This window comes from Pongo abelii, chromosome 5, assembly GCF_028885655.2.
Source record: "Pongo abelii isolate AG06213 chromosome 5, NHGRI_mPonAbe1-v2.0_pri, whole genome shotgun sequence".
NCBI classification, from domain to species: domain Eukaryota; kingdom Metazoa; phylum Chordata; class Mammalia; order Primates; family Hominidae; genus Pongo; species Pongo abelii.
In genome coordinates, this window is record NC_071990.2 from 41492537 (window position 1) to 41636715 (window position 144179).

Consider the following 144179-nt stretch of genomic DNA (forward strand, 5'->3'; position numbering starts at 1 on the left):
GCCTCCAATGTTAATCCTACCCAGAACATGCCTCAGATTCCCACAGTTCTTCCTACCACCACTAAGGCCCTGAGCCCACTGTATACCAGCCCAAGAACCGTGACCCAGCCTCCACCCAAGTCAATTGCTGATGTCTCCACTCCTGGCCCACAGTCAACAATAAAAATGTGACAAATGTCATCAACTATGATTTCCCAGCCTCTGAGCCCCAGGTTTGGACACCAAGCTCTTTGTTCCCCAGTCCATGTGCTGAGAGGATGTGGGAGTGAGGGAAAGGGGAGGGCGGGGCAGGAGCAGACTTGAGTCACATTAGTCTGGGTAGAAATGTCCAGGGGAAGAAGGAGGTGGTGATGGAGAATAGGGGAGGCTCTCAGCCAGGCTGTCATTCTCCTTAGTTCACCTTCCTTGTTTTCTTGCAACCTGAGTATTAAGGAGAGGGAAATGGCATCTCCCCCAAATTCCAATGGAGCTCATCCAACCCCAGGGGCCTGATAAGTAGTGGGAAAGCACTCTGAGTGAAGGGCCCTGGATCTAGTGTCTACCTGACTAACTGACTGTGACTTTGGGTGAGTCAGGAACCCTCTCTGGCTTTAGCTTCCTTGTCAATTCAGTAGGCATGCTAGAAACCCAGAGCTGGAAGACATTGTTCACCTAACAGCTCTCAGCAGGAGCCACATGTTAGGGCTAAATGCAGTATTGGTTTTTGCCTTGTTTGGTTAGTTTAAAAAAAAAAATACTGATGTGTGTGTTCTCATACACACACCAATAGGATCAGAATTTCTGGAAATGAAGCCCATCTCAGTATTTTTTTATAAACACTTCAGAAAGAAACTCAGAGAGGAAAGGACAAACAGGCTGAGGAATGAGAAAGAATAAAAACTCTTTCTTTTGAAATAAAAAAAATTTAATGCGATTTTTTTCCCTTTAAGAGGAAAATCTGCTTTAATTAAATGGAAACTATGATCCAAGCTACTTAAGTGTAAAAGCACATTGTACTATAAAATGTTTAATCTGTATTAATAAGAAGCTAAATTTATAACAAGCAGCTGAATGCTTTTTAGTTGACTATTTATATTGAGGCAAAAGTCTATAAAGCAGCATTTCCTACGATGGTGGAGTGTTCTCTCTCCCTGTCCAACATGGGTAGCCACTAACCATGCGTGGTAATTGAGCATCTGACCTGAGACAAATGAGAGTGAAGGACTGAGTTTCTATTTATCATTTGATTTTTGTTAATTTAAATGTAAATAGCCACCTTGACAAAATTTTGGGAGTGTTTTAAGGCAAGATTAGGACTTATTGAGAAGTTTGATTTAAGGTAGGTCTTTCAAAGCAGGGGCTGGGCTATGATTAAGTAAGGATCATGATCAAACAGTCCTGGATTGGTAGAAAAAATAAGATGAGGATTTTGAAGTGGGGGATTCAAAGAATCTTATGTTGCCAACTACCTCTTAACGCTTTCCATGAAAGAGTTGATGAATCTTTCAGGAATTTCCTATAATGAACAAGCAAACCATTTTCCCAGACAAGAAAACTCCCGGTAAAGTAGTATTCACAAAGACAGAGGAATAGCAAAGTCATGTTGATGTAGACAGCAAGGTGTGATTTCAGTTCTCAGTGTCAAGACTGAATGTGGGTATGGACAGTTTCTATTCCCAGTAAAACAAGTATTTTTCTAACAAAATATTTTGTGGACAAAAGCAACATAGGGGAACAGCTCCATGATACTGCCTTGACAACCTTGCATATGCCGCATAGGTCACACTGGCAGACACATGAACTACGGCTAATTTGAAGCATGGCAGAATGCCTGCGTCCCTTCTAGAACATAAAAGGATGGAGGCTTGTGGGAACCATGGCCCAGTAACTTCTCTGTCTCCCCTGAAAGACAGTTCCTCATGCTCTCCTGAGTTCTGATGAGGCCAGAGGCTCTGTCCCATACCTCAGAATAGGACTGCAGGTTATGAAACCACTTATCTGCCTCTAGAGTGGATTCCTCAGCAGTGGAATGTCCCACAACTCATATTGCAGTTGTCTGGCCCCTTTTGTTTTGGGGTGTGGGACAAGAGCCATGAGGAGCTGGCACCTTTGCCTAATCTTTACCTTGTTGTCTGTGTATATAATAAATTGACTGAAAGTAAAATGGCTCATTGCTGACATTGCACCACTGCACTCCAGCCTGGTGACAGAGCAAGACTCCTTGAAAAAAAAAAAAGTGGCTAATTGCATTATTAGCAGTCAAATCAGTCAGGACTTGGCTTTGGCGCAGCCGTGTCTCATATGAGCTTGACAAGTGACAAATGACAGACTGAGACAAGATATTTGCAATTTCTAACATAAAATAATATCTAGGTTTTTTTCCAGGATGGCTGCCTGGAAGCATTTTAACCACACCTCATCCACTTAGAAGAACCAAATAGTGTGTAGACAATCACACTTTGAATACATTATCCAAGAGGGAACTTGAGAGTTCAACAGAAAAGCAAAAGAAAAGTCAAAAATCAAGGAAATAGAAAGAAAACAGGAAGCTTGTGTAGTTGGGACCAGCTGGGAACCAGAAGAGACCCTCCCATATGAGAGAGAGTGAGTGAGAGTCTTCCTGTGATCCACTTTCCCACTGGGGAATCACACAATCCAGGACCTGGGAGTGCAACTTGACTCTCCAATCCCTGAATCTAACTTACGGAGCAGCTGGGAGACTGTGAGAAGAAACTTCCCCATGGAGGTAGCATGCCCTGGGTTTCACACTCTTCCTGAGACCTAAGAAACTGCCATTCCTGATCCTTGCTCTTAAATAATTGTGTGTGGTCCTAGGAACCAGTGATGGCAGTCTTAGGCATTAGGGAAACTCAGGCTGCAACTTTCAGAACTAGGGCTTGAGTGAGGAATAGGTTCCCACAACCAGGACTAAGAAGTAAGCATAGTGTGTACTTCAGCTTCAATGCTGGAACAGGGTACACCTCCTCCCCAAAACCTGAGCAGAATGAGATGTGCCTCAGTGACTTGATTGAGCTGGGCAGGGGCTCCTATAGCCCAGGGCTAAGTTACAGGCCAGGTGCAAACTGCCTGGCCTGACTGAACACTGGGTTTACTATGACAGCCAGGATATGGGAGGGAGCCCCACCAGGACTGGGGCATAAGAGGAATGCAAATCCTCAACCAGTTGCCAAATCTGTGGCTACTGGGAGCACCCCCACACTCCCTGTAGCAGGACCTCAGTGCAACAATGGTTGCCCCTCACTCAAGCATTTTGCCAGGGGCCTGAGTACTGCTCCATCCCCCTGTAGTAGCTGGTGCATGCACTCACCATTGGAGGGTCTGAGTATAGGCTTTCCTGGCCCAGTTGTGCCCAGCTTCATCCTACCTCCCACCCCAAGACAGAGTGCAATCTAGGCTCTGAGGGGTTTCACAACCCAATCCACCACCTGGGACACCCACACACTTCTCCCTATGCAGGACAGAAGTCAGGCAAAAACATCCTACCACTCCCACCTCAGCTGGCTTCTACCTTCAAGCTCCACCTACTGACCTGAAGGCCGATCCACACAGCCCATTGCAACCACTGCCAACACAAAAACACGGCACTCAGGACCCAGAAGAAGAACTCACCACTACTGCTATTGCCATCACCCATGCCACTTTGGCTGTCCAGGAGTTGAGAGCCCACTCACCTGCCAAGTACACCACTACTGCAACTGACCTTAGAGAAAGCCACCCCAGATGCCCAAGAATCAGCCTGCCTGGGCCCATCAATACAAGTGCCAGCGTACGCAGCCCTAGATCACAAGAATAGACATGCTTAGCCCACCACTGCTACTACTGAAACCTAAAGGCCCGTCTGGCATTTCAGTCCCCAGCACAACTTCACCACAGTCTCCACCAATAACTACATCCAAACACACCAAGGAAACCACAGATACTACTAACACTATTTATAGCCAAATAACTCGTACAGAGTCTTCACCACTGCACACATCCAGAAGCAAAGCTTAAGGGTACTACCAAAACAAGATTATAGTCACATCTTCAAGAAAAAAGCCTCCCCCTACCCTCATGAGAATAAATTCAAACACAGAAGAAATGACTATTACACCAGATGTGCAGAAATTAATGTGAAGAAATGTGACAGGCCAATTCTCCCTGACAATCACACAGACAGACCTGCATAGCACTCCAGTTACACAGACAGATTTCCACAGCACTGCCTTAACATTAAGCAAATAGTTAAACCTAAGGAAATCAGTGCCCAGATATCAAAGCTAGGAATGAAACATATGGTCAGTAGGACCTTATCTGGGCTTCTCCTTAACCTGGAGCAAGCCAAATAGTAGAGGCAGTCTTACATTCCTAGTGCCAGGGCCCAATTTGGGTTGACAAAATCTGAGATGACCCAAGGTAACAGGGGCAGCCGTTTGAATAGATTCATTGGAGAGTCTAAGGAAAATCTCTGGACCAAGCTATAAAGGAGATAAGATAGAAATAATCACTCCAATACTGCAGTAGACAGGCCTTGAAGGTCCTGGGGCTCTCAAAGCTTAATCGGACTTAACAAGCCTTTTTTTTTTTTTTTTTTTTTTTTTTTTGCCTCTGACCTTCTAGTTGAAACAAAATTAGTTACCAATAGACAGGTGAATGCTATACTACACATAGGCACATAACCCAACCTATGTAAGCACTAAGAAAATTGTAAAATGTTGAGTTGGTCTAGTGGAATTATCTCTGGCCTTCTCCCTGTATCCAGTTACAGCAATAAATTCCTTTCTTTCCTAGTTTGCCTGCTTCTCATTATTGCGCCTTGAGAAAAAGCAGCCGGACCTGGCCTGGTTCCAGGAACAGAAACAGGAAACATTAAAAAGCAAGGTAATATGACACCCTGAAAGGAACACAATAATTCTCCAGCAATAAATCCTAACCAAAAAGAAATCCTTCAAATCTCAGATAAAGAATTCAAAATATTGATTTTGATTCAGAGACAAGATGATGGATAGGAGACAGGGCTAATGTGCAGCTCCCACTTGGATGAACAAAATAGTGTGTGGAGACTCACACCATGATCTTTTGCTCCAAGAACCACTGTAGAAACATATCAGGAAAACCAAAAGAATCCACAGATTCTTTGAAAGAAGTGGCATGCCACTGCAAATTCCATGAGACAGGCAAATAAACTGTGAGTTCCCAAAGTGTGAGGGGGGAAAAACCTGCCTCCAAACACACATTTCACCAGGGAATCTGAAAATCCATATCATGGGAGAAGGATTTAACCTTACCTGGAGCTAAAATGGATTTAGGAAGTTGCATGACATATAAAACTAGAAGAAGCAGCAGAAAGTGCCTTCCTTGCAGACACTCCCAGTCTCCAGCTCAAGCCCAGGGAAGCCACCCCTGACTATATCTCACACACGCCCTCAGGGAAGGCATACAGCAGAATTAGGGAGGGGTCACAGGGTGAAAGAAGCTCCCAATTGAAATTAGTAGTAATTTCAACTGGGCACAAATTTTCTTGAGCAGAATCCAGGGGATGAATGGGAACTGCTGCAGATATGAGCACAGGAGCTGCTGCCAACAGTGTGGGCAGATGGGGAGGGTTGAAGCCTGAAAGCCATGCTTGCTTTCTCAGTGGGGAAGCTCATGGCTTGGGGCAAGGTCTGAATGGGGCACTGAGGGGGCAAGACTGGCCTCGCCAACTGCATGGGAGCTGGATGAGGCCTCTCGCTACCAGCTATCCCCTACTTGCCTGATGAACTATAAGACACGGCAGAAATAGCCAAAATCCCCTCTGGAACATAACCCCATTGGCCTGAGAATCACCCCACCATCCTTCACAGTGGCTATGGCAAGCTCTGTCCAAGGAGAGTCTGAACCCAGACCCACTTAACTCTGCCACCACCTGATGGTATTTCTCTATGTGCTCTGGTAGCTGACAAAAAAAAACTCTTGGGAGCTTTATGGCCCCACCCAACACCTGAGAAACCAAAATACTTATCTCATAACTCAGGACATACTTGGATCCCCCTACCTCTTGTTTGGAGGCCAACCAACACAAGCCATCACAGCAACTCATGACAGAACAACCCTGACCCCAAGAAAGAGAAGACAACAGCAATTCCACTGCTTGCAATATCCTGGCTAGCCAAAGGTCCTGAGTGTGTCCACGTGATATGGTTTTGCGGTGTCCCCACACAAATCTCATCTTGAATTGTAGCTCTCATAACTCCCATGTGTCATGGGAGGGACTCAGTGGCAGGTAATTGAATTATGGTGGCAGGTCTTTCCCATGCTGTTCTCATGATAGTGAATAACTCTCATGAGATCTGATGGTTTTATAAGGGGGAGTTTCCCTGCCCAAGTTCTCTCTCTTTGCCTGCCACAATCCATGTAAGACATAACTTGCTCCTCCCTTCCTTCTGCCATGATTGTGACCCCTCCTCAGCCACATGGAACTGTGAATCCATTAAACCTCTTTTTCTTCCCAGTCTCAGGTATATCTTTATCAGCAGTATGAAAATGGGCTAATACACCACATGATAACTTCCCTGCTAGCATAACCAGCATTTGGCAAAGCCAGCACACTAAACATATCTACAACCAAAGACTCTCACAGAGTATACTTCACTCCCCTTTCACCTCCACCAGAGCAGGTGTTGGGAGACCTGAAGATGGGTCACATCACAGGACTCTTTGCAGACATTCTCCAGCACCAACCCAGAGTCTGGTAGTCCCACTGGATGGCTACAACCAGAAGAGCAATAACAATCACTGCAGTCTGGTTCTAAGGAAGCCTCATCCTTAGGGGAAGGGAGAGAGCACCACACCAAGGGATCACCCTGTGAAACAAGAGAATCTGAACAGCTGAACAGCAGGCCTTGAGTTCCAGATCTTTCCTTTGAAATAGTCTACCCAAATGAGAAGGAACCAGAAAAACAATTCTAGTAATATGACAAAACAGGGTTCTATAACATCTCAAAAGACCACACCAGCTACCCAGCAATGGATCCAAATCAAGAAGAAATCTCTGAATTGCCAGATGAAGAATTCAGAAGGTTGATTATTAAGCTCCTAAGGGAGATACCACAGAAAGGTGAAAAACAACTTAAATAATCTTTTTTTAAAATATAGGATATGGATGAAAAATTCTCCAGAGAAATAGTTATCATAAAGTAAAAACAATCACAACTTCTGGAAATGACATACACACTTAGAGAAATACAAAATGCAATGGAAAATTTCAACAATAGACTAGAACAAGTAGAAGAAAGAACTTCAGAGCTTGAAGACAAGGCTTTTGAATTAATCCAGATAAAGACATAGAAAAATGAATTTTTAAAAAAATGAACAAATCCTCCAATAAATTTGGGATTAAGTTAAATAGTCAAACCTAAGAATAATTTGTGTTCCTGAGGAAGAAGAGAAATCTAAAAGTTGGGAAAACTTACTTAAGGCAATAATTGAAGAAAATTTCCCTGGCCTTGCTAGAGTTCTAGACATCCAAATACAAGAAGCTCAAAAGACACCTGGGAAATTCATCTCCAAAAGATCATCAACTAGCCACATAGTCATTGGATTATCTAAAGTCAAGATGAAGGAAGAATCTTAAGAGCTGTAAGACAAAAGCATCAGGTAACCTATAAAGAAAAACCCATCAGATTAATAGCAGATTTCTCAGCAGAAACCTTGCAAGCCAGAAGAGGTTGGGGTTCAATCTTTAGCCTCCTGAAACAAAATAATTATCAGTGAAAAATTTTGTATTCAGCAAAACTAGCTTCATAAATGAAGGAGAGATAAAGCCTTTTTCAGACAAACAAATGCTGAGAGAATTTGCCACTACTAAGTAGCACTACAAGAACTGCCAAAAGGAGTTCTAAGTCTTGAAACAAAACCTCAAAATATACCAATGTTACATACACTGCAGGTTTATAGCAGCACAATTTGCAATTGCAAAAATATGGAACCAGCCTAATTGCCTGTCAACCAACAAATGGATAAAGAAAATGTGGTATATATACACAATGGAATACTATTCAGCCATAAAAAGGAATGAAATAATGTCATTTGCAGACTCACCTGGAGGAATTTGGAGACCGTTATTCTAAGTGAAGTAACTCAGGAATGGAAAACCAAATATTGTATATTCTCACTTATAAGTGGGAGCTAAGCTATTAGGACACAAAGGCATAAGGATGATATAATGGACTTTGGGGGCTCAGGGGGAAGGATGAAAGGGTGTGAAGGGTAAGACTATACACTGGATACAGTATACACTGCTCTGATGACAGGTGCACCAAAATCTCAGAAATTACCACTAAAGAACTATCCATGTAACCAAAAATCACCTGTTCCCCCAAAACTACTGAAATTTTATTTAATTTTAAAACACAAAACAAAATATTGATTTAAAGAAAACTCAAGATGCAAGAGATGCAAAAGAAATCAAAATAAATGCAAAGCACTCAGAAAATTAATTCAGGATATGAATGAGAAATTTACCAAAGCATAAATATCTACCTTAAAAAAAACCAGAAAGTCTAAAACTAAAAAATTCATTGAAGGGAATACAAAATACACTCAAAATCTTCAATAATAGACTATGCCAGGCAGAAGAAAGAATTTCTGAACTTGAAGGCAGGTATTTTGAAATAATCCAGTCAGACACAAATAAAGAAACAAAATGAATAAAGCCTTTGAGACATTTGGGACTACATAAGGTGACCAAACTTACAAATTATCAGTATTCCCAGGGATGAAGAGAGATCCAAAAGCTTAATAAAACTATCTAATGAAATAATAGATGAAAACTTTTCAAGTCTAGCAAAAGATTTAGACATCTATTTAGAGGAGGCTTAACAATCCCCAGGCAAATACAATGTAAAAAGTTTGCCACAGCATATTAAAATCAAACTGTCTGAAGTCAAAGTGAAAGAAAAAAATCTAAAATCAGTAAGAGAAAAGATGTCTAATCACTTATAGAAGAACCCCCATCAGTCTAACAGTGGACTTCTCAGCAGAAACCTTCCTGGCCAAAAGAAAATGGGATGACATATTCAAAGTGTTGATAGAAATTTTAAAAAAACTGGTAGCCAAGAATTCTACATCCAGCTAGATTAAGCTTTGTAAATGAAGGGGAAATAAAGTCTTTCCCACCAAGCAAATGCTGAGGGACTTCATCACCACTAGACCAGTCCTACATGAAATACTGAAAGGAGTCCTAAACTTGGAAGTGAAAAGCTGATATTAACCATCACAAAAACACATGAAAGTATAAAACTCACTAGTAAAGCAATTACACAAAGAAGGTAGAGAAAGAATCAAATGACACTACTACAGAATTTCACCAAACCACAAAGACAAACAATGAGAGAAAAAGAAAAAAAGACTTGATAGAACAACTAGAAAATAATTAGCAATATGACAGAAACAAAACCCCACATATCAATATTAACTTTAAATGTAAATGCATTACATGCTCCACTTAAATGATATAGATTGGCTGAATTAATTTTTTTAAACATGATTCGACTATATGCTGCTTACAAGAAACTCACATTACCTATAAAGACACATACAGACTGAAAGCAAAGTGTGGAAAAAGATATTCCATGCAAATGGAAACCAAAAGTGATCAGGAGTAGCTATATTTACGTAATATAAAACAGACTTTAAATGAAAAACAACATAAAAAGACAAATAAGGTTATTATATACTGATAAAAGGATTGATTCAGCAAAAGGATAAAACAATTCTGAATATATATGTGCCCAACACTGGAGCACCTAAATTCATAAAACAAATAATATTAGACCTAAAGAGATAGACAGCAATACAATAATAATGAAGGCCTTCAACACCCCACTCACAGTATTAGACAGATTATCTACAAAATGATCTAAAATCAACAAAGAAACATTGGACATAATTGGACGTTAGAACAAATCAACAGACATCTAGAGAACATTCTACCCAACAACTGCAGAATATACATTCTTTCAGCAGCCCTTGGAAACTTCTCCAAGATAGACCGTATAGTAGGCTACAAAATAAATCTCAACAAATTTTTAAAAATAGAAATCATATCAAGTATCTTCTATGATCATCAAAATTTATTCCATATCACAGTGGAATAAGTTTTTTAAAATAGAAATTATATAAAGTATCTTCTAGGATCACAGTGGAATAAAACTAGAAATCAATACCAAGATAAACTTTGGAAACTATACAAATACATGGAAATTAAACAACATACTCCTGAAAAAAATCATTGGACCAATGAAGAAATTAAGTTAGAAATTTAAAAAATTTTAGAAACAAGTGAAACCTGTTAGGTTTCTACCTAACAGAGATCTTGCCATTGCACTCCAGCCTGGGCAAAAAGAGAGAAACTCCATCTCAGAAAAAAAAAAAAGAATAAAAGAAAAAAAGAGAAAAGCTCAGAATCAGATAGATTCATAGCTAAATTCTACTAATCCTCCTCAAAAAGACATCTTCCAAAAAAATCAATGAGGAGAGAATTCTTCATAACTCATTCTATGAGGCCAATAGAACCCCAATACCAAAATCAGACAAGGACACAACAAAGAAAAGAAGTCTACATACTAACATTCCTGATAAACATAGACACAAAATTTCTCAACAAAACACTAGCAAACAAAAACCAACAGTACATCAAAAAATAGTACACGACGATTAAATGTGTTTTATACTAGGAATGCAAGGATGGTTCCACAATGCAAAGCAATAAATGTGATATAGCACATAAACAGAATTAAGGACAAAAAATGTATTATCATCTCAATAGACACAGAAAAAGCATTCAAAAATTCAGCATCCCTTCATAATTAAAAATCCTCAACAAACTAGGCATCAAAGGAACATACCTCAAAATAACAAGAGCCATATATGACAAACTCACAGCCAACAGACTGAATGGGGAAAAGTTGAAAGAATTTCCTCTAAGACCTGGAACAAGACAAGGATGCCTACTTTCACCAATCCTATTCAACGTAGTACTGGAAGTCCTGACCAGAGCAATTGGGTAAGATAAAGAAATAAAAGACATCCAAACTGGAAAGGAGGGAGTCAAATTACTACTCTTAGCTGATCACATGATCTTATATCTGGAAAAACCTAAAGACTTCACCACAAAACTCTCAGATTTGATAAATGAGTTCAGTAAAGTTGCAGGATGCAAAATAAATGTACAAAAATCAGTAGTGTTTCTATACACCAATAATGATATAGCTGAGAATAAAATAAAGAAGGCAATCCCATATACAATAGTTTCAAACAAATTTAAATACGTAGGAATATATTTAACCAAGGAGGTGAAAGATCTACAAAACACTGATGAAAGAAATTATAGATGAAAAAAACAAATGGAAAAACATTTCATGCTCATGGATCAAAAAAATTAATATCATTATATGACCATACTTCAGTTAATAGGATTACTATTAAAAATAAAAATAAATAGGCTGGGTGTGGTGGCTCATGCCTTTAATCCCAGTATTTTTGGAGGCCGAGGTGGGTGGATCACCTGAGGTCATGAGTTTGAGACCAGCCTGACCGATATGGTGAAACCCTGTCTCTACTAAAAATACAAAAATTAGCCAGGCATGGTGGCGTGTGCCTGTAATCCCAGCTACTTGGGAGGCTGAGACAGGGGAATTGCTTGAACCTGGGAGGCAGAGGTTGCAGTGAGCCGAGATCGCACCACTGCACTCCAATTTGGGTGACAGAGTGAGACTCCATCTCTAAATAAATAAATCAATAAATAAATAAATAAATAAAATGATCATACTGCCCAAAGCAATCTACAGATTCAGTGCAATCCTTATCAAAATATCAATATTATTTTTCACAGAATTAGAAAAACATAATCCTAAAATTCACATGGAAACCAAAAAGAACTCAAATAGCCAAAACAATTCTATGCAAAAAGAACAAAGCTGGAGGCATGGTGTTACCTGACTTCCAATTATATTACAACACTAATACAACGATAGTAACCAAAACAGTTTGGCACTGGTATAAAAACAGACATGTAGATCAGTGGAACAGAATAGAGAACTTGGAAATAAAGCCACATATCTGTGGCCAATTCATTTTTGACAAAGTTGACATGAACATACATTGGGGAAAGGACACCCTTCTAAATAAATGGTGCTGGGAAAATTGAATGTCCTTATGCAAAAGAATGAAACTGGCCCCCCATCTTTCACCACATACAAAAATAACTCAAGATGGATTAAAAACTTAAAAGTAAGACCTAACATTATAAAAATAACAGAAGAAAACCTAGGGAAAACTCTTCTGGACATTAGTTTAGGCAAAGAATTTATGACTAAGACCTCAAAAACAGAGACAACAAAAACAAAAATAGACAAATGAGACTTAAAAGCTTCTGCACAGCAAAAAAAAAAAAAAAAGGTGAACAACACTTTAGAATGAGAGAAAATATTTGCAAACTGTACCCCCAACAAGGGACTAATTCCAGAATATACAAGGAACTCAAGCAATTCAACAACAACAAAAAAAAACCCATGAAACCCAAATAATCTCATTAAAACGTGGGCAAAGGACATCAACAGACATTTTATACCAATCAGAATGGCCATTGTTAAAAAGTCAAAAAAGAACAGATGTTGGCAAGTATGCAGAGAAAATGGAACTCTTATACACTGTAGGTGGGAATGTAAGTTAGAACAGCTACTAAGAAAAAATAAACTTCTCAAAGATTTAAAAATAGAACTATCATTCGATCCAGCAATCCCAACTGTATACCTAACAAAAGAAAAATAAATCAATATATCAGAAGGATACCTGCACTTGTGTGTTTATCTGCACACTTCACAATAGCAAAGATATGGAATCAACCAAAGTGTCCAACAACAGATGGCTGGATAAATAAAATATGATATATATACACAACGGAATACCATTCAGCCATAAAAATAATGAAATCATGTCTTTTGCAGCAACAAGGATGGAACTGGAAGCCATTAGCTTAAGTGGAATAAGTCAGACACAGAAAGACAAATAGTGCATACTTTCACTCATAAGCTGAAGCTAAAATATGTGTACACATGAACATAGAGAGTAGAATAATAGACAATAGAGACTCAGAAGAGTGAGGGTATGGGGGTGGGATGGATGATGATAAATTGCTTAATGGTATAATGTACATCATTCAGGTGATGAATACCCTAAAAACCCTTACTTGGACACTTTGTAATTCATGCATGTAATAAAATTGCATTTCTATCCTGTGAATTTATACAAATAATTTCAACATCTAAACTAACCAAGGGCTGATTAAAAATCAACAAGTGGTAGGAAGGAAGTCTAATAGAAAATGGTTAGAAATAGGTTATGCATTGCAGTAAAAAACCATATGCCCAAGAAACTCATAGATAGATGTTTGAGCCTGTTAGTTAGAGAAATACAAATTTAAAACATGGAACTGTCACTTTGAACTCATCCGAATGGTGAGCACATGGAAGGTGGATGACACTAGGAGTTGGTGAGAGTGGAGGAAAGGGGGATCCTTGAGCCCTGCTGGGGGGAATGCGACATGACCCAACATTCTGGAGAACAATCTGGAGCCTCTATGTGGCATAAATATGTGGATATCCCATGCTCAATGTTCCATCCCTGACTTATGCTCTGTTATGCATACTATTTTTTATGTCCCGTTTAGAAAATATTTGACTTCTCCAAGGCTATTTTTTCTACATTTTCTTCCAGAAACTATATTGTTTTCACCTTTTATATTTAGGTCTATAATGCATTTTCAATTAACTTCATATGCAGTGTGAAAGAGTTAAAAATCTATTTTTTTTTCTGGGTTGGTATCCAACTGATCGTTACCCTTTGATAGAAACAACATCTTTTCCACACTAAATTGCAGAGGCCCTTTAGTGGTTGTCAAGTGACTGTCCATGTGTGGGTATGTTCCTAAACCCTCTATTTTGTTCCTATTTTCTATTTGGCTTAATGCCACCTTAACATGTACTCTAAAAAATTCTTATAAGGCTCCTTCAAGAGCATGAATGGAAGTGTTTATTTTGAGGTGTTTTGTTTGCTTGTTTTTCTGTTTGTATGCTTGTGTTGTTTTGTGGTAGTAGAGTTGAAGCAACTTAGGTTCCCATCACTAGGGGGAACAGAAAAATGAAATCCAATACTGCCCCACATTATATGAAATCCTACCTAGCAGCCAAAAAAATGAAGATTTAGGTTTACGTATAGCAACAAGGGATAGTCTCAGAAGCACAATGCTATCTGAAAACATATAACTAGAGTTATAACTTTCAAAAAAATAAAGCTTAAACCATGAGAGACAAAAATAAACACATGTTAAAAATTTTGTTTAACTCATACTCAATACATAGTTTATTTGAGAAGATGTTATACCAGTTTAAAAATGGAAGTCAAAAGGCACAAATGTATATGAAGTAAAGGAATGTTGAAATGAATTATATGTGGAAGCATATCAGTTTAGGGTTTGCTTTCCCTCTCAGCAGGGGAAGGAAGACAGGGCAGAGTTTGCTTGTCCATCAATAACCTGCATTTGTGAAAGTTAGACTCCTGTCACAAAATGATTACCAGATAACATAAAGAAGAGAGTGCAATAGATAATGCAGAAGTTTCAGTTTAATTGCAGATTTTTTTCCACAACAGAGTGAAATGTGTAAAAAACAAAAGCACATAAAATCAATTCTATATATTTTCAAGAATCTACATGCATGCAAATAAACATGGAAGACACGAAATATAATTATTAAGAAGATGCCTATGAGGGAAGGGTAGGGAGTGCAGCTCAGGATGAAGGTAGTAAAGATTAAAAAAAACACACACATTAAGCTAGGAGTGGTAGTTCATGGCTATAATCTTAGCACTTTGGGAGGCCAAGGAGGGAGGATCACTTGAGCCCAGTTCAAGACCAGCCTGGGTAACATAGCAAGACTCCATCTCTATACATAAAAATACACATTAAAAAAACACATGAAACCAAATGAGTAGTAAAGTGTTTCCTTTGATGACTGTGGGCCATGAAATAAGGAGTCTGTCAACTCAGTTTTGTTACGTGAAGATCTTTTGTGAAAAAAATTAGACAAAAGCTAAAGCTAAAACAGAAACACAGCATGTTTGCATTTTTGTTTGTTTACAGTTGACCTTGCCATCTTTCAGGGCATAGATTTTCCTTTGTAACATGAATGCAAGGATTGAGTTCCAGCCTGGGAGAGGAACTGACTTATCCGAAAGCGCCCAGTGTGCAGTGGTGGGGGAGGATGGGATTCCACATCCAGCCTTCTGATGCCAAATGTCATGCTCTTTTCCCTGCAAATTCAAGCAGGGGAAATGATTGGGTCAGGGAGCACATACAGGAGACAGGTAAGGACGTTTCACTTGGCATCCTTTATGGTCCCCCTGCAAAATCAGAAATTCCCTTAGACAAGAACAATCTGTATGGGATGCTGCTTCTCTGGCTAGATTAGCCTCAAGTTTTCTCCAGTTCCTGGAGAGAAGGAATACGAAGCTGCTATCAAAACGGCACTGCTTGTTATTTGTGGTTCAATGAAGATAATTATGTTTAAGTGTATCCTTATTAAACTTGATACAGTTCTCATTTAATAGTATGAGCTCAGTCTTTCTCAACCATTTCTCTTGTCTTTTTTAAGGCTTAAGTTAAAGAACTGGCCAGAACTCCAATGAAGATTCAGACCAGAAGGACCAAGCCATCCACTGGCGCCTGAACTGGACCAACTTTGCTACATGTGAAATATAGGCCTTTATTTCCCTGAACTCAATAAAGATCCACAAACCCAAAAGGTTGGAGCCACTGAATGTCACAGAGGGGAAGCCCCACTGCCAGGGGTTTACTGAGGCCTAGAAAAGGGTGAGGCACTTCCCCAAGGTCACTAAGTATGATCAAGGCAGAGAGGGACCAAGAATCCAGAATCTTCTATTGCCCTGTGATGGCTGCCCTTACCTTTGCAAAGGACGGAAGTTTTAGTATTTATGTAACAAAGAGACAACAAGACCAAATTAATAAAATGCTCCTGAGTCAGGAGCAGTGGGTGATGGACCTGCTTGACCAATTGCATCATTGATTTGTAATCAGCCTGTCAGTGACCGGGTATCCTTGGATGTTTCTCAAGAACTGGGAAATTATTTTATTCTATTACATGGGTTCAATAGATTCCAACCATCCTGCCCATGGCTCTGTCCCTTTGTTTGATCAACTGTTCATTTGCAGATGCTATGAAGTCTGACTTCAGCCCCAGCCTGTCCTGATATTCACATATTCAGATTAGCATATATTCAAATAGCAGAAGAGCAATGTCCTGTGCTAATGGAAGCCTCTCAAATTCACTAGCTTGAAAAGAGTTTTATAGAAAAACTTGAGGCAAAAGCACTGAGCTCCACCATCCCAGTTCCACTTCCCCATGTAGGCAGGAAGGCTTGCTAACAAAGGAGGAGGGAGAATTGGCAGTGTTTCCACCAATGAGAAGCAACCAAAGGTCACCAAAATGTCCTTCATTTTCCTCGCTAATAACTGTGCCTCATCTACTGCTATTGAAATCCCTGAGAAGAGGAACATCTTTTCATTGGCCAAACGGGGCCCATTTCATTGATTCACCAGGTATGATGAAATCAGATGGGTCCCTGTAAGTCCCAGCTGCACCACTTATCTGCAGAATGACATAGTGAATAACTTAACCTCTTTGAGTCTTCTCTTCTGCAGTGAAGACAGCAGCACTTATTTCAGAGTAAAGAGATTAACAAGGTACATGCTTGGCTCATAGCACATGTTCAATTAACCAGTTTCTCTAGCGGCCCTCTGCCACAGCGTAAGATAATTTTTTATATCACCTAGTCCAACATCCTTGTCTTACAGGTGAGAAAATGGAGGTCCAGAGAGAAGCTATTGACTTTCTCAAAAAAGTCACAAAGCAAGAGAATGGAAGACCCAGGTCCCCTGGTTTCAGGCCTGGAACTTTTCTCATTGCTCTGTGCTGTCCTCCAAACAGCCCCTCATGAATGGGCAGATGGGGTCCAGCTCATTGGCTGTGCCTAAGGAGACCCTTCCGTGACCTGGGTCCTCCAGCTGCTCACCTTTGCACCAATACCAGCCAAATCCGATGGTGCAGGACAAAGGGGACCTGAGGAGACAGATGGGTCCTGTACTAATACACCTCAAGTCCTGCCTCCAGAGCCCTATCACCATGACCCTGATTATAGCTTCTGTGGGATAATCCTCCAGCAGGTACTTCCCAGCCTGGGCCCAGTTTAGGTCTTTGTTTCTAGTCTCCATGAGCACCAGAGTATCCGGGGGACCCTGGCTCCAACCCCACTGCCAGACCTTCAGGCTGGAGGCATATTTCATGATGTTGTAAGAACAGGCCATGGTCAGATTCTGTCCTTCTAGCGGGCACATTTGCTCCTCCATGTCACCTACAGCTTGAAACCTGGGAATGACGAGTCAAGCACTTCGCTGAGCAAACATGATTTCTTCTCTCACCTCTGCATCCCCAGCCTCAGACCACAACACAGACACAGCACCACAGACGAAGAGTATTCCTAGCTCTTCTGTCAAGCATGTAGGAGTGATTAAGTATTTCTGTGATTATTTTTAAATGGTTCTGCAATCATATATGTGTCTGTTTGCACATATATATATCATATTACATATGATATATATGATATATATATCATATATATATATCTTAGCAAGATTCCTACCCATATAGAGCAAATAAGGCAAATATCCATCATGGTTGAAGTTTGAATCTAGGTGATGAGTTGACGGTGACTACTCTTTCTACATTTCGTAGACTGGAAAATGTCCATCATAAAAAGGTACAAAAGAACTTCACCAGATTTACCACCGATTTTCTATTCCACATATGGTGGCCCAGGCATGCCTTTTGCTTTCTGGTACACAGTTCTTTTGTTTTTGTCTTTGTTTTTTGAGACAGAGTCTTGCTGTCGCACAGGCTGGAGTGCAGTGGTGCAATCACTGCAGTCTTGACCTTCTGGGTTCAAGTGATCCTCCCATCTCAGCCCCCACCAAGTAGCTGAGACTACAGGTGTGTGCCACCATGCCCAGCTAACTTTTTGTTCTTTATAGAGACAGGGATCTCACTATGTTTCCAAGACTGGTCTCGAACTCCTGGGCTCAAGCCATCCTCTCACCTCAGCCTCCCAAAGTGTGGGGATTATAGGTGCGAGCCATAGCACTTGGCCTCACCCAGTTCTTTGTATTAGCTCCTGGTGTCCCCAAGACAGATGCTCTTCCCATTCTTCTCTCTCTTCTCCCACATGGGATGGATATTCCCATTTGGTCCCAGAGGGGAGTCAACCTGAACAGTTGCAGCTGGCACTAGTCTCTATCTCCTCTTCACCCTCAATATCACGGATCACCCTACACCTGGTTCCATCATCATCATCTCCCATCATAACATTTATTAAGCACTTATTAGGCCCTAAATACTGAGCCAAGGGCTTTCCATACATCCACTGTTTAATTCTTAAGACAACCCTCTGATACCTGTGAGTCAGTTCCATTTACAATGAGGGAACTGAGCCTAATAGAGGTTAGAAACCTTACTCAAGGTCACATTCATAGAATGTGGCTGAGATGGGATTTGCCCCAGCCCTGTCTGATTCCAGAACTCTTGTCCTCTTCTCCACATTCCCTTCTGTGCCCTGCTAGACTGACTTCCACAGAAGTTTTGTTTTCATGTTACTGCCTGTCTTTTTGCTGTTATTTGCCTTTTGCTCTACTAATGCCTCCTCTGCACAGTGAGTGAATGCTTTTTTTAAGGGGAGACTTTGTCTCGCTTTTCTTTACGTCTCCCAGGATATCAGCACAGTTCTGGGGGATTGCTTTGCTGAATCCACCTAATTCTCTCAACTTCAAGATGCAGTAGAGGAACCTCCAGCTTCTGTTTCATCGCCCAGTCCCTCCTGGGTCAGGTTGGACAAGCACAGTCTGCATGCATTGCCTTCCTTTCCCTTTCCCATTTGTACCACATTACCGGATCCCATTCCAGTCCATCCCAAAGATATGAGAGGAAACTCCCATTAGTGGGCACTTCTGCTGGGCTGTCTACATCCCTCTCCCTGGTCCCCTCTTCCCCAGCCTGCTTACCCACTCTCCTTACCTGCAGCAGCAGGAGCAGCAGCAGCAGCAGCCAGTGCCACCCCCAGAGCCCTGCCCCCTCCACTCTATCTGCCACCCAGATGTGCTGTCTGCCGGCTGGCCCAGGGCCTCTTGTAGTTGCTGCAGGATGTTGCCACACATACACGGTCACCATCTCCCCACGAGGCTGGGCGGTTACTTTACAATTGAGAAATCTTGGGGGAAATGTGACTGGGGGAACAGCTCAGGAAGATGCAGAAGAAGAGAGGCAGGCTGGCCACCCTTGTGACAGCTCCCTTCCTGCCATCATGATGTCACAGTCCTGATGGGAACACTCAGTTGCTTCCCTTTCTGCACAATGGTGAGTCTAGACCCACCCACCTGAGGTCCCCACTGCATCACTCACCCCTTAAGGCCACCAACCTCCTCATCACTGACCACTGACCCCTACAACCCACAAGCCTGCACCCCAGTCTCCCTGTGAAATGGTGCTGCGCAAACAAATATTGTTCATCCCCCAAGGCTGGGTTCAAGCCTTTCTGCTGAGGTTCTTTAATATCACCCTGCACCATGGTTCCCAAGGACAGGCACGTGGCTTCACTCAGGAAGTGTGGCACACAAACACACCCAGGCTCCACCCCCAGACATTCTGACTTGGCAGATCTGGGAAGGGACCCAGGAATCTGTATTTTAGCAACAGCTTAGGTGGTTCTGAAGCAAGGAGTCTGAGTTGACCATGTCTGCAAGAGCTGCATATAGGTAAGATGGGCCCTGCAGCATGTCTCGGTGGCTCAGGGGCTTTGCCTGAGTACCAGATATGGGCTTCCCTGAGCTACCCTGTCCAGGCACAGGCATGGAGACCACAGTTATAACAGTAATAGCAGTAACCACCACCATGGATTGAAGTCCTACTGTGTGCCAGGTGCTTTACTCAGGCATCTCCTTGGATCCTGTCAACATTGGGAGATGGTATAATGGAGGTGTTTCATCTTTTGACTCTCCAGCACCAAACACCTTTTTCTTTTGGGGGGACAGGCCCCAATGTGTGAGTTTCACCCAGATGCAGAGCTCTGCTTCCCCTTCTATTGAGGATGGAGGCAGCTATTCCTCCCACCCTTTTCCCGGCAGCTATGCCGCAGGCACGTGACTTGACCTAAGCCTGGCCACATGCAGGATTCTGCCCAGGACCCCAGATCTGCAGATGAGGCACAAATGCAGGGCCAGTTGCAGATGACTTACTCAGAGGCAATTTAAGGATTCAGAGTCTAGGAATAACATGGTGGCCTCCAGTATCCAGGGCAGTGGCATTGATGGCAACATGTCCAGACTCTCTCATGTGGCCTCTGCTGTCCGTTCTCTCTTGGCTTCTGCCCATTTTCTAAACCCGATCCCCCAGCCTCTCATCAACTCTGAGTTACTGATATCCCCCTAGAATTCCCTTGCTGTTTTAGATAGCCAGAGTTGGATTCTGTTGTTAGCATCCAAAATCATCACTGGCATGGTTAGGCACTATCATGCCCATTAAGGCAAGGAGGAATATTGAGGCCCAGAAGGTTAACTGAGTCACCCAGGATCAGACACCCTGCAAGGATGCAGAGCTGGGATTCGAACCCATACATGGTTTTCCTCCAAGACCTGTGTCATTAACCACACAACACAATTGTATCAGTCAAGATAACAGCAAGACACCGGTGGCTCATTGAAACTGGGTAATTGAGGAGCATTTAATAAACACGTGCATAGAATTTAGGGAATCCAGTAAGGGGTGCTTCAGTATGCTGAGGCTGGCAATAGTGGTGGGTCATTCCCACTGCTGGGCCTACAGAGGAGAGGATGGAACAGGTGGCTGGACTTGGAGATGGGAGCTGTTTGGTGAGGGGCTTGAAGGAGCCTTCAGAGGGGAATGCAGCCACTCCTGCCACCACCTCCCAGGGAAGGAGCCCTGAGGACAGAAACCCTGATCTGACTGTCTCCCTACCCTCGGCTCTCCTCTCATGCTTCCCATTGGCTCAACCAGCCAGAAACTGGCAGCCAGGGAGCCTGCTGCTTTAGCCACATTGGTCAGGTTCCCAGGCAGGATGGGGAGGATGGAGCGTGGCGTGGCCTGTAAGTGCAAATGGGAGAGTATCCAGCATGGCCATTTGTCTTCCGATTTAGTGCATACAATATTTCAGGCACGTTTAATATGTTGGACTTAAATAACACTTGATCTATAATAAGTTAAGCACACAAGCATGCACTGGACCATGCAGTGGGTTATGTCTGGATGAATCTCTATGAATGTGTCATGGGCTTTGGTAAGGAGTGTAATGACTTCTTGGAAACAAGCTTGAGATCCACTAAGAGGGAGCTGTATACTAGTATACAGTAGGTCCGCAGGGGCCTCGGACTCATAAAGCATTTGCTTTATGCTCCAGGAGAATCTGATGCAGGTGGCCTAAAGACCTCTGAGAAACAAGGCTCTCGTGTGTTCTGCCTATCCTAGAGTGTATTTAATGATAATACCCCCTTGCCCTGGTCACTTTATCAACTTCATAAACAGGAGCAACGCTGGGATTGCTAAAGTGCGGGTTCCAGACCAGCAAGCTCAGCATATAAACACTGCATCCTGTACAGTCAATGCCTCTGAACTGCTTGGTTCTTTTAGGTAGGAAAATAAATGCACTGAGATTAACAGCTTCTGGATCTAGTGCATCTGCGAAGATTCTCACCAGAGCATCAGGATGAAACAAATGCCCACCACACATCTTCTAATGGGCTCAAAATTGGGGTACAGAAATCATCTCTCTAGGGTCATTACCATTACCTGGGCAGGTTTTGACAGAGCAGCGTTTGGGGGAATGGGGAAGTCCTTATGTGATGGAGCAGGCTGGAAGCTGGACCTCCGTGTGCAGGGAATTTTTTCCACAGGAGTGGTGCTCATTGTAAAAATACACTTACCTAACATGAGACACACTGTATGTGTGGAAAAGTATGATTGCTCGTGGGAATTGAGGATAATATCTGCCCTGGACATCACTAAATTAGGCTGGAAGGACCCACCATCCTTTCCCCACCCATGAGGCCTGTTTCCCTTTAAAGCTGAAAGTGGGAAATAACAAAATCCTGGTTGAAATCTGTGAGAGATTGCAAGACAGTCTCCCACAGAGATTGTCTCTGTAGCAGCCTGAACACCTACCTACTTCTCCGGGGGGAGGGCGCTGGAGAGAGCATGGAAACTGAGGCAGGTGTTCCAGGAGCAGACTGAGAGAAGAGGAGGAAGGCAGAGTGGGGAACTAGGCGAGCACATGGGGACAGCCTCCAGAAGCCTCCCGGGGGGAGAGCTTTTACCCCACCATCCCTGACCCTTGTGTGATACAGGAAAAGAGGCATTTAGACACAGGCGGAACTCCTGGTTATTCTGTTCTATATGGTTTTGGGGCCCTTCAGGTAAGGAGCTCTTCAGTTTTCACTCCTGCCAGTGGGCAGTGACTTATTCATGTGGCCTCGTTCTAGTCACATACATTTCTGCCTTCACGGGGCTATTTTCAGGATCCAGCGATAAATGCACACAGGATGTCTGACCATTGCCTATTGTTGCTCTCCTATGGATCCCATCTCGGCCTGCCAGTATTTCCCCGGGACAAGATACTCAGTTTAATTCTTTTCTCTGAGAAGGATGAACTTTCTCACCATGATGTCTTATTTCTCCAGGTTCCACAATCTTCAACACCCTTTTCTGGGAGTGTTGGAAAGAACCACATATAAGCATGAAACCCAAGTGTCTGATGCTAGAAAGAGGAAGTCCCAGCACGGGGCGAGCAGGATGCTTCTGTAGTGGGAGCTCTGTCCAAGTCAGGCCAAAATTGTATGGTCCAGGGCAAAACTGAGCAGGAGAAGTATCAGGTGTGCCTTCTGCATGTCACAGTCCCCACAAGAGAATTACAGTGAAAAGCATTGAACTGTCTGTATTTCATGCAAACCCCAAGCAGCTGGTGGAATGAAGGACCAGGCATGTTTGGGGCTGTAACTTCTTTTCTGAGGCATAAATGCCCACCCAAGGTTATTAGAGAAATGAGGGCAATGGGCAGGAAGGTGAGACGCTGACTTTAGAAATAGCCTGTGATTACAGATTTAATTCATGTTATTAACTCCCTGCCTTTTACCTCCTCCCTCCTCCCTTGGCACAACTGCCAGATGGATGTGGCCAGAAGTCAGAGGACATTCTCATGGGTTCGTGGGCCTAGGGTACAAATGACCTCAGCGTGACAGCAAACAGGACAGAGAAGACCAGGCTCTTACTCAGGAATCCACCAGCCACGAGAATGGCAATGTTGAACACAGGAACCCTGCGGGAGAGAAGAGGCTGAATGCTACTGCTGGCAAAGGCTCCCCTACATGCACATGTTCCCTCTAGAAAATGCCTTCATGTCCCACTCTCCTCTGCTTAGGTCCTTGCTCCACCTTTCCTGCACTGCCTGACCCTGTGCTTTTTGGTCTGTCTCATTGCCAAAAACTACTGATTAGAAACAATTCAGTGGAGAGTATAGGTCCCCATCCAGGAGAGGCACTGGAGGGAGACAGTCAGGCTGATCAGCCCATCCTCCTCCCTGTAATGTGGTAGGGAGAGAGGACTCCAGCCAGGAAACCCGCTGTCTATGCTCAGTACTGTACCCTGCCTACTGGGATGGTCATCTCACCTCTTTAGCTCAGTTTCCTCACCTATAAACCGAGAAGAATCCACCCGTAGTGAAAATCTCATCACAAATTTTATAGATTTTGGCAAAATGATTCTAAGGGTTCTGGGTAAACATCAATAGGTATCATAATAAAAAGATGCAAAGGAGTGAGGGCACTTGGCCAGTTCCATCAGCAGACATGCAAGCAGATGACAGCACAAGGATGTGGCATGGTAAGACACAGGGACAGACAGATGGCAATGGAACAAAAAGGCCAGATACAGAGCCAGTGCTATGCAGGAACGTAATGTCTAAGGAAATCAGAGGTCCAGTGGATAACCCGGACGTGGTAGCATGCACCCATGGTCCCAGCTACTTGGAGAGGCAGGAGGATCATTTAGTAAATAGTCTTGCAGTATCTGGACAGCAACATGATAACGGAGTAGCCTTTTCTACAGTTTACAGCATGTAGCAGAATAGATCTTCCCCCTGGACTAAACATTTAAATAAAATAAAATAAAAAATCCAAGAAAAGTCACAGGAAATAGAATCAAACACATTATGAATAAAGCAAAGCAATCGATTTAAAACCAACACACCCACCTATACAAAACTTAAAATCACATGCACAAACCAGCAAAGAGGGAAATGCCGTAAAGGAGCTAGAAAGCAGAAAACTGCCTATTTGCCTGAAATCCACCCCTAGTCAAGGGCCCTGACTTATAGCACAGGGGACTACATTCCCAAGGCTGCCTGGTCGAGTTCAGCAACTGGTGGGGGACGGGGGGCAGAGACGGGTGCAGGGATGGGGCAGAGAGACAGGTGGCAAGGGGCAGGGAGCCAGCATCTCTCTCACCCCTCACGTGGTTGTGGCGCACTCAGCATCCTCAGCATCTGCCCCGATTCCAGTGTTGCAACCTGAATGTCCTGGCTTCTGTGCTCTGCTCACTGCACCTCCTCCCCAAGTCTCTCCTGCCAGTGCTCTGCATTATCCACTCTGAGTGCTTTACCATTTTCCTGTGCTGAACTCCGGGGGCATGTCCACTCCCAGCAGGCCACCACCTGCATTTTTTTCGAGGCTGCACACAAGCTACCAACCCCCTGAAGGGCCAGGAATTCATGTGCTTGGCCTTGGTCAGAGCTGCCCTTGCTCAGTTACTGCCCCTTATAGGGACAACTCCAAATGTGACCCGGGAGTCCCCAGAGCTCCTTAACAAGACTGAGCCAGAGTTATCCTGTGAGATACCCCTTGGTTATGACACGCTTGCTTGGCTTCCTTCCCTTCCTGGTCCCACTTCCTCAATGGCTTTGCGAGAAATCACTTCCTAAAACATTTTTCTTTTTGTCTTTTTTTTTTTTTTTTTAGAGACAGAGAGCAGGATCTTGCTCTGTTGCCCAGGCTGGAGTACAGTGGCTTGATCACAGCTCCCTGAAGCCTTGATCTCCCGGGCTCAAGTGATCCTCCTGCCTCAGCCTCCCGAGTAGCTGGAGCCATGGGTGCATGCCACCATGCCCTGCTAATTTTTCTATTCTTTTGTAAAGACGGGGTCTTGCTATGTTGCCCAGGCTAATCTCAAATTCCTGGGCTCAAGTGATTCTCCCATCTCAGCCTGCCAAAGTGCTGGGATTATATGTGTGAGCCACCACACCTAGTCCTAAAACATTTTAACAAGACTTTACAGCTCGCTTCTGGGGAAACCACCTAGAGATAGGGTGATAGTGGCTACCTCTGCAGTGCCTCTCCATCCCCAGGTTAGCGTCTCAGCTCTTCCACCACCTGGGCAAACAATTCCCTGCATTAAATTCCTTCTTTTCATGGCTGGATGTGGTGGCTCACACTTGTAATCCCAGCACTTTGGGAGGCCGAGGTGGGAGGATCACTTGATCCCAAGAATTCGAGATCAGCCTGGGCAACACAGGGACACCCTCATCTCTACAAAAATAATAAACAGTATTAGCTGTCCTGGTGGTATGCACCTATGGTCCCAGCTACTTGGGAGGCAAAGGTGGGAGGAGGTTGAGGCTACAGTGAGCCATGATCACGCCACTCCACTCCAGCCTGGTTGACAGAGTGAGACCCTGTCTCAAAAAAAAAAAAAAGAAAAAAAGCTTCTTCTTTTCAAACAGCTAGTGTGAATTCCACTTTCCAGACTGGACTTTGGCTGAAAGGATAGTTCATATTAGATGACAGATAAAGTTAACAGATAAAAGAGAGATGCAGTCTCTAGCAGCAAGGCAGGAGAATAGGGTCTGGAGGCAGGAACATAAGGCCAATTCATGCTGAATCATGGAGCAACACCAAGGTCTGGGGGCAAGGAATCTAAGACGGATTCGTGCTGACTTCCCAAAGCTGGATCAAAAGGAAAACTCCTGGGGCTGGGGTCAGGGAATCTAAGGCCAATTAACATAAACTTTCTAAAGCTAAAACAAAAGGAAAAACCCCATCTCCCCATGCCCCAGCAGCAAAGGATCAAAGGCTACTCTCCCTACAGCCCTCCCCCTTCCACCACATCTCAGATGGAAAGGGAGAATGCCTTAGATTGGCCCTGAGCCAAGCAGAGACCATCCCTTTACCCACAGAGGACGCCAGTTCACCTCAGCCTTTAGTTAGCCACAAACCAAATGCTTCATCCAGATAAGGGGTAACTGAGAGGAACTTCACGTGGAGTACTTAAAACCCAGAAAACTTTGTAACTGGGCCGTTGAGCCACTTGCCTGGGGCCACTTCTACCCTGGGGAGCGCTTTCTCACTTAAATAAATTCCTGCTTTCACTGCTTCATTCCTTTGTTACTTTGTGCATCTTGTCCAATACTTTGTTTAAAAGGCCCAGAACCCGGACAGCTTATACTTAAGGCCCTCCTTCCGGTAAAAGTAGGAATATGGGCAAAGGTTATGTACTCTTAACTTATGTATTGCAAAATGAAAGTACAGGAAAAAAAAAATTGACTCTTAGTAGATCATTCGTTTGATTTATTCCACAAAAGTTTAATGAGCACTTTGTTCCCCAAACAACGTAATGGGGAAAAAGGCACTGCCACTACCCATATGGAGGTGGAGTCTACACTCATAGAGAAATTAGAGCAGGCACCAGTTCACATTCGTTTTAGCAGGAATGTGATTTAACTCACACTATTAAATGATTTAAAAGACTAAATCCATGTCTGTAAGCCTGCAGTGACACTGTTTTATTTATGCATAATGGATCACACTACAAATTGTTTCAAATCTTTTGGAAGACCATTGGTAGATGCTATTTGTATACAAAATGATATCAGTGTTTAAATTATCTCATGGAAATTTCGTTTGAGTTAATTATTTAAAAGAAGAAAAATATATCTGCAAGAATATGTTTATGTCAGAGTTATCAACACTATATCAATGTCTAAGAACAGGCCAATGATTATGTAAGTCATGGCTTTCCCAATTGATAGAAAAATATGCACTCATTGAAATTATATTTATGAAATTTAGGTAGTAGCATCAAAGAATAATTTCAGCAGGGAAAAGAATAAAAACATGCATAATTAGACTTACTGCCATATTAAAATATGTATAAACATGAATAAAGACTAGAAAAGAATATGAGAAAAAAGACATGTTAGACTAGTGGTGATGTGGAAAAGTATTTCCTTCCCTGATAATTCAATATTTAATGATAAACACATTCTAAATAAATCAACATAATAACTGTAAAGAGGTGTGAAATTGCTAAGTTAGTGGTTCTTAAGTTTGCCTACACATTAGAAATCTCCTAAACATCTTATTAAAAATACTGAGAGGGACCTCATCTGCAAAAATTCTGATTCTATTTATCTATAATTGGGCACATGCAACAATATTATTTAAAAAACAATAAGGCAAAAACCAATACTGCATTTAGCCCCAGCTCCAGCTCCTGCTGAGAGCTGTTAGGTGGACAATGACTTCCACCTTTGGGTTTCTACCATGCCTACTGAATTGTCAAGGAAGCTAAAGCCAGAGAGGGTTCCTGACTCACCCAAAGTCACATTCAGTTAGTCAGGCCAACACTAGATCCAGGGCCCCTCACTCAGAGTGCTTTCCCACTGCCCATCAGGCCCCTGGGGTTGGATGAGCTCCATTGGAATTTGGGGAAGATGCCATTTCCCTCTCTTTAATACTCAGGTTGCAAGGAAACAAAGAAGGTGAAATGGGGAGAAGGACAGCCTGGCTGAGAGCCTCCCCTATTCTCCATCACCACTTCCTTCTTCCCCTGGACATTTCTACCCAGACTAATGTGACTCAAGTCTGCTCCTGCCCCACCCTCCCCTTTCGCTCACTTTCACATCCTCCCAGCACACAGACTGGGAAACAAAGGGCTCAGTGTCCAAACCAGGGGCCCAGGGACCTGGAAACCATACCTGATGATATCTGTCACATTTGTAAGGTTGATTTCAGAGTCAGGAGTGGAGACATCGGCAGTTGACTTGGGTGGAGCTTGGGTCACAGTTGTGGGGCTGGTATAGAGTGGGCGCAAGGCCTTAGTGGTGGTCGGAGGAGTCTTATACACATTCGGGGTAGAATTCTCACTGGAGCCAGGGGTACCTGAAGAACCTGCAAGAAGTCACATTGGATGGATGGGTGGACAGATGGATGATGAAGGGGTGGATGGGTGGGTGAATGGATGTATGGATGTATGGATGAAAAGGTGCATGAGTTGATGGACGGGTAGGTGGTATGGTAAATGAAGCTGAGGAGGGAAATGAGCATGGCCCAAATGCAAAGTTTTCTTTTGCTAAAGCCAAAGAAATACTGTGGAGTCAACCTGAGTCAGAAATTGAAAAAAGGAAAGAAGAAAAAAAGGGCAGGAAGTGAGGGAGAGCAGAAAGAGAAGAAGAAAGGAATATTTTTGCCATTCGTACTGTTGGAAATGCACTTGCCTTCTGTTCTTCACCAATTCATGTGCCCCCACCTCCAAGAATAATTCCAGGCTTACTTGATTCACTCTGCCTTTCATTCACCTGGCTTATGGCATATTGCTTTAAAAGTTATCTTTTATTAATATATTGTGTGTGCACCTTGTCTTCCTCAGGCTTAGAATTCCCCAGGTGCTGGGAACTTGAACCTGCCTCCCTTTCCTCTGTCTTCCATAATTCATTCCTTAATGCAACATCTCCTGAGGGCCTACTTTGTGTCAGAAACTACATTATTTGCTAAGGGTGCAGAGCCCAGGAAGGCACAGGTGCTTCCCTCAAGCAGTTCTGAAATGAATAGGGGATAGATAAGTAAACCCCCCTCTCCTATCCAGTGAGATAGAGTTGTGTACAAGGGGACACAAAATGAGCTCTGGAGACTTGCTCCCCCAAAATGGGAGCCATGGACCATCAGCACTGGCATCACAGGGGAGATTAATGGAGATGCAGACTCTTGGGTCCCACCCTGTACCCATTCAGTTGGAGTCTGCATTTGAAATAAGATCCCCAGGTGGTCTGTGCCCACAGAAAGATCTGAGGGGCTGCTTCAGAAGCACACAGGCATGCCACCAAACGCAACCTTGGGAGAGGGAGTCAGGACATGACTTCTAAGTGGAGAACAAAGAATGGGACTAAATTATCCCAAATCTACCACTCACCTTAATTGCACCCCAATTCCTACCACAGCACCCCAAATTAGGCTGTGCTATCCAAGGAGAATCTCATGCATGGAAGGTTCTACTTACTACTGGACCTTAGATGAGAGATAAGGAGGTCCTGGGAGGAAGACAGACTGCTGGGAATCCTGAACCCCAGCTCTGCTGATGCTACCACCACTGCCCCTTTCCTCACCTGGCCTTTCTCCCCCCCCAATCCCAGGCCACTCACCCTTGGTCACCACCAAGCGGATGCGATCGAACAGCACGTGAGGTTCCTTGGGAGGCTGGTAGATCACACACTGATACAGTCCAGAGTCTTCCACTTGAAGGTTGGTCATTCGGACGTGCAGTAAACCATGATCATGGTAGTCTTCTAGTATGATCCTCCCCACTTGGACTGGATGGGAAGGCCTCTCTGTGCATGCCAGGGTCTGGGGCATCTCTCCGTCCCTTATTATCTGCCAAGCTTTCCGGCTGCTGGCAAACTGCTCTAGCATGTAGTCACATTTCACATCCAGGGTCTGCCCCTCTTTCAGTTCATACTTTTCCTCAGTTAATTTAGTTGCAGCTAGGAGTTCTATAAGCAGGGAAAGAGAATTGGGTTCTGTGAGGAATTATTTTTCTCTCTCTGGGTGGGGAAAAAGGAGAGGAGCCCCCTGTTTTTCTTGTTCAACCATCCATATTTCAGACGAGGTTCTTGAGGCCTCCAGAGAAAATACAACTCGCCCTGCAAGCCAGCACTAGACCTCAGATCTTTCCGCTGTGAGTAGGTTTTTTACTATAAGAGTGAGACTGCATATGGTGCATGAGAATCAAATTTCATAAATGATCAGGAGAGGAAGACTGACTCTGAGAGGAAGAAACTGCCTGATTGGAGACAGAACATGGGATATTGTGCTAAGACCACGAGTGGCTGCAGCATGGTGGGAGGGAATGATTACAAGGGCGTACGACATAAAAAGCGAATGCAAAGACACGGTGCTAGCAGAGAGTGGCTCCAAGGACAGCTTGAGGAACTTCACCTAAGTCAGGGCAAGGAGATCAGTTCAAAAGACCTTTGGACAAACAGTGAGGAAGCCGTATGGAGGGCATGATGGGCATGGATATCTGACTGCCCGGCACTCCTTTTTCCCTTCCTTGGGTAGCAGAGCACCCCTTTCCAAGGCAACGATCCTGTGTGGCTCTACTGTTGGGGCAGCCCACATTCTCAAGGATGGGCACAGGACACAGGCTTTGCCAATCCAAGTACCCCATCTCGGGGCCAGGCACAGTGGCTCACGCATGTAATCCCACACTTTGGGAGGATGAGAAGGTCGGATCACCTGAGGTCGGGAGTTCGAGACCAGCCTGGCCAACATGGTGAAACCTTGCCTCTACTAAAAATACAAAAAAATTAGCCAGGCATGGTGATGCACACCTGTAGTCCCAGATACATGGGAAGCTGAGGTGGGAGAATCACTTGAACCTGGGAGGAGGAGGTTACAGTGAGCCAAGATCACAACACTGCACTCCAGCCTGGGCCACAGGGCAAGACTCTGTAAACACACACACACACACACACACACACACACACACACACACACACACACAAAGTACCCCATCTCCCTGCTAGGGGGATTGGTTTAGGAAGAAGCACATGGCTGGACCAATCAGAGTCCTCCCTGAGACTGCTGTAGCCATTAAGAGAAATGCTTCTTGCTGGGATTCACAGGTCAATGCGATGTGAAACTTTATTATGTGAAACTTTCTACCATGTAGGAACAGGCTGCCTGAGAATGGCTAAAGAGGCAGAAAGTGAGTGGGAGGAAGGGAGGGGGGGACAGTGGAGGGGAGAGAGAGAGAGAGAAAAAACCCCATGTTATCTGAGTCATGGACTCAGCTGTGCTCCAAAGGAGCACCCCTTGTACTTCCCAGTTACCTGAGCCAAGAAATGCCCCCTCCTATTTTTGATGTCACGGAGTCACAGCAGTGGTTCTCCACTGGGGAGCAATTTTTGCTCCCCGCCACAACTCTCCCTGAAACACTGGACAATATCTAGACATTTTTGGTTGTTATAACCAGGGAATGGGGTGGATGCTACTAACATCTAATGGATACCAGGCTAAGCAATCTACAGTGCACAGGACAGCCCCCACAACAAGGAATCATCCCACCCCAAATGTCAATAGTGCCAGGTTTGAGAACCCCTGGGTTACAGTGACAATAGTTTCCATCACATTCCTGGAGGCCGAACTGGGTTAACCATCTAGAATTGGGAATGCTCATCTGGCCTTGTCCAAGGGAGCCTTGCTGATGAGAGGCCAAGCAGAGCGGAAGTAAGAAGACCAAGGTCCATGTTTTCAGCTGGACACACGGGGCTCTCTAAGTTTGCTGAGAGACTGTAGCTTACCCACTCAGGCCTGGGGTACCTTCCCCCATGGAGCATCAAATAACAGGCTAGACTGTGCTGCTGGGTCTACTGTGTGGGTCAAGTTAACACTAGTACTGCTGTTATTAATACCACACACTTAGGTCCTTGCAGGCCTGGTGAAGAATGACAAGCGCTGACCCTTTCATGGAGCCCCCTGGCATGCCCACCCCAGGATAGGCCAGCAGATCTGCCTGACCTTAGGAAGACTCAACTCAGGGACTCACAAGGATTTTAAAGGCTTGAAAGCCAGTTCTTCTGGGAGCAGACTCCAGTTTCTAGGGAAACCTTGCAAACAGACCTCCTGGGCAACTCCCACACACTCCAGTCAGGAATGCACCTCAAAGAGATTGCTGACCAGAAGCTGAGTGTAGTCTGAAACCAAGCCTGGTTCCTTCATTTGTTCACTCACTCATCCAACTGTGGCTGGGAGACTTCTCTATCATAGGCACTGTGCTGGGCTCTTTGGAAGACACACAGACTCCATCCTCAAGTTGCCACCACTGAAGTCCTAACCTCTGAAGTTAATGTTACAGATAAATCTCTTTTATTTGCCAGCTCCCCAGGGAAGGTGGGAGTTACAGGTGACTGAGTTTGCAAACTTGCCTATCTCTCACAGAAGGAAGGAGACAATAAGAAATGAAGGCTGCTGAGCTGTCCGTGCACAATTGCAAGAAGGGAATTCCTTTGAATATGTTAATTAAAAGGGTAGCAAATACTACCTATTAAGTATTATGTGCTAAGGGTTTTTAAAGACTATCTTATTTAATCTTTATAAAGTAAAAAGTTGACACCATTATTCTCCCCATTTTATAGATAAGGAAACTGAGGCACAGACAGATTAAGTGATTTGCCCAAAGTCTCACCATAGTTAAGTACTAGAGCCAGGATTCAAACCCAAGGACTAAGTGCTTTAGTTCCATCTAAAGCACTGAGTTACATGGTCCAACACAGTCTGATAGGGATTAGTGCAGTCCTGGCCCAAGTGTGAATAAACATCCAGTTGCAAGGAGCATTCAGGTTAACTCCTAACCTATCCCCACAGGGCACAATGAAATATATACCACTGGTTTTCTCTCACACAAGTACATAACCTTCAGCCCTCTGCCATCTCCCGGTTCTCCTTCAGAAAAACATGAATCAAACACAAGGAAATGCACTTGTCCATGAGGAGCTAACTCTCTTCTGCCCATCTAGATTATCACCCCAGCTCCAAGAAGACCCAGAGCAATGTCTGAGCACAGGCTCTTCAAGGCAGTTGTCCATGACTTTGCTCAAAGTAGAGAGCCCAGGAGAATACCTCTCCCCGATTTTTCATGCCTTCCCAAGGCAAGCCTCGCTTTTAACTCATATTGACACTTTCCTCCTGTTATTCATAAGGATTAGGAGGAGGAGTGAATAAAGCCCCGCATGCTTCTGGTTTGGGTGCAGATGTGAGCTGTGCAGATCGTAAGAGGAGACACAAGGAAGAGCTGGGGCATGCGCTGGCTCTGCTGAGCCTCAGCAACTGTGCCCTCCAACCCCAGTGTGCCATGGAGAGCTGGGATGATCACCTCCACCAAAATGAGCACCAGCCTCTACTGGTCACATCTGCATCCTCAGCAGTAGTATATTTGCTGGCCCATAGTAGACCCCTGGGAAATATTTGTTAAATCAATTCTGTCTTTTGGGTTTAACAGACTGTCAATATCAAACACATCATGATGGAATATAAGAAAAAAATTTCAACATCAAATAAGCTTATGATGCCATGATGAGATAAACCGATGATGCCATGATGAGATCTACTCTATCATTATCCACATACTAGGCTTTGCATGTCTCTGACAACATCGACATGCACAGACATCTTTTTTCCCTGACTCTGTCCTTCTTTTACTTTTGCGTGCAGACACTGCATGTTCTCCCAGTTCTGTGTAGAGCAGCATGGTCTGCCATAACTACTGGTTGGCTCTATCTTGGATGGCCCTGTGCTCTGAAGCTTCAACAGAAAAGGGCTCCCCGAGATCCTGGACCAAACGCCTCCCCTGCTCACTCCTCTTCCTTGTCCTACCTGAGACAAAGAACATCCACAGCAGCCCCCAGAGCCTGGTCTTCCTCATCCTTCCTGTGCACCAGCTCCAACTGCTGCTGAGGGCTCCTGGGACAGCTACAAGGCACCGCAATGACCTAGAGGCTACGGAAAGTTGCACAACAGGATATGAGGCCATTCCTGGGAGTCACTGAGTTTGGGTTCTGTTTCATCACCAGTTGCTCTGACTCCTGACATCAACACAAGAATCCAGAGACCAAGACTCACTTCTCAGTTAAGTTTCTTTGAACTCCAGTTTTCCTTTCTGTGGTAATGATGACAATTACCTTTCAACCTTACAAAATCTAAGGGAGAATGATACTTGAATGTAAATCAAAGTAAGGCATTAATATTAGGAAGGGGAACAGAGGGCCCTTTGCTCTCCAGAGGCCCCCTCTCCATTCATATCCAGTATAGTGTAGTGAAGAGAGTCAGGCCCACATAGGGACAGGCTGCAACAATTGTATCTCATCTTCAGGGTTTTTGTGAGAACATGTTTCTACATCCTGCCCTTCTCAGCCCCGCCAGTTCTCTTGGCTTCTGGTGACCTGGGGTGCACCTCCTCTTCAACACCAGGAGGGCCACACCCTGCATTTGTCCTTCAGCATTGCCACAGACATGGCCTGGGAGCTCATGGGGGTATAGGGACCCCAGAAACAATTTGAGAGGACACTGCCACCACCCAACAAGAACAGACTTAGATTTAAAAAGGAAACTTGGTTCAAGACACTGAAGCAAGAAGAAAAAATCTAGCAGGTTTTGTACTAGAAGCAAGAAATGACAGATTTGACAGTGTGAAAATCAAATCAATAATGGAGATGATTCACTTCAGAAATATTCCCAAATGTGAAATGAAAAAAGACATTTAGAAGAGCTCAGAAATTTAAGGGAGGACAAATCATAGAACTCCAATCTACAAATTAGAGATGTCCTTAAAGCATAAAATGGAATGGTGGATCACAAGTAAGATTAAAAATTTTATCTTAAAAAATATGTTTTCCAGGTCTGAGAAGAAACCTAAAATTGGAGGTTGAGAGTTCAACATGGGCAAGGAAAAAATTCATAAAGTGAGACCTAGACTAGGAAGTTTCCAGGTGAAAATTTTTAAATTTAAATAGAAAGACTCCTACTGCTAAATAAACAAAAAAGTAACTTGGTTTCTTCAAACGAATTGAAATAATCAGGACTCAGATTTCTTCTCTGAGTAACAAATACCGTGAGAGAGTGGGATGAGGTATAAAGAACATTATGACCCTAATATTTTACACCCAAATTGATGCTACTCAAGTATAGGAACAGCTAAAATGTACTATCGTGTCTGCAAATTAAAACAAACAACAACCAAAAAAATTTTCAAGGCTAACTTTAATTTTTTTTATTAAAGCTGTTCAATGCAGCAATTTATAAAATATAGAAAAGAATACACAAACTTAAATCATGTTATTACACTTCATAGAGATCATTTGTAGTGGAGATTTTACTATGTTTATTTTTTGTTTTACAAATAATGTCGGAAAACAGGCTTCGAACATGCTTGAACTGAAATCTGCTGGCCCCTCCTTTTGCTGTACTCAAGCAGTCCCTAAAGAGGAAAAATAGACAGAAAGGTCTTGACATTTTCTGACTCAGAGAGGAGCCTACGTGACTTCTGTGGCGATGAGTCAGACCAATAAAGTTTATTTCAGTGAATAAATCCCCTTCTTACAACAAAATTAATATTCCACACTTAAATAATAGCTATTTCACATACTTTCTACATTTTTGTGTCTTCATATACTTTGTGTGGAGGATTAAGTTCCTGGAAGATTAAGAAGGAGCTTTGAACTAAACATTCCAAGAAGAATTTTTAATTAGACTTGAATATCACTGGAGGCTGATTGCGCCTTCACATTTTCCTAACTACAGACAGCACCTGCATTTAAATTAGAATGAAGTAGAATGAGGTCTTTCTCCACTTGTCTGATCTATTTGTGTACTTGAGGTCAAAAGTGTAAATAGTCATGTGTCACTTAATGACAGATACATTCTGAGAAATGTGTTGTTAGGTGATTTTGTGTTGCAGGAACATCACAGAGTGCACTTACACAAACTTAAGATGGCACAGCCTACTGTACACCTAGGCTGTATGGTATAGCTATTAATATTAGGAAGGTGAACGCGGGCCCTTTGCTCTACGGAGGCCTCCTCTCCATTCACATCCGGTTTAGACAATTACCTTTCAACCTCACAAAATCTAAGGGAGAATGATACTTGAACATAAATCAAAGTAAAGCATATTCCTAGGCTGCAAGCCTGCACAGTATGTTACAATCCTCAATACTGTAGGCATTTGTAACACAATGGTAAGTATTTGTGTATCTAAACATAGAAAAGTCATAGTAACAATACGGTACTATGACATTATAATCTTATGGGACCTCCACCATATATGCAGTCTGTCATGGACCAAAATGTCCTTGTGCAGCACATGGCAGCATTCTCTAATCCTTACCACTTTATTTTTCTGAGGAGTTTAATGACCTGATCAGTAACTTCTTCAGGCTGAATAAGCATGACGATATTCCTGCCTAACTATTAGTTCTTTAAATTCTCAAGCTACTGCTCCCAACAAGATATTATTTCTTAAGGCTTCTCATAGAAGAGCACTGTCATTTGTGATCTATGGTTCCTGTTAATTTTACTAAGGCTGGGTCACATGTCCCATTTCCATGCTTGCTCATAGGGTGGCCTCTAGCACCAGGAAGATTTAGTCTTTGGGTACCATGAACCTTTTCGTATTTGTCAAACTTTGTCTTCAGAGCTATTATGAAATTAATACAGTTTCAACATTGATACAATTAATGAAATAATACCAGTATTATTCTGTTTTGTTTTGTCTTCAATAAGTCACTGCCCCAAGTCAGTAGGTCTCAATCTTCACTATGGGGTAAATTAGCAGTTTCTTCCTTAATAAAGAAATTAATCCAACCTAGCTAGAATATATGTGTAACATTTTTTAACAATGAGATTGCATATAAAATATCTTCTTTTGTGGCTCAGAGGAGGGGCCCACATGGAACTGGAACACAGATCTCTGAGGATAGTGTGACCCTGGTGCTGATATCTCTGAGGAGGCCCAATGAGACTACTTCTGAGAGTGGGGAAAACTGCAAACTGGAACCAGTCACTGTTGCCAGTGAAAAGCATCTCTGAGGCTACTCACAGTGAAAGGGGATGAAATAGGAATCAGTGAGTGTGTCCTGTCTTCCTCCTCCAGCCTCCCAATCTCCCTCTAATGCCCCTATTGAGAGTCCAACAGGGAACCAGCCAGCAAAGACAAAGTGAGTTTCAGAATCTCCACTCAAACCAAGGTAAAGAAGTGTTAATCAGAGAGACGACGACTGAATAACCAGCTCACTCACACAGTCAAACAAGAGCACTCCACGTGTCTCAGGCCTTACCTAGCAGTAAAGCAGACAAGTTGAATAGTTAAGTGTCACAGTGGCATTTTATGAAGAACCTTCTTAGCGTAGCTAGGGGGCAGGGCTAATTTCACATGTCCCAGGCCTTATCTAGAATCAACGCTCCGAAATAAATTGAACAACTTTTAAAAGTCAAAGAAGCGGTTTATGACCTTAAAGCATTTAGGAAACTTAACATCTGACCCACATAATTTAGACCAAATGTTTACATTTTTGAAAATATTTTTATTTTACCAATAATCTTTAAAACTGTTTTTATTTCCCAAAGATTACTTAAGTCATATGAACCAAAAGGCATTACACTTTTTAACTTTTTTGACAAAATATTTGATTTAAGCACTTATTTTTAAATGAATTAATCTTGCCATTTTATATTACACACACATAATTCATATATATACATAGACAGAAGATAGAGGACTTATACCCCAAGCCAGGAATCAAACCCTGAACCCAGCCTGCCGTTGTGAAAAGAGAACACGGCCACATGGTTACAAAGTCAAGCTCCCAAAGACATACAAGACAGGAAGGAAACCTCATCCAGTTTTTTCAGGGACCTGCAGCAAAGTTTGTAACTGACCAGTTTACTGGGCTGTCTTGAAAAGCGGGCTTACAGATAGGTGTCTTAGGCCTGTGTTCTATCCTAAAGTACTCCTCTGCATTGTAGAACACAGAAAGACACATAAAACATACCAAATTCACTACAGCTTAAGACTAGCCTCATGAATTAATTCTTCCATTAATCAAAACTTTACAGAGGAGATAAAGAGTGATTTTTACTATTCATTCAACCAGTTTGCACAGAGAGAGAGAGGAGAAAGGATTGCCTAAGGCAGGGTGAGGAAGGCACTCAGGGAGGCCAGAGAAGGACCCACCCATTGCAGCGACACTGAAAAGTTCAGGCAGCCGCTTGTTGATCATGAAGGAATTTTTTCCAGCAGTGCCATCAGCTCCCAAGTTTCCCCTTTTTAGGAAGGAAAATGCTCCCCATGCCTCATGATCCTGTACATGTTTAACCCTGTCACCCACAGCCATCAGCAAAGAGTGCAACGCAGATTATTTTGAAGAGAATAGCAGTTAATATCCCATAGTGCTAAATTCATTCTTAGCCAAAAGGGACTTTACCAAGAGGGACTTTACCGACAGGGGACTCTAACCCCCTAAATCTTAGAAGGGACTCTAACCCTCCTAAGTTGGGCCTCTAACCCAGTCGGTCAGGTGTTCTTGCCTTTTATGATGAGGGGGCTCTAACCCACTATGTCTTAGGAGAGACTCTAACTCCTTTAAATTGGGCCTCTAACCCAATCCCATTATTTACCCGGTATATGCACCCCACTTACCCAAAGTCCGCCAGTCAGTGCTGCAGTCTATTTCCTTTGCATTGGAGGGTCTCCTCAGTATCGTCCCTTTCATGGTTCACAAGAAAAAATGTTACAGAAATATCCTCAGATGTTTTTTAATTTTTTTTTCCTAAATGAAGTTCTTTTAATTTTCAGACCAACCAAACATTTTTAATATAAAAACTTTTTAATAATATACAAACAGCAATCACAACAGCATCCACTTGGAAGCAAAAGGACTGGGGCATAGATGGGGGAGTGGACTAAGGAGGGACGGTTTTCAGGGTCCCAGTTGCTTCCCTTGCCTGAAATCACTCTGGTCTTAGCAGAGGGAAGATTAAGGCAGCCAGAGGCAGAGGGGCCCTGACCCTGACCCAGAGACAGACTAAGCACAGCAGGCCCCTCTAACATCATCTTTCCACCATGGCAGCCTCCAGGGAAAGCCAGATCCAGTTAGAAGTGAACAGGAAAGTGGCTGTGATTAACAGGAAAGGCAACCATGGTTCCTCAGCACCCTGTTGATCACACCTCTGGGAATAGAGTTTTCCAGTGACTGCTGGATTGAAGAGGATCTAAGGATCTTCCTGGGAGAAGGATGGAAATGGGATCTGAGTCTACATACTAACCAAGATGCCTTGCCTGTAACACCAGAAACCTGGAGTGGATCTGCTCAGATGTTTGGGAAGAGAAAAGAATGACAGAGCCTTTTGCCCAGCAGAGCTGGAGTGTTAACAAGCATTGACTGAGAAATCCTCTGGTAGGCCAGGGAGGTCTGTGGCCCACCACTTACCCAAAGGTAGCCATTGGGTTGAGGGTTTCTGCACTATAATCACTTCCATGATCAGCAGAAAAATGTTACAGGACCCCACCACTTACCCAAAGTTAGCCTTTGTGTCGGGGGTTTCTGTGCTATAGTCCCTTCTGTGGTTGCCAGAAAGATGTTACAGGAAATGGGTCTGGATCCAGACCCCAAGAGAGGGTTCTTGGGTCTTGTGCAAGAAGGAATTCAAGACAAGTCCATGTAGTAAAGTGAAAGCAAGTTTATTAAGAAAGTAAAGGAATAAAAGAATGGCTACTCCATAGACAGAGCAGCCCCAAGGGCTGCTGGTTGGCCATTTTTATGGTTATTTCTTGATTATATGCTAAACAAGGCGTGGATTATTCATGCCTCTCCTTTTTAGACCATATAGGGTAACTTCCTGACGTTGCCATGGCTGTAAACTGTCATGGTGCTGGTGGGAGAGTGGCAGTGAGGACGACTAGAGGTCGCTGTCATTGCCATCTTGGTTTTGGTGGGTTTTAGCTGGCTTCTTTACTGCAACCTGTTTCATCAGCAAGATCTTTATGACCTGTGTCTTGTGCTGATCTCCTATCTCATCCTGTGACTTAGAATGCCTTAATCATCTGATAATGCAGCCCAGTAGGTCTCAGCCTCATTTTACCCAGCTCCTATTCAAGATGGAGTTGCTCTGGTTCACACGCCTCTGACAACTGCACCAGCCTTTGACCTACTTTGAAGGCATACATAACAATTAAATGTGAACAACATTATTATCCTGATAACAAAACCAAAGACATCACAAGAAAAAAACCTACAGACCAAATGAAAATAGACACAAAAATCTTCAGCAAAAACACTAATAAACTGAATACAGCAATATATAAAAAGGATTATACACCACGACCAAGTAGGATTTGTCCTACCTGGCATTCATTCAACATGAAAATATTTCAGTGTAATACTCCATATTACATCGTAAAGGAGGAAAATGTCAAAGTCATTTCAACAGATGCAGAAAAAGCATTTGACAAAATTCAACTCTCTTTTATGATAAAATACTCAATAAACTAGGATAAGAAGGGAATTTCCTCTATGCAATAAAGGGCATCTATTAAAAAAGACCCTACAACTAACATATTTAATGATGAGAAACTGCAAGCTTTCGCTCTAAGATCAGGAATAAGACAAGAATGTCTTCTCAGCCAACTCTGTTCAACATTGTACTGGAGGTTCTAGCCAGGGCAATTAGGCAAGAAAATAAAAGGCATCCAGGTTAGAAACAAAGAAGTAAAACTATCTCTATTCATGGGTGACATAATCTTGTACATAGGAAATTCTAAGGAATTTTTAAGAAAACTATTAGAGCTAATTAACAAGTTCAGCAAAGTTCCAGGATATAAGATCAATAAATAAAAATCAGTTGTATTTCTACTTACTAGCAATAAACAACCTGAAAATGAAATGAAATTAAGAAAGCAATTTCCTTTATAATGGCATCCAAAGGAATGAATATTTAAGAACAAATTGAACAAAAGAATGCAAGATTTGCACACTAAAAACTACAAAACATTGTTATCTGGCAGAGTCTTTGTCTTTTTGTACCCACTCACCCAGCTTGGGTCCTGTCTCCACCGCTTTATGTTTTCTGCTCCAGGAGGCCCTAGATGACTCTGCTGCAGCCTCTATCATCTTGTGACCTGCAGGAGCGCAGTAAGACGGCTAACTAGATGCAGCCAGGAGGAACATCTGCCACCTAAGGATGGTGACATAGAGAAGACTGGTGCACTGAGGGAAGGTACTGAGAGTGGATGGAGGGAGGACAGAGATGCTGGGCTGAAGAGGGGAGAAAGCTAGGAACATTGCATGGGCCATCATACCTTGGGACTCATTCCTGGCCCCCAACAACTCTGGGGAACAGGTGAGTTGAGCAGGCAAGGCATGACCCACTGTTGCCACAGACCTCTAGAATCCTGGCAGCAGGAGACCCCACAACCCCAAAGACACTTGAGCTGGCAGAGGGAGCTGCTTAGAGAGGTAGTAAGGGCAGGACTCCAGCCTGTGTAGAGCCCAAAGGGTTTGGTGTGAGAATGTCTGTGGTGGAGCACAGCTGGGGATGCCAATACCACAAGGCTCACCATGATCTCCTAGGAGATTTTAGCCTTAGGAGAATTGTCCGATTTCAACAGAGCAGGGTGGTCTTGCCAGTGAGACAGGCCAGTCTGCTCTGAGTGCCCTCCTGTCTGCTGGCCTCTCCTGGGGCCCCAGCCTGCCCATGCCTGCTTTCAGTGTAGCCTTGGATACCCAACTGGCATGCCTCCTGGGGACCTGCATCATAGTTCCTTTGCCAGCAGACTGCACCTGACCATCAGAGCACTCAAGCAGAGTGGCCCCTGCTGATGAACATCAGCCCACCACACCCTCCCTCTGTGGCAGCCTTCCCCATGCCACTTTACCAGCACACATTTGCTCACAGCCAACCCCCCACCACTTTCCCAGCACGTGTGTGTGGGCGGATCTCACCTCCCCTCCCCCGCTGGTGCATGTATGCATGTGAACCTCACTGTGCCACTACTGCAGGCATTAGCCTACCCCTGCCCCAGCCATGCTGCCATTGCCAGTGTGAACACAGGCACAGAGGCCCCACCTCCCACCCTACACTGCCACCACCACTAGCACAAACACACACATGGTGGCCCACAGCCTCACAGCCGCCAGGACCCTACAGCCAACAAGCATGCACCCTGCTATGCTGCTGCTGCTGCTGCTGACACACGCAAACACACACGGATCTAGCTGCCATCACCCTGGCAAAGTGCTTTGGCTGGTATCACCCATCAAAGTGTCGTGACCAGCGGCCCAAGAATACCTCTGTCCCTCTAGCATGGCTGGTTCCTAACCTCAAGGGGCCAGAGAACAAAGCTGGGGGCCTCATTCCAGCTCCCCAGAGTTAGAGCCTGCAGCTTAGGAGTGCTGAGTTGAGCCTTGGCCCCCTAACATCTTCCAGAAACAAAGCCAGTCAACTGGACCCATCTTATACCACAGTCAAACCCCCAAGGGCATCAATGAAGATAAAAGCAAATAAACCTGTCCAAAGGACAGCAGCTTCAATGATTGAAGAAACATCAGCCCACACATATGAGAAGGAATCAGCACAAGAACTCTGGCCACTCAAAAAGTCAGAGGTCTTTTTACCTCCAAATGACCACACTAGTTCCCCAGCAATGGTTCTTAACCAAGTGAAATGGTTCAATGACAAAAACAGAGTTTAGAATATGTATAAGAACAAAGATCATTGAGATTCAGGAGAAAGCCAAAACCCAATCCAAGGATTCTAAGGAATACAATAAAACAATATAGGAGCTGAAAGACAAAATGGCCATTTTCAGAAAGAACCATACTGATTTGATAAAGCCAAAAAACTCACTTCAAGAATTTTATAATACAATCAGAAGTATTAACAGCAGATTTGATGAAGTTGAAGAAAGAATCTCAGAGCTCAAAGACTGGTTATCCAAAATAACTCAGACAAAAATAAAGAAAAAAACTAAAGAAGAAGGAATAAAACCTCTAAGAAATATGAGATTATGTAAAGAGACAAAAGCTATGACTCACTAGAATTCCTGAAAGAGAAGGAGAGAAAGCAAGCAACTTGGAAACATATTTCAAGCTATCATCCATGAAAATTTCCCCAACCTTACTAGAGAGGACCACATTCAGGAAATTCAGAGACCCCTGCAAGATACTAGATAAGATGGCCATCACCAAGAAACATAGTCATCAGATTCTCTAAGGTTGAAATGAAAGAAAAAAGTGTTAAAGGCAGCTAGAGAGAAGGGGCAGGTCACCTACAAAGAGAACCAGCTAGCAGCAGACTTTCAGCAGAAATCCTACAAACCAGAAGAGACTAGGGGCCTATATTTAGCATTCTTTTTTGTTTTGTTTTGTTTTGTTTTGTTTGTTTTTAATATCAATAGCTTAAGGGGTACAAGTGGTTTTTGGCTACATGATGAATGAATGAATTGTACAGTGGATGAATTGTATAGTGGTGAAGCCTGGGATTTTAGTGTATTCATCACCTAAATAGTGTGTATTGTACCACTGTGTGTAGGTAATTGTTCACCTTGAATCCCTTTCCCACCCTTCTCCATTGTGAGTCCATAACGTTCATTATACCATTCTGTATGCCTTTGTGTACCCATAGCTTAGCTCCCACTTACAAATGAGAACATTCTGTATTTGGTTTTCTGTTTGAGTTTTTACTTCACTTAGGATAATGGACTCTAGTTCCTTCAAAGTTACTGCAAAAGACAGTATTTCATTCTTTTTCATGAATGCATAGTATTCCATGGTGTGTGGATGGATGGATAGATAGATAGACAGATAGATGGATAGATAGATAGATAGATAGATAGATGATAGATAGATAGATAGATAGATAGATAGATAGATAGATAGATAGATACCATATATTTTTATCCACTTATCAGTTAGTTGGCAGTTAGGATGATTCCATATATTTGCAACTGTGAATTATGCTGCGTACATTTAGCATTCTTAAAGAAAAGAGATGCCAACAAAGAGCCTCATATCCAGCCAAACTAAGCTTCATAAGTGAAGGAGAAATAAGATCCATGTCAGACAAACAATTGCTAAGGCAATTCATTACTACCAGACTTGTCTTACAAGAGGTCCTGAAGGGAGTATTAAATATGTTAGAGAAAGACCATTACCAGCTGATATAATCTGGATATTTGTCCCCATCCAAAGGTCATGTTGAAATGTAATCTCCAAGTTCTTTGAATCAATGAGAACAATGATACAACATACCAGAATCTCTGAGACATAGCTAAAGCAATGTTAAGAGGGAAGCTAATAGTACTAAACACCCACATCAAAAAGTTAGAAAGATCTCAAATTAGCAACCTGACATCACACTTAGAGGAAATAGAGAAACACGAGTAAACCAACCCCAAAGCTAGCAGAAGACAGGAAGTAACCAAAATCAGAGCTGAACTGAAGGAAAATGAATCACAAAAAAGATATAAAAGACCAATGAATCCAGAAGTTGGTTATTTGAAAGAATATGGTTATATACATATATATATATACGTATATATATATATATAAAAATACATTGTTAGCTAGATTAATAAAGAAAAAAGAGAAGATCCAAAAAACACAATCAGATATGAAAAAGGGGACATTACCAGCAACCCCACAGAAATACAAAAAACCCTCAGGGACTACTATAAATACCTCTATGCACACAAGCTAGAAGACGTAGAAGAAATTAATACATTCCTGGAAACATACAACCTCCCAACATTGAACTTGGAAGAAATCAAATCCTTGAACGGAACAATATGTTCCTAAATTGAATCAGTAGCAAAAGGCCTACCAACCAGAAAAAGCCCAGGACCAGATGGATTCACAGACAAATTCTAAGAGACGTATTAATATAAAGAAGAGTTGGTACCATTCCTACTGAAACTATTCCAAAAAGTTGAGTAGGGACTCCTCCCTAACTCATACTGTGAGGCCAGCATCATCCTGATACCAAAAGCTGGCAAAGGCACAACAATAAAGGGAAACTTCAGGCCAACATCCTTGACAAACATAGATGCAAAAATCATCAACAACATACTGGTAAACCAAATCCGGCAGCACATCAAAACGCTAATCCACCATGATCAAGTAGGCTTCATCCCTGGGATGTAATGTTGGTTCAATATATGCAAATCAATAAATGTGATTTATCACATAAATAGAACTAAAAACAAAAACTGCATGATCCTCTCGGTAGATGCAGAATTTTGATAAAATTCATTATCGCTTTATGTTAAAAACCCTCAACAAACTCAACATTGAAGGAATACCTCAAAATAATAGGGACCATCTATGACAAACTTACAGCTAATATCATACTGAATGGGCAAATGCTTGAAGCATTCCCCTGGAGAACCAGAACAAGATAAGGATGCCCTCTCTCACCACTTCTATTCAACATAGTACTGGAAGTCCTAGCCAAAACAATCAGGCAAGAGAAAGAAATAAAAGTCATCCAAACAGGAATAAAGGAAGTCAAACTATTTCTCTTCACAGATTACATGATTCTATGCCTAGAAAAACCCATAGTCTCTGCCCAAAGCACTTTGATCTGATAAACAACTTTAGCAAAGTTTCAGGACAAAAAATCAAGGTGCAAAAATCAGTATCATTTCTATACACCAACAATTTCCAAGCTGAGAGCCAAATCAAGGACACAATCCCATTGACAATAGCCACAAAAAGAATGAAATACCTAGGAATACAGCTATCCTGGGAGGTGAAAGATCTCTACAAAAGAATTACAAAACAGTGCTCAAAGAAATCAGAGATGACTCAAACAAATGGAAAAACATTCCATGCTTGTTAATAGGAAGAATCAATATTGTTAAAATGGCCACACTACCCAAAGCAACTTACAGATTCAATGTTATTCCTGACAAACTACCAATAACATTTTTCACAGAATTAGAAAAAACTATTTTAAAATCCACATAGAACCAAAAAGTTTGAATAGCCAACACAATCCTAAGCAAAAAGATTAAAGCTGGAGGCATCACATTACCCCCCAACTTTGAACTATACTACAAGGCTACAGTAACCGAAACAGCATGGTGCTGGTATAAAAACAGACACATAGACAAATGGAAAATACAGAGCCCAGAAATAAAGCCACATACCTACAACCAACTGATCTTTGACAGAGTCGACAAAAACAAGCCATAGGAAAAATCCATTTGGCTAGCCAATTACCCTAGCATCGTTTATTGCACCATTTATTTATTCAATAAATTATGCCGGGGTAATTGGCTAGCCATATGCAGAAGACTGAAACTGAGCTGCCTCCCTTACACCATATACAAAAATTCAACTCAAGATGGATTAAAGACTTAAATGCAAAACCTAAAACTACAAAAACCCTGAAGATAACCTTGGAAATATCATTCTCAATATAGGACCCAGCAAAGACCCAGCATTTTCATGACAAAAATGCCAGAAGCAATTGCAACAAAAACAAAAATTGACAAATGGGATCTCATTAAACTAAAGAGCTTCTGCCTAGCAAAAGAAACTATCAGCAGAATAAAGAGACAACCTACAGAATGTGAGAAAATATGTGCAAACCATGTACCTGACAAAGATTCAATATCCAGAATCTATAAGGAATGTAAACAAATTTACAAGCAAAAAACAAAGAGCCCCATAAAAAAGTTGGCAAAGGATATGAACAATCACTTTTCAAAAGAAGACATACACATGACCAACAAGCATATGAAAAAATACTCAACATTACTAATCATTAGAGCAATGCAAATCAAAACCACAGTAAGACACCATCTCACACTAGTCAGAATGGCTATTATTAAAAACTCAAAAAATAAAAGACACTGGAGAGGTTGCAGAGAAAAGAGAATGCTTATGCACTGCTGGTGGGAATGTAAATTAGTTCAGCCATCATGGAAAACGGTTTGGTGATTTCTCAAAGAACTTAAAATAGAATTACCATTCAACTCAGCAATCCCATTATTCAGTATATGCCCCTAAAAATATAAATCACTCTACCATAAAGATGCATGCACACATATGTTCACTGGAGCACTATTCACAATAGCAAAGACATGGAATCAATGCAAATGTCCATCACTGATAGACTAGATAAAGAAAATGTCATGTATATACATCATGGAATGCTATGCAGACATAAAAAGAACAAGACGATGTCCTTTGTAGCAACATGGATGGAGCTGGAGCCCATCACCCTAAACGAACTAATGGAAAAACAGAAAACCAAATACCTCATGTTCTCACTTTTAAGTGGGAACTAAACATTGAGTACATATGGACACAAAGAAGAGAATAACAGATACCTGAGTACTGTGCTTATTACCTGGGTGATGAAATAATCTGTACCCTGTGGCATGCAATTTACCTGTATAACAAAACTGAACATGTATTTCTGAACCTAAATAAAAGTTACTTTTTAAAAAAGAAATAAGGAAATAAAATTAAATCCTTACAGTTTAAAAATACATATATAAAATGCTTCATGAATTTGCATGTCATCCTTGCAAAGGGGCAATGCTAATCCTGTCTGTATCATTTCAATTTTAGTATATGTGCTGCCAAAGTGTGTCCAAGACTATTAAGTTGAGGTTATTAGGTCATGGGTATCTTCCCTTATGAATGGATTAATGCTGGTATTGGGGAACTGGATTAGTTATTGCAGGAATGGGTTCCTGACAAAAGGATGGTGATATGGTTTGGCTCTGTGTCCCCACTCATATCTCATGTTGAATTGTAATTCCCAATGTTGTGGGAGAGACCTGGTGCGAGGTGGTTGGATCATGGCAGAGGATTTACCCTTTGCTGTTCTCATGTTTGTGAGTGAGTTCTCATGAAATATGATGGTTTAAAAGTGTGTGGCACTTCCCCTTTCACTCACTCTCTCTCCTGCTGCCATGCGAAGATGTGCTTGTTTCTTCTTCACCTTCTGCCACAATTTTAAGTTTCTGGAGGGCTCCCCAGTCATGCCTTCTGTTCAGCCTGCAGAACCAGAGCCAATTAAACCTCTTTTCTCCATAAATTACCCAGTATCCAGTATGTCTTTATAGCAATGTGACAATGAACTAATACAGACGGATTTGGTTATCTCTTCCCCTGGATAGGTTGGTTCCTCTCAATCCTTCCTCCTTCGGCCATGGGATGATTCAGAAAGAAGGCCATGATCAGATGTGCCCCCTTAGTCTTGGACTTTTCACCCCCAGAACTATCAGCCAAATAAACTTCTTAGCTTTATAAATTTTAAAAAGATTGTTGAAAGAAATTTTTTGAATAACTGAATAAATGGAAAAACACTCCTTGTTCATGAATTATAAGACTTAATATTGCTTAAATGACAATATTCCCTAACTTGATCTACAGATTAAATGCAATTCCTATCAAAATTCACTTTCTGTAGAGACTGACAACATGCACTGGCATAAATATAAAAATATAAATCAATGGAATAGAATTTATTCTCTAGAAATAAACCTATATATTTATGGTCAAGTAATTTTTGATAGGGGTACCAAGATAATTCAATGGGGAAAGGATAGTCTTTCAACAGTTGGTTTAGGACAACTACATGTGAACATGCAAAAGAATAAACTTAGACACCTACTTCACACCACATATAAAATTAACTCAAAATAGATCAAAGATCTAAATGTAAAAGCTAAAACTATAAAACTCTAGGACAAAAAATACAGGAGTAAATCTTTGTGACCTTGCATTAAGCAACAGTTTCTTAGATATGACACCTAAAGCAACCAAAGAAAGAAAAAGATAAATTGGACTTAATCAAAATTAAAAACTTTTGTGCTGCAGAATTTTACCATCATGAGAGTAAAAGGACAACGCACAGAATAAAAGAAAATATTTACAAGTCATATATCTGATAAAGGTCTGGTATCCAAAATATGAAAAGAACTCTAACAAACCAACAATAAAAAGACAAATAACCTCATTTGAAAATGGGTTTCCCAAAGACGTATACAAGTGACCAGTAACCATCGTTCTTGAGTCATTCCTATTCAATGAATGTTTAAGGTAAATGTTTAATAACCAGCTCTTTAAAAGATTCCCTGATTTGTAGTGACTGCCAATTTCTGTGGTATAAATACTCTCACATGGTAGATTTCAAGCTAGCAACATGGCATCACTGGATGTGGAGTTGGAAAGGGAGCCTTGCAAACAATTTTTGTGAGCCAGTGCAAGCTGGCTCCAGCACTTCACTTCTTATAATAATTTTAAATTTCATTTTGGTTCTATAAACTCTTCCTGATGCCCAAGTTTTTCGATTTTTAATTCAGGAGCATTCATGCTCTATTAGCTAACTAATCTTACTTGTTTTTGGGACTAGTCCTTACTTCATAGTAGCATTTTGCCACTGAAAGATAGTGAAGCTGGCTCTGCAAGTCCAGACTATGAACTGAGTGGGGAAGAGTGAGCAGTGTACTCTGTAAGCCTTTCATGTCACTTCAGGTCTTTCATGTCACTTCAGGTCCACCTGAAGTGATGACTCAATGCATGTTAATAAGCAGGAATCACCACTGAACAAATTCATTTTGCATTCACTATTCACAGCAATAGAAATTCTAGTAATGTAAGTGGAATATAACATAAATTTATAAGTGGACTTTCAAAATCGTTGGTTATTAACTTTGACACAACTGCAAATTGGTATTCAAGTTAATGGCAAAGACCAAACCAAACAAAACAAAAAATAGCATATACAATCTTCAAGTGCACTTTCAGTTGTATCCAATTCAACTTTAACTTTACTCTGTCATTTTCTATTGTATCTTGATATGAAAGCATATTAATTAGATTTCCCCCTTTCATGAGCTTTTTTCTGTTTTTTTAATTTTATTATTATTACACTTTAAGTTTTAAGGTACATGTGCACAACGTGCAGGTTTGTTACATATGTATACATGTGCCATGCTGGTGTGCTGCACCCATTAACTCGTCATTTAACATTAGGTATATCTCCTAATGCTATCCCTCCCCCCTCCCCCCACCCCACAACAGTCCCCAGAGTGTGATGTTCCCCTTCCTGTGTCCATGTGTTCACATTGTTCAATTCCCACCTATGAGTGAAAATATGCAGTGTTTGGTTTTTTGTTCTTGCAATAGTTTACTGAGAATGATGATTTCCAATTTCATCCATGTCCCTACAAAGGACATGAACTCATCATTTTTATGGCTGCATAGTATTCCATGGTGTATATGTGCCACATTTTCTTAACCCAGTCTATCATTGTTGGACATTTGGGTTGGTTCCAAGTCTTTTCTATTGTGAATAATGCCACAATAAACATATGTGTGCATGTGTCTTTATAGCAGCATGATTTATAATCCTTTGGGTATACACCCAGTAATGGGATGGCTGGGTCAAATGGTATTTCTAGTTCTAGATCCCTGAGGAATCACCACACTGACTTCCACAAGGGTTGAACTAGTTTACAGTCCCACCAACAGTGTAAAAGCATTCCTATTTCTCCACATCCTCTCCAGCACCTGTTGTTTCCTGACTTTTTAATGATCGCCATTCTAACTGGTGTGAGATGGTATCTCATTGTGGTTTTGATTTGCATTTCTCTGATGGCCAGGGATGATGAGCATTTTTTCATGTGTCCGTTGGCTGCATAAATGTCTTCTTTTGAGAAGTGTCTGTTCATATCCTTTGCCCACTTTTTGATGGGGTTGTTTGTTTTTTTCTTGTAAATTTGAGTTCATTGTAGATTCTGGATATTAGCCCTTTTTCAGATGAGTAGGTTGTGAAAATTTTCTCCCATTTTGTAGCTTGCCTGTTCACTCTGATGGTAGTTTGTTTTGCTGTGCAGAAGCTCTTTAGTTTAATTAGGTCCCATTTGTCAATTTTGGCTTTTGTTGCCATTGCTTTTGGTGTTTTAGACATGAAGTCTTTGCCCATGCCTATGTCCTGAATGGTATTGCCTAGGTTTTCTTCTAGGGTTTTTATGGTTTTAGGCCTAACATGTAAGTCTTTCATCCATCTTGAATTAATTTTTGTATAAGGTGTAAGGAAGGGATCAAGTTTCAGCTTTCTACATATGGCTAGCCAGTTTTCCCAGCACCATTTATTAAATAGGGAATCCTTTCCCCATCGCTTGTTTTTGTCAGGTTTGTCAAAGATCAGATGGTTGTAGATATGCGGCATTATTTCTGAGGGCTTTGTTCTGTTCCATTGATCTATATCTCTGTTTTGGTACAAGTACCGTGCTGTTTTGGTTACTGTAGCCTTGTTGTATATAGTTTGAAGTCAGGTAGCGTGATGCCTCTGGCTTTGTTCTTTTGGCTTAGGATTGACTTGGCGATGTGGGCTCTTTTTTGGTTCCATATGAACTTTAAAGTAGTTTTTTCCAATTCTGTGAAGAAAGTCATTGGTAGCTTGATGGGGATGGCATTGAATCTATAAATTACCTTGGGCAGGATGGCCATTTTCACGACATTGATTCTTCCTACCCATGAGCATGGAATGTTCTTCCATTTGTTTGTATCCTCTTTTATTTCATTGAGCAGTAGTTTGTAGTTCTCCTTGAAGAGGTCCTTCACATCCCTTGTAAGTTGGATTCCTAGGTATTTTATTCTCTTTGAAGCAATTGTGAATGGGAGTTCACTCATGATTTGGCTCTCTGTCCGTTATTGATGTATAAGAATGCTTGTGATTTTTGTACGTTGATTTTGTATCCTGAGACTTTGCTGAAGTTGCTTATCAGCTTAAGGAGATTTTGGGCGAGACAATGGGGTTTTCTAGATATACAATTGTGTCATCTGCAAACAGGAACAATTTGACTTCCTCTTTTCCTAATTGAATACCCTTTATTTCCTTCTCCTGCCTGATTGCCCTGGCCAGAACTTCCAACACTATGTTGAATAGGAGTGGTGAGAGAGGGCATCCCTGCCTTGTGCCAGTTTTCAAAGGGAATGCTTCCAGTTTTTGCCCATTCAGTGTGATATTGGCTGTGGGTTTGTCATAGATAGCTCTTATTATTTTGAGATACGTCCCATCAATACCTAATTTATTGACAGTTTTTAGCATGAAGCATTGTTGAATTTTGTCAAAGGCCTTTTCTGCATCTATTGATATAATCATGTGGTTTTTGTCTTTGGTTCTGTTTATATGCTGGATTACATTTATTGATTTGTGAATGTTGAACCAGCCTTGCATCCCAGGGATGAAGCCCACTTGATCATGGTGCATAAGCTTTTTGATGTGCTGCTGGATTCAGTTTGCCAGTATTTTATTGAGGATTTTTGCATCAATGTTCATCAAGGATATTGGTCTAAAATTCTCTTTTTTGGTTGTGTCTCTGCCAGGCTTTGGTATCAGGATGATGCTGGCCTCATAAAATGAGTTATGGGGGATTCCCTCTTTTTCTATTGATTGGAATAGTTTCAGAAGGAATGGTACCAGCTCCTCCTTATACCTCTGATAGAATTTGGCTGTGAATCCATCTGGTCCTGGACTTTTTTTGGTTGGTAAGCTACTGATTATTGCCACAATTTCAGAGCCTGTTATTGGTCTATTCAGAGATTCAACTTCTTCCTGGTTTAGTCTTGGGAGGGTGTATGTGTCAAGGAATTTATCCATTCTTCTAGATTTTCTGGTTTATTTGCGTAGAGGTGTTTATAGTATTCTCTGATGGTAGTTTGTATTTCTGCGGGATCGGTGGTGATATCCCCTTTATCATTTTTTATTCCATCTATATGATTCTTCTCCTTTTCTTCTTTATAGTCTTGCTAGCGGTCTATCAATTTTGTTGATCTTTTCAAAAAACCAGCTCCTGGATTTATTAATTTTTTGAAGGATTTTTTGTGTCTCTATTTCCTTCAGTTCTGCTCTGATTTTAGTTATTTCTTGCCTTCTGCTAGCTTTTGCATGTGTTTGCTCTTGCTTTTCTAGTTCTTTTAATTGTGATGTTAGGGTGTCAATTTTGGATCTTTTCCTTTTCCTCTTGTGGGCATTTAGTGCTATAAATTTCCCTCTACACACTGCTTTGAATGTGTCCCAGAGATTCTGGTATGTTGTGTCTTTGTTCTCATTGGTTTCAAAGAAGATCTTTATTTCTGCCTTCATTTCGTTATGTTCCCAGTAGTCATTCAGGAGCAGGTTGTTCAGTTTCCATGTAGTTGAGCAGTTTTGAGTGAGTTTCTTAATCCTGAGTTCTAGTTTGATTGCACTGTGGTCTGAGAGACAGTTTGTTATAATTTCTGTTCTTTTACATTTGCTGAGGAGTGCTTTACTTCCAAGTATGTGGTCAATTTTGAAATAGGTGTGGTGTGGTGCTGAAAAAAATGTATGTTATGTTGATTTGGGATGGAGAGTTCTGTAGATGTCTATTAGGTGCACTTGGTGCAGAGCTGAGTTCAATTCCTGGGTATCCTTGTTAACTTTCTGTCTCGTTGATCTGTCTAATGTTGACAGTGGGGTGTTAAAGTCTCCCATTACTATTGTGTGGGAGTCTAAGTCTCTTTGTAGGTCTGTAAGGACTTGCTTTATGAATCTGGTTGCTCCTGTATTGGGTGCATATATATTTAGGATACTTAGTTCTTCTTGTTGAATTGATCCCTTGACCATTATGTAATGGCCTTCTTTGTCTCTTTTGATCTTTGTTGGTTTAAAGTCTGTTTTATCAGAGACTAGGATTGCAACCCCTGCCTTTTTTTGTTTTCCATTTGCTTGGTAGATCTTCCTCCATCCCTTTATTTTGAGCCTATGTGTGTCTCTGCACGTGAGATGGGTTTCCTGAATACGGCACACTGATGGGTCTTGACTCTTCATCCAATTTGCCAGTCTGTGTCTTTTAATTGGAGCATTTAGTCCATTTACATTTAAAGTTAATATTGTTATGTGTGAATTTGGTCCTGTCATTATGATGTTAGCTGGTTATTTTGCTCGTTAGTTGATGCAGTTTCTTCCTAGCCTTAATGGTCTTTGCATTTTGGCATGTTTTTGTAGTAGCTGGTACTGGTTGTTCCTTTCCATGTTTAGTGCTTCCTTCAGGAGCTCTTTTAGGGCAGGCCTGGTGGTGACAAAATCTCTCAACATTTGCTTGTCTGTAAAGTCTTTTATTTCTCCTTCACTTATGAAGCTTAGTTTGGCTGGATATGAAATTCTGGGTTGAAAATTCTTTTCTTTAAGAATGTTGAATGTTGGCCCCCACTCTCTTCTAGCTTGTAGAGTTTCTCCCAAGAGATCTGCTGTTAGTCTGATGGGCTTCCCTTTGTGGGTAACCCGACCTTTCTCTCTGGCTGCCCTTAACATTTTTTCCTTCATTTCAACTTTGGTGAATCTGACAATTATGTGCCTTGGAGTTGCTCTTCTCGAGGAGTATCTTTGTGGTATTCTCTGTATTTCCTGAATCTGAATGTTGGCCTGCCTTGCTAGATTGGGGAAGTTCTCCTAGATAATATTCTGCAGAGTGTTTTCCAACTTGGTTCCATTCTCCCCGTCACTTTCAGGTACACCAATCAGACATAGATTTGGTCTTTTCACATAGTCCCATATTTCTTGGAGGCTTTGTTCGTTTCTTTTTATTCTTTTTTCTCTAAACTTCCCTTCTCGCTTCATTTCATTCATTTCGTCTTCCATCACTGATACCCTTTCTTCCAGTTGATCGCAGCGGCTCCTGAGGCTTCTGCATTCTTCACGTAGTTCTCGAGCCTTGGCTTTCAGCTCCATCAGCTCCTTTAAGGACTTCTCTGCATTGGTTATTCTAGTTATCCATTAGTCCAATTTTTTTTCAAAGTTTTTAACTTCTTTGCCATTGGTTTGAATTTCCTCCTGTAGCTCGGTGTAGTTTGATCGTCTGAAGCCTTCTTCTCTCAGCTCGTCAAAGTCATTCTCCGTCCAGCTTTGTTCCATTGCTGGTGAGGAGCTGCATTCCTTTGGAGGAGGAGAGGTGCTCTGCTTTTAGAGTTTCCAGTTTTTCTGCTCTGTTTTTTCCCCATCTTTGTGGTTTTATCTACTTTTGGTCTTTGATGATGGTGACGTACAGATGGATTTTTGGTGTGGATGTCCTTTCTGTTTGTTAGTTTTCCTTCTAACAGACAGGACCCTCAGCTGCAGGTCTGTTGGAGTTTGCTAGAGGTCCACTCCAGACTCTTTTTGCCTGGGTGTCAGCAGCGGTGGCTGCAGAACAGTGGTGGCTGTAGAACAGTGGATTTTGGTGACCCACAAATGCTGCTGCCTGATTGTTCCTCTGGAAGTTTTGTCTCAGAGGAGTACCCGGCCATGTGAGGTGTCAGTCTGCCCCTACTGGGGGGTGCCTCCCAGTTAGGCTACTCGGGGGTCAGGGGCCCACTTGAGGAGGCAATCTGCCCGTTCTCAGATCTCCAGCTGTGTGCTGGGAGAACCACTACTCTCTTCAAAGCTGTCAGACAGGGACATTTAAGTCTGCAGAGGTTACTGTTGTCTTTTGGTTTGTCTGTGCCCTGCCCCCAGAGGTGGAGCCTACAGAGACAGGCAGCCCTCCTTGAGCTGTGGTGGGCTCCACCCAGTTGGAGCTTCCTGGCTGCTTTGTTTACCTAATCAAGCCTGGGCAATGGCAGGCGCCCCTCCCCCAGCCTCGCTGCCAGCCTTGCAGTTTGATCTCAGACTGATGTGCTAGCAATCAGTGAGACTCCGTCAGCATAGGACCCTCCGAGCCAGGTGCAGAATATAATCTCCTGGTGTGCCATTTTTTAAGCCCGTTGGAAAAGGGCAGTATTAGGATGGGAGTGACCCGATTTCCCAGGTGCCGTCTGTCACCCCTTTCTTTGACTAGGAAAGGGAACTCCCTGACCCCTTGCGCTTCCTGAGTGAGGCAGTGCCTTGCCCTACTTTGGCTCGCGCACGGTGTGCTGCACCCACTGTCCTGCACCCACTGTCTGGCACTCCCTAGTGAGATGAACCCGGTATCTCAGATGGAAATGCAGAAATCACCCATCTTCTGCGTCACTCACGCTGGGAGCTATAGACCTGAGCTGTTCCTATTCGGCCATCTTGGTTCCACCCCCCGCCCCATGAGCTTTTTTCTTGCTTGTTAAAAGCATTTTTAAAAATTTTCAAACAGTATATCATATATTACCTTGCCATCCTATATTTTGATTATACTTTTGTTGAAAATATGGTAACTTTAGGGCTGTTCACAAATCTTCAGCCACTTCTCATTCCTGCCCATTTCTTTGCACTGCCTTGCACCCTTTGCAGGTAGGTATGGCCTTGGGATTTGCTTTGGCCAGTGAATTCTGAGCAGAAATACATATCGCTTAGCGTGAGGCTTTAAGAAACATCACAGAATGTCCTGTGTTTCCTTTTTCTCTATAGTGGTTTTAGAAGTTTCTATCAGTGGGATCCCAAAGTGTCTTTGATGAGCAGAGCTTTAGTGGCCCATTTGCATCAGAATTGAGGTATAAGTGAGAAGTAAATGTTTGTTGGCCTAAGCCATTGAGATAGGGTGAGGAGTGAGGAGGAAGGTTATTCTTGCAGCACAATCTAGCCCTGTCTAACAAGCACAATAATTAAATCTTGTTCAAACGTTTGATAAGATAATGCCCACAATAGATTTGTTTCACACCTATGAATAAATTCATAGGTATGAAACTCACAGGAATGGTATGAGAACTATGCATATTCTTTTTCATTCTTAGCCCAAATATCTTGGCATTTATTTTACATTGTATTTATCCAGAGTATTCTCCCTGTTAGTATTACCTTAACAACATACCAGTAAACTGAAAAAAAAAATTCTGTTCTAGCCTCAGGGAGAGGGTATCTAATAACTTTAGAGAGAATCCCATGTGATAAATGAAAGGGAGAATATAGACAAGATTACAGCCAGTATAGCTGAGATTACAGCCATGTACCACCACGCCAAGCTAATTTTTGTATTTTTAGTAGAGACGGGGGCTTTCGCCATGTTGGCCAGGATGTTCTCAAACTCCTGACCTCATGTGATCAGCCCACCTTGGCCTCCCAAAGTGCTGGGATTACAGGCCTGAGCCACCGAGTCCGGCCAACAAGACCTAATTATACAGACATCAGCTACTTACACAATAATCAGTTTAATCATGGTACTTTTAAATTATGAAAGAATTCTATCATAAACCCTTAGCCATTTAAGTTTTGTAGGGGGAAAATGCCATTCATTCCACAGTAAGTGCACTATTACTAAAAAAAAAAAAAAAAAAACCAAAGTTGCTTTTTTTGAGACAGAGTCTCACTCCGTCGCCCAGGCTGGAGTGTGGTGGCAAGGTCTTGACTCGCTGCAACCTCCGCCTTTTTGGCTCAAGCGATTCTCGTGCCTCAGCCTCCTGTGAGTAGCTGGGATTACAGGCACTCGCCACCACACCCGGCTAATTTTTTGTGTGATTTTAGTAGAGACGGGGTTTCACCATGTTGGCCAGGCTGGTCTCGAACTCCTGACCTCAAGCATTCCGCCCACCTCGGCATTCCAAGTGCTGGGATTACAGATGTGAGTCACCACGCCCGACCTACACAAGTTTACTTTTTAAAGACAAAGGTAAACAAAAAATTAGTTTTAAAATTTCTAAACTCAGATTTTTTTTTTTTTTTTCGTCCTGAAACAAAACCAACCAGCAAAACGCTCAGGTCGCGACCTTTTATAAATCCAAAGTCACCACCAGAGGGAGCAATTCACCTGTTTTATCTCTGATTTCGCTCCTATAATTTCCTAAGGCCTGATTACCTGGGAGGAGATCTGCGGGGACAGTAGTTTTCAGACACCTTATGCTCAGATCTCAATATTCAAAAATTTTATCCTTGGAATACCTTCCACACTAAAATAATTTGAGCCTAAAATAATTTCCTTTTTTTTCTTTTTTAAATAGCAGCTGGAGTTTGCAAGGAGCTCTTCCCACAGAAACCCAAGGTTGCTTTCCTGCCTACCTGAATCTTGGTGGACATACAGGGTTTATGATCTAGGGAAGCCCCAAGGATGTGAGATTCCTCTGTAAATGGGTCGTAGGACTTGTTCTGATTCCGTTAGAATTAGCAGGCTGGTATAACAGAAAACTGCAGTAAAAGTGGTTTAAGCAAAAGAGTAGTTTGTTACCTCTCACTTAAAAGTTCAGTGATAGGCTCCTCAGGGCTGGCATTGCACCATCAGGGACTTTGGTTCCTTCTGTCTGTCCCACCATCTCAGTTCATGACTTCCAAAATGACTGCTGGAGCTCCAGTCATCACATTTGCGTTCCAGCAACAAGAAAGTTTTCTCCTCACCACATCCTTAGCTTCAATGGGTCTTCACCTCCTCTCTGGGGGTGACAGGGCTTGTTACCCCTACATTAGTGGTTTGATGCTTTTGTTTAATACAGGATAAGAGTCTATTTTTCCACTCTCTTTCTCCATGTTTTCACCACTGAGGGACCATCTGTCATTGCTCAATCCACCTTCAGTCTTTCTCATGAGCACCTGGTGGAGGTCCCCAGGAAAGAGATTAAAAGTGACTGTGATCACTCCTTTTGTGTCCTGGGATCCCAGAAGTACTATACAGTCATGCTAGCCTGCACTTGACCTTTAACAATTTGTTAAAGTCTTAGCTGAATTGTTCTTACCACTTGTTTGGTATTCCACATCTCTTCCTCCTTTCTGTGAGACAGGTGAGCTGGTGCTAACATCCCAACTCTCTTTGGAGTGGCCTTGGATTCTAGATGATTTGGGTGCCTTGCAACTGCAGCTCTCTAATAGGGTCAGGAAAAGCTATGGCTTTGCAGTTTACCTGGCTTTGTCTTCTTGTGCGAATGGGAGCTGCACTCATTTGAGCTTCCTACATCTGGGACGTAAACTGAACTTCAGAGGCAGTATGTGATGATGTAGTAGCTGAGAATTTTCCAGAGGTTTGAAAAGTCGTTAAGCCACAAATACAGATCATCATAAACCAAGCAATATAAGCAAAAAACAAAAATCCTCATCGTGGCATATTGTAGAGAAATTGTAGAATACAAACCAAAGAGGAAGCAGCCAATCATTTATGAATAAATTTAAATAGCAGACTTGTCAACTGAAACAACACAAGCCAGAAGGTGGTGAAATCATATCACCAAAATGCTTAGGAAAAATCACTGTTAAACTAAAATTGTGTACCTGACAAAACTCTGAATAGTGAGAGTTGTATTAGGGTTAGGTTCATCTGTAAAGAACAGAAAAACTCCAAATAACAAGGCTTAAAACTCCTTCAAGTAAAAATCCAGAGGTGTGTTGTCTAGGAATGAATGGGGTCCATGCTCCATGAAGTTCTCAGGGCCTCAGGTTTCCTCCAGCTCAAGATGTGTTTCTTTTTTTTTTTTTTTTTCCAGTTTTTACAGTTTTATTTAAACACAAAACGTGCACATGAATTGTCTACTCATTGTCTTCACTGCAAAACTTGGCATTGGGGTTGGTGAATCTGATGGCCAGCTGGGCAGCTCTTTCCACAATGGCTTTGTGGTCCTTGGAGGAAACATTGTGAGTGATCTCAGCACAGTAAGATTTGCTGCACATCAGCAGTACTTCCAGATCCTTGATGTTGTGGACCAGGAACTTCCAGAAGCCACTCAGCAGCATGTGCTTTGTTTTTTTGTTGCCCCATAACCAATGTTGAGCATCAAGATCTGGCCCTTGAACCTTCTACGAACCCTGTTGTCAGTACCTCCGGGTTTCCACCAGTTAAGCTTAATTTGACGTATTGGTCAGACTGGTGCCATATGAACTTCTTGGTTCTCTTATTGATGATCTTGGGCTTCATAAGGGGCCTGAGGGCAGCCATGATGCCGAGGAAGAGACGGCTGCCACCTCCATAGGCAGCACTGAGGAAGAGAGAGGGGCAAGATGTGGTTCTTCTACTAATGATCCAAGGCAATGTTCACAATTTAAATATGCCTTTTCTTTTAGGAAAAACAGTGGTCCTAGAAGATGAAAGTAATTTTTTTCTGGTAAAATAAAAATTTGGCCTATGTCAGCAATGTGACATGTTTTATGAAATGCTATTCATCTGAGGAATCCACGTCTCTGGAAGCCATGCCTCAAAGTCTAGAAGAATGACCAAGCCTTAAATTTACATCCAGTGGTGGTGGGAGTAGGACCAGGGCCTCTTCTCTCTTTTTCCTTTAGACTCTAGGACATCTGAAAGAATATCAAAGCAGTTGTCTACTAGTCTTCCCAGGCTTGGAGACACTGCTTCAATCACCATCAGTTACTTCTATCCTTCCAAAGTGTGCACTAAGAATTCCCCTCTATATGCTCCTAATTGTTTTGCTCCATATTTCACAGCTGCCCAAGCAAGTCATGCTCAGAGACCATTTGATTTCAGAAGCTTCTACTGCTCCCAGGACTGAGGACTGACTGCCCAGGACTTTCCAGAGCCCCCACCACCAAATCTATTCTGAGTTAAGGGTTAGGAACACTCTGAGCCATTGTTGTGATTGACCTTCTCGGAGAGATCTCTGGACTGTCACCAGGCACCCTGAGGACACAGGAGAGAGTGACCAGAGTATTGATCACTGGTCATAGGAAGACAGATTTCCTCTTATTGTCCTTGTTCATGGACCCCTGGGCTGAAAGAAAGGGACAGAGACAGAGCAGGGAAGAGGAAGATCAGGAAGCAGGAACAGAGTCAGAGGAAAATTTCAGGCTTGATGGGAAGGGGCAGGCTTGGGGGGGCTCTGGAGTTATTGATTTTTCAGCTTGATCAACTTTTACTTGTTAGGATGGAGTGACAATTTTCAAGCTCCTTACATGCCAGACTGGGAGCTGGAAATCCTATTTTTTTTACATGCATTTAACTTTAATCAAGTTACCATAACACCTCACTGACTCCAAAATAAGTTTCTATCTCAGCATGGCATTCTTTCTCCATGGACTGACCCACCCACCACTCAACCTTATCACTTCTTATGCTTTTCTAAGAAAATAACATGGGACCTACAAAAGAGTAAAAAACTGTCAAGATTTTGAAGAATGCTCTATCCATTCCAGCCTTGCAGCCTCAAACATGCAAAGGTCAGCCACACATGCTTGTTCTTTGTGTGATTTAACCCTACATGTAGAAATGGAAATGGAAGAGAATATGACATGAGAAAACCAAAGGACATAGCAGTATTATATGTTCCTAAATGAAGCTGAGTTTATGTGTGTGTGTGCAGGAATGTGCCTTCATGTATAGCTCACAGGTATGCATGTGCATTTGTGTACCTATGTGTGTGCGTGCCTGTGGGTGAGCATGTGTGTGTATATGTGAGTGTGTCTGAATATTCTTACCCTCAATGCTCCAAACATAACATTGATTAAAGTCCACAGTGAGTGGGCTGAGTTTGTGGGGTCCTCTGTAAAACAGAAGGAAAAAACCATTTTCAACAAGAGAGGGATGTATGTGAGCTCCCCAAGAACATGCTGGTGGTCCTAGGGCAGCAGGGTGGTAACCTCCAGGGTTCTTGACAACAACAGACCACGGAAGCCAATAAAGGATCTGTCAGTGGTCTCCAGGGCCTGCAGGCAGTGCCTCTGACAGGCCGTGCCTCTGACAGGCCATACTCTCTGGTCACTGGGAAGATGGACCCTTGAGAAGGTCACAGCCATCCTCTAGGCTCAGCTCCGCCTCGGTGAGTGTCCTACAAGGTCAAGCCCCCCTCACGGGATAGAATATGAGCTCTCCAAGCCAATTTCCAAGACCACTGGGCTCTCCTTTTCTCAGGTACCTCCACTCCCAGGAGTGGTGGGGGGAAGGAGCAGACCCCAGTATTCTGGCCTGGGAGTCACGTAGCCTCTAGAGAGCTCACCAGAGCAGAGCAGTTTAGCTAAAGTCAACTTCCCATTCCCTTCAGGATCCATTTGCCTATTGAGAAATGTTTCTGGGAAACGTATTTACCAAGTGGAATGGTTTCATACAAAATACTATGGGTATAGCTCTTCTAAAGATTTTTTCAATCCCTTAGGCATCTTTTTCTATTGGATATAATTTTAAGGAGTGCCCACAAATACATTTTGAACTAGTTTTTAGTTATTTTTCTACTTACACTAAGTACTTATCCAACTTTTAGTATAACACATGCAAGTTATCAGACTTAATTAACCCTTGTTGAGTGGTCTAGCCTTTTTTTGGGTTAAAAAAATTATTTTCTGGGCTAGGTACAGTGAGTCATACCTGTATCCCAGCACTTTGGGAGGCCGAGGCAGGAGGATCACTTGAGCTCAGGAATTTGAGGCCAGCCTGGGCAACATAGGGAGACTCCATCCTTACAAAAAAAAAAAAAATTAAAAATTAGTCAAGCATGGTAACACATGCCTGTAGTCCCAGCTACTCAGGAGGCTGAGGTGGGAGGATCAGCTGAACCCAGAAAGTCAAGGCTGCAGTGAGCTGTGATTGTGCCACTGCACTCCAGCCTGGGCAATAAAGCAAGATCCTGTCTCAAAAAAATATATTATTTTCTGTATGACATGGCTGTATTAAAAATAAATGAATAAAATGAGGAAAGAAATATATAGATTCATTTACACTTCTACTGTAGTATTCATGACACCTAAATCACAGTGCCATTGCTGCAGAGTCCCTTGCTTGCATTTATAATCCAACTTGGCCTCTTATGAGCTCCCTGAGTTGAGTGATTTACAAAGCTTCTCTAAGTCTCCGTTTCTCAGTTCTAAATGTTTAATGGCTCCCTCATTGGGTGTTTTGAAGATTAAATGAACTAACCCTTTCAAAGCACTTACAGCAGAGCCTGGTACACACTAAATAAATACTCAATTAATTCCAATTTAGGAAATACTTATTACCTACTGCTATACATCAAGCACTGTTCCGGGACTGGGGATATGGGAATACAAGGTAAACGAAGACCCTGTCCTCATAGAGCTTCCATTCTCATGGAGGGATGGAGACAAAAAAGTGAGCCATACATCACATGGGGACAACTGCTACAGAGGAAAAGGGTGGTAGAGAGAGAAGGTGCACAGGGTTTGTGCTACAGCAACTCAGATAAGCTGGAACTGCATTTCTGAGGATCCACTCCCCTCTATCGCTCTGTGTTGGGTTTGCAAGAGAAACTTGCATGAGATTTGGAAGGCAGAGGTGAAGCGGCAGGTGCGATGTTCTGAAGGTTGGTGTAGGTGCTAGGGTCTCTCAGGCGCATTGTTGCTCAACTCACCTTGTTGGCATGGGCAGCACCTGCCTGTAGCTCCTCCTACTCAGCCTCCCTGAGTCCTGCCCAGCACATGTGCAACTTTGCAGCCAAGCATCAGAAAAGACAGAAATGAAGGCAGAGAGGCAGAGCTACAAGGTGCTCACAAATACCTATTTTCTTCTCTTCCTAGACGCTCAGGTAGACCCATCTTAGCCCATGCAGTGAGGGCAGAAGTGATGGGCACTGTTCCAGACCTGTTCCAGACCTGGCCTATAAACACACCCATGTGCCGTACTTTCCCTTTTCTCATCCACTCCTGGAGGCAAAGAACTCTGAAGACCTGGAGGACAGCAGAGCTGCAGGACAGAAAGCCTGGGCCCCTGAATGGTCCTGCAGAGTCACCATCCATTAGACGAGTAAGAAATCAACTTTTACTCTCTGAGATTTGGAACTATACTGTTAAAGGAGCTAAGATGATCTTAGTTAAGATAGGCAGAAATCAAATAAATAGAGAAATATATATGTGAAAGAAAGAAGAGGGAGTGAAGAAGAAACATAAAATACTGCTCTTGGAAAAAAAAAAAAGAAGAAGATATACAAATCTGTAGAAAGACTAATCAAGAGAAAAGTTTAAAAGTGCAAAGGGAAAATAAAGAGAACAGGCCAGGCACATTGGCTCACGTCTGTAATCCCAGCAGCACTTTGGGAGGCCGAGGCGGGTGGATCACTTGAGGTCAGGAATTTGAGACCAGCCTGGCCAACATGGTGAAACCCTGTCGCTACTAAAAACACAAAAAATCAGCCAGGCATGGTGATGCACGGCTGCAATTCCAGCTACTCAGGAGGCTGAGGTGGGAGAATTGCTTGAACCCAAGAGGCAGGGGAGGTTGCAGTGAGCCAAGATTGTGCCACTGCACTCCAGCCTAGGCAACAGAGTGAGACTCTGTCTCAAAAGAAAAAAAGAAAAGAGAACAAATGAGAAATACCTGGACACCCAAAAGAGATTTTCACAATAACAATACTGTGAATAATCATACACTAATAAATTGAATAACTTAAATGAAATGGATACATTTCTGGAAGATATAAAATATTAAAATTGGTGTTGAGATTAAAAGCTTGACTAGAGCAACAACAAATCAAAAATCAACATCCAGTCATATAACCATCTCAGCTGCTAGAGAGGTGAGGGGAGGGCAACTTCAGGCACAGAAGAATTTTCAAGGTATAGATATTTCTTAATTCATACAATTTATTCCAGGAAATAGAAAAGAGGGGGGAAGCTGCTCATATAATTTCTGTGGCTAGAACAATATTGATACCAAAACCACATAAGGGCCAAATAAGAATAATGGGTTATCGGCCCATTTTTATTTATGATCATAGATTCTGTAATCTAAGATCAACATTCAGATTCTCAGGGAAAGATGGCAGATGGAACACACACCTTTATTTCTGTTCGCTCCTAAAACCCACAAAAATGAACATAAAGAAATGCAGGAAACATAGGAACGAGGGAAACTAGAAGGTAAAATAGCAAGAAAATTTGGGGAGCTGAAAAAAATATATAAGTAAGTGGGAAATGACTTAGAAGTGAGAAAACAGAACCTTTCATCAGAGTTGAGGAAGGCAGAAGTCAAGTCTTATTTACACAACAGTATCGCCAAGATGGCTGAGAAAGTGGAGGTGGTTTAGGGGAGTCCAATTAAGAAGAAATGGTAGAAAGTTGTTTAAGAAGAAATGAGGAACCCAGATCCCCTTGCCACTTTCAGCAAATGAGCGACCTTGACCCACCTTGGCAGACAACTGGGAATGAATGCCTTAGAGAGGTTGCAAAGAAGGCTGGGTTTCTGTGTGTGGTAGGGAAGGGGTGGGCAATAGGTATAGGTGAGGATGGTGACAATGTCCTGAAAACCAAGGGATTATGTGAAGAACATGTACCAGAAGCTGAGAAACACCCCAGCCCTCTTCTCCTATTTGGATTCCAGAAAGTTGGCAGCCAGATCTTCTTCCTCCAGACAAGAGATGGGGTGAGTCTTCCCTGGGGATCCTGAGCAGCCCAAGAGAGAAGGCTGAATGATACTGACAAGGCACTTCCTGAAGCAAATGGCCAAGGAGTCACCCTCCTGTGAAACTCCAAGGGCACCAGCGCCACTGTGGGCTCATAGCACCCAATTATCTTTAGAATTTTGTTACCCAGGCCTGAGAAAAAGCTCTCAAGCGAAAGAGAAGAAAGAAACTAAACAGAGAATAGTGAAGGCAACTGGGAAGAAACAGAGACCACCTAAGGAACCATAAATAAAAACAGAAAACTTTTTTTCCAAGGGCTGTTTCCAAAACAGCCCTTGGAAACTTAAAAATATATATAATAGCAGGAATTAAAACTTCAGTGGAATGATTGGAATATAAAATTAAGGAAATCTCCCCAGAAAACAAAGTAAAAGAGAAGGAGAGATGCAGAGGGAGGGGGAGAGGGAGGCAGACAGAGAATGAGAACAACAGAGAAATGGGAGAGAAAAAAAAAAAAAGAAAAAGACAACTGGTCCAGGAGGTGAATGCTTGAATAAAAGGAGTTCTAGAAAGAGAGAACATAGAAAACAGAGAGGGGAAAATCATGCATGAACTAATTCAAGAAATTTTCCTGTGAATTTCTAGATCGAAAAGGCCACTCGCTGTGTGGAGCAAATGGATGGAAATAGACACACTCCAAGGCTCATCCCTGTGACATTCCAGGACACCGGGAACAAAAAGAAAATGCTGATAAAGTGAAGACAACAGGTCACATACTGCCATAGTTATCATAATTGTTCCTGATTTTTCAACAACAATAGGGGCAAGAAGGTAACAGAGCAATGCCTTCAAAATCCTGAGGACAAACTGTTTCCAACTCAGAATTTTATCAGTCAAACTGTCATGGTAAAACAGGCATTTTTAAATATAAAAGTTGTCAAAATGTATTTTCCATTCCCCCTTTCTCCCATAGTTACTCAAGGATGGGTTCTACCAGTACAAAGGAGTAAACAAAGATCCAAGAATCAGGAAAATGATGTAGAGGAGACAAAGAGAAGCCCCAGAAACATGAGGAAGAGACAGCTGTGTACCAACTGGTGGAGGCAGTGCATCCATACAGGGCAAAAAAAGGCTGCAGGCATGACTTTTTAGGAAGATGCTCAACAAAATACTTGCTGAGAAAAAAACAAAACAAAACTTAGAACTGCTGGTTCCAAAACATGTGCCTTTGTTTGTTTTTTCTTGTTCTGACTTTAATTCATTACACCACTGCTCTCCAAGAAAAAGCTATCAATTATTCCCTTCCAACAATGCATAAGAAAGACTTTTTCCCTACTTCTCCAGGACAGAATATAATTATCATTTATTTTAATCTTTTTTGAACTGTTAAAAAGATAAACTGAGGCACAGTAAAATTTTAAAGAGTTTTGGTGCGTTTTTTTTAGCATCAACAATTTATGAACTGAGCAGCTCCAAACCAGAAATAGTTTGGGAGCTCCACTGAGGAACACAAAGAGGAGACTTTTATAAGACAGACACAGAAGTAAAGCAAAGTATTTAATTGGTTACTGTTATACAATTGCTTTTTTTGGTCTATGAAGTTGGAAAGCCCCTTGTTATCTAAGTTTGTATAAATAGTAACTTCTGATTGGTTGAGCTTAAGTTCTGCTTTTTTAAAAAAAAAAAAAATATATATATATATATATACACATACATACATATAGGCATTCACAAGAAATAGCTCAAGTTAAGTTTGCTTATGTTTGCAAATCAAGCAAGGTTTAGGTCACTTACAAATCGTAACTGCTTTCGTCCCCTCCCAGATTCTTCAGGTCTGGTCTCCATTTTAATTTACTTTAACAATCCCACCGCTTTGGGTCACCCTCTCAGCAAGCTAAGAAGAAAGTGATAGCATTCCTCTCAGTTACCACTAGTGAAATAGTCACTGGAACAAAGAGTCATGTAATCTTATCCTCAACAGTTGTATTGGAATATAAGTTTACATGGCATCATTACCTGCATCATGGGCTTCAGTGGTAGGGTTGTTGAGTTCTTCAAGTTAATTAACGATGATGGCAATCATTTGATGTGTGAGTGCCTTCTGGAAAGCTTTGAAATCCTTGAGAGGATAAGATATAGTACGATGGTAAACAAAATGACTACAGAGAGAATAATAGCCAAGGATTTTTAAATTCCCTGGAGCAGAGATTCCCAGGAGCCAATATTTCACCAATAAAATAAATCAGTGGAGAAGGCAACACCTGTCTGATAAAAGACATATTTGTTCCTTAAGATCCTTTAAATTGGGCTCAACAATTTCTAATTTATTAATATAGAAACCATATCTTTTTTTTTTACAAATAAAAGCCTCCTTGTTAAGTTGCTAAGGTATCAAGGACTTCTATTTTGGAGTACTATTGAGGTTAAATTGTTTATTTCAGATTGTATTGCTTGAAGGGAATTCAAGGTAGCATTCTATGAAAACAAAAGAAAAAAAAAGGTTAACATTAGGAACAAATTATGATCTTAGTCTTTAAGTCCGGAGAGCAGCCAGTCAAGATTTCTAAATTTGAGTTTGAAGCATTTTTAGATGATGGAATGAGGATGGCAATTGCAACCTGATGGATTTTCCTGGCTTGCAGTTTGAATGTCTCTGGAAATGTCATCGGGTGTTCCAGTGAATTCTCCAAGTGACCCACACAGCAGCAGCATGAAAATTTTCCATACATGGTCTGTTGTAGTAATTTTTCGAATTTAAAGTCATCCAATTTCAGCCGGCAGGGCTTTGGAAAAAAGCAGTTTTAGTTTCTAGTGAAACTAGAAAATGTTAGGATTGAATCCAATTTACAAGGACATAACAAAGACCAGAATTTGATGACGGGTGCTATAGTTTTCTATTGAAATACAATCTTTTTTATGGTTATTCCAAATTTTTCCAAAAATAATCATGGTTAACTCTTCTTTTTGTGCAAAATCAGTAGTCTCATTAAACTTGATCTGATTATTTACATAAGTGCAATAAGAAAAGTGATTCTATGTATGCATATTTTTAAACTACATCATTTTAGTTAAAGTTTTGATAATATCCAAGGGGCTTTATTGACTTTTGTATAAGTCAATCTTAGTTATTTGTTCATTTTATTGTTTGTTTTACTATTTGTTAACAAGGAATCTCAGATTAGACCTTTAAAAACCTCTCTAGGCTAACAGGCCAAGTCAAGGACTTATCCAATTATGTCTTGTTATAAGAATAGATTCTTATTTGAACCTATGCAAATACCTATATTGCCATGAAAATAAGAATATTCAATAAGTGCTTCCAAATTATGGGGTGATCAGGTAGGGAGGAAAAAAACATTTTCTTTTTGTTTACAAAAGTATATTTTATCAAATTGTTTTAAGTTATAGAAAAAAAGTTTCCCTAAATCTAGAAAGCAAGACATTAAAGAACCAGCAATGTTTCAAATGAAAAGTTATAAAAATTATAATTATTCTCATCAGTTAATTTAGTCTCACATAATTAATTTTTGTTTTGCTTGATCTTGGGTTAGTAGATTTATAAATACATTACTTTTCCATTAGAGGTCTGGAAATTCTTACCTAGCCTTATAGTATGATCTTAAAATTATCAGCACCTGTACTCATCAGCCTTTATCATGAATCTCTTACAATTCTGTGTCATGCAACTGACAAGGGAATTTGGTTGCTTTGGTAACATACAATATTTTAACATAATAATTAAAATTATGGATGATAATATTATACTGGTACATATCAGATTTCTAGGAATTTTACATAATTTCTGGAACACTCATCAATAACAAACATAACTTAAAGAAGGTTTAGAGTCACCCATTATTTGACATTGCTTCTCATGCAATTTAACATATCAAATAAGCCTCACTAGTTTAACATGTCCGTTTTTATAAGAAGAGAAGATAAATTCTTTTGAGATATTCCAGGGACCCTTTTGGACACTCCCAAAGTTGGTTTGAGGTCAAAAAGACCTATAGGGCATGGCCAGTTCTAGGGGTAAGGTTGTGTCCATGCCAGTGTGTGGCATATGGCGATGTTCAGCTAGCATGAGACTGAATTAATTACTACACATAGGAGCCAGAGTAAAGTATTCCCAGGCCATCTACCCCCAACCAATGTCCCCACTGATTACTGCAACCTCTTACATCTTCTATAACATGCTCCAAAAATTACGCACAACTGTAATCCCCCAAATGCCAAATACCACATTATTTCACGTTGAACAGTCTTGTTAGTGCATGAGTTCGTGTGCAGTACATGTGGTATTGTACACAAATTACATTTCCCTTCTACACTGTAATGAACATGGAGTGTGATGTAAATAACCATGGAATACCGAGTTAAAGCTAGAACTTTATCTAAATTAGACCTGAGTTTTTCGTGCCCCCAGGTGCCTGACAGAACTAAACAGTGAGAACCCCAGAACCCTTTCCAATGGGGAACGGCAGAGGCACCACAGCCACGGACCCTCCACTCACTCTTGCACTCATTGCACCTTGACCGTCTTCGTTGGTGCTTGCAGACGTTTGTCATAGTGGATTTTTTAAATCAGATCGTGAATTTTGGGCAAACTTTCTACAGTTCGTGGGAGTAAATGTTTGAATTGTTTGAGTTCAGACCGTAAGACAAATCTGCATTTTCCATTCTGAAGAGGTACACATGAGCTAGCAGATAGAAAGGGAGAGATGGGATCGAATTTCAATTATACGGAAACAAGGTAGAAAAGAAGGGACCTCAGGCAAAAGAGTAAAAGCAAGTTTGCAACTTAGCGTTTACAGTGGCTGGTCACAGGAGTATCTGACACTGGAATTCCCAAACTTCTCTGCACCTTAGAATTACCTGAGGAATATTTTTTAAAATGCCAAAGCCCAGGCCACACCCGGACCAATTAAATTAGGCACACTGGGGGGGAATCCGGCATCTGCATTTCTGAAGCTCCCTAGATGATCCCAGCATGCAGAGGAGTCTGAGAATGACTAATCTAATTTAATTTCCACAATATGCTTGTGAAGCGGTCGCCACTATCCCCTGTGATTCCCTTAAGGTTCCCCCCAGTGAATTTGTGGCATCAGGAGCCCAGCCCACCGCTCCTTCCACTGCACGTGCCGCTGTCCTGGAGGACAGGAAGCAGAGCCAGGGTGCTGCGTACGAGGCTCTTCAGAGGGCCTCCAAGGGTGCACTGCCCGAGCTGAGCCGTCTGATTACGCTCCGGGGTGATGGACAGGCTGCCCTGCCCCCTGCTGGCCAGAGGCTGCTATTGCCGCCAGCGTGCACACGCGTGCGCGCATCTTCAGCCACCTTTAGTTTCTCTCAGATTCTTCCCTCGTCTCTTCTCTGCAGTGTCGCCAGAACACCTTCCCACACTCTATTCTTTGTGGCCCTTCTGACTTTCTCTTTGCCGTGTGACAGGGGAGTCCTCCCTAACCAGCAGACAGTGAAGGTGGAGTCCACGTTTCTCGGCCTCCACGCATAGCCAGAGTCTCAGACCCAGCAAGGCTGCAGACAGTGCTGTGTAAGTGGGCCTTCAGTCCTGTGGGGAGCCCAGGTTGAATCCCCAGGAATAGAAGCTCCAGAGGAAGGTCCCCAATCAGTCCGTGGTCCCCAATCCTGAGAAGGGTTGCCTCTTCTGGAAGGAGCCTGGGTCTCATCGCTATGCGGGAGGTGTCCAGGAAATGTGAGACCGGAAGTCGCCGTCAGGGAACGGAGTAGTCTGTGGCCCTGTTAGAGGAAACAGCCCTGGGGGGTCCCAATTGCTTCCAGAATCTATTCTGTTTACTCTTCTAGGGAATACCTGTACCTTCTTTCCTTGGACCCAAGATTTAGGACATGAGAAGAATCTGGAAGAAGCTGAGCCCACAAGGGTCCCAGGAGGGCATTCTACACGCTTGCTACACGCTCGAGGGAACTCAGGTTCCCTGTCTGTAAAATGCGGATTCTCTCCCATGAAATCTCTGAGGTGAATAGCTCTGGATAAACTTCAGTGGCCTTCTTTTAGATGTTTTTTGTTTTTGGTTTTGGTTTTTGGTTTTTTTTTCCCCCTTGGGTCTTCCTGCCTGGGGCCCTCTGCCCTGGGTCTCCTGCAGAGGTTCCCACCAGCTCAGGAAAACACTCAAGGGTGGGTGTCTCAGAGCTCAATAGGCCTGAGTTCCTTTCCCATTACCTCCTACCACTCCCTGGACACACACACTAGCACATACATGCACACATGTGTGTGCAATCAAGCTAATCAGAGTGGGCCCTTGATTGAGTCAGAGCTCTTTGCACTCCTCCACACGCCCTCTACAGTGTAGCACTAATTCTGTGTCCTCCAGGGTCAGGGCCAGGTGCAGCAGGTGCAACCCACATTGCAGGTGAAACCTGTGAGTGGAGGAGCCTGGTGGGGGCTCTTGCTGTCATCTAGGTGGAAGGAGATGAAGATCAGGCAGAGGAGACAGAAAAAGATCTGGAGGGTTTGGTGACAAAGGAAAAGATCTGGAGTGTCTGTGACAATGGATTTGAAAGTTCTTTGTCACTTTCAAGTTCTACACAAATTTGAGACAGACATCATATGATTCTAGCACCATTGTCTCAGATTTCGTATCTGTCAAAATTTTACAATGTTCTACAAAAGGCAAATACAATTACCTTGCATCTTTAAGTTTAGAATTTTTCTTTATTTTTTTCTCCATTTTGATCATTGTTAGGTTTGAGCCCCAGCTGAGGTCCAAGGGAGCAGGTGGACAGGAGGGCAGGGACCTGGAAGAATACTCAAGAGACAGCAGGTAGATGAGACATGGATTTATTCAGCAGCTCACTCACACTGTCGGTGCTGCATTTATGCACCTCACAAACAATAGTGGCTCCAAGCCAGGCAATGAGCCTCTCCATGTTATGGCTACATAGCTGTGTTTACATTATACACGGGACTGTGTGCCTGTGCTACAATCTCGCTGAGTCATGCAGGATGTTTTCCTCGGCCTATGCCTACGTGGCTGCAGCTCAGCCATGTTCCTTACAATCATCATAAGGGTTTAAAGCATTGTTTGGGGAAACCCAGGCAATCTTTTTTTTTTTAGACAAAATCTCACTCTGTCACCCAGGCTAGAGTGCAGTGGTACAATCTCAGCTCACTGCAACCTCCGCCTCATGGGTTCAAGTGATTCTCCTGCCTCAGCCTCCCAAGTAGCTGAGATTACAGGCATGCATCACCATGCCCAGCTAATTTTTGTATTTTTAATAGAGATGGAGTTTCACCATGTTGGTCAGGCTGGTCTCGAACTCCTGACCTCAGGTCCACCCACCTCGGCCTCCCAAAGTGCTGGGATTACAGATATGAGCCACTGTGCCCAGCCCCAGGTAATCATTTAATGAGCTGAACCTGCCCCTTACTTTGACTCTGCAAGTGTGCTACACTTGTAGCTCCTTGGCAATGAGGTTGTGAAAACAAGTCCAACACACACAGGATAAGGATCCATCATTCTTGCATGTTTAGCTTCATACCAGGTGAGGCTCTCAACTCCTCTCTCATGCTCCTTTCCCTCTCCAGGCTGCCCTCTGCTAAGGTATGCAGTCCCCTCTAGGCCCAGGTCATGGAGCCTGTGCTTCACCTGCTGGTGTCTCCCCTCACCCAGCCTCCAGACCCCACCAGGCCAGCCGTGACTGTCACTACCTGATCATCTTCACTCTTAGACACAAGAAAAAACTTTCAGGTTTTGCACTTCAGGAGTTTTATGACTTTGGGATTCTATCCCTTGCTTAAGAAACCCATGAATTTATTTTTTATAATTTTTACTATGCCAGCGTGGGTGGGAGAGTAAAATTCCCCACCTCCCAAGGACATGTTTCAGGAAATAAGGAAACGATACCAGCTATTATCAGATCCTGACATTTCACTGGGGCCCTGGCCTGATCTTGGGGACAGGAGACAGGTGCACACCAGCCCAGGCCTTAAGTCCACTCTTCTTACTTCATTCAACTCCTCTCTTTTTTCTCCTCCAGCTCGGAGAATCTTTATTTGGTCCAGAGTGTTGAGGGTAAGACTATAAGAGCTGTTTCTCTCGGTTCACACACGTATGAGAAAATTTCTACTCAATGTGTTGAGCTACAATTTACTTGAATACATATATCCATGTATCAATCATTATTATCAAGATATAGAATGTTTGCATTACACAAGGAAGTTGTTTCACATGCCTTTACAATTAATACACTTCTCCCAAAAGTCTTTCAACACGTGAACAGATAAACAGATAGCAGCACGTCACACGATGGTATATTACTCAGCAGTAAAAAGGAATGGTCTATGATACACCAACAACATGAATGAATCTCCAAAACCTTAGGCTGAGCAAAAGATGACACATATAATCTGCACTGTATGATTCCATGTATATGAAAATTTATTACAGGCAAAGATCTCCAGTGTTTTTGTTTTGTTTTGTTTTTGTTTGTTTGTTTGTTTGAGACGCTGTCTCTCAATGTCGCCCAGGCTGGAGTGCAATGGCGCAATCTCGGCTCACTGCAACCTCTGCCTCCCGGGTTCACACGATTCTCCTGCCTCAGCCTCCTGAGTAGCTGGGATTACAGGCACACACCACCACACCCTGCTAATCTTTTGTATTTTTAGTAGAGATGGGGTTTCACTATGTTGGCCAGGCTGGTCTTGAACTTCTGACCTCGTGATCCTCCCGCCTCGGCCTCTCAAAGTGCTGGGATTGCAGGCTTGAGCCACCGCGCCCAGCCATCCAGTGTGTCTATCTAAAAGTTTTCTAGTTTGAACTTTCACATTTATGACTATGATTCATTTAGAATTAAGTTTTCTGTATGGGTAACTAGTTGTCCTGGCATCACTTGTTGAAAATACTTTGCTTTTGTCCGTTGAATTGCTTTGGTGGCTTTGTTAAAAATCAGTTGCCCGTATATGTGTGGGTCTATTTCTGGACTACCTAATCTGTTCTATTTATTTAACTGTCTGTCCTTACAACAGTAGCACACTGTCTTCATTACCGTAATTTTATAGTAAGTCCTGAAATCAGAGGTGAGTTATCCATCTTCGTACTTCTTTTTCCCATTGTTTTGGCTACTCTGTGCCCTGTGCATATAAGTTTCAGAGTCCTCTTGTCAATTTCAACAAAAATGCCTACTAGGTTTGTGTCTGTGACGCAACCTAGTATTGAGTTTATACATCAGTTTGACAAGAATTAACATCTTAACAATATTGAGTCTCCCAGTTCAGGAACATGGTATTTCTCTCCATTTATTTAGATTTTCTTTAATTTATCTCATCTTCCTGGTATAATGCAAACATTCTATATCTTGATAATGATGATTGATACATGGATATATGTATTTAAGTAAACTGTAGCTCAACACATTGAGTAGAAATTTTCTCATATGTGTGTGAACCGAGGGGAACAGCTCTTCTTGTCTTACCCTCAACACCCTAGACTAAATAAAGATTTTAATTTAATTTATCTCATCAATATTTTGTAGTTTTGAATATATAGGTCTTGCACATATTTTGTTAAATTCATCCCTAAATATTTAGTAGTTTAAGATGTTGTTTTAAGTGTTATTTTAAAAATTTTCATTTGTCTATGGTACATTGCAATTATGTAGATAGTCCATTTGAGTTTTCTATATTGACCTTGTACTCTGAAACACTGCTAAATTTCAGTATTGGTTGTTATAGCTTTTTGTGTAGATCACTTAGGATTTAGTGTATATACAATCATGTTGTCTGTGAATAGAGACAATTTTCCTTGTTCTTTACGATATGTATGCCCTTTGTTTCCCTTTATTGCCTTATCAAGTAATTAAATCTCCAGAACAATATTAAAGAAAAGTGCTGAGAGAGATAGCCCTGCCTTTTCTCCTAACTTAGATGGAAATGATGGGGTCTTTCATCGTAAAGGGTAACTCTGACTATAGGTATTTTGCAGATACCCCTTATCAGGAAAAGGAAGTTCCTTTATTTTCCTAGTTTGCTTATAGTTCTAATTTTTCTAATGTTTTCCTACATTTTTTGATACGACCTTATGTTTGTTTTTCTTTTTAATATCATGAACTACACTGATTGATTTTTCAAATGTTAATCCAACCTGGAGTTCCTGGGATAAACCCCATCTGACCATGTGTATTATCTTTTTTATATACTGTTAAATTCAGTACACTAATACTGTGTTCAGGATGTTCATGAGGGATATTGGTCTATCATTTTTCTTTCTTCTAATTCCTTTTCCTGCTTTTTGTATCAGGCTAATTTGAGCCTTATAAAATGAATTGAGATATGTTCCTAGTTTTCTTAAAGAGTTTAAGTTCAATATTAGTTGTTTCTTAAATATTTATGGCATTTTGTCTTGCTAAAGACTATATTTCTCTTGAAGTTGGAGGCCAAGATGACTTCACTGGTAAATTCTATCAAATATTTCTATGTCTGAAATGGTTATTTTTGTTATAATGGATTATCATTTATTCGAAATATTTAACTTAAAATTGACTATCACATTACTTTACTTCTGCATAGGGTTTACTTTTATTATAAGTTTATTAGGTTTTCTTTACCTGTTTATTAATTTTCTGTCTCCTTTCGGCCTTCCCCATCCTACCAAACACCCTTCTCTGAATATAAGCTCCATGAGTGAAGGAAACGTGCCCGAGCTCTCCATCTATTCCCTGTGTCTGGAATGGCAGACTCAATAAGCATTTGTTGAATGAATTGTAGGAATGAATGAAGAAACTCTCCTTTTGTTCTCTTGGTTTTCAGCTAATATGCTTGAGTTTTCAGAAGCTGGAAGAAACAAGGCATGGATTGTCCTCTAGAACCATAGGGACTGTGCAGCCCTGCCAACACCTTGATCACAGACTTCTGGCCTCCAGGCTGTGATAGGATAAATTTCTGCTAAGGCACCCAGTTTGTGATCATTCGTCACAGGAGACTTGGAAAACAAATACACCAACTAATTAATATTTTGATTATTATGTAATTATAGAAATATATTAATTCATAGGTTTTCTCATATACTTTATTTTTGTAATTTCCACTAGTTTTTCATTCCTAAAAATATATAGATATATTCCTTTTACAAATATTTGATTTACATTTTTTCACCTTTCTGGATGGACATTCTTACTCTTCAGTATTTGTTCATGTTATATATTTTATGTGTGCACATACTCAAATATAAATATGTTCTTGTAATATTTAACATTTTATGCATGTGTTTAATTTATGCTAATTACATTGATATAAATTTATTAATTTATATTACAACTAAATACATACATATCATAAATGAAAATTATTAGAAATAATAGGAGAGATTATTAATTTAGATATATATAAGATTCATACACAAAAATTAGTTGCATATATATGAACAAACAACAAGCAATTACAAAATGTGATTTTATAAAGACACCACTTTTGGTCACCTTTTAAACCAGAATGCAATAATTATTTAAACTTTGGACTTGTCCCAGTACTTACTACCACCATTTGTCGGCCCTTTAAAAAAATGTAACTACCAGTGGATTGAAGTAAATATTCAAATTATTTCTTTCCAAGAAGGACATTAGTTTCTATCATGTGTAACACCATCTGGTTGTCTTCACAGAGGAAGGATAATTTAGTGAGACTTCAGAGCCTTGGATGATGCTGCTCCTTGTTCTCTGTAGAAATTGATTTGTTGTCTTCTGATGTTTGGTGTTGCAGCAGAAAGCTCTGAAGCCAATGAGACTTAAAAGAAATAACTTCCTTTTCTCTCCTGTCCTGCACATGGTAGGATTTGTCCTAGAGAAATGTGGTGGGTATTGCTATCGTAGAACATCTGTTTCCCCTTTATCTCTGGACAAACAGAAGACTTGTGCTTTTCAGCTCCTTGATGATCTGCTTGGCTAATAAAATATGAGTGGAAGTGACAGTCTCACTTCCAGAGGAACCATTTAAGGACCAGTGTTCAAATTTCCAGCACTCTCTTCCCCTTCCGTGACAATCAGGCAAGCAGGCATTGATGTGCAAGTCCATAAAAGCAATGCACCTCAAATCCTGAGCCAACCCACAGAGGACAGGACCTCTACCCTAGAGAGTCATCCGGTCATGTGGTGGGCTTCCCAGGAATCAGGGAAAAACTTTATGTGAACTCACTGAATGGGGATTGTTTATTATTCAGATAGCCTGTGCTGGAAGATACAGTTTGCATCTCAAATTAGTAAGAGCTTCACATATGTCATCCTTCATTTCAGAAAATCTTCCTTCCATTAAGCCTATATTTGTTGCTTGTGTTTTCATTCTTCTGGCCACTCCTTCAGAAACACCATTACATATAGGCTGCCTCTCCATTCTTTCTCATCTTACCTCTCTTGGGTCAGCAAACTTTTTCTGTAAAGGGCAAAACAGTGAATACGTCATGCTTGTGGACCATGTGATCTCTGTTGCAGCTACTCACCTCTGCCACTGTGGCATGCCACCTTTCACAGAGTACACGGAATGAAGAAGCATGTCTACAGTAAAACTTTATTTACAAAATCAGATGTCAGGCTGGATTTGGCTCCAGGGCTATAGTTTACCGAACCCTGCTGTAAAAGGAGGGAATCAACAAAGAGAGCGTTAGATATGGGATCAGGAGAGAGCACTTTCAACACGGGATGAAAGCTATGGGAGTTATCAAGGAGATGGCGAAGGGGTATCTCAGAAAGGGATATTTCAGCTGTGCTGAAAGCGTAGAGGAAAATTAGTCCAGATTGGGGCAGGAAGACGTTAGACCACATGGGGCTGTGCTGGAGGAATAAAACCAGTCAATAACTGATATGTATGAATATGTTGACACGAAATTTACATTGTTGATGTAGAGTTTGGAAAGGAATGAATGATGGCATGTAAAATATGAAGCAAATTTTGTAAATAAGGCAATTAATAACTTCACAGAAATAAAAAGTAGTATCAAAAAGAAAATGTAATCATAATAAACCACATGACTAGGGCCAAGAAAAATATTTACATTGTCATGAAATATAAAATCTAAGTATTAATTGTACTGGTAACTGTATCTGACTGTATTGGGAGGCTAAAGGTAGGGGGGAAGTCACAGGTGTGAGTGGCATGAAAGAGGAACAAGCCTCACCTCCCATATTATGTGTCTAATGGAGAATAGCTAAGGCTGTAAAACAAACAAGTATCAACATAAGGATACAAATGAAAAATACTTCAAATTGCCTCCAAGAAATGGGAATTGGGATGTGGTGTTGAAGCATAGAACTGCTGCATTTTTGTTAATATGCACTTACAGCATAAATTTTTGAAGATGTGTATCTGCATTATTTTGATGAGATGTTAAAACTTGAAAGAATACTGCAACGATGGCCAATATACACTTTTTTAAATTCCTAGATTAGAATTTCTTAGTCAGAGTTGATTTCTTTTCTAAAATGGATTTTGATTCATCTCGCCACACTGTCTTTCAGAAAGGTGGTATCAATTGCTTTTACCCAGCAGAATATGCAATCACCTTTTCCCTAAAATCTCCCAACTCTGGTTATCATCATTTATTTAAACTTTTGGCAATCTGATCAGAAGAGTTGTTTTGCACTTATTTTAATAATATCCATTTTGAATACAATTTAACATTTTCACTAATATTTCTTCTATAGAAAAGTGCCTGTTCCTAGACTCATCTCCTTTTTCTATTGAAATGTTCATTTTCTCTTATTGTTTAAAGGACTTGCTTGTCTTTATATGAAATTTAATAACCCTTTATATGCCAAATAGGGAGAAAACATTCACAGTTGTGATTTGCTTTTAAATTTCACTTATTGTATTATTCTATAACATCCAAGTTTTAGTTTGCATGTAGTATGATCTATTATTTTTCCCTGGATGGTTTGTGGCATTGGGATCATAAATAGAAAGTTCTATTCCACCAAAAAATTATATAAATTTTACTTTTCTTTCTTTCAGAACTTCTGTGTACTGCTATTTTATGTATACATATGTATAATCAAAAGTCAAGCAAACATGATTTTGTGGGTGTTGATTATTAATGACAGACATTAATTGGGGAGATACCATATAAAAGGCACTTCTATAAATGTTCTGAAGTGTTTACTCATTTATTCCCAGAACAATTATATTAGCAGTTCATTAATTACCATTCAAGAAAGAAGGAAACTGAGACTTTTAGAGGTCTAGCAGTTTGCTCAAAAATGTCAGAGCCCCAAAGAGGCAGAGCGGGAACCCAAACAGGGTGTGTATCTCAAGAGTCCAAGGTCTTTACAGCACTAGTTTATGAGTTAGATGCCTTGAAATCTACAACTCAGGGTGTGCACATGTAGGGCTGATATTCCACTAAAGAACAGACCTTCCTCTTCTGCTGTGGGGACAATTTCAGGAACCAGAAGAAATACGAGTCTGACATGTCCCACTTGCTGCCTAGATTTTATTTTTCAATTGTCGAGACCCCTTTAAGGATAAATCACATTAAAGATATTGTAGCTCTCTTAATAGATCTATACAGTGCTGAAAGAAATATTTTTACAATAAAAATAAGCTAGAATTCTTTTACTTTTAGCAATAGTAACTCATGTTTATTAAGCACCAAGCTTTTACAAACAATATCTCGTGTAATGCTCACAAGGATTTTGTGGGACAGATGCTGTGTCTCCATATTGCAAATGATGGGATTCAGATTCACTTCAGCCTGCGTCCTAGGTGCACTCCTGATGGCTCTGGGTAGATGGGCTGGATGAATTGGCCTAAGATGAATGTACTTTGCCACACTGGCACTGGTCTGCCCTGGAGTCCCCATGACAAATGCTTGGAGGCAGCCCCTACCTTGGATCCCACAAACAGCAATGACAAGGGCCGCTGGAAAGCACAGGATGTGTCTGAAGGCCCTAGAGGGTCTTGGGGAGATGTCCCCAGGGGCTGAACAGAGCCCGGCAATGCCCCTTCTGCTCCACTGTGGGACCCTTTTTGCAGACTTGCCTGCAGCTCCAGGACCTTGGCTGTGCCAGAACCCAACAGACTGTTGATCACTCCTTTACTAGCTCCCCTAGCAGTCTTCAGCAGCTCTTCTCCTGCCCACGTCGCCTAGTGGCAAGTTTGTTTAATTACCCTCTCTGCAGGCTCATCTCCTGTGTATTCTGTTCTCACTTGTTCCCTTACACTTTCCTTTCCAACTGTATTGCCTCAGTCTTTCGGAGAAGCCCCTTACCTTAGGCACAGGAAAGCCATGGTTCATGACCTGTCCTGGGGCCACCACCCACATGCCCCACCAATGTTGGCCCCAGGATCCAAAGTCACTGGGTCCTCTGCTTTGCCCATTTTTTTCATTCCACCTCCCTTTTTGGCCAGGCGCAGTGGCTCACGCCTGTAACCGCAGCACTTTGGGAGGCCAAGGCAGGCAGATCACTTGAGGTCAGGAGTTCAAGACCAGTCTGGCCAACATGGTGAAACCCCGTTTCTACTAAAAATACAAAAATTAGCCAGGTGTGGTGGTGGGCACCTGTAATCCCAGCTTCTCAGGAGGCTGAAGCAGGAGAATCATTTGAACCCAGGAGGCGGAGTTTGCAGTGAACCGAGATCGTGTCACTGAACTCCCACCTGGGCGACAGAGCGAGACTTCATCTCAAAAAATAAAAATAAAACACTTTTTAATACAATATTTTAAATATTATATTCATTACACAATCAACTTATATATATATATATATAAAGACTTTTTATTAGAAACAAACATTGCAGATGTTGGTTGAAGGGTGCAAAGTTTCAGTTAGACAGGATGAATAAGTTCTGGAGATCTATTATACAGTGTGGTGACTACAGTTAATAATAATATATTGTGTACTTGGAAAGTACTAAGAGAGGGCCGGGCACAGTGGCTCACGCCTGTAATCCCAGCACTTTGGGAGGCTGAGGTGGGCGGCTCATGAGGTCAGGAGATAGAGACCCTCCTGGCTAACACGGTGAAACCCCGTTTCTACTAAAAATACAAAAACAAAATTAGCCAGGCATGGTGGTGGGCCCTGTAGTCCGAGCTACTCAGGAGGGGGAGGCGGGAGAATGGTGTGAACCCAGGAGGCAGAGCTTGCAGTGAGCTGAGATCACACCACTGCACTCCAGCCTGAGCGACAGAGCAAAACTCCGTCTCAAAAAAAAAAAAAAGGACTAAGAGAGTAGATCTTAAATGTTTACACCACAAAAAAAATGATAAGTATGTGAGGTGATGGATATGTTAATCAGTGTGATTTAATCATTCCACAGTGTATACATATATCCAAGCATCTTGTAATACACTAAAAATATACAAATTTTATTTGTCAGTTATACCTTACTAAAGCTGGGTAAAGAAACAAACATTGCAACAGACTACAGATAAAGTTCCCTTCACCACTTCTTCCCCAACATTCATCATAGTCATTGCCCCAAAAGACTGCTATTATTAGTTTGATGTACAGCTTTTCATAAACAGTAAATTTCTGTGTTTGTAAAAATAAGAGATTTATGTGCACAGACAAAGCATTTTGAGTTCAGTTTACTGTATATAAGTGGGATTATATCGTACATGTCATTCTGCAGCAATTATTAAATTTAACAAGATGTTTGGAGATCTAGCTAGGTTTGCACACAAGCTGTATTTTTTAACCTTTACATGCTGCCGTATAGAAGACGTGGACCAGAAGTTACGTTATTAATTCCCCTCTGCAGATCATTATTATAAACAATCAGTGATGAACGTCTTTGTAAATCTCCTTTTGTGCCTGTGTGTGTGTATTTCTCAAGGATGGGTGAATCCTTGAAATGGAATTGACAAGTCAAAGAATGCACATATTAAACATCTTAGATCCTTATTATTTGCATTCAGAAATGCTGAACAGTTTCTATTCCCACTTTGAACATAACACCCACTTCTCCACACCCTCGCCAAGAGAGTAGGACAAGCTTTTAAAATATTTGTCAAATTAATGAATAAAAATAGTATTGCAATTTGTTTTAATCTGTAAATATCTGATGAATAAGGGGATAAGATGTTCTTGCAAATATCTCTGAGAATGTTTATTTCAATTATTGAAGTTGCTCATCCATTTCATGAATTATTGACATTAATTCTAAATTCAGGTGTTCTGTGTGCTTGTATTGATGCTTTACCTTCATGCTATTAATTTTTCTCAAATGTAGGAGATACTTGATTGTCAAATAGTATTAATGCATGGGTGAATTGAGGGAATATTCTCATGTTGGTATTTTGAGCTGTTGAGGCTTCTACTCCTGACATTCTAATTTTTCTTATTTTGTTTTTAACCCTCAGAAATCAAACGTATCGGTGGCCGCTTTTCTTGTTTAACTTGGATTTATCTTTTTTTACTTATTTATTTTCTTCCATTTACAAAGATAGGGGGCTGGAAGAGAGAATGCCAGCGGGTCCAGTGGGCCACACTGACCCTTTCTTCCCTCCATGTTCCCCATTAAAATCTAAGCACAGAAGGAAGTACATGCGACCTGCCTTTTCCAGACAGCAGGGCCTTCTCTTGGCTTGCAGAGATGCATTTGAAATGGAGGTGGCAGAGATGGGATACCACACCAGGCCAGGCCTTGTGGAACCTGCAATGCGTTCCCTGCAGAGTGATCTCCAGTGGGCTTCGGAGAGAGTAAGGGCTGGGCCCTGTCAAGACTCTGCACAGGGAGAATTCCCCAGGAGCTGTCTGCAGGAGCCCCTGAGAAGGTGGAGGCTGAAGGGAGGAGTCAGCTAAGGGCAGATGTGCAGATAGGTGTGTGAGCTGGGCAGCCTGAACTTGGGAGAACAGAGCGAAGACAGAGGGGAGCCAGAGCTGGCAGTGGCGGTGACTGAGTGATTTAGGGAAATTAAAGCAAGAGGGGAGATCGTGGAGGACGAAGATTCTCAGGTTGGGCAAAGAGGCTGAACTGGGTTTGGTCTCCCCTGTTGGGGGCGTTGGATCAGATGCCCAGAGAGTGTTCCAGAGGAGCTGGGGACAGCAATGTGGGAGGGTCCAACCACAGCAGGGATTTAGGTACTGGTAGGTGTCTTCTGCAGGCACTGGATGGCCCCTTCCTTACTCATTATCTCAGCTGTCCCAGAGTGACAAGAGCTGAGCATCGCCCCTCGGCCTGTGCTGAGCTGAAGCCTTCAGAGACCTCCATAGCTGCTGCCCCCAGGGCGTTCGTGAAGTGTGTGCACCGCCTGGCCCTGCTCCTCTCCAGGACTGCCCTTCTCCAGCTCTGTCACCCCCTGACTTGGGGCTGGTTTCTATGGAGCAGAGTGGTCTGCTGAAGGAGGGAGTGCTAAGTGTCTGTGTGAGTGTGGGTGCACTTGGGTGAGGGCCTGAGAGTTTAAAGGCAAGGATCTTGATTGGCCTGTAACAAGCAAATGAGTAAGCAGAGATGATGGCCAAAGGATATTCAAATCGATGTTAAACATAATTTTCTAACCCCACCCCTGATTTTTGTCTCATCTTCTGAGGCTGTCCACCTTTACCAGCACAGCTGTCCCCACTGTGCTCCATTTCGCTCCTACTCTCTGGCCCCAGGCCAAACCCAGCCATACTCCCCCTGCTCCAGCCTGCAGCTCAGGAGCACATGCAGGGCTGACAGCACCAGGCAGCACAGAGACCAGGGCCCTGGGGGCGGCTGAATGGGGTGAGGGGGTTGGAGGATGGGGTTGGTTCCATGGAGTAAGGAAGGAGAAGAAGCAGGGAGAACCTAGCTGGGGAGATGGCTGCTTCCTGCACTCCCTGAGCCCAGGCCTCCCCACAGGGTGCTTAGGGTGGAAGCCTGGTTGTGCCTGACCTACCCTGAACTTCCTGTGAGGGAGCTGTGCGCCCAGACTGCAGGCTTGTGTGAGCAGTAGCTCAGGTCCCTCTGACCTCTCTGGCAGGGAAAAAGCTGCTCTGAGACCAGATGCTTTGAACCTGGCGTCCTGGGACCAGGAAGGGCCATTGTTATGGGACCATTGTCATGGGAGCAGGAATAACCCTGTCAGGGCAATTGATGACTGAAGGATCCTGCTGGAGCTGGGGCAGAGAGCCATTGGGGTCAGAGGTATAAGCAGACTTGCTGGGGTTCAGGGAGAAGACTCCTTGGATCTGCAATAGGCGAGCCTGGATGAAGGCTAAGGAGGTGCCCGTGGAGAATCTCTGAGCCCAGGAGGAGCACCAGCCCAGGAGAGAGGAGGCCTGGGTGCTAGTTCTGGTTTGGCCCTGAAATAGCTGAGTGACTTTGGAGAGGCTACTTGCCTTCTCTGGGCCTCATCTCCCTCAGTTGTGAAATCAGCACTGAGAGAAATTCCCTTTTGTCCCTGCTACTTCTGGTTCTATCATGGGGGAAATTTACAGCTACCCCTTCACCCCTGCCCAGCCTAGCTTAGCCCTGAGCTGAGTTTTGGGGATCACCTCCAGACCTCTACGGCTCCCTGGTTTCCCCATTTCTGCATCAGAGACCAGCCCTCCCTTCCCGTGAGACCTACCCGGGCTCAGAGCCACTGTTGCAGGCTAGACTGGGCCTTGCTAGAAAAGCAAGTACATGAAGTCTCCAGCTCTCCCAGCTCCTTCTCTGGGTTCCTGTGAGTGTGTGTGACAATGAGTTTGGGAGAGGAGGTTGCTGAGGCTCCCAAGTTCCCTGAGGGACCTTCTCAGAGGGTGGGCAGGGAACCCAGAATCCCCCAAAACCCTAGGACCTTTGACAGGACTTTGCTGTGCCCTGCTCTGATCGTGCCAAGGGGGAGGCACTGTCCCTAGCTCCTCAAGAGACTTCTGAAGGGGCCCCCGATCCCACCACAGCTACCTGCCCCAGTCTCTCCTGCAGAAATTCAACTTGTGACAAGGGCTGTTGTGAGTCCCCAGGGAGCAGGGCTAGCCCCAGCCTGGACGAGAGGCTGCCCAAGCCTAGGCTTCCCTGCCCCCAGGTCCCAGATGCCAGAGGAAGCTGAGGGTGCAGATGGTTCCAGCAGGGGCCTCCTCCTAGTGTGCTCGAGGCCCCAAGTCTATGTGGAGGGTGCCCACCCCACTCACACAGGTGGGGAGGCCACAACACAGAGAGAGGGGGGGATTCCCCCCCTTTGAGAGCTCCTGTCCCCTGGGGAGAGACGACACACTCTGACACAGCAGAGAATGATACAGAGCTGGCTGCAGGCTGAAGAGACACACAACTAGTGGCACATAGCAAGGGGCGCTCTTGTAAGCTACAAGGAGGAGCTGTCCCTTAGAGTCAGCAGGGGTCAGAGAAGGGGAAAGTCAGCATGGGAACACAGTTGCTGACCCCCACACACACACACACACACACACACACACACACACACACACACACGGTGACATGCCTCAGTGCCATCTGGGGACAGGGCCGCCTTCCTCCCCCTCGGGAGGATGCCCCCACCCTGATTTGGTATGTAATTATGTTCAGGGAGAAGCTGGGCCCCACTGTCGGCGAGGAAACCCCCTACAAGCTCACCTCTGCCTGTGTGTGAAATTCAGTGGGAGCCTCTCTCTCGCCCCTGGTTTCCTGTCCTGTCTGTGGGTCACACTTCAACCAGACCAGCCGGAAGACTCCAGACCAAAGTCAGGAGGCCTATTCTGGTCCTGTGTGACTCCTGAGCAGGTGGCTGACCATATCTGGGCCTCAGTTCTCACATCTGTGAAAAAGAGAAGTAATATCTCCCTCGCGAATCTGCTGAGGGTCTTGAGAAACTGTGCATGAGCACGCTTTGTAAATAATGCTTGTGTGAGTGAGTGGCAGGCGTTGCTTCCTGAGCTGTCTTCTAGCTCCGGAGCTCCAGCCTGCTTTCCCACCTTGGGCCCTTGGGCGCCAACATCTGATAGCCCTACTGTGTCCTCCTTTTGCCTACCCCTCTGCCCTTCCCATTCTCAGTCTCTGCGTACTCCTACTGTAAAGAGAAGGGCAGTGTACTGAGACGGAGTGGAGAGCAGGAGTCCAGGGGCAGGCAAAGCAGTGGCCTTGGAATCGCGTCCACTTGACAAGTTCCAATTCCCGTCTCAGTTATTACCTCTGTTCACAGAGTTCCCGGCAGCAGATCGCCAGTCCAGCAGAGCCCCCAGTGGTGCAACTGCAATTACACACAGTGTCTCTACCAGTCCTAAGATATATTAGCTCGTTCTCTTTGTAAATTGCATCTTATTTTAAAATTAAATCTTCAAAGTGCTGACATTAACTAAAGAAAAAGATGCTAGAGTCTTTCATCTGTTTATGTTTTAATTAAACAATGTTTCTCCAGGGTCCTTAAGTGGCGGAGGTCCAGGATGCAGAGATGAGGCCAGGTCCTGGTTCCTGGACTCCCTCTAGCCCACCCCACTGATGCATCCCATGCTCCGTGTGCTCTCCCGACCCGACCCTCCCCGACCTTTGCCTGGGACCCTCCCTAGCCTCCCTTGCTGGTTTTGAATCTCCACCTCCTCTCCCCTCTCCCGCACCCACAAAACCTCCCAGAGTGGAAGCACATCACTGACCCACCACGGAGGACTGGGCATGACATCCCTGGCCATCCTGTGACCAGTGAGGCTTGGGGCTTGTGATCAGGGTTTCAAGTGCCCCTGAGCTTGTCATCCACCCTCAGCCTGACTTTCCCTGGAAAGGGCGGCAAAGCTAGGGCCCCACAAAGAAGAGAGGCAGCGCACAGAGGGAGCAAGGGGAAAGCAGTCCATAACTCACCCACAGTTTCCTCCTGGCCTTTTCAGCTCCTCCCTCAGGGGTAGGTCATAGTGGGGAGGGGCAGCTGGGTGCAGGGGAGAGCAGGCATCTTCTACAGAGGCCTGGGAAGCTGTGTGCCGGACAGCGCCGAGCCCACCAGACCCAGACTCACCTACAGCTGGAGATCCCCACTTCCCTGTGCCCACAGAATCTGCCCTTTGCAGTCTCCCATCTCCCCAACCCAGGCCTTAGCCTGTCTCATTTTTCTATCAGAGGTGCTGGAAGAGCAGCAGAATCAGGCCCAGCTCCCAATTCCCTCTCCCCAGTCTTCTCCAGGTGTCCCCTCCCACTAGCACATAGGAAAAGGACCACATGGCCTGGCGAGCCCCACACCCACTGCTACTGCTGCTGCTGCTGTTCCCAGGTGAGGGGGAGGAGGAGCCCAGGGAGCAGAGGAGATGGGTGTGGTGGGGACTGTCGGGACAGCAGGGTCAGGGAGCAGGTGGCTCTATGGCCAGGGCCTGCTGTGAGGCAGGTTGTGCGTGTGGCCTTGACCTATGCGTTACTTCATCATTTTCCAGGCTCTCAGGCACGATCCAAGGCTCAGGTACTTCAAAGTGTGGCAGGGCAGACGCTAACCGTGAGATGCCAGTACCCGCCCACGGGCAGGCACTACGAGAAGAAAGGCTGGTGTAAGGAGGCTTCAGCACTTGTGTGCATCAGGTTAGTCATCAGCTCCAAGCCCAGGACGGTGGCTTGGACCTCTCGATTCGCAATCTGGGATGACCCTGATGCTGGCTTCTTCACTGTCACCATGACTGATCTGAGAGAGGAAGACTCAGGACATTACTGGTGTAGAATCTACCGCCCTTCTGACAACTCTGTCTCTAAGTCCGTCAGATTCTATCTGGTGGTATCTCCAGGTGAGCTCTTTCCCTAGGGTCCTCAGAGGGGTGCCCCTCACTCCCTTTTGGTGCCTCCATCACCCCTGGTTTCCTAATCATGGAAGCCACCCCTGCCCATGCCCCAGTCTCCTGGGAAGGCTGTTGGGAACAGGTGCAGGGGGAACTCATATGTGCACAAGAGCAGTCATCTCACAGTCTCCATGACTCCCAAGCCTGCAGCCTGGGCCTCCTGAGAGATGCTGAAACAGACCCGGTGAGCATGCTGAGCAGTCAGCCTATATGACCCTGCTACAGGAGGGCAGGACCGCCCGGCATCTTTGGTACAGAGTAGGTGCCCAGGAAATGTGCATCCGCTGGCTGCCCCCACCACGTAGAGCCAGTGGTATCCGGGTAGTCTAGATACCAAGATACTATGGGTATCCCTCATAGTCCAGATCAGGGACTAAGAATGAGTGAAAAAGACTAAGAATGAGTGAAAAAAATAAAAAGAAAAACAATATTTTGTGACACACAGGAAATTCAAATTTCGGTGCCTATAAGTAGAGTTATTTTTTGGAACACAGCCATGCCCACTCATTTACCTATTGTCTGTGGCCCTTTTCATGCTGTGACAGCAAAATTGAGCAGCTGTGACACAGACCACATGGCTCATCCCTGACCCTTTACAGAAAGTGTGCCAACCTCCTGCTCAGAGCAGAGCTAGCCACAGTTCCTGTGGAAGAGGACCTTTAAAAAAGAATCTGCAATTCACATGAGTAATTTTTTTTTTGTAAAATACGGTAAAAACAAATTACTAGAAAAATAAAAAGATATACAAAGTACAAGCCCAACATTTATTAAATTTGACAAACATAAAATTACATTTTAATAAATACAATCAGAACAAATATCACGTAGGGAAAAATTTATAAAAACTGTATACATTGTTCTTTTGAAAGTGTGCCTAAAGGTGATTGATGTAGTGGCTTAACGGTATACCCATAACGTTTTGTCGTTCCTCAGTTAAAACTAAGTACAAAGCTAGAAGGGAAATTGCAATTCTCCATATTAAATGCCAATATGCACCCTTCAAGCAAACACCCTGTCTATCCGTATTTAAGGATTATAATGTGACAAATGAGCACTTTTCTTACTTGGTAACTTACCTCATCTGAGAACTATTTATGACACCACATCGCTTAGGAGATAATGTATAAAGAAATTGTGTTGATTTTTTTAAAAATAATACTCATAATAGAAGACCAGAAAACTGGTCTCACGGAGGTATAACGTCAGAAATAGAGGAAATTTTAAAGCAATTCCGACAAGTTCAACAGTTTTATGTTTAACTTTTACAAAAGGAAGCAAGTGATGCTGTAATTTCAAAATGCATCTTCAATCCTTTATCAGTAGCCAGTTCCAAAACTTTATCCTAAAAGTTATAGTTTAAATTATCTTTTGATGGGAAAATATGGATTCTAGATCTATGAATTTCCTCTGCATATATCTTCTTTTGACAACAAAATTCAAAACATGCCATCAAATTATTAATGTTTTCCCATGAGCACTTGTGAAGATATGCAATATCAATATTATCACCTATTTTGTTGATAAATGTTATTAAATTAAGAACATGTCACAACAATTCATAGAAATGGTTCTTCTGACTTTTATGTTTGCACTTAGACTTTATTTGCCATTGAAAAACATGTTGCTTTACTTCTTTGCATGGAAATATTAACATCAGAACTACAATATAAACAAGCCTGATGGTGCAATTCACATTTGTACTAAACTGGCTTCTTGTCTTGAAGAAACATTAGGAATTCTTTCTACAGATGAAACATTCTCAACAAAACTTTAAATTTGGCATGCAACAGTAGCTGTTTATGATCTGTTTCCATATTACCACATAATAAAGAGAATGATTTCAAATTTAATATATTCACCTTATGCAATTCACAATTTTGTCCATGTTGGTCAGCGCAACATTCAGTTAAGCTGCTTTTTTTTTTCATAGCAAAACTCTCTCAATGAAGGAAGCAGTGCATTAATTTAAAATCTAGCCCAAGACTTCTTAACCTGGATGACATTTCCTGTCATTGCAACTGCAGCCATCAGAACATACTCTTACATAAAATTTAACCCCCAAACCACATTTTGATAATATAACCTTCATAGTTTTATACAGTTCAGAGCTAGTTGTGTTTGTGACAATTAAGCTAAAAGATACAGAATTCCTTCATATCATTGTGTTCAAATTGCATATACTAAAAGAATAGCTATGCTAGCAATATTTGTACATTTTTTCAAATTGCCATGAAAAATACTTTGCTAGCCTTATTTGTTCTAGGAGATGGTCATCCATCTCGTTATCCAATTCCTGAATATGTTGACCTAAGGCGTCAAGGGAAAATGATATCAAGCTCCCTTCTTTGCTATAAATTACCCAATGTCGTAAAGCAAACATTGTTCAGTAATGTTTTGGCAATTGTAGATGGATTGTTGGTCTTTGCAATACAAAATGTTACTTTACAAGAAGCCACAAAGTCTAGAGCTTATATGTGAAATATGGATTCCTTTCAAGAGCTTTTCAATCCAATACTCTTTTTTTTCCTAAAAACAGTTTGTTGTGAACTTGTGTTTTTCCGTTTTATATGTATATGCCACTTGTTTTTTTGTTTTGTTTTATTTCATTTTGAGACGGAGTCTCGCTCTGTCTGGAGTGCAGTGGTACAATCTCGGCTCACTGCAACCTCCACCTCCAGGGTTCAAGCGATTCTCCTGCCTCAGTCTCCGGTGTAGCTGGGACTACAGGCGCCTGCCACCACACCCGGCTAATTTTTGTATTTTTAGTAGAGACGGGGTTTCACCATATTGGTCAGCCCGGTCTTGAACTCCTGACCTCAGGTGATCCGCCTGCCTCAGCCTCCCAAAGTGCTGGGATTACAGGCTTGAGCCACCATGCCCAGACTATGCCACTTGCTTTTGTTGTTGTTGTTGTTGTTGTTTTGCGACGGAGTCTCGCTCAGTCACCCAGGCTGCAGTGCAGTGGCACGATCTCGGCTCACTGCAAGCTCCGCCTCCCGGGTTCACGCCTTCTCCTGCCTCAGCCTCCCAAGTACCTGGGACTAGCCACCATGCCTCGCTAATTTTTTAATATTTTTACTAGAGATGGGGTTTCACCATGTTAGCCAGGATGGTCTCGATCTCCTGACCTCATGATCCGCCCGCCTCGGCCTCCCAAAGTGCTGGGATTACAGGCGTGAGCCACTGCACCTGGCCAACTCAAGGTCTTCAACCTTAATCACATCTGCAAATTTCCCTTTGCCATGGAAGGCAATGTCCTCACAGGTACCTGGGATTAGGGAGTAGACATTTTGGGGTACCCGTATCTGCCTACCACAATGAGAGATTCTACTTTCAAACAAAACCAGCACAAACTCTTTGGAATAACTGCAGAAGGAAAAAATTTATTTAGAATCAGTTCTACCATCTTCATTTGGCTTACTGTCACTGCCACATTCAGGAAAGATGTGTTTTTCAGTGACTTTTGTTTTGCTATCTGTTCATTAGAATGCTAATTAGGTAATCACTATTGTACTCTAAATTAGCTAATCATGTTACACTCTAAATTTTGTTTAAAAAAAAGTTTGATTAAAAATGAAAATGATTTTAAAAATAATAAATCATGAAATTATACATCTTTCCAGATATTTATACACTTTTGGGTTATAGCTAACAACTTTATTTATTTATTTATTTATTTATTTATATATTGTGAGACAGAGTCTTGCTCTGTCACCCAGGCTGGAGTGCAGTGGCGCGATCTCGGCTCACTGCAAACTCCACCTCAGGTTCAACCTATTTTCATGCCTCAGCCTCCCTGGTAGCTGGGATTACAGGCGCCTGCTACCACGCCTGGCTAATTTTTTGTATTTTAGTAGAGACATCGTCTCACCATGTTGGCCAGGCTGGTCTCAAACTCCTAACCTCAAGTGATCCAACTGCCTCGGCCTCCAAAAGTGCCGGGATTACAGGCGTGAGCCACCACGCCTGGCGGCTAACAACTAATTTTAAATTATCACACACTGTAACATGGCTCTGGCCTAGGTTACTAGCACACAGCTCACTCCATATTCGACCCTCCATGCTAATTTGACAACACCCAAGCTGGTCTATATCCTGTTCAATGAGATGAGACGAGTTAACTAATCACAGGCTTGGATCTTGAGGCAGTATCAAATTGATATAAACGTTTTGAAACCCCTACTCCCAATTTTTATACTTACCTTGTTGTGGAAGGGTTACAGACAATTTGTAGACCAGCACCAGGCCATAGATGACACATTCAATAGGACAGGTCTAGGATTTTACCAGAGTATCCCAAACACCCAAACACTTCTCCCAGGCTGAGCACAGGGTTATCCTGGCCAGCATCCTAGACAGCCTCAGAGAGTGTCCTATGGGACAGGATCGTGTCCACAGGTCCATAGGCCTGTTACTCTCTCCAGGGAGGACCTTCCAGGGCAGTCCCTGGGATAAGAAATGACTCAGCCTCAGGCACCCTCTCCTCCAGGCCCCTCCCAGCCCTTTCCCCTTCTTTCCCCTTCTCCCCACCTCCTGGACTCCAGTTAGGTATGTAGACCTAGTCTGCTAGGTCGAGACACTGAGAATCCCCACTTCCTCTCCCAGCCTTGGTTCCAACCCCACTTTCTTTTCCTTCGCCACCCTGCCACCCCTCAACAGCCAATGCCTTTTCGACCTCAACAGTCCCCATCACTTTTCCAGAGACAGCCATTCCCCACCTCCACGAAGGGCTCTAAGCACAGGTAGGTCTGGGTCTTCCTGGGAAGGTGAACGGCAGGAGTGGTGCGCAGCCGGTTCACAGAGTCCCAGAGTCAAGAGGGGCTGTGAAAGGCATTCCCTAGGCTGCTGAGGCTTGGGGTCCAGGGCTGTGGAGCAGAACTGGGAGGGGCAGGGATCTGAAAACTACCCTTCAAATTCCCCACAAGAGGCTCCCTTCCCAAGTCCCAGAGGCATGAGAAAGAGAATGGAGGGCAGAGAGCCGGAGGGGCCCGAAGCATCATGGCCATGTCCACCCTTAGGAGGTTCAGGTGGGTGCCCATCCAAAGACTCGAGTGCCTCCTGAGTCCTCTTCCAGTGCTCCTCCTAGACTCAAGGATACAGCTGTAGGGGCCCAATAGAGCCCAGGCCACAGGTGTGTCTAATTCTGAGCCAGAGGACTTCACAGCTCAGTCCTCACCCCTCCAATCAGTTTTCTTTGAGCGCGTGGGCTCTGTTCTCAGTCTGGTCCAACTCCCCCATCCAGCTCTCCTGAGGTCTCCCACTCACTAACCACAGCTCTTTCTCCTCCCTGGCAGCCTTTGCCTCCACACAGGCCTCCTGGGCTCCCCACGACCTGGTCTCCTCACAGACCCAGACCCAGAGCTGTGTGCCTCCCACTGGAGGAGCCAGACAAGCCCCTGAGTCTCCATCTACCATCACTGTCCCTTCACAGTGAGTTTCGGGGTGCCCGTAGCCATACAGGCCTGGGCGGGGGCTGGCAGATGGAGACTTGCCTCCCCAGACCGTCCACTCTCCTTCCTGTCCCTCTGCCTTCCAGGCCACAGAACTCCACGCTCCGCCCTGGCCCTGCAGCACCCAGTGCCCTGGTCCCTGTGCTCTGTGGACTCCTTGTAGCCAAGAGCCTGGTGCTGTCAGCCCTGCTTGTCTGGTGGTGAGTGTGATGTGGGTTGGACTCAGGGAAAATGGAACAGGAAACAGCTTCTGCCCAGGATACAGGGTCAGAGGGGAATCGGCCAGAGAACAGAGGTGGAAATTATAATCAGCAGAGCTCTCCAAATTAAAGCCCTCATGGAGTCCATCCATCTGACATGTCACACAGGCTCACCTTTGTCCTTTAGCTGCAAACTTGCAGGAATCTCATTCATGTTTCTCTGTCTCTGTGTTTTCTCCTCTCTCTCTCCCTCTCTCTTTCTTCCCCCTACTCCCTTTTCCTCCCTTTCCCTCTCGATTCCTCCCCCTCCCTCTTTCCCATTCCACCCCCTTCCTCTCTCCCTGTCTCTCTACCCCTCCCTCCTCTCCTCTTCTTCCCTCTACCTTTCTCCTTCTCTCCTTCCCTCTCCCCTCTCCTTCCCCTCCCCCATCCCTCCATCAGAAACACAGACCTACACAGCTGGAAAGTCCCTCCCACCACCTGCCCTTCCAGGCAAGCCCAAGTCCAGGGACTCCCTAAAGCCACCATCCCAGGACTCCACCTCATTCTAGTCCTGAGGGAGAGAGGGTAGACACAGGAGGGAAACAGCCCCCAGGGAGAAGGGGACACATGGGAAAAACCATAGGTGGGGCTGAGTAAAAGGTGCAGGGACAACTCAGTCAGGCCAGGAGCCAGCTTGCTGGAGGAGAGGCAGGCTTGGGGAGAGGGACAGGGTGGGAGAACGGATTCAAGTCACTTCATGTATTTCTCCCCTCATCTCAAGGGTCTTAAGGAATCGGCACGTGCAGCATCAAGGGAGGTCTCTGCTGCACCCAGCTCAGCCCAGGCCCCAGGCCCATAGACGCTTCCCAGGGTTGAGGCCAGTCTCCCAGGTTGGCGGCCAGTCTCCAACAAGGCTGGGCTCCCAGGAGCTCCTCCCTGACTACTGACCTCTGCATTATCTGCAAAGAAAAGGCCAGGACTTGATCCAAGGCCTTTGGCCATGCCCTCCCTGCAGAGCTGCAGAGCCCAAGCCCTCTACTTGCTCCCCCTCAGTTTGCACTGTGGCCAGCACCCCGTTGTGGGAGCAAAGCCCAGCGCCTGCAGCATCTTTCTACCAAACCTGAGTCACTGATGACAATCCCTCTTCCCTGCCTCCTCCTCCTATCTATAGCCCCTGATAAAAAAAAAACTTGAGGCCTGGAATGCTGGTGGCTGACATCTGTAATACCACCACTGTGGGAGGCCAAGGCTGGAGGATTGCTTGAAGCCAAGAGTTCCCGGTTGCAGTGAGCCATGATCACGCCACTGCACTCCAGCCTGAGCCACAGAGTGAGACCTTGTCTCTAAAACAGAAAAGAAGAAAAGAAACACTTTAGACAAAATAAACTTAACAGAGTCTATTTGAGCAAAGAACGATTTGCAGATTGGGCAGCCCTCAGAACCAGAAGAGGTTTAGAGAACTCTGCTCTGCAACCTGGGCAGTTGTAGAGACAGAAAAAGATTGAAGAAAGCGGAAACAAGGAACAAAAAGAAATTGGTCATTTCAAAGTTACCTTCTTAGTAAAAGGTTAAAGCAGAGGGGACTTCCCTACCATACCGGCTAAAACTGACCTGTTCAGGGATTTGGCTGTTACCTCTCTCTCCTAATTTCTCGGAAAGTGAGATAAACAACTTGGTTTTGGCTTGGTGGTGTGGAACCTTAGCACCAGTGACCCCATTTTGGTTTGGGCTGTTGGGCCTAGTGCAGGAGCTCAGTCTAAACCAATGGCCTCTTATTACTCTTATTTAACACCCCAAATCCAGACTCCTAGGTCACCCCAACGTTTCCCTCTCCCTCTTCCCTTGCTCAGCCATACTCTGCCAAGGCCTCTCCTATTGTGCCTCCTCCCCCTTTCCAAGTCCTTCACCTCACACTGGCACTCGGACCACTGTGTCAGCCACCTAACGGGGGGTCCTGTCTTCAGTCCCTGCCTCCTAGATTGTTCCCCTGATACGTCCCTTCCCAACAATACCTCTGTGCATTTCTGCCACCCAGGAATTGAAGTCCAGTGTCGTTACTGGGGTCCCAAGAATGCTTTGCCTAGATCAGCCACCCCTGCAGCACAGCACCCCGCTGTGCGTCCTTAGCATCACCAACATGGCTGCAGCCTCCACATGGAAGTGAACCTTTCTTTTTCCTGCACAAGCTGGTCAAGAGGCGCCTCAACCTGCCACATTCAAGATCACTCTGTTCCTTGCCCCAGGCCTGTCACCCTCACAGCGCTGTTCTCTCTTTCTGACACTTACAATCCCGATGTTGGACCTACCGGACTGAGCCTGACGTGATTATCTTTTCTCTCCTGTTTGTCATCTATTTTTCTTTATTCCTACTTTCTGAGAAAGTTCCCCAAGGTTACATTCCATTCAAATATTTTCAATGTACATGATCACATTTTTCATTTATAAATGGTCCATTTGTTCTCTGAATGTTCCTTTTTATAGCACAGCATGTTTTATTTTGGCAAGCCACATTTTCTCTGGAAATATTAAAGTTTTAACTTTTGAACTTTTCCAAAGCTTTCCATATTTTCTGTGTCCTCCAAGTGCCCATCACATCTTTTATTTTCTACTTTCATTGACCTCTGTCTTTCTTCAGAGCTTTCTGGAAACCTTTGCCGCTTCTCGGCCACCCACTCTCGGCCACCCACTCGCTCAGAAGCCCCATGTGTGCCACGGGGTGCTATGGGCTCCAGGCGGATTGGGCGGGAGCATGGCTCCATTTTTTCTCTTTCACAGCTCTGTTTCTCCAGAAAGGACTCTTAGCTGTCCTCTCTGGGAGTGTAAGTCTAGACCCAGGGTTCTAGACACCAACTGGAGCAGAGCGAAGGGGTCTCACTGCCCAGTGTCTGTTCCCACCCAAGCCCCCACTGCACACTCTCTGTGGCGCCCTGTGCCCTGAGCAGAGCATCTCTGTGTCACCCTCATCAGAGACTTACCTCAAGCTCTCTGCAGCTGTTGAGAGAGAGGAAAGACAGAGGATGTGGGCAGCTAACCTACTCTCAGTCTCACGGAAGCCAGAGAATCTAGGAGTCTAAGTGATTCTTAAAGCTCCAACCTGTTCTCTGGTTTCCAGTACCCACTTCAACCCTGCCTTAAGAGATACCTGTACCTCCCATTTCTCTACCTTTCTGGGGTTCTAAGGTAAAAATGACTTCCCTCTTATTCCCCCACTCCCACCAGCTCTCTCTGATCTGTGAAGTCATCGGATTGTATCCACCTTCAAAACGTGTATGGAGCTCTCTGTTTATCCTTAAGGATGGGTTTATGCCATTTTTATCCAGTTATTGCTGCTTTCACCTTCTTGGCAAGAGTGAGGAGGGACCCCAGATTTTCCATCAAAACACCCCTCCCCAGCACCCGCCACCAAGGGCAGGAGCAAGTGAGATCCCAGGTCTCCACTTGCTCCTGTAAAGACTCCTGGCCCCCTCCCCTTCCCCCAAGGTCAGCACTCAGACTCCAGTACAGCCTCTTGGTGCCTTATTATATCCCTGTTCACTCCAGTTGCCATAAGATGCCCAGGATGCCCTGGTCCTCCCTCATCACCCAGAATCCCAACTCAGTAAGACCTTGTAAATCCATTACATTAGCCCCAATTCCCACTCGTCCCAAATCCCATAACCTTTCCACCCCACCCCTGAAGTACACAGTCATCAGCACAAGCTCCTGTATGCTCAGCTTCTCTGAACGTCACCACATTACTCTCCCTGACATCTGCCTGTTCTCCGAGGACACTGCTTTCTCCGCAGTTCTCTTGCGGGGGGAGTCAGGCAGTTTGTTCTCCTTCGCCTCATGCTCCTGAGCCCGAGGGTGGGGTCAGCGTCCTCTGTGCCCCTCACAGCCCCTTCCTATCTTCCGATCCTCCCTAAAGCACTCCACAAGTAGCTTTCTGCCATTAGGCTGTATCACTGGGGGTGACCACCCATCATTGCTGCAGATTCTGTACAATCTGGGGCACGGCTCTTTATTCTTCGTGGGTCTTAACCCCAGGCTCAACGTCACTCTGACTGCTCCCGCCATAATTCTTTGTGATCTTGGGCCCATGTGGACTCAAGATCTACATGAATGATTCTTCCAAATCTCTGGCATCTCAGTTCCTTGGCCTCCTCTCCCCAGTGGTCTTGTCCTCTTCCCTATCTCAGCCACCCTTGCAGATGGTCAGTAAGCGCCAATAGCTCCCCTCTGAATCTCATTCCCACCACCCCCTACCTCAATCCTGCTAACCTGATCCCAGTATTGCTTCAACACCACAGGGACCCTTGATCCATTGATCCTGCCACCTGCCCCTTTCCGCCATCTGACTCATGCTTTCCTTTCCCTTAGATTCCATGATCCAACTTCAAATCACTCTTTGGCACACAGCCTCCACTTCTGTGCTCCTCTCCCCTTTTATTGAACTCCTCTGGGAAAACTGTAACCCTGGTTGAACCTAGTTTCCTGCTTCCTCTGTGCCTGTGTCCAGCCAAGATGAATGTGGCTGTGGCTGACAAAATACAATCTATCATCCAACAATGTCTCATTGTCAGCACATGACCTTGAGAGTGGAGTGGCTCTGCTGCATTCTAGACCCACATCCTCCCCTGTCCTCCCTCTCCACATCCTAACTCACTGAAAAGAGAGAGAAAGAGGGGGAACGAGAGAAAGAGAAGAAGGGAGGGACACAATGAGAGGAAGAGAAAAAGAGGAGGGAAGGAAGGAAAGAAGGAAGAGGGAGAGAGGGAAGGAAGGAGAAAAAAGAATGTCCACTTGATCCCACCACACCTACCAATCATCTGCCTCTCTTCTTCCTCTCACTCTCCCTACTCTTATCTCAAGGCAATCACTTTCCTTCAGCTCCAAATCCCATCTTCTTTTGTCTACACAAGAATATTCCAGCCAAGCATGGAGGTGCGTACTTGTGGTCCCACCTACTTGGGAGGCTGAGGCAGGAGGATTGCTTGAGCCTGACAGATGGAGGCTGCAGTGAACTATGATCACGCCACTGCACTCTAGCCTAGGTGACAGAGCAAGACCCTGTCTAAAATAAAAAAATAAATATTCATCCAGGAGCCACCCCTCTCTCCTGCATCATCTTCTTCCCCGGTTGTATGCCATGACCATCAGAATCTAAATGGGCTCTAATATATTAAACCCTCCCCACCTACAGCCCTCCAGCTACTGCTCCATCATCTTATTGTCCTCTGCAGCAAGGGCCCATGAAAGGACTGGCTGCACCATCAGCCTCCAAAGTTCTCTTTTCTTCTCTCTTGAAGCCACTCCAGTCAGGCCTTTGACTGTGCCACTCCTTGAAACACCTCCAGTGAGTTCTGCACTGTGAAATCCAGCAGCCAATGCTGAAATCTCCTCACCCTGGGAAGAGGAGCACCCTAGGCATGGCCTCCCACTTCTGCCTTCTTGAGATGCTTTCTTCCCGGGCTTCCAGGAAAAAAAAACTCTTGCGACTTTCTCTTGACTCATTTGATGTTGCATAATATATTAGCCCCAAAACGTAGTAGCTTAAAACAACAAATGCATATTCATTAGGTCACAGGTTTTTGGGGGGGATGGGGGTGTGGTCAGAAATTTGGGAACAACTTTTCTGGGTGTTCCTGGCTGAGAACCTCTCTGGTGTCACAGTCAGGATGTCAGCAAGAAGTGCAGTGGTGGGGAGGCTTGATGGAGGGCCATGCCCAAGACGGTGCACCCTCACGTGGTTGCTTGCACAGGCCTCAGTTCTTTGCCATGTGAGCCTTTCTTCACGGCAAGGGAACTAACTTCCCAAGTATGACTGATCCAAGAGAGGGTGCGGAAGGAGGAAGTCATAGTGCCATTAATAACCTAGTCTCTGAAATCACAAACCGTTGCTTCTGCCATATTCTACTCATTGGAAGTCAGTCATTGCGTCCAGCCCAATGGGATTCGCCTCCATCCCTTGAAGGAAGGTATATTAAAGAATTCGTGCCTGTATTTTAAAACCACCACAGTACTCGCTCTGGTCACAAATTATTTACATTCCTCCCACATGCAAAAATACGCTCAGTCCCACCAAAGGTCTCCCAAAGTCTCATCCCATTATGGTGTCAGGATAAGGTCCAGGAACTCATCATTTAAACCAGGTCCAAGTGTGGAGGAAATTCCTCAGGTGTAGTTCCTCAAATACAATTCTCAGTATGAAGACCTGTGAGCTAGAGACAAGTTATCTGCCACACACACACAACCCCAATGTCCAACGTAGTACAGTCATAGGAAAACCACTACAGATATTTTTGTTCAAAAGAGGTGGAAGGGGAAGGCAAAAAAAAAAAAGTCACTGGTCCTTAGAAAATCAGAACTTTAGCTGGGCAAATGTTGGAAATTCCTTGATTCAGACACTGCTCAACTCCCACCTAGAAATAATTCTCAGTGGTCGTTGCTCCTTCCTCTGTGCTCGAGTATGTCTTCTGAGCCACCCTTCTCTTTCCATGAAAGGCAGCCCATATTTACAGCTTCATAACTTCCTCAGGCTGCTTCCTGCCAGTTTAATTTGAGGGATACAAAGTGAGATCCCAGATTTTATGCTATTTCTGTTCCTTTCAGTCCAATCTGGCAGTGTTTTGTGACTGTCATTCTCTTAAAAAATATGTGGCTCTCCTGTAAAACTTATTGTGACTCACTCCATTAGACAAAGACCATACTCACAAATTTCTCCAAGAGACGATCTCTTCCACACCATGTGCTTCTGCCGAGAAAGTGAGGATAATGTCTTTATACTTCTTAGAAGCTCTAATGTTCGACTGAAAAATCTACAAAGCACACACCCTTAAATTCATGAAACGGCCTTTTGCCTGAGACACTATGTGAAATAATAATAATTATATATTATTGAAATCATTATAATTTTATATAAATTATTATAATAGTTTTATTATATTTTTATTTTAATATATTTTATAATTTTTTATATTTTTATATTATATATTTATTTTATATATTTTATATTAATTTTTAATAGTTTTAAATAAATTATTATAATTTTATATATTATGTATATATTATTATATATATAATTTTCATATATATATATATGTCTTTGACCCTAGTTCCTGACACAGAGCTCCTAAGACCCTTATAAATGGGAGTGCTAAGATAATCTTTTGTTCTCATATTTGGTCTTTGACCTCTGTTCCTGACACAGAGCTCCTAAGACCTTTCTAATCTCCTGAGTGATAGGGGTGTCTAACACAGAGGTCCTATCTCCCTTGGAATTTCCTGGCATCTTTTCCTCTAAAGAGGTATCTCTTAGTGTGCTCTTGGATGGGGACTGGTCACCAGAAGGATCAATCCATGATTGAAAGCTTGGAACTTTCACCCCACCTCCCATACCCCAGGGAGGGGAGGGGGCTGAAGACTGCATTAATCATCAATCATGCTGACATGATGAAGTCTCTGTAAAAATCACAAAAGTAAGGTTCAGGAGCTTCTGAGTTGGTGAACACATTCATGTGCTGGGAGGGGTGGTGCACCCCAGCTCCACGGAGACCAGAAGCTCCTGCCCTCAAGCCCTTCCATACCTGAAAACAATTTGGTTTTTCCTATTAAACACACTACCTTTCTGAGGTCTTAACAAACGATTCTACAGCAGAGCCTTGGTTTCATCTTTAGACCGCATATTCCTGAACGTGCCCTGGATTTGATTTTAGCATCATTTACTATCTGGAGGCTGAGAATTTTTTAAGTCATCAAGTCCCAGCTCCCTCATGTTGAATAATCCTGCGTAGAGTTTACCTCTCACCTGTCTCATTTCACAATGAGCCACAAGAAGAAACCAGGTAGCACTTTCAAGACTTTGCCTGGAAACCCTAGCTGTACAATCCAGCTCATGGGGACATTTTCTACTTTCCACATTACTGCACATGACAGTGTTGCTAAGCTTTCTGCCATTGTGTAACAAAGAACCCCCTTCCTTTTTACCAACTAAATGATGCTGGAAAATTTTCTTAAGGTCTCTACCCCCAGTCTCCTTATTGGTAAAAACAGAACTGATAACACCCACATTACCAAGCTATTTGGATTTATTCAAGCTATTTGGATGTATTCAAAAAGCACCAGACAAAAGGGGAATACCCAACAAAGGCTGAGTTTTAGAGGGAGTGAGGTGTAGAAGAAAGCAGACTCAACTGTGACACAGCAGAGACCATCTGTCTTTCAGGAGCTTACTGCAGCTGGAAAGACAGATAATAGTGTGTGGGCAGAGGGTGAACTTGGAGACCTGAAGGAAACAGGCCCCTCTTCTTGGTGGACAGTAGAGGAAAATAAAGGAAAAAATCAGGGTGAGGAAACTGACCAAGCTGGGCTCAAAATCCACACATACTCACTGACACCTTTCTGCCAGCAGTGGCCAGGGGCAGACTTCATCCTTGTGAAGGGGGTATGGCAACCAACCTCGCGAGTAGTGGGAAGGAGAAGGGGTTGCCTCTGCACCTGTGTGCAATTGTGTGGCAGTCTCTGACCACCTTCCTGGTTTCCTGTTCTGATTGCAGGGGGGACATATGGTGGAAAACCCTGATGGAACTCAGGAGCCCAGATACCAAAAAAGCCACCCGCCACCTTCAACAGGTCACGGACCTTCCCTGGACCTCCGTTTCCTCACCTGTAGAGACAGAATTATTATATCACACTGGTTGTAAGGACTAAGATAAGCAATGATGATGATGAACACACTTTGTGAATAATAAAATTATCTGAATGTTTTATTCCTGTTGTTTCCTAAGTTTCCTTCAGACTCTGTCTGCATCCACACATTTGATCTCTAGGGGACCAGCTTCTCTAGTTTGCCCTCTTTTCTCCATCATAACCCTTTCTTATCTTCAGTTCACCTGATGTCCCCTGTACATCTGGGAGCTGCCTTAGATGCTGTTATAAGCAGGGAAGGGCACTGTACACAAGCCCAGTAAGTAGAAGGGCTGTGGGCGAGCAAGGCTTGGAAACAAGACCAGGGTTTGTTTTCTCAGCTCAGCCCTATATGAACTTGGACAGATAGGTCACTGCCCCTCTCTGAACGTCCGTTTCTTTCTCTAGAAAATGAAGGGGATGGAGATGAGTTCTGAAACCCCTTCCCCATGAGGGTAAGTCAATAAGCATGAACTCAACACTTGCCTGCGCCCAGCTCAGGGACCAAGCACCACACGACACAAACAAAAGGAGCCAGCCTGGGAACACAGCTGTGAGTCCATAGGTGGAGGGGCCCCTGTGCAAGATTCCAGCACAGGCTGAGGGAAGGGGACAGCGGAGGGGGAGCAAAGCTGAAAAGACGTGGCTGGAGAGGGATAGAAAAGCAGGACACAACAGACAGTGGGGGAAGGAGCCCAACAAGGATGAGGAACTTTGCTGTGAAGTCATGTTAGTCAGGATGCCATGACCTTCCATGAGCCCGAAAGAGGGCACACAGTGCCAGGAAGGAGGCAAAACCCTGCCCCATCTCCACTCACCCCTAAGGTTCTGGGAGCATCCTGGTATCCAGGGACAGTTTAGGGTCCCAGGGTCTGCAGTCTTTTTCTTGGAAACCCCAGTCCCCAGCTTCCTTTTTCCAGTTTTCGCCTTCCTTCCTGGGCTCCTCTGGGGACCAGGCTTCATACCCAGCCAAGGGCTAGAAAGTCTGGGGACAGCCGGCCAGGCACGGTGGCTCATGCCTGTAATCCCAGCACTTTGGGAGGCCGAGGCGGGCGGATCACCTGAGGTCGGGAGTTCGAGACCAGCCTGACCAACATGGAGAAACCCCGTCTCTACTAAAAATGCAAAATTAGCCGGGTGTGGTGGCACATGCCTGTAATCTCAGCTACTAGGGAGTCTGAGGCAGCAGAATCACTTGAACCCGGGAGGTGGAGGTTGCAGTGAGCCGAGATCACGCCATTGCACTCCAACCTGGGAAACAAGAGCGAAACTCTGTCTCAAAAAAAGAAAAAAGAAAGTCTGGGGACAGCCAAGGTTTCAGGCAGACCAGAGTTTCTGCTCATGGTGAAAGTGCTGAACTTGGTCGGTCTAAATATGAATATGGACTGAGTAGTAGAGTCTATTAAGAAACTATTTTTAATTGCATGGGCTGTGATCATATTAATTTGCTATGCAGCAAGAGCTCTTGTTTTAGAAATGTATGATAAATTATTTAAGGGTGGAATGTCAGGATATCTGCAATTTATTTAAAAATACTTCCACATGGAAAAAAAAAAATACCTTGAACTAAAAATACAGAAGTGGAGTGGAGCACCTGGCCCCTGAGCTCTGATGATGACAGGGCCTGCTATAGGCCCATCCTGTTCCTCCATGGAAATTAGACAAATGACCCATCTTGTGGAGCGATCACAAAAAGGCACACACACCCCCACCCCCAGCCCCGGGCCTACTGATTACAAAAATGCATCCTAGCCAATACCTGGTGGAATTCCAACCCTGATGGCCCAAACGCCCAGGGAGTTCCTGTGGTTGTCAGATAACAGCCAACGCAGCCACCACTGAAGCAGAGCCCACAGTCTCAGCGAGGTGCTCACATCTTGGTGCAGCCCTGAACTTGACATTGGTCAGCAGATCTCCACAGCAGATCTCCACAACAGCTGCACCTAGAATTGCACACACCACACCAGCTTTCCTGGTGTTTTTCTCTTTTCTTTGTACATTATATATAAACATCATTTTTCCAATTCTAAGAATCCCGACATTCAGTAAAGGGAAATATGTTAGATTCTTGTATCTACTTTTTTTTCCCCAACCAACCTTTCTCGAGCATTAGTAGGTAAGACAGCAGGAGCGAGTGTTCCAGCCATGCTTCCAGGGCTGAGGCTTTCCTCTCTCCTCCTCCTGACTCCCCTCCTCCTGAACAAATCCTATTCCCTCCCAGCACCCTCTCTGAGGATTCCTCGGTCGCTACCCCAAGAGCTCAAGGAGAAGTGGCTTGGTTGGGAGGACCCTCTCCTCTGCCTCTTGCTGCTAATGGCACCTGCACCTAGTTTGCAGGTGCCCTCAGCTTCAGATGGGGACTGGGGAGGAGGACAAGAAAGAAGGCTGGAGAGGGAAGTGGGGCAGGAAGAAGTGACCTTGCAGCCAGAGGACCAGCAGGAGGCTGATCCCAGGGGTGGGTACACATGTGGCCACTCCCCCTTCCCCAGCCCTGCAGGGCTCCCTGATCTGAGGCTCCTGAGGAGAGAAATCTGAGCCTGAGGAACTGAGGGAAGGGAACAGGAAGGGCCTCTGTGGGGAAGGGAGAGCATCTCAGCCAATCACCGTGACCTGCCAGTTACCTGACCAGGCACAAAGCTTAACTATGTCCTTCCCATATTTGACCTGGGACAACACCCTTTCGTCTGGCTTTGCTGCCCTCCCCAAACTGGGCTGCAAGAAAGGAGCTCAGGCACAGTGGTGGGAAACAGTATTCCCTGCAGCTGTCAGTATTTCCAGAGTTGTCCCCAAGTGTCCCCAGGTGGGCTCCTCCCCTGAGGAAATGGCCTCCCCAAGCTTCTGGGAGAAATGCCCTCACCTGCCCCCTAGAGGACGGGCCCTCCATATAAACAGCTCCCCCATACAGAACCAGGAAGGAGGACTGACTGAATTTCTGCCTAAAAAACAATCCTTAGGTATGATGAAAGATACTACAAACAATGTTTTTTAAAATGTAAACGGAGGCCACACGCCGTGGCTCACGCCTGTAATCCCAGCACTTTGGGAGGCCAAGAGGGGTGGATCATGAGGTCAGGAGCTCAAGACCAGCCTGGCCAACAAGTGAAACCCTGTCTCTACTAAAAATACAAAAATTAGCTGGGTGTGGTGGTGCATGCCTGTAACAGCTACTTGGGAGGCTGAGGCAAGAGAATCGCTTGAACCCGGGAGGCGGAGGTTGCAATGAGCTGAGATCATGCCACTGCACTCCAGCCTGGTGATAGAGGGAGACTCCATCTCAAAAAAAAGACAAAAAAGTAAAGCGAGATTTTAAAAATAATATATATGTTATACAAAGATTAATATCCAGACTATAAAAGGAACTTGTGAAATCAATAAGCGAAGGGCAACAACTCAATAGAAGAAACAGAAAAGGATAGAATTGCAATCCAAAGAAATGCCCCATGGAAAATTAATACATGGAAAGCAAGATCAATTTTATCAGTAAGTGGGAAAATGCAAATTAAAACAACAATGGAGGGATCATTTTTCACCTATTAAATTAATACAAATTTAAAAGATTGGTTATTCCCAGCAGTGACGAGGTTGTGAGAAAATTGGCATCTCAAAGGATGTTGGTGGGAATATAAATTAGTCTATCCTTTTAGGAAATCAATTTGTCCAGATTTATCAAAATATTAGATGTATATCCACTTTCCACAGACAATTCCATTTTTAGTGTCTGGGTGAGAGAATAAATCATGTGTGCACAAAGAGGCATATGTAAAAGGTTATTTGTTGCAACATTTTATATAATAGTGAAACTTAGAAACAAATCAAATGGCTACAAATAGGAAAGGAAGGAAATAAATGAGGCTACATCTCTAGCCTAGGGCACTAAACAGCAGGTTAGAAAGGAGGCAGATATGTGTGTTCTAAATGCACAGAGCAGATAGACTAAACAATTTAGCTCAGAAAATCAAGCTGCTGAGTGACACACATCACAGTACCTCATTTATATCAGGAAAATTAAAGATAAAGCTATATCCCCAGTGATATGGTTTGGATCTGTGTCCTCACCAAATCTCATGTCTAATTGTAGTCCCCAGTGTTGGAGGTGGGGCTTGGTAGTAGGTGAGTGGATCGTGGGGGTGGATTTCTCATGAACAGTTTAGCACCGTCTCCTTGGTACTGTCCTCGAGATAGTGAGTGAGTTCTCATGAGATCTGGTTGTTTAAAACCATTTGTTCTCACTCATAGGTGGGAACTGAACAATGAGAACACTTGGACACAGGGTGGGGAACATCACACACTGGGGCCTGTCATGGGGTCAGGGGAGCGGGGAGGGATAGCATTAGGAGACATACCTAATGTAAATGATGAGTTAATGGGTGCAGCACACCAACATGACACATGTGTACATGTGTAACAAACCTGCACATTGTGCACATGTACCCTAGAACTTAAAGTATAATTTAAAAAAAAAAAGAATTCAGTCCCCCTTTGTCTTCTTCCCTGATTGGAAATTTCCTGAGGCCTCCCCAGAAGTAGAAGCTGCTATGCTTCCTGTACAGCCTGCAGAACCATCAGCCAATTAAACCTCTTTTTAAATTACACAGTCTCTGGTATTTATAGCAATGCAAGAATGGACTAATATACCTAGACACAATGTATGTGTGCATGTATGCATGTGTGTGTATGCATGCATGTGTTTGAATGTGTGTGTGTAATAACAGGAAAGAATGTGTGCAAGAATTGCCTCAAGATGCTACCATGGGTAATGTCTGGGTAGGGGCGGGTGATTGCGATGGAACACAGAGTGTGAAGGGGGGCTTTCGCATTTTACCCTGTATTCCACCATATTGTTTGAATGTTTTTACAATAAAATGTACTTGGGTGTTTTAAAAAGTAGACATGTTTTAATGACTGTTGAAGTGAGTGAAGAATATGGAAGTCAGAGGTCGCAGCAGCCCTGCCCATGGGACAGCCATTGAAGGGTGTGTGTGTGTCATCCTGACCAAGTCTCCTAGGAACAAGCTACTTTCAGTGTCCTCACTGGAGACTCAGCTTCTGTGTGGTGTGTGCTGTCTGGCTTCGTTACACTTTATTTACTCCCTTGTTCTGTCCTCTGAATAGTCTAGCAATCCTAACACTACCAATGAAGCCCTACTGCATGTCCTGCCCCTGGCTTCCCACTTACCATACTAGCCCAGCAAATATGTTTATGTCCCCCACAAAAGCCCATACACAAATGTTTACAGTGCCCTTACTCATAATCACCACCAACCAGAAACAACCCACAGGTCCTTCAACTGGTGAAAGGATCAACAGACTGTGGTACATCCATGCAACAGAACGTGACTCAGCAATGCAAAAGAACAAAGTACCCCCACACATGACAAACCTGATAAATCTCAAAAGCATTAGGAAAGAAGCGAGACTCAGAAGGCTGCACACTGCATGATTACATATGTATGACATTCTGGAATAGGCAAAACTGTCAGCACAGAAACCACTGATCAGTGGTTTTCAGGGACTGGGGGGATCTGGGGTGGTGATAAAATGGTTCTGTGTCTGGATTGTGTTGATGGTTATGCAACTGTAACCATCTCTCTCCACTCCACCTGTGGGATCTGATCTGGACCCAGAGGTTGTTCAAGCCAGTGCTTTCCTTACTTCTGTTCTTCCCATCTTTATTCCTTCCTTCCTCTTCTGCTTCCTCTTTGCTCTTCAGCAGTGGAAAGCTCCTTCAAATGGAATCCTATACATGCCTTGTAGATGTGCCTGTTGAAGTGACACTGTTCTTGATGAAGAAGGGTAAGGGTCCTCTTTCAACAGAAGTTCGTCACCATGCTTTCTTTCAACAGATGAAGAAATTGAGGCCTGAGAGGAAAGGGGCTCCCTGTCCACATCCACGTTCTGTGCTCCTAAGCATCCTCCATGCTGCTTTCAGAGACCATTCCAGGGGAGGCTAAGAGGGGCCATCACGGTGAACAGCTTATTCTGAGCACTCTAGAGTCTTCTAAATCTGCAGTCTGGCCATGGGGTAACAACATAGCAACAGATTTGGGAGATAACATGTCCTTTCCAACACCTGCCCCTGTATCTTTTTTTATACCTTCTTGTCCAGAACAGGTTCATGAGGCCATGTGTCCAGTAAAGGGGACTAGTTTTTCCAGATTAACTGTCAGCTTTGCCATGCTATAGCCACCGCCTTAATAAGGTTCACCTTTCAGCCTCTTGTGCAACTTTCTCAGAGCACAAATGTGTCTTCAGTGTTCGGGAATCCCACTTCTAGGAATTTATCTTACAGATACAAACACACATGTGCAATGACATCTGTAGATTGATATTTGTTACAGCATTATTTGTAATTTCAAAAGACTGAAAACAACCTAAATGACCAAGCTATTGAACATCCATTCAATGGGACACTCTGCATTTTCACAGGATGAAGAAGCTCCCTATGTACTGATATGAGCCGATCAGCAAGACATCTTGTATTTTGTAAGGTACAAATTTCTGTCTATAACTTTTGCTAACTTTTGTGCTTTAAGAAATATGAAAATTGATTAATATATATATGCATTTTTTAAATTCTGGAGAAAACAATAAACTAATAACAATGGTTGCTGGGATAAGCAAAAGGTAGATGGGGAAAAGTGGGATAGACATTTTCACTTTTTGGATGTGTTTTTATTTTTAAAATAGTAAAGTTATTCAAAATTAAATTAAAAAGAAATAATTGTAGGAGAGCTTCTACTTCTGGGAAGATGGAGTAGATGTCCTTTTTCCTATTCTTCTTACTATGTACTATATATATATTAAACATGAGACAACTCTAAAAGGTGAGGTGGAGAGAAGAAAGAGGACCAACAAAGAACAACACTGCAGTGAGTTCCCTGGGTTTTCTTTTACCTTGTATATCCTAGACTGGATATTGGAAAAACTGCAACCCAGAAACACCAACCGACACAGAAAAAAAAAAAAAAGGGCCTAAGAAATGCCTGCTTTCTCTAGCCAAAGGACCAGGAAAGAAGCAGGCAGGGCAAGACAGAAAACTTTGAGATACAATTGCTCTACTTTAGCCAACACAACAGAAAAAACTGCAGCCTCACCTCACCTACACCAGCAAAGGCTGAGTAGGGAGCCCAGACTTCTACCCACCAGGCTGTAGTAAGACACTCCCACTCCCATGCTGGGGTGGAGCCAGAGAAGGCCAAGTGGGAGGCCAGGACTTTCATCCACCCAGGGTCAGCAGAGACCACACAGGGAGCCTGGACTCCACCCCTAACCAGCAGTCATAGGGTGCCCCTCGCCATCCCCACTGGGGTGGTGTCAAAGGAGGACTGGTAGATCATCAGAACTTTCATCACTGTTCAGTTTTTTGGGGTTTTTTTTGTTTTGTTTTTTGTTTTTTTTGTTTTTGTTTTTGAGATGGAGTTTCGCTCTGTTGCCCAGGCTGGAGTGCAGTGGCGCAATCTCTGCTCACTGCATGCTCTGCCTCCCGGGTTCATGCCATTCTCCTGCCTCAGCCTCCCGAGTAGCTGGAACTACAGGCACCCACCACCATGCCCAGCTAATTTTTTGTATTTTTAGTAGAGACGGGGTTTCACCGTGTTAGCCAGGATGGTCTCAATCTCCTGACCTCGTGATCCATCCGCCTCTACCTCCCAAAGTGCTGGGATTACAGGTGTGAGCCACCGTGCCTGGCCATCACTGCTCAGTTTTTAACAAGGCCACCCCACCCAGCAGTTGCAGTAGAAGCACCTCCTCCCCTTCCAGCCAGGGTGGAATCAGTGAAGGCCTGACCACCACTTCCATTCAGCAGTTACAAGGAGCACCTTCTTGGCAATCCCCCCAACTCTGCCCACCCCCATAGGCATCAACAGAGACCAGGAGGACAACCTGGACCCCTGCCTGGCAGTAACAAGGTGTCATCCCACTTTTACCCACAAGATCTGTGCCAGAGAAGGCTTGCTACCACACATGATTTAAACAAGATCCACAGTTATAACACAATACTGAAATGTCCAGGTTTCAATAAGAAAATTACTCATCATACCAAAACCCAGAAAGATCTCAAAATGAATGAGGAAAGATACTCAACAGACACCAATGCTGGGATTCATACATATTATAATGCTTCAATAAATAATTAGAAACACATTAGAAACAAATTTAAAAAATAGAAAGTCTCAGCCAAAAAAAAAAAAGAGAAGGTCTCAGAAAAGAAATAAAAGATACAAAAAAGAACAAAATGGAAACTCTAAAGTGTACAATAGTTGAGATGAATTCAATGGATGGGCTCATCAGCAGAATGGAGAAAACAGAGAAAAGAATCAGTAAACTTGAATATGATGCAACAGAAGTTACCTAGCCTGAACCATGGAAAGAAAATAAATGGAAAAAAAAAACAAAAACATGAACAGAACCATGTGAGACTATAACAAAAAATCCAATATTTATGTCACTAGAGACACAGGAGATGGGGAAGAGGGTGGGGCTGAAAAAGTATTCAGAGAAACATTGGGTGAAAGACACAAACCTTCAGATTCTAGAAGGTGTATGAATCCCAAACAGGATAAAACAAACAAACAAAAATCCATCTTAAGCTATATCAAAAACACAACACTTTTCAAGTGCTAAAAGAAAAGAACTATCAACCCAAAATTTGGTTTTAAAAATTCCTCAGGAATGAGGGGAAAATAAAGACATCTTCAGATGAAGAGAAAAACTAATTTGTTATCAGCAGACCCACTTTTTAAAAAAACTTATTGGGCACTGGAGCAAAGGTCACTTTTCTTATGCATCACCAAAGAGATTAGAGGCACTATGCCCCTGCCATAGGGATCTGTGGAACTTTGAACTTGAGAGTGACAATTTAGGGTATTGGGCAAGAGAAATTTCTAAGCAGCAAAGTGTTCAAGATGTGGCCTGGCTGCTTCTAACAACCTATGCTCATATACTTGAGCAAAGAAATGACATACAACTGGAACTTGTATTTAAAGGGAAAGCAGAGTGTAAAAGTTTGAAAAATCTGCAGCTCAGCCATGTGGTAGAAAAGAAAAGCTCATTTTCAGGGGAGAAATTCAAACAGGATGCAGAAATTTGCATAAGTAAAGAAGAGCCAATTGCTAATAGCCAAGACAGTGGAGAAAAGACCTTGAAGGCATTTCAGAGACCTTCACCACAGTCCCTCCCATCACAGGCCCAGAAGCCTAGAAAGACAGAATGATTTAATGGGCCAGACCCAGACCCCTGCTGCTGTGCACAGCCTCAAGACACTACACCCTGCAACCTGGCCACTCCAGCTCCAGCCTTGGCTCAAAGGGCCCCTTATAAAGCTTGGGCTGCTCCTTCAGAGGGTGCAAGCCATAAGCCTTGGTGGCTTCCACTTGGTGTTAATCCTGTGGGTGCACAGAGTGCAAGAGTTTAGGCTTGGGAGCCTCTACCTAGATTTCAGAGGATGTATGGAAAAGCCTGGATGTGCAGGCACAAAGCCTGATGCAGGAATGGAGCCCTCATGGAGAACTCTTCCAGGTCAGTGTGGAGGGCAAATATAGGGTTGGAACCCCTACACAGAGTCCCTACTAGGATACTGCTTTATGGAGCTGTGAGAAGACGGCCACCATTCTCCAGACCTCAGAATGGTAGATTCACCAACAGCTTATACCTTACACCTGGAAAAGACACAGACACTCACTGTCGGCCCTTGGGAGCAGCTAAGGAGGCTGAACCCTGCAGAGCCACAGGGGCAGAGTTGCCCAAGGCCTTGGGATCCCACCTTTTTTTATCAGTGTGGCCTGGATGTGAGACATGGAGTCAAATGAGATTATTTTGGAGCTTTAAGATTTAATGACTACCCTGCTGGGTTTCAGATTTGTATGGAACCTGTAGCCCCTTTCTTTTGGCCAATTTCTTTCTTTTTTTGGGGGGTGGGGGGGTGGGGATGGCAATGATTACCCAATGCCTATATTCCATTATATCTTGGGAGTAACTAACTTGTTTTTTATTTTATAGGCTCACAGATGAAAGGGACTTGCCTTGTCTCAGATGAGACTTTGGACTTTGCACTTTTTAGTTAGTGCTGGAATGAGTTAAGACTTTGGGGGACTGTTGAGAGGGATGATTGTATTTTGCCATGTGAGAAGGACATGAAATTTGGAAGGGCCGGGGTGGAATGATATAGTTTGAATCTGCATCCCCACCTAATCTTAAATCAAATTGCAATCCCCAGTGTTGAAGATGGGGTGTGGTGGGAGGTGACTGGATCATGGGGGAGGAGTTTTCATGAATGCTTTAGCACCATTATCTTGGTGTTGTTCTCGTGATAGAGTCCTCACAAGACCTAGTTGTTTAAAAGTGTGTAGCACCTCCCACCTTGCTCTCTTTTGGTCCTGCTCCTGCCATGTAAGACGCCCGCTCCTGCTTTGCCTTCCGTAATGAGTAAAAGCTCCCCAAGGCCTCCCCAGAAGCAGATGCTGCCATGCTTCCTGTACAGCCTACAGAACTGTAAGCCAATTCAATCTCCTTTCTTTATAAATTACCCGGTCTCAGGTATTTCTTTATAGCAGTGCAAGAATGGACTAATACATTTATATAATCATAAAAGGGTCAATCTACCAAGAAAACATAGCAATCCATAATGTGTATGCACCAAAAACACAGAACTGAAAAATACATGAGGCAAAAATTGATGGAACTGACAACAAAAAAACAATAAATCAGTAATTATAGTTGGAAACCTCAATACTCTCTGTCAAAAATTGATAGAACAACTAGACAGAAAACCATCAAGGCTATAGAAGAATTCAAGAACAACATCAACCAATCTTTATAGAACACTCCACCCAATAACAGCAGAATACACAACTTTTCAAGCATTTGCAGAACATATACCAAGATTGACCATACCCTGGGCCATAAAGTAAAACTCTAACAAATTTTTTAAAATTGCAACCATATAATGTATGTTTTCTGACCACAGTGGAATTAAATTAAAAACCAATAACAGAAATGTGACCATAAAATCTTCAAATACTTGGAAACTAAACAATACACTTTAAATAAGCCATGGGTGAAAGAGAAAGTTCCAAGGGAAATTTAAAGATACTTTGAAGCAAATGAAAATTAAAACATAACATGTCAAAATGTGTGAGAAGCAGTTAAAGCAGTATTGAGAGGGAAATTTATAGCACCAAAATGCTTTCATTTTCTAAAAATAAAACTTTCAAGTCAATAATATAGGCTTGTACCCCAGTCTAAGTCAAAGATAGAGAAAAGAAAAGCAAAATAAACCCAGAGCAAGCAGAAAGAAGAAAATAATAAAGATAAAAGCAGAAATCAATGAAACTGAAAATAGGAAAAACAATAGAGGAAATAAATGAAATGAGAAGCTGGTTCTTTTAAAAGACGATAAAATTGACAAGCCTCTGACATAGAAAAAACAGACAAAATACACAACTTCCTAATATCAGGAACAAGGGCAGGGATATCATGACAGTCCCTGCAGACATCAAAAGGATAATAAGGGAATACTAGGAACAACCTAACCCTAAATTTGAAAATTGAGAGAAAATACACTAATCCCTCAAAAAGCATAGCCAACTACAACTCACCCAATGTGAAGTAGATAATTTGAATACTGCTATAACTACTTGGAAAATTAAATATGTAATTAAAAAGAAATCTCCAGGCCCAGGTGGTTTTACTTGAGAATTGTACCAAACTTTTAAAAAAGAATTAACAACAGGCCAGGTGCAGTGGCTCGTGCCTGTAATAGCAACACTTTGGGAGGCCAAGGCAGGAGGATCCCTTGAGACCAGGAGTTTGAGACTAGCCTGGGCAACATAGTGAACCCCTGTCTCTACAAAAAATACAAAAATTAGCCAAGCACGGTGGCACATGCCTGTAGTCCCAGTACTCGGAAGGCTGAGGTGGGAAGACCGCTTGAGCCTGGGAAGTCAAGCCTGCAGTTAGCCATTATTGCTCCACTGCACTCCAGCCTGGGCAACAGAGTGAGACCCTGCCTCAAAGCAAAATATTAAATAAATAAATAAATAAAAATAACACCAATTCTACACAGTCTCTTCCAGAAAACAGAAGAAAAAAGTCAGTAGTGCCTTGATACCAAGACCAAAGACAGAATCACAAAAGAAAACTACAGACTGATATTCCTCATAAATAGGGATGGAAGCACTCTTAATTGGATATTAACAAATATAATTCGAAATACATAGAAATAGTTACATACTATGACCAAGTAGAGTTAATTCTGGATTCAAAGCTGGTTCAATATTTGAAAAGCTATCAGTGTAATCCACTATATTAACAGGGTAAAGAAGAAAAACCACATGATCATATCAATTGGTACAGAAAAAAGCATTTGGCAAATTCAATACCCATTTGTGATACTCTCAGAAAACTAGAAATAAAGGGGAATTTCCTCAACTTGACATAGAACATCTGTAAAAAGCCTACAACTAACATACTTAGTGAAAAACTGAATGTTTCTCACTAAGATCAGGAACAAGGCAAGGTTGTCCATTCTTCTTTCTTTTTAGGTGGAGTCTCAGTCTGTTGCCCAGGCTGGAGTGCAGTGGTGCCATCTCAGCTCACTGCAACCTCTGCATCCTGGGTTCAAGCAATTCTGCTGCCTCAGCCTCCCAAGTAGCTGAGATTACGGGCCCCTGCCACCAGACCCAGCTAATTTTTGTATTTTTAGTAGAGACGGGGTTTCACCATGTTGGCCAGGCTGGTCTTGAACTCCTGGCCTCAAGTGATCTGCCCGCCTCAGGCTCCCAAAGTGCTGGGATTACAGGCGTGACCCACCACACCTGGCCAATGTTGTTCATTCTTATAGTACTATTCAATCATAACACTGGAAGTTCTAGCCAGTGCAATTAAGCAAGAAAAGGAAATAAAAGGCATACACATTAGGAAAGAAGAAATTAAATGTCCCTATTTGCAGGTGACATGATCTTCGATGTAAAAAATCTCAAGGAACCTACAAAAAAAGACCTTCTAAAACTAACAAGTGCGTTCAGCAAGGCCATAGACTATAAGATGAATATACAAAAATCAACTATATTTCTAAATACTAGCAATAGGCACATGAAACCAAAATTTAAAATACAATCCTATTTACAATCACTCATAAAAGATGAACTACTTAGGTATAAATGTAACAAAACATATATAGCATGTGAAAATTACAGAATGCTAATGAAAGAATTAAAGAAGATTTATATAAATGGAGCACTCATGGATTGAAAGACTTAACATAGTAAAGTTGTCAGCTCTCCCTGAATTGATATACAGGTTTGATGCAATTCCTATTTTTTGTTTGTTTGTTTGTTTGTTTGTTTTGAGATGGAGTCTCACTCTGTGGCCCAGGCTGGAGTGCAGTGACATGATCTCAACTCACTGCAACTTCCACCTCCCGGATTCAAGTGATTCTCCTGCCTCAGCCTCCTGAGTAGCTGGGACTACAGGCATGCACCATCATGCCCAACTAATTTTTTTGTATTTTTAGTAGAGACAAGGTTTCATGTCATTGGTCAGGCTGGTCTTGAACTCCTGACCTCAAGTGATCCACCCGCCTCGCCTCCCAAAGTGCTGGGATTACAGGCGTGAGCCACTGTGCCTGGCCAGGTTTGATGACATTCCTAACAAATCCCTGCAAGATTTGTTTGCAGACATAGACAAGATTATTCTTTAACTTACATGGAAAGGCAAAGGAAAAAGATAAAAGAAAAGATAAAACAATTCTGAATAAGGAGAATTAGAGTGAGAGGTATCAATCTACCCAGTTTCAAGACATATATCACATAGCAGCAGGAATCAAAGCTGTGCGGTATTGATGGAGGGAAATGGAACAGAATAAAGAACCCAGAAATAGACCCACACAAGTGTGGCCAACTCATTTTTGGCAAACATGCAAAAGCAATTCAATGGAGGAAGGATAGCCTTTTCAACAATGTTGGAGCAATTGAATATCCATAAGAAAAAAAAAACTATGATTTAAACCTCACACCTTATATAAAAATTAACTCGAAATGGAATATAGATTTAAATGTAAAACATAAAACTATAAAAGTTTAGAAGGTAACATAGGAGAAAATCTTTGGGACCTAGTGTTTAGTGATAAGCTCTTAGACACAACACCAAAGGCAGATCCATCAAAGGAAAAAAAATCAATAAATTGGACTTAATCAAAGTTAAAAACTTTTACTCTGCAAAAGTCCCTATTAAGAGGATAAAAGGAGAAGCTATAGACTGGGAGAAAATATTTGCACAATGTACATCTTACAAAGGACTCATATTCCCAATATATAAAGGACTCTCAAAACCCAACAGTAAAAAAAAAAAAAACAAATAATCCAATTAGAAAATAGGCAAAAGACATGAAAAGACTTTTCACCAATGGCAAATAAGTACATGGAAAGATATTCCATACTACTAGCCATTAGGGAAATGCAAAGTAGGACTATGATGAGATATTAGTACATATCTGTCAGAATGGCTAAAATAAAAAATAGTGATGAGACTAAATGCTGCTGACGATGAAGAGCAACTGGATCACTCACACACTACTGGTGGGAGTGTACATGGTAAGCCACTCTGGAAAATAGTTTAAGAATTTATTTTTTAATAAAAATTGTATATATTTAAGGTGTATAACATGATGGCTTGATATACATAGTAAAACTGATGACTACAATCAAGCTAATGAACACTGTCATTACCTTACATAGTTACTGTTTTCATATGTGTGTGATAAGAATGCTTAAAAGCTACTCTCTTGGCAAATTTCAAGTATAAAATACAGTATTTTAACTATAGTTCCCCTTCTGTACATTAGATTTCTGGAATTTATTCATCCTACCTAACAAACTTTGTACCCTTTGACCAACATCTTCCCATTTCTCCCCACTCCCCATGCCTGATAACCACCATTCTCCTCTGCTTCTAAGAATTTGGCTTTTTTACATTCGACATATAAGTGAGATCATGCAGCATTTGTCTTTCTGTGTGTGGCTTATTTCATTTAGCATAATGTCCTCCAGGTTTATTCATGTTGTTGCAAATAACAGGATTTCCTTCTTTTTAAAGGGTAACTATGATTCCATTGTGTATATGTACATTTTCTTTATCCATTCATCTGTTGGTGGATATTTTGGTTGATTCCATATCTTGGCTATGATAAATAGTGTTGTAACGAACATGGAGACGTACATATCTCTTCAACATACTGATTTCATTTCCTGTGGGTATATACCATGAAGAGATATTGCTGGATCACATGGCAATTCTATCTTTAACTTTTTGAGGCACCTCCATATTGTTTTCCATAACGGCTATACCAATTTACATTACCACCAACAGTGTATAGGAGTTTCGTTTTCTTTACATCCGTAAGTTTGGCAGTTACTTTAAAAAAACAAACTAAACTTACGCTTACCATAAGAAACACCAATTGCTCTCCTGGGCATTTATCCCAGAGAAATAAAAACTTATGTACACGTAAAAACCTGTAAATGAGCGTTCATAGCAGCTTTATTTATAACAGCCAAAATCTGGAAACAACCCAGATGTCTCTCAACAGATAAACAATTAAACTCCAGTACATCCATAGACCACTACACGGCAATAAAAAGGAATGAACTACTGATACATGCAATAACCTGAATGGATCCTAAGGAATTTGTGCTGCACGAAAAAGTCTCAAAAGATGACATACAAGGCCGGGCGTGGCAGCTTACACCTGTAATCCCAGCACTTTGGGAGACCGCGGCGGGGCAGATCACAAGGTCAAGAGATTGAGATCAGCCTGGCCAACATGGTGAAACCCATCTCTACTAAAAATACAAAAATTAGCCGGGCGTGGTGGCATGTGCCTGTAATCCCAGCTACTTGGGAGGCTGAGACAGGAGATTCACTTGAACCCGGGAGGCGGAGGTTGCAGTGAGTCAAGATCACACCATTGCACCCCAGCCTGGGCGACAAGAGCAAAACTCCATCTCAAAAAAAAAAAAAAATACTCTGTGATTTCATCTATATCACATTCTCAAAATGACAAAATCACAGAGATGGGAAACACATTAACGGTGGCCTGGGGCTAAGAATGTTGAGAGAGGGAGGACTGGGCATGACCACCAAGGGATGGCAGGGAAGAGGTCTTTGGGGTGATGTGTCTTGGTTACTGCGGGGGCTACAAGAGTCCACACGTGGGTGAAAGGTACCTGGGACCTCTCTGTACTACCCTTGAACTTCCTATATGTTATAGTTTCAATGTTTGTTTCCTCCAAATCTGATGTTGAAATTTAATCCCCAGTGTGATGGTGTTGGGAGTTGGAACCTATTGGGAGGTGTTTGGGTCGTGGGGGTCCATTGGTTCATGGATTCTTCATTAATACATGCATGCCCTTGGAGGAGTGAGTACTTAACTCTATTAGTCCCCGAGAGCGCCGATTGTTAAAAGAGTCCAGCACCTCCCTCCTTGTCTTGCTTCCCCTCTCACCATGTGATCTCTGGAAACACTGGCTCCCCTTTGCCTTCTGCCATGAATGGAAGCAGCCTAAGGCTTTCACCAGATGCCCAGTCTTCCAGCCAGCAGAACTGTGAACCAAATAAACCATTTTTCTTTATAAAGTACCCAGTCTCATGTATTCCTTTACAGCAACACAAAATGGATTGGGACACTATGAATCTATAATTATTTAAAAGTTAACAGCTTTAAAAAATGATTGTCAAACTCATTTTGTGTCTGTCTTTTTTACTTTTAAAATATGAATCTATCACGCTAAATGGGGTTCCTCTGGCTCCTCACAGGGCACTCAGGGTTTGGTGGGGGCAATGACCCTGGGTTTATGCGGACACAACTCCAGGATGTTCTGCAGCCAAATCTTTCCAGAAGTTTCACATCTCTCTTCCAGGACACCTGTTGTCTCTAGAAGGAGCCTCCCTCTGAAGAAGGAAAGAGAGAAGGCAGAAAGTGGCCGCAGCCTAGTGGGAAGGAGACCAGTGACAGCTGCATCCCAGCCCACTAGGGAGCAGCAGAGGATGGAGAATGGTTCTCAGCTTGCACTGGAGCGGGTGGAATCTCAGGCAGGAGAAGGGGTGGGGCACTGCCCAGAGGCCTTTCCCCAGCCTGACCACTGCAGGTGCAAAAGCAGCTTGAGCATTTCCAATGCCTGATAAAGAGGGAGCCCAGCTGGGCTCAGTGGCTCAAGTCTCTAATCCTAGCACTTTGGGAGGCTGAGACTGGAGAATTGCTTAAGGCCAGGAATTAGGATTCAAGACCAGCCCAAGCAACATAGCGAGATTCCATCTCTATAGAGATTTTGAAAATTAGCTGGGTGTGGTGGTGCACACCTATAGTCCTACTTAGAAGGATGAGGTGGGACCATCACTTGAGCCCAGGAGTTTGAGGCTTCAATGAGCCATGATTGTGTCACTGCATTCCTCTAAATTAATTAATTAAAATGAAACACGAAGGAAAGAGCCCTATGCCAAGCAGAGGTCTCCTGACCTTGGGATTAAAGATGGAGAAGAACTGAGGTCGACTCAGTGTGGTCACCCATTCCATGCTCTTCTTTTGTGCTGTCTGAGTATCTGAGGTCGCAGGAGTGCCCCACTCAGAACAAAGCACCTTGTTCTTCACCTTCAGGGATGAGATTGCTCAAGGAGCCTGAATCTCAGAGAAAGGACAGAGACCCCTAACTCCCCATCCATGCAACATGCATGATAGAGTTGTCTAGCTGTCCCTGAACCGGTCTCAACCTGCAGGCCCATGAACCCATCTGAAATGGGCTCAAAGGGAGAATGAGAAAGGACCTTGGAACATTCCCAGAGACTAATTTGGGAGCTCAGTACATCAGGTAAAGGTATTTTCTAGATGATTCTTCAGAGCCAAGGAGAGGGAGAGCTCCTGGCGTAGGATGGAAGCTAATATTTTACTGTTCTCACACTCTGTGCACCAAGAGATGGTGTGAATGTGAGAGAACCACTCTGCAATTTTACTAGCTGTATGTTCTTAAACGAAGTGCATTGCCTCTCTTGGCCCCAATTTCCTTATCTGGATAGTATGGGAAATGACACTTCTCTCTTCTGGAGTTACTCTATTGATTAAATAAAGTAAGTGAGACGCCGTGCAAAACAGCTGGCACCTGCCAGGCGATCCGTAAGCCTTTTCCTGCGCCCCCTGTCGGCGCTGGAAAAGTTCTGTATCTTGTATCAACCCCGGCTGCAGTATCCTTCATAACCACTAGGAGGCGGTGTGGGACCACGGCGCCTGCTTTGCCCACACTAGACTCAGTAGGGGGAAAGGAGAGAATTCCTCAGCCTAAGGAGCAGCGGAATTGGAGCGTCAGAGAGACACTGGATCTTACCTTCTTGCGCTGGAGTTGCCCACGCTGTCTCCACAGCCCGAAAAAGAACCAGGGTAGGCATAGCAAAGGCAACAGGTGGGACGGGGAGCCAGGGAGTGGAAACGCCGGAGGTCCTCAGGCTGGGGATCCCGGAGTCCTCGCTCAGATTCCGATTCCGGAGGTGGCCAATTCCGGGACCTTAACCATGTCCCATTCCGGGCACCTTCCTCAAAAGTAGGGGTGGGAGGGGCATAAGCCGGTCAAGTATTTCCCGGGCCTTCCGGAGCAATCTTGCCTAAGCGTTCATATTTAACGCATTGGACTGGGAAACATTTGGAGATCATTGATTAAGAAATACTCAAACCTGGGCCGGGCGCGGTGGCTCACGCCTGTAATCCCAGCACTTTGGGAGGCCCAGGCGGGCGGATCACCTGAGGTCAGGAGTACAAGACCAGACTGGACAACATGGTGAAACCCTGTCTCTGCTAAAAATACAAAAATCAGCCCACCATGGTGGTGGGTGCCTGTAGTCCCAGCTACTCGGGAGGCTGAGGCAGGAGAATCGCTTGAACCCGGAAGGCGGAGGTTGCAGGGAGCACAGATTGTGCCACTGCACTCCAGCCTGGGCGACAGAGCAAGACTCCGTCTCAAAAATAAAAATATATATATACTCAAACCTGAAACCCATGGATAAATTAAATTCTCTAGTCTTTGTTTATCATTTTTTAAAACATAAATTGCATTTTTTTGACAGGGTTTTACCGTTGCCCAGGCTGAATGCAGTGGCACGATCACAGCTCACGGCAGCCTTGACCTCCTGGGCTCAAGCGATCCTCCCACTTGAGCCTCCTCAGTATAGCTAGGACTACAGGTGTGCACCACCATGACTGCTAACTTTTTAGTTTTTGTAAAGATGAGATTTCCCTAGATTGCCCAGGCTGGTGATCCTCCCACCTCGGCCTCCCAAAGTGCTGGGTTTACAGGCATGAACCGCCACACTTGGCCCACATCATTCTCTTTTTAAAAAAATATTCCAGCCCGGCACGGTGGCTCATGCCTGTAATCCCAGCACTTTGGTAGGCTGAGATGGGAGGATCACTTGAGGTCAGGAGTTTGAGACCAGCTTGGCCAAGATGGTGAAATCCGTCTCTACTGAAAATTTTTTTTTCTAAAAATGCCGGTGTCGTGGCAGGTGCCTGTAATCCCAACTACTTGGGAAGGCTGAGGCAGGATAATCACTTGAACCCAGGAGGTGGAGGCTGCAGTGAGCCAAGATTGCGCCACTGCACTCCAGCCTGGGAGACAGAGTGAGACTCCATCTAAAAAAAAAAAAAAAAAAAATCCACTGGCTTCCCATCACACCTAGTATGTAATTCAAGACACTCTCTCCCTCATCATGGCCTACAAAACACTCCAGAATCTGACCCTCCTGACTTTCCATTGACCCTCCTTTTCACCTCCACCCTCTCTCCTTCTTTTTGAGCTCCATTCCAGGCACTTTCCACATCTCAGGCCACTGCATTTGCAGTTCCCTCCGCGGGGACCCTGCCCTTTCAGAAGTCTGCATGGCTCCTTCTCTTCTGGGTCTCTGTCTCCTCCCCAAGTTCCTCCCTGGCCCACTTCATCTTTCCTTCACAGCACAAAGGGCTGCCCTGCCTGACACCATGTTGTGTGACTGTGTTTATCTGTTTCCTGTCTTTCTGACCCAGGAATGTATAAGCGCCCTGAGGGATGGGATCTTGTCTTCCTGTTGCTCAGTCATTTAATAGGCACTTGCTAAATATTTGTGGAATGAGTGAATGACTTAATTAATCTACAAACTGTGGAGACTCAGATCGTGATAGGGACAGCTGTTGGTAAATTTAATTCAATATGTATTGTGCGCTTATTTTGTGCTTACTATGTGGCATTCGGCATCATCTTGTTGCTGTTATTCATTGTGGTGAAAAGAATAAGGCAGCAGGTAAGTCTGATCTGGGCCCAGAGCACAGACCGTAGGCGCAGCTCATCTCTTCATTGCTTTCTCCCCATTTTTAGAGAGGCAGCAGGAACCCCCCCGCCCCGCAACCACCACCACCACCACACACACACACACACACACACACACACAGAGAGAGAGAGAGAGAAAGAGAGAGAGAGAGAAACGGGACAGCCTCCTCTATGCACTGCTTCCTGTTCCCTAGCCTTGCTCCCCGCATCCTTCCCTCTGGTCCTAGTGTCCTGGTGTCTTGAAGATGCTGGGTAGATAGAGAGACATCCCTCTCCCTCTCTCACCCTGGGCTCTGGGACGCTGGCCCTGCTTCCCCAGAGAGCGATCGCCCCGGACTTGTGCCTGTGTTCCGGCCTAGGGCAGCCGGAACCTCCGGATATCCCCAGCGGAGTCTCAGGACAGCTCACAGGGAAGTACCGGCTTGGAGCTGCGCGTTCCCTGCGCGGCTGGCGGAGGGCGAAGAGCAGGAAGGGCCCCGGGGACGACGATAGCGGAGTGTTGGGGAGGCCACAGACGCGGACTGCGTGGAGAAAGCACGCGCCGGGGCCGCAGTAGCCGGGCAGGGGGATGGCGGAAAGCAGCCCTCTCTGGAACATTTTATTCTGATCCCCGCAGGACGCCCCCGCGAGCTCCGGCTTGAGCACGCGTGTAACAAGTGTGCGATTGCGCGTGCGACTGGCGTGTGCGCGTGGGCACTTACACGTTCCCGGGGAGGCTGGGGGCAGGAGCTTCACTGTTGACACAAAGAGCGCTTACAGGAGGAACATTTAAATATGGGGGCAAAGAAAGAAAAAAGAGTTAAAGGTTTAGGAGATGGGGGAGGAGGATGGGGCTTAAGGACTCGGTGTTGCCGCGGCTCAGCCAGCGGGGCAGGAAGCGCGGGGAGGGAGAGCGCCTGGGCCCGCTTCTCGCCTATTCTACGCAGAACTTTTCTCTCCTCCTTCTTCCCTCGCTCTGCCTCTCTCGGGGCGGTCTCCGGGGACTGTCTCTCACATCCATTCTCCTTTCCTCCTTGATTTATGCTGCAGAGTGGAACGACCTTCCCTGACCTCATTTTCATGTCGGCGCGAGCACACCCGGAGCCGGCTACGCACATTCCGGAGGAGGCGCGCGCTGACACGCACACACGCACACACACACACACACTCGAGACACTGCAGGGCTCTGCCCATCCTCGAGTTCACACCAGCCCCGCCACTATTATGGGCACTGCCGGGGCTGTGGACGCTCAAAGAATAGATCCTCATTAGCATCTTGCTTTGAATATCATTTGCATTTTATTCATTTCGTGTCAAAACGCTCAGAACTCTCCCCAGCCCGCACCTTCCCCAGAGCTTGGGAGTCATGGGTTTCCAGCTCAAGCCCCTTCTCTGTGGACCCCACGCTTGCTGGCTACCCCCCACCCCACCTATCCTGCGCCACAGCCCCCACAAAATGAATTGACGTCTCTTAAGTCTTGGCAAGTTCCATCTCCTGCGCTAGGGTGCATTGTCTCATCTAATCCTGACAGCAACTCAAGGAGCAAAGCACCATGCTATACCCATTTGAGAGTCGAGGAAACTGAGTCACAAAGGTGACTTGACCAAGGTCGTGGAGCTAAAAACCGAGGAGGAGAAACTGAAACCCAAGGCGACCAAATACGAAACCCAAAGAGCTTAACCACTTCGCTGCCCCGGCTCAGGCAAGGTCAAAGCTAAGGTATGATAACTCTGGCAGGAGAAAGTCTGTTTCCCTACGTGGTAGAAAGTCCTCGGGCCCGCCACGACCCTTCCCACATCCCGGCCGCAGCGGGACCGGGGCACATTCCCAGTGCGGGCGCTCGCAGCACCACCTCGCCTGGCCGCCCCCAGTCCTGACCCCTTCCTAGAGCTGGATCGGCCAGGTCCGGCCGCCGTGCTCGCGGGGTCGTCCGTCGGCGCTAGCTAGTTAAGAAAAATAAACAACGTTCCAAATGAAGGCGATTCCTTTCAACCCAAGCTCCGCCGCCTGCCAGAGAAATGCAAACAGCGGGGTACGGCCGGAGTCCGCCCCAGCCCCCGCGCCGGAGCTGCGGGTGGCAGGGTCTGGCCGCGGTAACCCGACCCGCCGCGCCGGCTCCCCGCGCGCTGCCCTCCGCCTGCCCCTTCGCCCCTGACCCCGCCGGCGGCGCGCTGGGCCTCCGCCCGCCATCCCCAGCGCCCCCCACCGGGCCGGGACCACGGCCAGCGGTCCTCGGCGCCCTTCCTGCCCCCTCCCCCCAGCGATCTCGGCCCCATCCGGAATCGCCACCCTGGGATCCCCAGCCTTCCTGCGCCCTCGAGGCCACCGGGCTCCTGCGAGCAACGCTTCCCTGCGGCGACCGCGCGCTGGGATCACTCAACACCAAGAAAAAAAAATGCACTGGGAACGACAGAAACCTGCCTTAGCGAACCATTCCCTAGTGGATCGGGCGTGGGGGGCTGCTTCCAGATACGACCCCTGCTCACCCTGCAGGGTGCGGCCGGGACAACTATGGGCGCCACTGCGGAAGGCCTGATGACCTGATCCGGCACGGTGTGGCCACCGTGGGCCCACAGAGGGTGAAGGGGTAGCTTATGTTGAGTGGGGGTGTCCACCTGGACAGACCAGGCGAGCCTCGCTCCCGGTGCGGGAGCTAGTTTTCCCTGGATCTTCCGCGGCAGAGAAGCCTGCGTCAGGGACCAGCAGAGTGAGCCGACCGGCGGATGCAGTTGACCCCATTCGCGTCCAAACTTCACTTCGAGGAAACGCAGCCCGGCGCGCGGTCCACGCAGGACGCGACAGCGCCACCCTCGTTTGTACGGCTGCGCGAATGACTCGAGAGAGTCGCGGTGGCTGCACGTGCGTGCGCAAAGCGGGAAGGAGTCATGAACAGTCCCGGGCGCAGGGCGAAGAAATCCTGGGACCTCGGCAAGAGGGCCTCACCACTGGAGATGGGGTAGCTACGCCGCGTGGCGGGGGGAGGGGTGGTGGGGGGCGCCTAGCCAGTTGCAGGGGCCTCAGGACTTTCCATGGCCTCACCCCTCTTCTAGGCCACGTGGCCAGCGTCCTCCAGGCCACCACTGGGGATGAGGGTGCTCGAGCCTCGGTGCCCAGAGTGTTGGGAGGGGCGGTGGCGCACCCGCTTCCTCCGAATTCCTGCATCGCAACGCTGGGCCGCACCGAAGGCGGTAGGATGTGCCAGGCGTAAAGTTCCGATTGGCTTCGAGAGAGTCGGGGGCAGGCGAAGACGCGGACCCCGCGGGCTTCCTGTCCTCTTTATTCCCAGCTCCTTTTCGCGGGATAAGCCTGTCTGACGGCTTAAGTGCAGTCTCCCTGCGTCCCTGCCTGAGCTTTCCAGCTCCCAATTATTTCGCGGGATTGGGAGCCGAGCGTTCTCCCTGGAGCGATGCTCACACCCGTGCGCACTTGCCTAGACTTCCAAGCCCGCTCTCCGGGTCCCTCTGCGCCGCGGCACTGCGCACTCTTCTGCTGCCGGGGCTCCAACACCTCTGGAGCTCCAGGCCCTGACTTTCCCGCAGTCTGTCGACCCGAGCTGCAATCAATACCAATTCAGTACCGGGCCGCTCGCTGGCCTCGACTCCTTCCGCGGCACACACGTATACACCGCATTAGAGATTCCCTTCTCGCACTTTCGTGAAGGGGCAAGATGTAAGCTCGGGAGAATTCCACTTTCTTCAAAGATTCCCTACCCGGGCGTCGTATGGGGATTTTTTTCCCCCATTGTAGTTTTCTTTTTAAAGAAGTTTTCTTTAAAAGTAGAAAAAAAGTAGACACGAACACCACCGCCACCATCTCTTCCCAGCTTCCTAAATCGGTCCCTTTTTGCCAGCTGAAACCCAGCAATTATGGCAGGAAGGAATCCTTTCCTCTTGGGTCCTTCAAAAAGCGCCACTTTGGAGACGGTGATAAAGCTGCGCTGCCTGAGTCGTTCCCCTACTCCCAACCCCTCGCTCCCCATCACTGCCCCTCCTGGACCCTGCTGTGTAGACAGGACCTCAAAGAGTTCCCGAGGGAACAGATTTGAAAGCCCAGCTCCGGGTTCCCTGGACAGTGGCAGGTCAGCCCCTCGCTATCCTCCTATCCCCCTCCTCCAAGTCCGGTCCCCCTCTTTCACCCCAACCCCCACCCTCGCGTGGGACTCAGACACTGATCCCGGGGCGAGAATGCGGCTGACAGTTAAATTGCAGTGTAGGCCGAGGGGGGGAAAAGGGACCGTGTCTCTTTAACGGGCCCTGCAGACAAAGCGTCTCCCCTTGGAGCGAGCGGAGCCAGGCGCAGCCGCGCGCAGACCTGTCAGCGCGTCTCAAGCGCTTGGGAGAGAGTTTGCAAAGTCATAATTATATCTCTTAACCTGTCTTGCTCTCTGCAGAAGAAGGTCCCATTATATTGAAATGAGATTATTAGCCATCAAATACTTTCTTTCTCGGGAGTTTTTTTTTTTTTTTTTTAATTCAAATACCTTAACGACTTGGCAATTGCATTTTGATCAGATTTAGTTGGCGCCCCAGCCCGGAGCGGGAGCCGGGGCGGGAAGGCAGCTGGTTGGGGAGGGACGAGGGGGAGGTCGGGGTGGGGGGGGGGGGAAGCCAGAAGAGTTTGCAAAGAAATGCAACCCCTCTTTTATCTCGCTCCTAGGTCTCATTTACCTGGCGAGGGCCTCCAGGCCTGGGGAGGGGGTGTGAGATGAGGGAAGTTAGGGCGGAGTGGTGAGATGTCTTTTATCCCCTTGGGACCTGTCGGCTTAAACCGCTTCTTTGAAAATGGAACGCGACTTTCAGGCAAGGCGAACGTGGACGCCGAGGCGGAGGCCAGGCTGCGGAAATCTGAGGGCTACAGAATAGGGTTGGGTCTGGGGTACTAGGTAAAGACCGAGGCTGGAGCTGGGAGTGGCTCGGGATTAGCTTCTTCCGCTGGAGGTTGGCTTAAGGCTCGCGCCAGGTTCCTGGCGGATGGAATTTCAGAACGCAATAAATGGGGTTTTTCTCTACGTCCAAGGCCTGTCTGGTTTTACCAAAGATTGTGAGCCCCTTGAGTGGAGAGCCCATCTTGTTTCCAGACCCTGGAACCTCTGTCCCTACTGCCAACAGACCACCCCCTCCTCTCCCTGGACTGGGGGAAGGATGTGAGGTGGAAGATTTTCCAGACTCTAATTTTAAAGCCCCTCACTTTGACTTCCCCTAGTGGGAGGAGGAGCCAGGCTTGTGTTTTTCTTGGCTTTAGCCCAGACTCAAGGAAAATATAGGGAACAAGACAGCCACCAGCCCCACCTCCCCCACCCCGGACCCTCATATTTCACTTACAATCCTGGTGGGTCCGACCAGCCTCTAGTTCCACCCCATCGTCTTTGCGATGAGTATCTCTCTTCAGGTACTCAAAAAAGCATTATGAAGATCCGGAGTCCAGAAGCTTGGCTTCTAGGCCAGGTAGAACCACACCACCTTGGACCAGTCAGCTCTTGTCTCTGAGCCTCTGTTTCCCCTTGTGCATAATGAAAGCCTTGGACTTGAGATATATGCGTTCCCTTTATTCTCACATCATTTTTTCTGTAAAGAAGGTTCTTGCCAGATGTGGTCATCTGGAAGATTCCAGAGAGGCCATACCACTGCTCTTCAGAAAAGCAGCCTGAGGAGGGGTAAAAATCAATGTTGGCTTTAAAAGTCTCCAAGTAAAAAAACTGAGAAACTTTGATGGTGTCTACTAAAACTGAAGCATGCATACCCTATGACCCAGCAGTTCCACTGGCAGGCATTGTCCCAACAGAAATGCTGGCCTATGCTCACCAAAGGACATGTACAAAAAAACGTTTACACAGTACTCTTCACAATAGCCCCAAACTGCAAACTACCAAATGTCCATTAGCTGTGAAATTAGCTGTGATATAGTTACACGCTGGAATACTATATAGAAAAGAGAAAGAATGAGCTATGCTACATGTAACCACATAGATGACTCTCATGCTCAGCAAAAGAAACTAGACCTGGCCTGGCTCGGTGGCTCACAACTATAATCCCAGCACTTTGGGAGGCAGAGGCGGGCAGATCGCTTGAGCCCAGGAATTCGAGACCAGCCTAGACAACATGGTGAAACCCTGTCTCTACAAAAAGTACAAAAATTAGAACACCTGTAGTCCCAGGCACTGGGGAGGCTGAGATGGGAGGATCACTTGAGCCCAGGAGGTTGAGGCTGCAGTGAACTGTCATGGTACCACTGCATTCCAGCCTGAGCAACAGAGTGAGATCTTGTCTTTAAGAAAAAGAAAGAAAGAAAAGAAAAGAAAAAAGAAGAAGGAAAAGAAAAAGAAATCAGACCCAAAAGTATATTCTCCATGGTTCCATTTATTTAAAGTACAAAAACAGGCAAAATAAATCTATGTATGCTATTAGAAAGCAGAATCACGGTTACTTAGAGAAGGCATGGCTAGAAGGGATTATGAAGGAGGTTTCTGGGCCAATGGTGGTCTTCTGATTCTTGATGTAGTTACACAAGTGTGTTCAGATTATGCAAATTCATTGAGATGGGTACCTATATTAAGTGTGTTTTGTGAATTTATAATTATTAAAGCCTGAAATTGGACATTTCTTCTCCCTAGCCCTCAATCTCATTCATACGCTCACATATTCTAATGCTCCGAACTCTACAGTAGCAGGAAATCAATCAATGAAATCGTGTTTGGCCCTCTTCCCCTGTGTTCAACACTGTAAAGTATCCATGAATATATTTTAGTCCCTGCCTTTGAAGGTTTGCAGTCGAGTTTGGGAGGCAGATAGACACCCAGGAAATCACGGAGGAGATATCTAATGGAATAGAATGAGTGGTTTATGCCTGTGTCATGTGAACCTGACAGCCGGGGACAAATCTCAGCTCCACCACTTACTATCTATGTAATCTTGGACAAGTGACTTCACATCTCTGAGCCTCAGTATCCTTATCTGGAGTATGGAGAGGAAAATGTTAGTATTTACTCACGGGGATGCTGTGAGGATTACACCAGATAAATATATTTCTCTATAACAGCAACAAAAAATAGAAAATGAAATTATTCATTTTAAATGCTGTCTTAGTTCATTTGGGTTGCTGTAACAAAATACCATAGACTGGATGGCTTGTAGGCAGCAGAAATTTATTTCTTACAGTTCTAGAGCCTGGAAAATCCAGCATCAAGACACCAGAAGATTTGGTGTCTGGTGAGGACCCACTTTCTCACAGATGGAACCTTCTCACAGGAGTAGAGCCCGTAAATGTTAGCCACTATTATCACCTGGTATGGTGGTAAGTCTGGATTGGGCCGCTCAGAGTTCCGACAAGAGGATGGTGAGTATGAGTTAGGGTGAGTGTGTATCCTATAATGCACAGAGCAGCTTCCACAACAAAGAAATTTTCCAGCCCAAAATGCCAGTGATGCCAAGGTTAAGAACCCTTGATATGGAGGACAGAAGGGATTCAGTGGCAAAGGGAGAACATTCCACAGGAGGGGAGAAAGATGTGCTCTGGAATTTCTGATGTGAACTGAGGGTAGGTAGCATTGGAAGTGACCAGAGGAGTCCCTGTTTTGGTCTTCATCCCTCAGGCTGCAAGCTCCTCATTCATCTCCCTGATTTCAGAATTCGTGGGGGGTGGTTTATTTCCTGCTCTCAGGAGATACTTGGAAAAAGCAAGGCAGGTTCTCAGGAGATTTACAAGGCCACAGCATCGCATGTGCCTTGGAAGCACAATTGGAGGAAATTCCTAAGTTGGAGGCATCTGACCCTCTCCCAGAGGCTCAGAAGGGGAAGGGACTTGTCTACTGTCATGCAGTGCAGCTGGGAATGCTGAGACTCTACCCTTGAGCTCTGTTCTTGGCGTACAGAAAGTTAGGGGAGAAGGGATTGCAAATCTGGATTAAATGATCTAGAAAGGGAAAATATGACACATGTTAATAGTCAAAAAGGAAAGTCAGCACCGAACTTTGGAAGTGTTCAATAGAACAATGTGATTGTCTAGGGGTAAATATAATTCTTCGTTCTAAAATCATGCCTAATAGCCATAGTATTCCAGAAAGAAGGAAATTTACATTGGTTAATCACATTTTTTTCCAGAAGCAAATTCTATATCTCAGGCACTGTTCTAAATACTAGGGATACAGTAATGAACAACAGAGGCAAAGCAAACCCTCATGGGGCATATATACTGGGGGAGAAGAATGATAAATAAGACAATGTAATGCCAGGCATTTAACTGAGCACCTGCTATGGGTTGGGTGTCCCTTATAAATGTCCTCAGTTTCACAAGAACTTTTAAGATAGAAATCCCCAGTTTAAGATGGAGAAACTGAAGTTCAGAGAAGGCAAGTGACTTCCCTAAAGTAGAATGACTAATAAGTGTCAGATTCAGGATTTGAACTTAGTAAGCCATTCATGATAAACATAGTACACTTAGAGGGAACTTCCTTAATCTGATAAAGACTATCTACAAACTCCTACAGCAATAATTATGCTTAATGATGAAATAGTGAAAGTTTCCTCCTTTCTATCAGGAGAAGATACAATATCCAATATCAACACTTCTATTTAACATTGTATTAGATATCCTAGCCCGGACAATAAGACAAGAAAATGAAATAAAAGATTTAAGGATTGGTAGAGGGAAAGGAGAAATATTATTCATAGATGATATGATTGTATACATAGAAAATTCAAAATAATCTGCAAACTACTAGAATTAATGGTGAATTCAGCCAAGTCACTAAATATAAGATTTTTGTTGTTGTTGTTGTTGTTGTTGTTGTTTGCTTTTGTTTTTGAGACAGAGTCTTGCTCTATTGCCCAGGCTGGAGTGCAATGGCGTGATCTCAGCTCATTTCAACCTCCGGCTCCGGGGTTCAAGCAATTCCTCCACCTCAGTCTCCTGAGTAGCTGGGATTACATGCACCCACCATCATGCCTGGCTAATTTTTGTATTTTTGTAGAGACGGGGTTTCACCTTGTTGGCCAAGATGGCCTTGAACTCCTGACCTCAGGTGGTCTGCCCACCTCGGCCTCCCAAAGTGCTGGGATTGCAGGCATGAGCCACCATGCCGAGCCTAAATACAAGATTTTTTAATACAAGATTGATGCATTAAGATAAATTATATTTCTCTATAACAGCAACAAAAATTAGAAAATGAAATTATTCTTTTTAAATGCTGTCTTAGTTCATTTGGGCTGCTGTAACAAAATACCACAGACTGGGTGGCTTATAGGCAGCAGAAATTTATTTCTCATAGTTCTGGAGGCTGGGAAGTCCAACATCAAGGCAGCAGCAGATTTGGTGTCTGGTGAGGGCCCACTTTCTCCAGGTGGAGACTTCTCACTGTGTCCTCACTTGCTAGAAGAGGTAAAGTAACTCTCTGGGCCTCTTTTATAAGGGCACTAATCCCATTCACAAGAACTCTGCTATCATGACCTAATCACCTCCTAAAAGGCCCCACCTCCTAATGCCATCACCTTGAGAGTTAGGATTTCAACATATGAATTTAGAGGGGAGACATATTCAGACTGTAACAGATGCAATAGGTGGGTAATAGCTAAAGGGCATGAGGTTACTTTTTAAGGTGATGAAAATGTTTTAAAATTGACAGTGATGATGGTTACACATACCTACGAATATTCTAAAAACCACTGAATTGTATACTTTAAATGGGTGAATTGTATGGAATATGAATTATATCTCCATAAGCTTGGATTTCTTTAAAGATGAAGGGCAGGTACTGCTGGGGCTCTCGTTCCTACACTACCAATCACTAGTGCTTACGAAAATCCCTTCTAAAAACACAATTTACAATAGCAGCAAAGCCCATCAAATGCCTAGGAATAAATCAAATGAAAAATGTGCAAGACCTCTACACTGAACTTCAAAGCATTATTGAGGGAACTTAAAGACCTAAATAAATGTAGGGTTATACCATGTTCACAAATGGGAAGGCTCATATTGTAATGATGTCAGTTCTCAAAACGAATGCATAGATTCAATACAATTCCAATCAAAATCCCAGCAGGTTTGTTTTTGGAAATTGAATTCAAGTGGATCTGGCTCTATGGCTCACTGGAACGTGGACATTATAGAAAAAGATCCAAGGGTCATAGTGTCCCCTATGTACAGGGTTTATAGGCAGCTATAGTTGAAAGACCATCAAGACCACAGGACCCTGAAAAACTCATCTGGGAGTAGAATGAGGAGATAAAAAATATTCTCAGTTAAAACAGACTCTTACCATGCTTTCAGTAGACACAAGAGAAAGACCATAATTAACTAAATATATTTTCACTTAAATAAGAGTAGTAGGAAGGACTTGTCACCTTTATAAGTGATATCATTAGGGATATGGCTACCCAGCTGGGGATATGGCTCCCTTCATTGTGGATATAGGTGTGCAGGATTCCTCTGGCAAGGACTTGGAGAGTGGGTCAATAAATCTCTTAGGCCACATGCTCATGGGTACCAGCTTGTGCATGAGATTGCAGGAGGCCCTTGATCTGTCCCAAGGCAGCAGCTAGGACTTGGCCTCAGCCTTGGCTTTTGAGGAGCTGTGGAAGAGTTGAGGCTTGAAGTCAGTCGTCAGAGGAGATGGCTGCTTCCTCCCTGACGACAAGCTGAGGAGCACCCGAGAGGCTGGGCAGGAGGTTGTAGGGGGCAGGGGATCAGGGGATGCAGCACTGCCTTTGTCCTCAGCCTGCACCCACAGAGGCAGGGCTCCAGCACATGAAGAAACAGAGCTTGTTTCCCAGTGAGGGAGAGGGCAGAGACCCCAGGATTCCCTCAGTCTCCCATCTCGATCCCTTGAGGTGCGGGGCTTCCCTAAAAAGGAAGAAAATTCAGATCAGATGACAAGGGACTCAGAAGAAGAGAAACAAGAGATGCAGGGGAAGCACTTTCCGCTTCAATATCACACTCACTCTGCATCTTTCTGAAGAATGGTCTCTTCTCCCACAATGTGGACTCAGAGACAGATCCTACAACATAGCATCTCATTATTTTATCTAAACAGAGGAGAGGCCGGGCGCAGTGGCTCACACCTGTAATCCAAGGACTTTGGGAGGCCAAGGCAGGCGGATCACAAGGTCAAGAGATCAAGACCATCCTGGCCAACATGGTGAAACCCCGTCTCTACAAAAAATACAAAAATTAGCTGGGCATGGTGGCACGTGTAAATTGTCCCAGCTACTCAAGAGGCTGGGGCAGGAGAATCACTTGAACCAAGGAGGCAGAGGTTGCAGTGAGCCGAAATCCTGCCACTGCACTCCAGCCTGGTGACAGAGCGAGACTCCGTTTCAAAATAAATAAATAAATAAAATAAAATAAAAAGAGGCCAGGCGCAGTGGCTCACACTTGTCATCCCAGCACTTTGGGAGGCCCAGGTGGGCAGACCACCTGAGGTCAGAAGTTTGAGACCAGCCTGACCAACATGGTGAAACCCCGTCTCTACTAAAATTACAAAAATTAGCTGGGTGTGGTGGCACATGCCTGTAATCCCAACTACTCAGGAGGTTGAGGCAGGAGAATTGCTTGAACCCAGGAGGTGGAGGTTGCAATGAGCCGAGATCACGCCATTGCACTCCAGCCTGGGCGACAGAGTGAGACTCTGTCTCAAGAAATAAATAAATAAAAATAAAAAAATAAAATGAGAAGAGAAGTGGGGAAACTGAGAGCTAGAGAAGAGCAGATGATGGCTAGGAATATCAGGGAGCCAGAGGAGTCTACAGGGAAGGCAGGGGAGGTTGAAGAGCAAGGAGACGTCTGATTTCTGCAGGCTGGAAAACAGAGCTCTCCAACATCCTTTTTTTCCAGCACACACCTCAAGTAGGAGAGCTAGTCAGACTCACTCTTCTACACAGTCTGTGCTGGGAACTGACGTGTGAGGGGAGGGAAGAGAGGACAGATGTAACTGGAAAGAGAGAGGACACTTTTCCCACCTCTTGTAGTATCTCATTGAGTTCATGAAAGTCTACTTAGTACATATTGTCAAGGGCTCCTGTCCCTACTATGATGTCACAGATGGGTGGGTGCTAATAAGCCCCATGGGCCCCTGTGTTGAGTCACAGAGCTGAGGACTCCAGGTTCTCCCGGGAGCCTAGAAGATCTTGCTTCTTGCTTCCCCGGTGGTCTACTAAGAGCATGAGTTCCAGAAACATGTCAGCCTGTTTCTTTGTACTCATTCCTGTGTGCCCAGCATGGTGAGACCTGAAATAAAGAATATGGCACCCTCCCTGTCCTCACAGGGCTTGCATTCTAGCTGGGGAGAAGCACACGCCCAACACCAGTGTGAATACCACTGGGGCACCTCCCCATATGGTGGCTGGAGTGTGTTGACACCAAGTGCTAACAAGGCCCTTCCCTGCAGTCTGGAAAGTCCAGAAGCTTCCTGATGGAGGAGAAAGGGTAGATAGAGGTCGGCTTAGGAAGGGAGATTTGGGTGGAGAGACCAGACGAAGGTTACTGGGAAAAATGCAAAGCAGGACCAGAAACCAGGGCTAAGGCCATAGGTTCATGTTTGTGGGAACCAGGCAGTGTGAGGGCTGGAAAGGCAGTGTGGACCGGAGAAGGGAGGGTCGTCAGCATCAGGAATTCAGGGCTTATGGGGGAGTAATTGAAAGCCCTGGGAGCTGAGAGAAGCTTGAGAACTATAGCAGCCAGGGTCCCCACAGGAAACAGATGGTGTGTCCACACTCAAGTTTGGAGAACTGGAAGAAAGCTTGATAAAGGGCGTATTCGTTTCCTGGAGCTGCTGTAACAAATCACCACAAACCGTGTGTCTTAAAACAACAGCAATTTATTCCTCTCTGACTTCAGGAGGCCAGCAATCCACAACCAAGGTGTCAGCAGGGTCGGTTCCTTCTGAAACCATCCCACACCTCTCTCCTTGCACCTGGTGGCTGCCAACAACCCTTGCCCTTCCTTGGCTTGTAGCTGCATCACTCCAACCTCTGCCTCCATTGTCATATGGCCCTGCGTCTTCAGGTAGCCTTCTTCTACCTGTGTCATTACACAGTCATTGGATTTAGAGCCCACCCTAAGTCAATATGACCTCATCTTAACTAATTACATCTACAAAGACGCTCTTTCTAAATAAGGTATCATTCTGAGGTTCTGGGTGGACATGAATTTTTTTGGGGAGAATGCTATTAAAAGGGACTATTTACAAAGGTGTGGACAGGTGTAGGGAAACTCCAAGGGATACTGTGGTGTCCGGGGCTACAAAAGCAGAGAACTGGAGCCACCCCTTTATCTTCAGGGTGTGGAGAAGGAACCAGAAGGAAGTACAGAAGTCCACCTCGAGAGAGCTGTGATCTTTGGTGGCGCCCAAATCAACCCTGTGGGGAAGGAATGAGAGCACCAAGCCCCCTTCCCTTACTCTCCTCCACTCTTACTTCTTCAGCCAGAGTGCAGAGAGGCCACTGGTGCAGCCCATACAGATCACCCTCCTGAGGTAGCCAAAAAAGGGCTTCTGGAGAGGCAAGTAGAAGTCAGTAACACAATGGCAGTAAGGGCTGATGGCAAGACATGCCAAGAGGAGCCAGGTGGAGATCTTGGGTAGGGTGGACATCTGGACAGGGCTGTAGGGTGACAGTGTCTCCTCTGCCCTCGGGCCTGCTCTTTTTTAGACCTCAGTCATGTGGGCAGGCTCCAGGGGCCCATCTATGCCAGGTCAGGGCATCCTGAAGGTAACAGGATGAGCCCCATCTCCTTGGAAAAGAGGCCTGGTGGGGTTGCTCAAGGCATCTGAGTTCACACACTGGCCAGGACCAAATTTAATCATGGTCACATTCGTTGGCAGACATGCAGCTTTTTGGGGTTTGGGGTATTTTTTTAATGGACTTTATTTTTTAGAGCAGTTTTAGGTTCACAGCAAAACTGAGCAGAAATTACAGTGAGTTCCTATGCACCCCCTTCCCCACATACACACAGCCTCCCCACTGTCAACATCCTGCACTGGAGTAGCACATTTGTTGCAATCAGCTAACCTACGTGACACGTCATTATCACCCAGAGTCCATAGTTTACATTAGGGTTCATTCTTGGTGGTGAATATTCTATGGGTTTGGACAAATGTATAATGCCATGTTACCTACCATTATAGTATCATATAGAGTAGCTTCACTGCCCTAAAAATTCTCTGTACTCCGTCTATTCATCCCTCCACCACAATCCCTGGCAACCACTGATCTTTTTATTGTCTCCATGTTTTCACCTTTTCCAGAATGTCATATAGTTGGAATCATACAGTATGTAGCTTTTCCAGACTGGCTTCTTTCACTTGGTAATATGCATTCAAGGTTCCTCCATGTCTCTTCGTGGCTCAATAGTTGATTTATTTTTAGAACTGAATAATATTCCATTGTCTGGATGCATCACATTTTATCCATTTGCCTACTGAAGGACATCTTGGTTGCTTCCAAGTTTTGGCAATTATGAATAAAGCTACTATAAACATCTGAGTGCAGGTTTTTGTGTGGACATCGGTTTTCAACCCATTTATATTAATACCAAGCTTACTGGATGGTATGGTAAGAGCATGTTTAGTGCTGTAAGAAACTACCAAGCTCTTCCAAAGTGGCTATACCATTTTGTATTCCTACCAGCAATGGATGTGAGTTCATGTTGTTCCACACCTTTGCCAGCATTTGATGTCACATCCAGTTTTTAAAACATGAATTTGACACCTTTAGGTGGGGACTTGCTTTATTTTCTTTTTTTTTTTTGACACAGGGTCTCGCTCTATCACCTAGGCTAGGGTACAGTGGTGCAATCATAGCTCACTGCATTCTCAGCTCCTGGATTCAAGGAATCTTCCTGTCTTAGCCTTCTGAGCAGCTAGGACTACAGGCACACACCACCACACCTGGCTATTTTTTTTCTTTTTCAATTTTTTTGCAGAGACAGGATGTCACTCTGTTGACAGGAGGCTGCCTCAGCCTCTTAAGGTGCTGGGATTAGAGGTGTTAGCCACCACACCCAGCCTAGGTGGGACCTTCATGCCCAGTTCACCCACAGACTCACTCATTTCCCATTGACCCATCCCAGGCCCATTTTATTCACATATATTACCTGCCCAGCCCCAGTAGACATTTGAGTTTTCAACCCCTACTTGAGGATATAGAATGGAGAAGAGGAAGGTGACTTGCTAGCCACTTAGCATGTGGTTCCCCAACCCTGTGCACCCCCTCACTCCTAATAGGGCAGAGACACCTGGGAGGAGGAGGGAGGCACCTCTACCCACCGGGCAAGGTGGGGTGAGTGACTGGCCCAGGGGAAGGGCTGGGGAAATACTTCTTTAAATGGAGTTGTGTCCTAGGAAGGCCCTGATGCTATCTGAGTGCAGGCAAGAACAAGTTTTGTGCCGACCCTCTCCAAGGTTTATTCATCATATCCCAACTGCCATTTGGAAACATGGAAAAAGCATAGACTTTTGTTTCTGAAGATATAGGTTTCTATAGTTCCTGTCTGCTAGGGGCCTTGGACAGATCTTTTAATGCTTCTGAGCCTCAGTTTATCTTTCTGTAAATAATAATGGCTGTTTTACAAAGTTGCTATACCAGAAAAGTCATTTTTGCTCTTTGCCAACTATAAAATCAAGGACAATAGTAGTTATTGTCTGCTTCCTCTTCGCACCTCCTCACCTCCCATTCTCTAATGCATGTCAATCATTCCACTGAAACTGGGCTAGTTAAAGTCACCAGCGACCTCCACATGGCCAAGTCCAAGGATCAGTTCTCAGTTCTCATTGTAACCAACTTACCTGAAGTGCCTTAAGCTTTTTTTCTTCTCGAAATACTTTGTCCATGTTGGCTCCAGAGCATCTGACTCTCTTGGTTTTCTTTCTACCTCCTTGGGTGTGCCTTTTCTGTCTCTTTTCCAGGACCTGCCTCTTCTTCCTGACCTCTAAAGGATGGAGTTTACCAGGGCTGCATCCTTGGCACTCATCTGCCCACCATCTATTCCATGGGCTTGGTGACTATAGTAGTTTCCTAGGACTACTGTAATGAAGTACCACACTGAGTGGCTTAAAATAACAGAAATATATTCTCTCACAGTTCCAGAAGCCAGAAGTCTGAGATCAAGTCAACATACTCCCTCCAAAGGCCCTAGGGAAGAATTTCCTGTTAGCTCTTCTAGCTGCTGGTGGTTGCCGGTAATCTTTAGCACTTATGTCTGTGGTAGCATAACTCCAACCTTTGCCTCTATTTTTACATCTTCCTTCTGTGTGTGTCTGTGTCCAAATTCTTTCTCCTTTTTCTTCTTCTTCTCCTCCTTCTTCTTCTCCTCCTCCTCCTCCTCCTCCTTCTCTTTCTCCATCTCCTTTTCTGTAATCCAGGCTGGAGTACAGTGACACAGTCATAGCTCACCGTAACCTCAAAATCCTGAGCTCAAATGATCCTCCCCCATCAGCAGCCTCTTGAGTAGCTGGGACAACAGCAATATGCCAGCAGTCCTGACTAATTTATTTTTTAAAAAATTTTTAGAGGCAGGGTATTGCTATGTTGTCCAGGCTGGTCTTCACCTCCTGGGCTCAGGCAATCCTCCCGCCCTGGCCTCCCAAAATGCTGGGATTACAGGTGTGAATCACCATGCCCAGCCTAAATTTCTTTCCTCTTATAAGAACAAAAGTCACTGGATTGGGGCACGTTCCATTCCAGCATGACCTCAACTTGATTACATCTGCAAAATCCCTATTTCCAAATAAGACATAAATTTTGGAGGAGACACTATTCAACCCAGTACAGTGATGTTATCTGGTCTCCTGGTTTTAAAAACCATCCCTATATTATTGACTTTCAAATGCATACCTTCAACCCAGACATGGCTTCTGTCTTCCTATCTGTTGTCTTATGCCTTCTCCACACCTCCATTCACATGTTCCAGATCTACCATGTTAAGAATGAACTCTTGTTCTGAAACCTTGGTCCTTCCCTTTCTCCATAAATGGCAGCACTTTGCAACCAGTTGCTCAGACCAAAAATTCTGGAGATATCCTTGATTTCTCTATTTTTCTACATCCCAAATACAATTTATCAGCACATCACACTGGCTCTACTTTCCAACTATATTCAAAATCTAGCTACTTCTAACCACCTCCACCCCCACCTTTCTAATCCAAGCCACCATCCACTGTCAACGACTACAGAGCCTCTGACCTCATCTCCTACCATTCTCCTCATTGCACTGTCCTCTGCCAACTTACAATCTGAATTTATAATTGCAAAGGCCTGGATTGCTTCTGCTGACACATTTAGGGACTTGCTAAGAGTTATGCCATTCAGCCCCAGCCTTAAGAGAATTCTAAATAACCAAATAACTTCTCTCAGAGGTTTCTTCTCTTGATACTGCTCATGTTTTTGGAATTGCTTTCTTCTATTCATTCATTATCAATTCACATGTATTGAGGACTTCCTGTGTGCCAAACACCCTCCTGGGCTCTAGGAAAATAAGGTTAGATAAGAAGTAGTCTGTACTCTGCAGGCATTCCTAATCTAGTAGAAAAATGGTCAGGTAAACAGTGTGTGCTCTATGCACAGGGGGCTTTCTTCTTGAGCCCCAGATAAGGGGACACCTAAACCAGCCCCACAGGATATTCAGAAGATAACTCTAACCCTGCACAGGAGGCCTAGGGGTCTGGTTGAGGTGTTCCCTTCACTGGGGCTCAAGAAGAAAGCTCTTCCAGATTTTGCCCCCTTCTCCTCTTGAATATCACCCAATGTATCAAAGAAAGAAAAAAAACAGAAATACGACTCCATCTTCACTGGAGCTAGGAGATGCCTAAACCCCTGAAGCACAATAAGAAATAAAACAGCTGACACATGGCATACGAGCTAGCAAGGAGGAGTAAAGTCAAATCCCTGTGGCTGCAGGCAGTATCAAGGAAAGGAAAACCTGTTGGCTACAGAAAACCTGGGAAAAAAATCATTAATGGGAGACACCAGATACTGCAGAAAGCAAAAGCAAGGCAGAGGGTCTTGCACTGGGATTATTGCTGTGTGAGGAGTAGTGAGACCACTCTAGGGACCCACCTTCTCCTTCCTCAATAAGGCCATCATACCTCCCCAGTCTTGCAGGGGCCCGGGAGTTTGTTCTGGAGCTACAGAGTTATGAAATAAGTGAACCAGGGAAGCTCCAAAATGGGACCATCAAATGGCACAGGAAAATCAAACCCTTCCCCACTCAGCCCCAGACACCAGCAGCTGGGCTCCCCACAGGAGATGGGAGAAGCCATCTCAGGAGAGACCAAATGACCCCAGAGAAAAGACCAACAAATACTGGCATTTGGAAATCCCAATAAAAGTAGCTGGCTGGCCACTTTTTCAAGACACCCCAACTCACAAGCCCACCCATGCACTTCCAATGAGAAACACCCAAGAATAATCAAGTATTCAAGAAAAGCCTCAAAGATAATAGGGAAAAAAATGAACAAGGGGAGAGAAAAAGAACTCATGGAGAAAAGTAGCAATTGTAGAAAGCAAAACAATTCAAAGAAATTACAATGAATAGCTTCAGAAAGATAACAGAAGATATTACATCCATAAAATAAAAAAAGAATGCAATACTTTAAAAAATAAAGAGGAACAAAGAACAAATTTTATATGATAGTCAAAAATGTACAAGTCAGTAGTAGAAGTTGATGCTGAAGTCGATGAAATCTCCTAGAAAGTAAAACAAAAGGATAAAGTGAGGGATAATAACAGAGAATAGATAAGAAAATTAGAGGATTAGTCCAGAGGATCAAAACTGACTATTAGGAGAATATAAAGAAAGAACTGAAAGGAAGAGGAAATTGTAGCAAATTGTATTTTCCAAAGATGGCTGTCACAATATCCCCTATCCCACATACTTTTCTAGAATCTTGCCATGCCCCCATCAAGAGGTGGTTGTAATGGATAGTAGGACAATACATTTAAAACATAGGTGAGTTGCAGGGCGCAGTGGCTCACGCCTGTAATCCCAGCACTTTGGGAGGCCGAGGCGGGCAGATCACCTGAAGTCAGGAGTTTGAGACCAGCCTGACCAACATGGAGAAACTCCATCTCTACTAAAAATACAAACTTAGCAAGGGCGTGGTGGAGCATGTCTATAATCCCAGCTACTCGGGAGGCTGAGGCAGGAGAATCGCTTGAACCCAGGAGGCAGAGGTTGCAGTGAGCCGAGATCACACCATTGCACTCCAGCCTGGGCAATAGGAGCAAAACTCTGTCTCAAAAAAAAAAAAAAAAAAAAATAGGTGAGTTAAAGCTACATTTATTTTTTAAAGTCATATCAGTATGAAGGCTGACTACGTTTGTGGCCTGCACACCTCTTAATATTAAGGAGAATTAAGAATTCTTATCTGAATCATCCAGTTTTGCAATTCCTTTGCCCTTGAATCTTCAGAGGCTTTTGTGACTGTATATTCACCAGCACGGTAGAAGGGAGAATGTATGATAGGAAGGTAGTCATCAAAGGCAACATTCTTTCTGCCGTGCTTGCAGGAAGGATTGCCCTAGAGTCCTGAGTCACTGCGGAAGCTGGCTGTTACTATGGAAAAAGGCTGCCATACTGTGAGGAAGCCCAAAAGAGGCCTGTGGAGAGATCACATAGGATGCCCTGAGAAGAGAGAGATGGCCAGTAAGACCCCAGCTATTCCAGTCCCCACGGTTCCAGATCCAGATGTCATCTCACTATGATCTCGTGACAGAGAACCACCTAGCAAAGATTTTCCAACATCCATGAGAGGTTATAAAGTGATGGTTATAGTTTTAAGTCACTTAAGTTGGGGGCGATTTGCTACAATGTTAGCAATAGCTAACCAGAATATTGCCTAAGAGATAATAAACTTCCCAGATTGAAAGATATGAGTCCCCAGACTAAAAAGTCCCACTGAGAGAGCCTGGCATGATTCATGGAGAAAAGACCTACTCTAGAGCACATGTGAAATTTCAGAACAAAGGGAGAAAGTAAAAATCCAAAATAAAGAAAAAGAAAGAAAGAAAAGAAAGAAAGAGAGAAAGAGAGAGAGAGAGGGAGGGAGGGAGAGAGGGAGAGAGGGAGGGAAGGAAGGAAGGAAGGAAGGAAGGAAGGAAGGAAGGAAGGAAGGAAGGAAGGAAAGAAGGAAGGAAGGAAGGGAAATAAAGGAAGAAAAAGAAAAAAGAAGTTGGTGAGAGGGTGAGAGTTACGGAAAGCAGGGAAATGATACAGAAGATTAATAATTAGTATGGCACTGGACTTCTCAAAACTAACAGCAGGGACTGGGCACAGTGGCTCATGCCTGCAATCCCAGTGCTTTGGGAAGCTGATAACTGGCGGCCAGGAGTTCAAAATCAGTGTGGGCAACATAGTGAGACACCATCTCTACAAAAAAAAAAAAAGAAAAAAAATTCAATGGATCAATCTTTGCATTAGGGAGGATATGCTCCCAAGTTAACACAACAGAAGTTTATTTCTGCTCACATAGTAGTCCTGGATGGATGTTCATGTAATAGGCAGGCACTCCTCTGTGAGACCCAAGCTTCTTCCACCTTGAGGCGCAGCCATACCACAGGCCCCCTCCTAACCTTTTTGGGGCCCTGGACCCCTTTAACTATCTGGCAGACACTTTCTGATAATATTTTTAAATCCATAAAACAAAACACATAGTAGTACAAAGCAAAGCAATTATATGGACATATAACTATCAAAATAAATAAAAACCATTGTGATATAGTAATAAATGTGTTTCTGTATTAATTGAATAAATAGTAAGACAATACATTTAAAACATAGGTGCGTTTAAGCTACGTTTATTTTTTAAAGACATATCATTGTGAAGACTGACTACACTTGTGGCCTGCACACCTCTCAGTATTGAAGAGGGCTAAGAATTCTTATCTGACGGCCTGATACGGTGGCTCATGCCTGTAATCTTAGCACTGTAGGAGGCCAAGGCAGGCAGATCATGAGGTCAGGAGTTTGAGACCAGCCTGGCCAACATGGCAAAACCCCATCTCTACTAAAAATACAAAAATTAGCCGGGCATGGTGGCGCATACCTGTAATCCCAGCTACTCGGGAGGCTGAGGCAGGAGAATTGCTTGAACCCAGGAGGCAGAGGTTGCAGTGAGCCAAGATCGCACCACTGCACTCCAGCCTGGGCGACAGAGCAAGATTCCATCTCTGAAAACAAATAAATAAATAATTCTTATCTGAATCATCCAGTTTTGCAAACCTTTAACAAACAATGCATCTACCTCCACATATTAATTGACCAACAATTGGAGGCAAGGACTACTGGAAAGCAACATAGATTGTGAGCACATGTGACTTCCACATTTGGTGGTGGAATGCCTCCTCTGCTCAGCGTCGGCCAGTTGTGTGGCACAGCTGTCTATCAACAGGAAGCCTGCAATTATGTGCAGTCTAGTGGCAGGTCTAATAACTGCCGCGGTTTCTAAGTAGTGATGAATGTAATGATATTTTGAGCTATCTGCAACAACTGTAATGTGATATGAAAATATCTGTGATTTCTACTGGTGACAAAGTCACAGATACTGCTAACACCACTGTGGTTTATTGTCTACATTTATAATAGAAAGAAATGCTCAACTAGTTTAAAGTTAGGAAAAATAAAGACGTACTTTTCCCATGCAAGCTCATAGATTTCCCTGAATTTAGGGTCTGTGGAACACAGGTTGTGATGTTTCCTCTGGAGTCTTCTTGTCATATCTGCAGCCAGCCAGTAAAACAGAAAACTGCACAGATGAAGTCTTTATGGACCTGTCCTG

General features: G+C 43.9%; 2 protein-coding genes, 1 long non-coding RNA gene, 1 other non-coding gene and 1 pseudogene across 4 annotated transcripts; 1 reads left to right on the plus strand and 4 right to left on the minus strand.

Annotated features, from left to right (window-relative positions):
- Positions 1 to 20845: 20845 nt before the first annotated feature.
- On the minus strand, positions 20846 to 33920 carry TREM1 (triggering receptor expressed on myeloid cells 1). Its single transcript, NM_001133787.1, is given in 4 exon segments — positions 20846 to 23466; positions 28177 to 28369; positions 29617 to 29964; positions 33848 to 33920. Coding segments are annotated over 4 exon segments (696 nt in total). The 5' UTR covers positions 33897 to 33920; the 3' UTR covers positions 20846 to 23360.
- Positions 33921 to 47521: 13601 nt separating this feature from the next.
- LOC112133986 (U6 spliceosomal RNA) lies at positions 47522 to 47624 on the minus strand. Its single transcript, XR_002915583.1, has one exon. It is a non-coding gene; the product is annotated as a U6 spliceosomal RNA (small nuclear RNA).
- Positions 47625 to 59401: 11777 nt separating this feature from the next.
- Positions 59402 to 59807, minus strand: LOC100447932 (large ribosomal subunit protein eL32-like; annotated as a pseudogene).
- A 27126-nt stretch (positions 59808 to 86933) lies between these two features.
- On the plus strand, positions 86934 to 102183 carry NCR2 (natural cytotoxicity triggering receptor 2). The gene is made up of 5 exons (XM_024248844.2): positions 86934 to 87254; positions 87412 to 87753; positions 93099 to 93234; positions 93341 to 93454; positions 101971 to 102183. Exons 1-5 carry the CDS (start codon positions 87203 to 87205, stop codon positions 102122 to 102124), a joined length of 798 nt encoding a protein of 265 aa, XP_024104612.1. The 5' UTR covers positions 86934 to 87202; the 3' UTR covers positions 102125 to 102183.
- A 25557-nt stretch (positions 102184 to 127740) lies between these two features.
- Positions 127741 to 134423, minus strand: LOC129059935 (uncharacterized). Its single transcript, XR_008526163.1, has 3 exons — positions 134368 to 134423; positions 132754 to 133252; positions 127741 to 128062 (listed from the first exon to the last, which is right to left on the minus strand). It is a non-coding gene; the product is annotated as an uncharacterized LOC129059935 (long non-coding RNA).
- Positions 134424 to 144179: the final 9756 nt, after the last annotated feature.

What these genes read in the sequence shown, in the direction of transcription:
- NCR2 (XM_024248844.2), top strand. Translation starts at nt 87,203, where the DNA reads ATGGCCTGGCGAGCCCCACACCCACTGCTACTGCTGCTGCTGCTGTTC. An exon ending in CTATCTGGTGGTATCTCCAG is followed by an intron (nt 87,754 to 93,098) that starts GTGAGCTCTTTC and finishes CCTCCCTGGCAG; the next exon opens with CCTTTGCCTCCACACAGGCC. An exon ending in ACCATCACTGTCCCTTCACA is followed by an intron (nt 93,235 to 93,340) that starts GTGAGTTTCGGG and finishes TCTGCCTTCCAG; the next exon opens with GCCACAGAACTCCACGCTCC.